This window comes from Erithacus rubecula (genome assembly GCF_903797595.1).
Source record: "Erithacus rubecula genome assembly, chromosome: 5".
In the NCBI taxonomy this organism is placed as follows: Eukaryota; Metazoa; Chordata; class Aves; order Passeriformes; family Muscicapidae; genus Erithacus; species Erithacus rubecula.
The window spans coordinates 12,562,926-12,707,104 of NC_136687.1; the positions used below are offsets into that span (position 1 = coordinate 12,562,926).

At 39.2% G+C, this 144,179-nt stretch overlaps 2 protein-coding genes across 3 annotated transcripts; both read right to left on the reverse strand.

The window, feature by feature from the left end:
• Positions 1–51,525: 51,525 nt before the first annotated feature.
• On the reverse strand, positions 51,526–115,535 carry RAB28 (RAB28, member RAS oncogene family). 2 transcript variants are annotated; one of them, XM_079305824.1, is made up of 8 exons: positions 115,079–115,535; positions 108,023–108,119; positions 102,732–102,820; positions 94,072–94,201; positions 62,538–62,641; positions 59,725–59,802; positions 54,448–54,545; positions 51,526–53,552 (listed from the first exon to the last, which is right to left on the reverse strand). In XM_079305824.1, the coding sequence occupies exons 1-7, from the start codon at positions 115,154–115,156 to the stop codon at positions 54,453–54,455; spliced, it is 669 nt and encodes a 222-aa protein (XP_079161950.1). In that variant the 5' UTR covers positions 115,157–115,535; the 3' UTR covers positions 51,526–53,552; positions 54,448–54,452. The 2 variants fall into 2 exon arrangements, with proteins under 2 accessions (XP_079161950.1, XP_079161949.1); XM_079305823.1 differs by lacking the exon at positions 54,448–54,545 and having other exon boundaries at positions 51,528–53,552; positions 115,079–115,530.
• A 22,974-nt stretch (positions 115,536–138,509) lies between these two features.
• On the reverse strand, positions 138,510–141,221 carry NKX3-2 (NK3 homeobox 2). Its single transcript, XM_079307252.1, has 2 exons — positions 140,585–141,221; positions 138,510–140,146 (listed from the first exon to the last, which is right to left on the reverse strand). Exons 1-2 carry the CDS (start codon positions 140,979–140,981, stop codon positions 139,668–139,670), a joined length of 876 nt encoding a protein of 291 aa, XP_079163378.1. The 5' UTR covers positions 140,982–141,221; the 3' UTR covers positions 138,510–139,667.
• Positions 141,222–144,179: the final 2,958 nt, after the last annotated feature.

Sequence of the window (144,179 nt, forward strand, 5' to 3'; positions counted from 1 at the left end):
TTTGTCAGAGCTACACACTATAGACTGAGAGCAACACCTTGTACATTTAACTAAGTTTAAAATATTACAAAAAAATGCTTTTAGAAAACAGCAAGGAAAATGAGGGGGGAAACTGATGCATTAGTTATATAATGTAACAATAATTCCTGCAGTTGGGACCCTGTTCATAATCCCATCCCTTCAGCAGCTCTGCCTTAGCAGAGCATGCTGGCACCTCCAAAGAGCACACGTGTTTATTGACATCATGTTGTTCACTCTACCTCTTATTCATGCTAGAATATGTTATGTCTCTGGAAAGCAGAGCCTAAAAGGCCATGAAGGGGGCAGCTCTTCAGGCTTTGTCTAGCAGAAGGCTGCATGAAGGTAGTCTAGACAGTTTATCAGTACCTAGCTATTTCAAAGAGCCCTTTTAGAACTTTCATATTGAAATATGTCAGAGGTATAGGTACATCTTTTACAAAGTCTAAAAACACATCACAAGATAAACTAAGATTTAAAATGCCATTTCTTTGACTTTTAAAATGTTATTTTCCTTTTCTTCAGATCCTGGAAAGGCAAGGCAAAGGAAAAAAATAGAAAAACATAAAATCACAGAAAGGTTTTTGTGTGAAGGGACCTAAAAATCATCCAGTTTCAACATTCTGCTATAGCAGGGACACCATCCACTAGATCAGGTTGATCAAAGCTCCATCCAGCCTGGCCTTGAGCACTTGAGCACTTCCAGGGATGCATCATCCACAGCTTCTCTGCATAACTTTTTCAAATGCCTCACCATCAAAGCAGATAATTTCTTCCTAATTAATATCCAATCTAGGCCTGCCCTCTGTCATTTCAAAGCCATTGCTTCTGGACCTATCACTACATGCCCTTGTAAACAGCCCCTCTCCACTCTTCTCACAAGTTCATTTTAGTATTAGAAGGGGCTCGAAGTCCTTGGAACCTTCTCTTCTCCAGGCTGATCAGTCCCAAATCTGTCAACCTGTAATGCTCCAGCCCTCTCACCATCTCCATGGCCTCCTCTATATTTATTTCAACAGGTCCATGTCCCTCCTGTGTGAGGACTCCAGACCTCAATGCAGCACTGCAGGTGGGTCTCACCCAAGCAGAATCCCTGCCCTTGCCTTGCTAGATGCACATCTTCTAATGCAGCCTGGGCTGGGGTTGGCTTTCTGGGCTGTCAGTGCACATTGCTGGGTCAGGTTGAGCTTCTCATCAGCCAACACCCCTAAATCAGTCTCCTCAGGGCTGCAGTCTACCCATTCTCCACCCAGCCTGTGTTTGTGCAGCCCTGACTCAGGTGCAGGACCCCACACTTGGCCTTATTGAGCTCCATGAGATTCCCATGGGCCCAACTCTCAAGCCTGTCAAGATCTCTCTGGATGTCATCCCCACAGTCCAGTGTGTCAATTCCACCACACACCCTGGTGTCATTGCATACCTGCTAAGGTGCACTCAATCCCACTGACCATGTTTACAACAATAACACAAAAAAATTAATTAAAAAGCTAATGATGGCTTAATACAAAATTATTACAACTGGGTGTAATTTTCTGGAACTATACAAGTAAATAATTCCATCACCCATTGTGGCCTTTTTATGCTGTGCTAATAAAGCAAAGGCAGCATAAATTTGTCTTGAGAAATTCTAGGTTTCAGGAGTGGCAGAGATCCAGCACAGGCAGAGTCATGTTGCCCTGTTGCATTGGCAAGCAGGGAGGATGATGGTGCAAGTTGCCATTTCCTCAAACTGCTCTAATTTGTGCCCTGGACTGGTCCCACCTCCAGTTCTGGCCTAAGGTTGGGTTTTTTTCATGTTTGTCTCCCTGAAGTGGAGATCTTGAACCTTTAACCAGCATTACCAGCATTTTAGTTGGAACTAGGAACAACTCCTTGATCTCACCCATGTTTTCCCAATTTGGATTCACAAAAGGAAATTTTAAAAACCTTTATGAAAACCAGAGACAGACTGGAAAACTTTTAAAAATGTGCATTAGTCCCAGTGGTGTTCTCCTGTTTTGTCTACAACCATGATATATAATTACATAAACAGGAAACTGAAGATTGACAAACCTCTCAGTCTTAGGCTGCCTTGCTGAGGTAGTCAGATAAAATATGGATCCAGGCTCATGCTCATCCTTCAGGTTTTGTTTAGTGGTATTATAAAATAGGTTTAACATTGTTCCCCCACCCTTTGCCCTGAATTTTGGGTACTCTTGGCAGATGATTGGGTTGCTGTGGGAATATTTGCAGTGGAAGACAGAATTTTTTCCTATATATTCCTGTTGAGACCTTCAATAAATTAAATTGGTGGTTTTGAAGTTTTTCTGCCTACTTGCTACCATAAGTCTCTAAATAGAGCCTCTATATTTTTTTCTGTATAACCCATCTTAGTGTTTATAAGGTGGTAGAAGTTGTGGAACTTACCTGCAGGCTTGCCAAGGTCAGTGTATGAGCATAGCTCTGCTTTATTAGACTTTGGAACCATTCCCATTTAGAGGTTCATTTTCAAATGTATAAATCTCAGTTGCTAAAATACCATGACCTTCTAGCAGCTTCTAAGCAAAAACCTACACTCACCTCATACATCAGCATAAATCTAACTCATATCACCTTTTATTCCTCCTCCTTCTACAGCTGGTCCAAGAGTCAGTGGGAAAATGCTGAGTTTCACATCTCAAGGGAGCACTTTGCTTTGCAGTGGTTGCCACTGTACCAGTGTGGCAAGAACCACTTTTATCTTTGTGAGTTCTTGCCAGAAAATAAAAAGATCCTAAAATTACTTTGAACTCCCAAAAATAATTGCTATAGCAAACAATCCTGAGCTATAGAAAATGTGGAAAAGAATTGTTCTGCTTCTTCCCCTTACAGCTGAAGGCAATGAGATTAACTTTTCTTATGTGATTTCTGCAGAGCTGCTACGTATACATTCAAAGAAACTTTGGGGAAAAAAGAAATCTAAGACCAGTTTTATTCCAGCAGGTGCAGGGAGAAACAGTTTGCATGATCCAGGATTACTGCCCTCTATGATGGCTCTTCTCTCTACCCCAAGAAAATCACACCACATTTCATTTCTCCCCACACTTTAAAACTCCTTTTAACTCAGAATCATCCCCAAAGAAGCTCCAGAGCTACTCATAAATCTTCCTGGAGGATGTACAATACAAGCCTTGTCTACTGGTACCAGCCAGCTTGGCTTAGGTGATCCTTATCTGAGCCAATTCCACTAATTCCTTGGATGGTAGCAGTCTCCAGAGGAGGAAAGACTGCAGCATCTGCATACTTACTCAGAAATTCACATTATGTAGAGGTCCATGTTGGTGGGTGTTCTTGTCAGGATCACGCTCAGCCAATTCGTATCAAATGTCACTGAAAATGTGAAAATTCTACCGTGTTGCCTCTTGGGCTTGAAATTTTTCCTCCTAAGTCTTCAAGATGGGGTTAGATCTTACCTCCAATGACAGATTTTTTTATTCAATCAGCTCAAAACTGAATGTTTGCACTTTTTTCACTTCCAGAAACAAACAAAAATAAAAAGAAAGAGCAAGAGAAAGGCTCAGAAAAATGGTAGCTAAGCAATACAACTAAAATGTTGAATTTACAACCTCTTTATTTCCACCTATAACACAACATATTCTCCTGTCCTTGTGACTGAACCTCTTTATGCTATACTGTGGGCTGCATCCACTCATAATATTGTTCAGTGCAAAATACAGGCTTTCATGATCAATACAACTGTGAAAAGGGACAAAGGACAAATACATCTATTAACTCTCCAGTCTAGAAACCATTTTTATTCTATTTTTTCACAGCAGTCTTGTGGAATTCCTGCTTATAGAACAAAATAAAAAATCTTGGGAAATAAAAGAGGAAGACAGGAGTAGAAGAAATATTTTTTTAAAAGAGGTAAAGTAAGATAAAATAAAAGAAATTTGAAGTGCAGAAACCTACAAAGCACAGGAAACCAAGGAAAGGAAAGCAAGAGGGAAAGGGGGCGAGCATTGCACAGGAACAGTCAGTGTAAAGTAAAGTAAAGTAAAGCCAGTGTAAAGACTGGTCAGTAAGCGTGTATGGAAAGATACTTCTAAACCTTTTCATGTGCAGGAAGAGTAAAACTAAAAGTGGTAATGAGCTGAGGGGTGGCTCTATCAGCTGGAGCTCTTGCTCCTCAGACTGTGGAGTTCTCCAGCTCCTCACTGCAGCCTGGAGCCCATCACCAGCTCCCCCAGCCCACCAGCCCCACACAGCACAGTCCCTGCTGGGGACCAGAGGAGCCCTGTGCACAGTCACACACACACAAGAAGAGGGGAAATTTGTAGTCAAGGCTGTTCAAAGCATTTTTTTCTGAAAAGCTTTTATTTTAAAGTCACAGAAATCTGAGTCCCCTGCACTATTCTATTTCTTCTCCAGTGAACACCAGTATACGCTCAGTCAGTGTTGTGCTAAGAAGTGCACTCCTACCATCTTGAATGAAAAGATTATTTTAAAGCCCCCCAGAATTCCCTAAAAGCAAAATACTCTCTGACTATTATGCTGTCGGAAACATTAGAGTCAATTGCTCAACAGCAGTATTACGGATATAAAATAAATAGCATGCTCTTTTAATTAGTTTACAAAGTGCCATGCACATTCTAGATGCTGAAAAAAGATAGTTTCCTACCCAAAGAATCTACTTCATGGCATAATGACACCACACTGAGTAGAAATGAAATAAATTAAGAAAGCAAAACACCAAGAGAAGCACCATTAAAACACAAGCAAGACATTCTACATTGGCTAGGGATGAAGTGGGAGACAGAATAATAGGCCTCCTAGCAGTGAATCTACACAGCTATTATAAGAAAGTTTTTAATTTAAAGCCAGTTCAATTCACCACAGTTAAATCTCACTGAATTACAGATTGGTACAAGCCAGATATTTGTGAGCGTGCTGCTGCTTGTGTAATTTACACTCCAGCCCTAAGTGATTACTGGATCAGCCAGCTGACATATGGGAAATATTTGCACAGAGCTGTGACATGGGGAAGTTTGTGGTTTAAAAAAAAAGGGACACACACACACACACACACACAAAAAAAAAAAAAAAAAAAGGTGCTGTTAGTACAGAGCCTGTGCCACTCCAGCTGAGTGAAGCCAAAGTTTCACTTGGAAGTTTTCCCACCAGAACTTCCATCCTCTCAACAGTGTTAGTTAGAAAAGTCTTTTGCATTCATAATGCTTTGCTTTCACAGGAAGAGAGACCTATTGCAGCAGAGTAGCAACTGCATCTCTCTCTAAAACTACCTATTCAAAGTATTACCAACTGAAATATTACTAAATGAAAATTAGAGTTGTCACGGGAACTCAGATGTCGAGCTCTACTTATGTTTGCAAGGTCTATTTAAGAGAAATCTCAGCTGCTCCTGCTAGCAGTGCTGGCTACATACTCAGGTTTTCTTCCTTTTCTGCCAACAGTGCTACTCTGCCACGCTGCAGTGCCAGGGAGTGCCAAAGAACAGCAGTGCTGCCTTCTTAGCCAGGCTCAGGTTCCAGCTCATTCCAGCCACTGATCCCCAGGTAATTCTTGCCACAAGTCACTTGGAGGTGCAAGTCCTCTCTGAGTGAACATTGTGCAATTTCATTTCTCCCTCCTGCAGCTCTCTGAACATCTTCAGATGGAGGTGTTTGCTGTGCTCAGAGCCTGCCATGCTGCAATTTGCTGCTACACACTTGAACTGATGCCATGTCTCAGGCCAGAGGTGGCTGGCTTTCAGCTGTGGGAGAATTTACCCATATAAACGAGCTAGGCTGAAAAGCCCTTTTAATGATAATTAAAATGATATGATAATTGCATACCTAGCAAAGGAGAGAGAGCTCACATTCAGTTTGTCATTTCTGGTGTTATTACCCCAGATGCTGGGTTATGTTGCAGAAAAGGCACAGTTTTGTACCATGGAATACCAGCTCATTGACATGCTTTGGCCTCATCCTGTCTCATTTATTCAGCTTACCTCAGGAGGGCAGGCACAGAGAGGGGCTACCAGCCCTTCAGGCTGCATCTTTGCCAAATAGGGTTTTGCCATTACTGAATTACTTCTAAGATACAGCTTCTCTTCATATAACTAGCTTTTAGTAGAGAGAAAACTGCTTAAAATTCTTCCAATGTTCTTCATGCTTTCAAAAAAAAAAAAAAAAAAAAAAAAAAGATTTGACACTTCATGCACGAGATGAACCAAACCAATTCATGGAAATGTACATCCCATAACTAGGGAAAGTATTTTGTTACCATTGGTGTTAGTAGCTTATGAGAACTGACAAGATCACAGCCCACAGTGGTGTGGCTAAATGCCTGCAGAAAGAAAAAGGCTTTTGTAAGTTTGTTGGAAAGAGCCTACTTGCAGCCTTGACTTCTGACTGAAATGGAAGAAATATTCTACTTTCAAATGTGAATCAAAAAAATATTGCTAGCATATTTCTCTTCATCAGCCAAATTATTTGTCTTATAAATACACTTTTTTGCTAATTCCTCAGAGGATGACAGCTGGGTGGTAGATTTATACAGCTAAGAAAAAATCTTGAGAGGAATCCAAGCATTTTGAGGCATCTGAACTTTTCCAAACTTCCAGACCTTTAGAGCTTCATTCCTCACTGCTAAACACACAGTAGATCCTCTAACCATGTCATTACAGCTTGCCATGAATAAAACCACCCAAACCCTACACATTTAGGAATGTAAATCAGTAATATCTTGCAATTTTATCTGAGGTAAGAGTCCACAATGAATTACTTCTGAACATTCAATGGTTATTACCAAGGTTATTCTTTGATGATTCAGGGAAAATATGGGAGAGGGGGAAAAAAAGATGGCGTAATCCTTGACACTCTTATCCCTTCTATTTTTAAAAAATAAAAACACAGTAATTTTGGTTTTTTACATTTTCCATTGGTTTCCTATCAGTAAGGGAGGAGTCAATGGATAACATGCTGGTGTGAGGCAAAATTCAGTATTCATTAAATACTCAAATTCAAAATTTTCATGCTGGATTCAGAACTTAGGAAAAACTATAAGTTAGTATTGGCAAGGGAGTGTTCAAAAACAAACCAGGGCATCTTCCTATAAACTGAACAATTGGGATTGAGATGCACATATTTACACACAAGAAAGAGAAATAAAAACTAAGGAAAACATCACTGCATCTCTGGGCACACTGAAAGAAATATTATAGATGTGGAAAAACCAAAAGACATCAGGATTTTCAAGTAAGAGTCACCTGCATTTAATCTGAACAAATGCAAACAAATACATTTAGATCACAGGCAGAGGGAATAAAGCCTTTTCAGTTGTAGCTCCAAGTTTCTTGAGAAGGGCTTACAGCTTGCAGAAACATCTGTAAAGGACTTGCAAACCACCTGAGGAGCTGAGCAGTGTGCTCACCATGTCAGAGAGGGGTGCTCAGGTGATTCCTACCTTAGGTACCAAGACCAGCTGTGCTCTGGAAGCACAGACTTCAGAGCAGGCTGCTCAAGCACAGCTGAGGATCAGGCTCTTCTCTGTGGTGTTTGGCCTCCACATTTGTTGGCTACTGGTATCCAAACAGATTGATAAAATGAACAAGTCTTGTCAACAGTGCTACAATTGCTTCTTCAGGTTTGCTCAAGTTCAGCTACTGGTGTGGATTACACTGCAGGTATGCCCAATGAAAGCGGTCAGCACCAAAAATTTAAAAAATAATAATAATAAGGAAACCAGGGAAGAGCAAGAGAAATCTCTTGGCTAAATGTCTAAGGATTGATAACAGAACCATTTTCTGCAATTTTTTTTTTCTGGCTCTGAAGTCAAACAGCAAGGACAGACATACATCAGAAAAGATGTAAATCACATTCCATAATGCTTATATTTTGCATCCTTTAAAATATCCTGCAGTTTTTACCGCAAATATTAATTCCTGTCCGAAACACTCTGTAATCTTGCTCTGTGCTTTTAACAGCAGCCATGTTTTGACACAGGATCACTGTACTCCAAGGGTGAGAAAAATCAATGCACTACTGTTTGAGTGGTCTGTAGCCTGCTTTGAGAACCAACCAGCAAAGTGCTCTGCATTTATTTCATTATTTATTGTTATTGTGCAGAGGTGCCTATAAAGTCTGCTGGAATTCAGTCCCCATGTGTATTTGATTGCTGGGCTCTGTACATGGACAGAGGGCACCTCTGTCCAATTAGGAGTTTTCCAAGGAAACATGGCAGAGGTATCCACTCCAGGGATTGCGTTTTATTTACTTTGCTTCTTAAACAGAAATATCAACCGGTTTTCCATTGCAGGACCTGACCTGACGATCCTCATGAACACTGGAAGGCAAAAGAAATCTTTTCTTTAAATGTCTGCTACACAAAGAAGTCAAATACACAAAAGTTCCTCTTTGTCAATATCAGAAATATGCATATTAAGAATGACAGAAACCATGTGCATTTCATAAGAATAACTAATACTTGGGTTCCTTAACAAATACATATCTTTCATATATTCTGGCTAGGGATACATGATGTTGAGAATATCTCAGATCCCATGGATTTGTTCATAAATGTTATATTCCAACTACTACATACTACATCATGGGTTTTGAGTAACTTGTTGAAAATCCCATTTATATCTGTACTAGAGCTAGCAAATTAGCTCATTTGCCAAAATTAAAGACCCAAAATTTAGCTAACCTGATCAGCTTTCTTTTACAGTGATAAACATTTGGAAAAGCAGATTGGATTCCATGTCATTCCGTTCCATTTCATTTCAGAAATCAAACCTGTAAATCTTTATTTTTCTATTGGCAAAGTGAGCTGACAAAGAACATTTCACACAACTGTGTTTTTCATGGTCTAGTACTCCAGAGAGTAGTGACAACTCTAGTGACAAACTGCTGTCATCTGACTGTCATCACCGTCCTCTAGTATCTAAATATTAGCAAACTGCCTAGGAACTTGCCAAGAGACAGGCCAGCAGAAAAACAACTTGAATGAAGGATTCTGAGATTGCCTGCTTGCTATGTAGGGACCCTTTTAAAATGCAGGAGTTCTGGAAAGAACTCCTGGACTCTTACCTTTAGGCTGGATAAACTTGCAAACCATCTGACAGAAAGTTAAAGGTATCAAGAGATAAAAAGAGGTATGAAATTTCAAGGTATTTTAGATTATTTCCTGTTAGATTTTTCCTCTAAAAATACTCTTATATTCATGGATAGAAATTTTAAAAATAGCTGTGTGGCTTCCTGGCTGAGGGAAACAGAAAGATACAATTCAGGGTTATTGGCTGCATAGCAGATACTACATTATGGTTTTCTCTGTGCATTTGCACAAGTAGTTGCCTGTATGTACACAGTCATAGAATCAGAGGATATGCTGAGTTGGAAGGGACCCATCAGGGTTATCAAGTCCAATTCCTGGCCCTGCACAGGACACCACCAAGAATCACACCCTGTGCCTGAGAGCATTGCCCAAACACTTCTTGTATTCTGTCAGGCTTGGTGTTGTGACACTTCCCTTGAGGAGCTGTTCCAGTGCTAAACCACCCTCTGAGTGAAAAGCTTCTCTGACATCCAACCTAAACCTCCCCCAACTCACCTTCCTGCTGTTCCCTCTAATCCTGTCACTGCTCATGAGCATGAAGACATCAGTGTCTTCCCCTCTGCTTCAGCCCAAGATGTGAAGTTATCTTCAAGTTAATGGCAGGCTTGCTCAGTTATTTTGGTGCCCAGTGGTTTCAGGAAGACACTGCATATTCCATCAGATCCTACCCAGCTCTTCAGACAATCACTACTTTAAATATTGAGATACTTCGCCACTCACAAGAGCAGAGCCTGAATTTCTGTTTCATTAATACCCATGTATTGCTGTGTCATATACAACATTTGTAACAAAAGCAGTGGCTTTTCTTGTGTTTGTTTGGGTTTTTTGTGGTTTTTTTTAATGTCAGAATACCATTATCAGAGGACTTGGGAAACTGCTGGAGTTCAATCCCGGGCAATACTATGCAAAAGAAATTGATATATCTTCCACGGGCATTGGAAGAACACAACTGTAGCAAAACCAGAAGAGCAGACTATTTAAAACAAGCTGGAAAAGACAAACCTACATGACTTCATGTTGGTTTAATGACACATTTGCATGTCAAGATTACTCTACTAGATGTAGCCCCTGCTGGTATTTGAAACATGGTGCAGAATCCATGCAAAATCCCACTGGGAAAGGGGTCCAAATAGCTGTTTTCTCTTTTCTGTGCTGCTTAGGCATATTCACTTGGCTTGAAATAATCAAGTAAATTAAACAGATTCTTCATCTCTGCCTTAACTCTTCACTCCCAAAGGTATGCCCAAAGCCAATTATATAGAATCCTATAAGCTAAATATCCCTGGTTGTACAAAAACAAACTCACTACATTTTGTTTATTTTTACAAACTGCTAAGAATCACAAGAAAAGTCATCTTCTCCAAACACACTCAAGAACAAAAAATTGTCATATGAATGTATTGGCAAGAAGCTGATACGAAAGACTATAATTTAAATTAATCACAACATTCATGAAGAAACAGATTTGACTAAAACATGACTTAGTCAATGCTTCCCAACTTACATTCTCAAAGTAGCACTGTAATTAATAGAATGTGATACTAACATGAAACATTCATCAAAAAATCCCACTGGAAACTCACCGGTCACTCACAGTTCAATACCTTACTTGAACTCCTAATTCCTCAATTTTCACTCAGACAAAAGCAACGATATGCCTCACTCTCTGAACCAGTTTTGTCAAGGTTTATTCAAGAAACGTTTATGCAAAGGACATTAAGGGTTTTGAAGGAACATTCACAGCCCTTGTTTCTTTCTTTTACCTCTGGAGGGAGACACCTCAAGTCAGATCCCATAGGCAGGGAATACCAGTGCCTGGGTTGCAAAGATTTCACTTTGCTGTAGTAAAGTGTGATATTACATGAATTTCCTCAGAGCAGGGCTCACAAGGAAAGCATGTGTGGGGTCCCTCCCTGGAAAGGGGAAAAAAAAATAGTAAATCTTCAGTTGGAAGGCTGTTGTAGGCTCTAGGATCTCACATCCCAGTGAACGTGTCCAAGTGACCAAACTCACAGCTAGAAACAGTAACTTAATCCCCTCTTCCAAACACATTTCAGCAACATGTGGAAGCCACTAAGTGGGTTGCAACAGATAAGTGGCCACACATAACAAAATGACACTCTTCAAAATAGCTGTAACAGACAGAGAAAAACAACAACAGAAACAGGAGCAAATAAAAGAAATTAACAGAATGAAAAGAAGGAATATTACACCAGGCCTAGAAGGTCAGAGTGGAATCCAGTTCACCTTATTTATATAAAATTTTGTTTGAAAAAGGATGTCTGATTTCAGCAGACCCATCAGCTTTTACATGAGCATGAAAAGGGTTTATAGGAAACTAATATCAGTGTCTAGAGCTGATATCACAGTATCAGAGCAGAAAGCTTTCAGCTGGCAGGGAGACTGAAGGGAGTTCTTGAACGAGTAAATCCTTAAATGAGCAATCTATCTATTTATTACTAATAGGAGTTAGTACAGAAAGCAGAGATCAAATCCATACCTTTCTGAATCCAAATGATTTTCAATAGAATCACAGTGCCCACACATTTGTGGAAGTGACAGGGTGACTCACTGCTTGCATATAAGTTTGTTTCAGAAATTATTATCTTACTTGTAGAGTTACATTTTAAGTAGGTGGTCTCCCATTTCTGAATTAATATTTGCTTCCTTTTTTTAAAGGCAGCTACAGAGGCTGTAAAATGCTAAGGCTTGTTTCACAGTCTTGCCATTCTGTGCTGTTTAAATAGCACAGCTCTATTCACCAACACATTTTGAACACATTACCCACCCACATTACCAGTCATTCAAGGAGCAGCTGTGTCCCAAAATCTCCTGCAGGCTGGAGGAGTTTGGAGATCCAAAAGGCAGCATGGGACCTACTAACCCACATTGCTCCTCATCTGGTGCACTTGCACAGGAGATGAGGCCACTGTTTCAAGCACACCTCATCACCTCCCTTTGCTTCATTCTTTGTGCTTTCCACAGGGTGACCTTTTCAGGCACCTGCACATTTGAGTTTAGAGGTCTTTGATTGTTTTCTGAATAGCTCATATAAGTGGCTCTCAAGCATGTGCCCTTTGACTCCATCTTCCCAAAGGACAGTCATTTTGGTCATACCTACTTGCTTTTCCTAAACCACAAACAACACTTAGACCCTTATGATAAGGTGGTTACTTCTCCAGACACACAGCTCTCTACATCTGTTGCTATTGTGTCAGATCTCTTTGGAGGTGTTTTATTTATCAATGCTCATCTTCTTTGAGCATAACCAGGAAATATTTCTTCCAGATTTGATCAAATCATAAGGACTTTTTGCTTTTTCCTCTCCTTAAGAATGTTTTTCTGATAGTCTTAACTGTTGGAAACTGCATAATTAATAAATGTCTGCTTGTATGATTTTGAGGTAAGGGTGGCACACCACCCTTGGTGCCATCAGAGATACCTTTGGGTATCCCCTGGCCTACAGTAGGAGAGCTATGTCTTTCCAGGGACACATGAGACCTCCAAAACTTCTTTATGTTGCCTGCCAGTCCCACAGAGCTGTCACACACACACCCAAGGGAATTCTTATAACATGGGTGCATGTGGTTGGGCAGCAGAACTGACCTCTGTCACTTATATCAGGCTTTCCATATGCCATGCAATCAAAATAGGCTCAGGAGCCTTCATCCCAAAGAGTGTACAGCACAAGAATTTATAGATGCTAGACTGAGGTGTAACATAATGTCTATTTGTACCCTGAAGATTACTGAAGGTGCAAAATGACTGGGAAACAGCAGTCAATACAAACATTGAGAGAACAGAGACAGCAGGCTCTGAACCCTTAGAAAAATAAGACAGTTCTTGGCAGTGAGTGTGAATCTAAAGGAAAGACAAAGGAAACTCTTAGAGAGGCTAGATGGAGAGATTTTAATAATTTAGAGGAAAGATAGCAATCTTCTGTGATTAAAAAAGAGGTTGCCACAACACCTTCCAGATTTAGAAATCTCCCTGCAACTTGTGAATACTTCAGATTGAAAGATTGATTAACAAAGATGAGGGGTCTCCATGGTTTTATGTTCTATGTGTTATGTGTAAACACACATATACAGAATAATTTCTTCTTTTCCCTTCAGTTTCTTAAAAATCTCAATGGACAGAGATATATATAACAAAAAGATATCTGTTACAAGTTAGTTTTACATTGAATAAACCTATAGTAGAACATGAAACTGAACTCAAAGGCCTGAGTACATGGTCAGTAGAATTCTTAAGCCCTAAACTAGAATAATCCATCAACCTATACTCCCTATTACTGTTTTATGCATAAACACACACATACATATGTCTAAGACATAGGACTGAAATATCAGGACTCTGTTCTTAGCTATGCCAAAGTTTTTTCCACCTGACACTAAATATTAGTACCAGATAGCTTAATTCATCACAATTATATTGAAAACATTAATCCTTGATAGCAATTATGTGTGTAGTCTTCAGACATCAAATTTATAGTAAGCATACTAAGCTGAACTGAAAAAAAAATCATGTTCTGTGTCCATGTTTGACATAATAAGATGCAATAGATTTTTTCCATTAAATAACACTCATAGGAGTTTTTTAAATTATTAGATTAAAGATTGCTGCCTATCACCCTTGGTCTTTCAAACAAACTGAGCATCTTTGGCTTGCACTGAGTTCAACCAGAGCTGCACACCCTTTGTATGAAAACTTCACACCCATGTAAACATAGGAGTAACAGAGAAAATAAGGAGGAAGAAAGACACCTAAAGGACAGAACTGATATATATATATTAAAGTAATGTAAATTTGATCTTCTTTGTATTTAAATTGACATTGAGAGGGAAATCTTGTCATATTTTTGAAAATAGCTCTGTTGGTAGCTGTAGAAAAGCTGTCAGAGGTACCTGGCCTTCTGCTGCTGGGTCACTCTTGCAGAAGATTTTTGAGCCAGTTCAGCCTCTCACTAATAACAAACAGATGTACTTAATGCTACTGAATGTAAATATTATTCTAACGCACTTTTGGCTAGTTTTCCATGAGGCCTTATTTTGAACTGCACATGCTTGTGAATCCCCCTGCCCAAGGGTTCTGCAGGTGGCCTATCTCACAGTGCCATTAGAAAGTTAATTACCTACAAGGGAAGTTTAAACAAGTTGTTCCAAAAGCAGTGGAACTAATAAAGCCTGGTTTCCTAGAGATTTGTGGCTTGCATCATTCCCTGCTCTGTAATGCTTCAGTCCAAGCCCCTTTTCCATTCTCCTTTGATAAATTCCCCTCTCTGTGATCCACACTGCTCTCCTCCACCCCTCCTGCATCCATCAGCCTCAGGTCAAGCAAGAGGCACTGTGCTTGTTTCTGAACACTGAGCATGCCAGTGGCTTGATCAACATTCTGCTGAAAATTTTTCATCCATCCATGTACAAATGTCTTTCCTAGCTCTAGTTTTCTCATAATAACGAGGAACTTCACAATTTTGAGAGAACATTGGCACTTGAATTCAGTAAAAATGGCTGACAAGTTCAAAAATTTCATTAGAATAAAAATATCTAATCATACTTGGTGAATTATTTTATTAGATATATCCCTCCAGAAATTCAGTCAAAACTGTTCTTCTTTTCATATCATCTGTATATATTCTCACATTGGTTAAAAGGACATTTTATCCCTTAATCTTCTAAATAGTATCAAATCTTTAAGACCATTCCAATCACTATCTTCTTTATCCCAAAGACAATTAGGCTTACCGAAAGATAACTGCACACCTTCCAAAATTTATCAAGTAACACGTAGTACTAAAATTAAAATGAGAATTTTAATTTTTTACTGCTGCAGGGAACGAGATTACAGTCTGAACCACTCTCGGATACCTGAACTCTTCAAGGACCAAAGTGTTTTATTTCCTTTTGATAAGCCTGTCCCACAGCTCTCATAGCATCTTTTCTTCACTAAGCAATGGTCTAAAAGTGTAATTTTCTTGGACTTTCTACTCAGTCCTCCTTATGACTGTTGTGAATACCATGGGTCTGTAATCTATACAGTGCAGGTCTCCTAGCCCCTCACTCACAGAGAGATTAGACTTTTACAAGAGAGACCTTTCTTAATAGCAAAAATAATAAATGTACCTCCTAAAATAACATCTGTGAATCTGGCCCAACTCACCCAAAGATATTTTTCTATCACCCAGTAACTATAACATGCATGCATATTACTATCCCTGAGCTCTCTGGGCCCGTTTTGATTAATCTTTCCCCAGGACACAGAGCCTTCCAAGCCATGAATCACTTTGCTTGATTTTGTCTGCACTTTTCCATGTCAGCAGTTTTCCTGCCCCACCACATGATGACAAGAGCAGCATGCAGCGTTTGTTGACTGCCAAGTGTTGCACTCACTGTCACACAAGTAGAGAAGGCAGTGGAAACAGATCTGCTTTATTTAAGGATGTGCAGTGACTTTGTAGGCATCTCTAGATTAATCTATCAAAATACCAAACCTCTCTTCCCAAAACAATCCCCAAGATTCTCCACAGACTGTGTGAACATTTGAGGTAAATATTTTTATCACAGGTTGGTATGACACAGCCTACATGAGCTCAAGTGGTCACTACACACTTGCAACACCCTAGGAGTAACACCCATTTCTGTTTCTGTTCAGATGGCTGATTCCATCTGAAGAGCCTGACCAGTAACACCAGAAATTCCCTGTGACACTCCTGCCCTCCCCAGCACACTCACATCCCCCTCCTTAATGAGCACAGAGCTGCCCAGTTCTTCCCAGTGCCCACCAGTTTCATATCAGCCTTGCCCTTTGAGTCTCTCCTTGCCCCTGTTTTGAAGTGTTGCTGACTCTGCAGCAAACCTACACCCTTCTTTCGGTGGAGAATATGTTAAATACTTTTTCATGACAATAGTCATTAAAGATCTATCATGAGTCAAGCCTTTGGTCAGGACTTTGTTTATTCTGCATGAGAGCTTCAATGGAACTTGTTCCAACTGTGTGCATTCATCTCACAGCTGATGAGAGACATAGGGAGAATTTTGTTTTGACCTTCCCAAAATAAACACTTTCAAGAAAAGAGATACAAAATAAATAGCAAAAAGACTGTAAAATATTGATGAATGTCTTAGAAGATTACATAGTGTCTTCCCATGTAAAGAGATTAATTTCTTTTCAAAATCCTCTTTAAACTGTAAATTATCAAATAAACATCTATTTCAGTCATTTAGAAATTTAAAAACAGAAGGATGAAATTACTAGAGAGAACTATTAAAGGAAGAGGAGGTTCTAATTCATTTGGTAGGATATTGTACAGAAACACACGGGCAGCTGCAGAAGAATCCAACCCTCTGCTCAGGGTTTGGGAGAAGGTGAGTCCTGGGGCGGGCTGCAAGCCCCAGGCAGGGACACATTTACCCTGCATTCACAGGGCCCTGCTCCTGCTCAGGCAGTTCATCTGGCTTGTGATCCTGCAGGGAAAGGGTGTGAAGGTGTTTTCCCTTGCAGTTTTTCCCACTTCTTCAAGGGAAAAAGAGAGGCTGAGGCGAGGAGGAGGTGGGAAGAGAAATGAACGCCTAGTTGTTCTCTGCAAGGGCGGCTATGAAGAAATAAACAACTCACATTACTCACAGGAGGGGGTGAAAGGAGTGGAGCCAGTCTGCAGGAGCTGGATTTTCCTGGCTCCAGGAAACCCCTGCTGGAGTAATATATTTGAGCCACCTCACACCCTTCACTCCCTTATCTGAAATGAGCTGACCACTGGCAAGAAGCGTTTTGCAATGCAAAGCAGCATTTTGCCTTCCCTCGCTGCCTGTCCCCAGCTGCCTCACACAGGTAAAGGAACAGAGGAGCCAAGAATCCAAGGCACAGGCAGAGACTCCTCAGAAGAGGAAAATAGCCACAGGAGTCACAAGGAGCAGGAAATCCCAGTACCATCCAGGAAAAAAAAGGGAATAGGCAGCACTCTTTGCAGAGAGGTGTCCTGGCTGTAAAGTTGCCAGCTTTTCTTTTGACCTGCAACAGAGTTGTTGGTGTGGCTAACACACAGCAGGGAAGCTGCACAGAGACTAAGGAAAGTAAAAACACCACTTCTATTTACTCTCCAGGTTTGAGATTTGAATGGCAGCATGGCAAACTGGAACACAGTGCATCTGCTGTAGTTTCTGCAGACACAAATTGTTTGAACATGCTTAATCCAAAACATTTTACCAATTTTGAGGGGAAACTAAGCGAAGTAAAATACACATCTTCTTAGAGGCTTATATTTTAAATATACAGTTTCATGCACACTGAATACTCAGAACTCTACATACCTGCTTTGAAACCCATAGGTTAGATCATGCCCATGCTAGAGCTCTTGTCTTTCAAAAAAAAAAGAAAAAATTAAAACCTCTAACTTATTTTATATTGTCCTGCACTCAATACAACTTAAAATTACCTTTTCAACTCTCCCATTTTTTCAGAAGGATTTCATACTACCATCTATTTCTTTATGCTTGCAGTAACTAACAAAATGGGATTGCAACCAAACTCACAATTTGACATAACTCCTCAGAATTATGGAATATAGTGTGAGTAGTGGAAACTTCTGAGAAACATTGCTCTAATATGCAACCACCAGATGACTGCACAACACATTTGTAACTGTATTAGAAGAGTAACTTAAAATCTGAATATAGCCATTGTGATGAATTATGGTATTTGAATTGTCTTAGAAGACAGATTTCTCTTCCACTGAAGATATATCATAGAGGAAGGATTTACCGAATTCACTTTTCATTCCTCAGTTTTTCTTAAAGCAATAGAGAAAAACACACAAACTCCAGGTGAGCCCTGAAAAGGCTGCAGCCCAATGGAAAGCAGAGGCAATGCAAACTGAGCAGAGGACCTGCTGGGAGCAATGTTGGGAACATTTTGCAAGGGCAGGACACTGTGTGTCCCACCTGCCCTCAGGCCACCTTGGCCTTGTAAGTACCTGTACCACCAGCCCCCCACCCATAACCTCATTAGAGACTGCCAAACTAGGAATCCCACATCCAGCTCTCAGGCAGGAACCAAATGACAGGCTGGTAGCAAATGGACAAACCCATCTCTCAGTCACTCTCTTCAAACCCATTTTTGGCACCTTTATTCAATGTCTGCCGTGGCTTCTGGCCCCTGCCTTGGATTTGAAAATTTCTCCTCCAAAGAGTAGAGCCCAGAAGTCAGGCACAGACAATGCACAGGAACACTGAATCACCTCTTTACATCTGCTTATCATAGATAGATCACTGTGGTGTCCAATTGCATTTTTCCAGATGACATAAATTAGGCATCAAGAACCTCAAGATACATTGGTCTGCAATAAAGATAGGTCTAATCATCACCAAGACTTTGGAAAATGTGTTAAGTCCCTTATCGCAGAGTTTACTCTTGTAAATTGTCTCCTTCAGGCCATTTGAGACAGGCACATGTTAGAGGACCAAGCTGAATGAATTGAATTAGCTCTGTGTGTGTCTCTGCAGAGCAGCATGAAGCAAACCCTCATTCTGTTAGAGATCCAGAGATTTCAGATCTCCTTTCCTGCATGATCCATTATGTCTGCTAGTTACATTACAGCATTATCAGATATCCCAGTTCTGACCAGGGCTCTTTCTCTAACATTAGGATCCCATGCAGGAGGTTCCCACTTGCTGGCCAAAATTTCCAACAGCAGGCTCTAACCCAACTCAGTCTAGCAAAATCCACTTCCTAAAGTACAGACTTTATTAGTGGGCCCCAATCTTTCATCACAATATTTCTGTGCTTCAGCTAACCAGAGTTCCTGCTATGATCCCCAACACTGTACTTTCCAGAAAGAAAATTTCCTGGGAGTCATCTTGAAGTCTAGGGCCAGGGATGAGGCAACTTGCAGTAGTAAAAAAGAAAGGCTGAAATGTAGCTCCAGTGGAGCTGGCCAGTGACTGAAAACCTGAAACATTCACAGACAAAATCCTGGCACTGTTAAAGGCAATGAGCAAATTCTCACTGATTTCAGTAAGATCTGGATTTCCCCCAGATGCACTCAGAAAAATGTTTAAAAAATTAACCTTGAGACTGAGTCAAGTATTCATATTCCTGCTTCTGTAAAGAACCAAAATTCTCTCAACCCCAGAGCATGAGAACCACCCCCATATCTAGTGTAATTGCTTTTATCTTCAAACACATGGCAACTAGTCCAGAAAATGGATCAAGAGGCTTGTTAAATGTTAAACAAGTTACACTCTCCTGTCTCTCCCCTATGTTTCCTCCTGTTTATTTTAAAAGGGAGCTTTATAATCCAAGAATCTAATTCCCATCCTGAAGTGTTTCCAGCAAATGAGTTATGGGCATTACTATGCCGATAAAATACTTACAGGATTTCAGAATTAGTTTTACCTTTTCTAAAATCATCAATTCTTAAAATAAAGTAAGAGGAATATCCGGTGGAAATGTGTTTTATCAAAAGGAAAAAGACTGCACCTATATTTAGTCCCATTCAATACAGACATTTTCAAAGGAGTACTGTAAGTAAAACTCTTAGACAACACTATATAAACACATTATTTAAGCTACATTCTGGATCTGATTAATTATAACAGGAGATCAAATGTTAACAACTTAAGAATCTTCACTCCCATCTACACATAAAGAGTACTTTAAAAAGTACTATAATTTCAGAGTAATAAATAAGACCTCTCACCTAAATTATATGGAGATTATCTTTTGGTTGCTTTGAGGAGAATGCACAATGCAGCATTTTTATTGCAGGCTCATTTGGTAGAAGTTGCCCATATATGGCTGCTGGGAGAACCAAAGAGGAAAATTATGTCCTTTGTAAGAACATTTAATTCACATTCCTGTTCTGTTTTCTGTTCAACTCTTATGCTTATGACAGGTATGCATTCCTGCAGTACTTACAATGTGTTTTTATATGAAAAAGACATTCATATTCATCCTTAGCTGAGAACATGTCTTGCGTTGCTCTGAGTGTTACAGTAATCCTGTTTCTTAAGAGAATAAGCCAGGCCAACTTTCTCAGTATTTGAAGTCCAAATTCAATTTGTATCCTTACCATTTTGCTTCCAGCTATTTTTGCAAATACTGGAAAACTTCCACTAGGCTCTACTTCTTACAAAAATATATTGAATGTTTATTGCCTGATAACAATTACAGCAATTTTCAGTATGATTAGAACTGCCACATCCTGTAGTCACCAATTTAAGTGAAAAGGAAAAACCAACTCCAGTCCAAACCATAACACAGATAGTCCACGCTCACTCCAGATGAAAGAGAGCAGAAACTCAAGCATGTGATCCCAAGCTACCAATACAGGCTTTTATATGCCACCTATCACCTTATAAAATTCAGTAATGGAAGTGAATCCTTTATTTGAGGTTTCAGCTATTTTCCTTTTTCTTTCCCTTTTCCAGAAGCAGACATACTGGCCCAGAGTTTCATTTTGAATTAATAGTCAAAGTAGTCAGCCTTAAGATGGAAGACTTACAAGGAAAGCAAGCCCAGTATTTTGGAAAAATTACAGCTTTAAACTACGGCTGAATCTACTTCCATGAGTTTTCATGGTGCACAATCAGACTTTTGGGAGAAACACCTTTCACTTAACATAAATAAGTCTGGCATCAGCCAGCAACCTACCCCCATTGCAAGAGTTCAGCAGTACCCAGACCCTGAATTTGGATAACTTCAGGCCATGAAACATGGCAGGAGCAGGGGAACAGCATTGCTTTTGCTCTTGCTTCAGTGTCACATTTGAATCAGGAGCAGCCAGGATTTGTACCAAGTCACCACAACACTCTGGTATCTCCAAAGCTATGTCATCTCTATGTGCCATTGTATCCACCCTCCTTTAAAAATGGACACCAGAAACCAAACTGGGTTTTATGTATTCTGATGGCTGTAATAAAAAACAAAGGATGTTCCAGAATTCAAAATGTCCACTTCTCTATAATAACCTACCACATCTTTATCCCATTCATGCAGGTAACTCAAAGAAAAAGTTTAACATTTAAATTTGCTTTTCTTCAGAAAGCAGTAATTGAATGATTTGACTTGTTAAATATAAGAATTTTTCACCTCAGAATTCAGCTAAAGTTTGAAAAACAAACTTATTTTCTATTGGAAACATGGAGGAAAACAACTGAAAAAGACCCAATGTTTTATCTTGAAAATGGTTAAACAAGAAAAACAAAAGTATATTTCTTTAAAATTGCACTACTCAAAGTAACCTTATTCCTTAGATAAGCTCATTTGTTTGCCATTATATGCTGTTGTTTTCCAGCAATAAATGGTTAAGAATCTACCTAAGGGGATGTAATTCTTATTTCCACAACTGACAAGGGAAGAACTTAAGATATTTGATTGCTGTCTGAGCTCAATCAAGCAGTGACTCAAACAACTTCTATCTCCTGAAATGAGCTTCAGGCCATCAGCCCTCACTGCTGTCCCACCCTCTCCTGTACCCTCCCCAAACCATCCCACTGCACAGTGGTATCACCAGGACATCACCTCATCTGAAACACAACCTCTCATTTCAGCATCTGCATTATCTCCTTTGTTTCATAAAGTTTCTATTTCTCACCAATTCCCTTTTGGTCCATGGGCATGCACCTTGTTTTCTTTGGATAGTAACCACATGTTTCCTCATAAACATGCAATGAAGAGAAACTTTCAGAAAGAAAGGAAGATTATGTGATAAAACTCAGGAATCTGGGATCTTTTCATTCTTTGCCTTATTGCTGGGGAAGGCAATGTGCTGTAGGTCTGAAGAGGTACTGTATTATTCATTGGCCTTGACCAGCTAGGCACTTAGAAATATTTCTGTATTCTACCATTTCTGTCTATTTTATGCTTAATATGTAAATTGTATATTACATGGTTAGGCTGCTTTGTGTAGAAAACAGATAAGAAGTGCTACAATGATGATGGTAGCATTAGCTGTATAGAAAACTATCCACTGATTTTTCTATATTAATTTTAATATTTCTCAATACTGTGTCAGAATGACTTGCCACTTCAAAACAGTAAGTGGATACTCCTGTGGATAGGCACTTTTTAGATTTCAACTGCATGAACTTCACAAGAAAAAGGCAGTAAACCTTCCAAAATGTTAGGTAATGTTTCTAAAAACATCTTTGTTGTTAAGAAGCTTAAGCATATACCTTTTGAACTTGCACTTAAGCAATTATGGAAAACATCATAAAGCAAGTATGAAGAAATTATAAAGTATTGGAGTCTAACACCTGAACTAAGTTCAAGCCCTGTGGAATATGTTCATTGTTTTAAACTTAGCTCAGAATTAACAAGTAACACTAGTCAGAGCCAGGATGAAATATGGAAACTGTCTTGTTGAGAGATGAATGCATAGTACAAGCTTACAGTAACAGGTCTGGACTTTTTGCTTATATAACAGGTCAACCAGACAAAAGCTGTATCTCCAGCTGAAAGGTACCTATTTATGAAACAGGTGCCCCTTCCTCCTTTTCCCCTGGTCCCAACACATTTCTAACACAGTGGAGTTTTGTCTACTGCTAGTTTTCACTGCTGTTGCACTTTAGTGACTTGAAGGATGCAGCTCTAATTCTTTAACCTGATGCAGAAACCTTTGGGAGAGAACCAGCCCTCCAGTTTTTTTACTTATTTACTCCATATGTGAATCATGGCTAAAAACAGCCCCGTTTTATTCTTCCTTCTCAATACTACTCAGAAAAAAAGGAAGCATGTTTCCTGTCCAGCTGAGCCCCAAAAGAATCATAATCTCTTTGGCCTCCTTGAAACTAGGACAAGGCAAGGAGTCCCTTGACCTTGAGGGTTTGTGAGTCCTGCCACAAAGACAACAAGTCAGCTAGGAAGGCATAAGCAGTGGTGCTCCATGTGCTGAGCAGTTTATCCAGGACTGGCGTGCCTGCCCTGAGACATGTGGCTGGCCCCTGGTCCAGAACAGCCTCAGAGTGCTGGGCTCACAGGCTGGAAGCTCTTGTTCTGTCAGCTGCTGCACAGCATCACCCCAGGATGTAGGAAAAGCAGGATCCCAGCCACAGTCAGCAGAAACAGGCTCACCTTGTTCACTCAGCTGCAGCACATTGTCACAAGTCCCACTCACTGTGTGCAGGTGCCCAAGTGCCTCTGAATGCACAACCTGCTGCAGCAAAAGCAGAGCCCTGTCTGCAACTGGAAATGGCCCCAGGTGTCAGAACTTGGCAGCTCTAAGTACAAGAATGCTTGGGTTAGGTGAGATGATGGGTCTCCACCTTGGAGCACTCACTGCTGTCAGTGTCCATTAGGAGGCTGGGTAATGTTCTTAGACAAATAGCTTAAGTTCAAGACTGCTCTGTGTGAAGACTGGATTTAGACTCTGATCTTAAGGGGTCCTTTTAAACTAAGGATATTATTAATCCAAGGAGCTGCGACTGGGGTGTCTTGTGGTTGTGGAAGAGATCTTATTCAGTGCTCTAGTCCAGTAAATAAGCTTCATATGATCCTTTCATGACAGAGATGATTGACACAAACCCTGCAAGGTCTGTAATTTTTAAAGGCTGCTTTTAAAGGGAACAAACTGCTGAGAAGTAGAATCAGCTGGCATGATTGTGTCCCAATATAAATATTTTGCTATTTTATGTGGACTGTCATTAACTTCTATTTGAATGAAAGTTGCACAAACAGAGGTTCCACCTCCTACAAAAAAATAAAAATAAACAACTATGGGTGAGACAGGGTAAAATTCGCATTGTTAGCAACAGAGTTCAATGTGCTAAAAACCATTAATCATGCTGAGGTCAACCAGTGCTTTACATATTTCCTCCCCAAACTCTAACCTAACAGGTTTTGTATTGCTGAGTTGTAAAGCGTTCCTGATGAATTGGTTTTGGCACTCAGTCCAAAGTCTTGAAAGCCCTAGTCCTTGAAAATAAAAAGCAGAACCTTTCTTTAACATCTCTGTTGGACACAGCACTGGAACACACTTTATGCTGTATGCATAACAGGAGAGGAGTCCATGGTCCCTGGATTGGTTTGTCTGTGATGTGAGGGAGCCACGAGGCTACCAGAGTGTTATAAAGCAAAGCCAGTGGAGAAATGAGAGCACATTTGAAATAAAGGCTATTGATATTAGGTTTTTTCTCCTTTCCTCCTACCCCACTAACTCTGGGACTTGTTACTGCCTCTCTAACTCCCACCATCAGACAGTGATCCAGTACATTCTTCCTGCTGCCCTGTTACTCTCCCTGCCTTTCCTTAACCTCTCACTCTCATTAGTTTCCTCACACTTCTGACAGAAATGTGCCTTACTCTCCTTCACTGTTTGAAGAAGAAATGCACAAAACCCATTCTGGCTTCCATGCTTTTATCCTGCCTCTTCAACAGTTGCCATGAACAGTCATTCTGAATTCTTCCCCACTGACCTCATTCTTTACTCAGTCCAGTCTGACTTCTCCCTTGAAATTTCAGTCTTCCAGATACAGTGAAGTACATTTCATACCTGAATCCAGATATTCTTATTCCACCTTTAAATTCCCTCAACTTTCATCTTTTGTCATGCTTCTAGTCACATCCAGCCTTCCTTTTCTATTTGTGTTTTGATGTGGCATTCAGCACGTCTCCTTCCTTTTCTTTCTAACTTTCAACAAAGAATCCAAACACTCCATCTTCTGCTTTTGCCCTTTCTCTTTCAGTTTCCATACCATCCATATAATCTTAAAATTGCAATCCACACAATATTTTGAGCAGAATAATTTTATCAGCTGTGTATTAAAGAGTCAAATTCATTACATTCAAAATAATTAGTACTGAATTCTGTCATTCTGTAAACAGCAATATTCCTAGACTCCAGAGAAAGTGGAGGCCCTCTTTTTCTTTTTTTTTTTTTCTCTTTCTATTATATAAAATTATTGTCTGAGAGCTGCTATGGTATTTTTAAGCAATAAGTATCAAAGCAATATATAATTCATTGTCATATGGCACTGTTATGGTATGCCATACAGTTATACCTCATCTACACATACTCTGCCATAATTTATTTTGTTCTTCAGAAGACCACTCAGAACTTCCTAAGTTGCCAATAATTAATAACATAAAAGGACAACTCTTCTATTCTTAGAAAAATAAAACTTCAATTTATGTCCCCTTTCAGGTGTAAAAATTATAGTACTAATGTGTCTCATGGCTGGGGGTTTCTGTGGGTTTAACTTTGCAGGCTAATTTTTCATAAAGCTTGCAACTTGAATTGAAAGATCATTTCTCTTTTTGTTTTTACAAAGGTCAATAGGAATCTATTCCTGGATTTCAGCAGAAGCTTGATCAGGCACCTGTTTTCTGTGATACTCAGCTTCATTCATCATTGTTATCTGCTATTTATTCTTCACCACTTGACTAAGGTTGTGATTAAAACACAACTTAACTAAACAAGTCAAAGAAAGTTAAGAGACATTAAAAATCAGGTCAGCTTTAATTAAATAATAAATGCAAGTAACTGTTTGTAACATAAGAAAAATATCGTCTCCATAAGAATTAACAAACTGTAATGAAGAAAAATTTAATGAAATTCTGCAGTCTTCATTCCAGCAGGAATTTGTCTAAATACAGCACTACAAGCATTAAAAAAAAAAAAGGTATGGATTGTTCAATGGGATTACAATTTCAGCTGTGAGTGAAAAAGCATTTGATATAGGGCAGTGGGCATCTCTTTCATTCCTGTGATTACGTTCACTTAGTCATTCTACTTTTTGCTGGATTATTTCTCCATGTCATGTCTTGTCCTTTTTTACCATTAAATGCTCAGGAATGGAATTTTCTACTCCATGTATATATATAACCTAGCATAACAGAATCCCAATCCTGGTTATGAGATTCAGAAACAATTCAAATTCTAATTATAGTGACTTCATCACTACTCGTGGCCGGCCACAAGAACGGTCCCATTTAACTCAGGTTAAATAGGTCTGTAAACAATATTGCTGTCAGCCTTTTGTTTTTGTGATAGAAACTGTAAAATAAATAAATGAATGCTTCAAGAATTATCATTTTCCCCCCCATATACAAGACAGCATGTTTTCATATAGCCTCTTCTGTCAGCAAACTGAATGTACTGATTAATTCTTCATGGAAATCAGTGATTGATGTTCCACCTCGAAATTGCTAAGAAGCACTGCACTGGCCTCTAACCTCAGCTGCCCCAGTATCTGCTGGGGGTAAGTGGATGCAGCAAAAAATTTCTTGGTGCTTGGAGCTTGCCCGTGGTCTGATTTAAAGCAAGCCACAGCACATGTGACTAGCTGTGACCCCGGGGGCTGCCTGCCAGCTGGGATCTGCCAGAACATCCTGTGCTTTGGACATTCCCCTGTTCCCACAGAAACGCTTCTGCCGGGGCTGCAGGGAATGTGCTAAGCAATGAGAATACCCAGCTGAGGACACACAGCAACTTTCCAGACATCTACAGTGCAGAATAAAGGAGCTCAGACTGACACACTCCAAAGCTGTTTGCAAAAGCAAACTCTCTTACTCCAGGATTGAAAGATCACACCACGCTACACCAGCTGTGGCTCTGAAGGAGAGAAGGGCAATGTTGCCTATGAAGGCATTTCTATTTTAATTTATAGGATAGCTAAGGTAAACAATGCAAAATTGCCATTGTATTCAGACTGAGAGAACTAAAATAAATCCAGACAACAAGGATTTGTGGTTTCAGGGTACCATTCTGTCTTGAAGCAGTATTATCTATCTAGTCCATTATTTTATGTGTGCATTTAAAACCGTTCATCCATGGAAAAATTATTTTTATAAAATCAATGTATATAAATAGATGAGATATATTAATGAAATACTTTTGCACTCCTACTATCTTTGCAAGATAAAATACATACTTGGGATGGGCCTAAACCAATACCCATCAGCATGTTAAATTACATTTCTTAAAAATAACTTTTTTTTTAAATGAGGATTAAAAGTGAGTCTGTAACTGCCAAGAGCACTTAAAAGTCCCAACCCATTTCCAGAGAGGACTTAATCAACCACCTTGGCTCATGGTCTCCTGCTCGTTCACTTTGTGTCCCAATCAACTACCCAGGATTGCTCAAGAGCATTGGGTGGTTATTGAATTCCTCTCCCATCGATCATGGTGCTCCAGCACTGGGTTCCTGAAGCTGTGAATAGTTTTGCAAATCCCTGATGAAATGCAAAAAGCACTTTGGGGGAAAGTTGATAAATGAAAGCTCCATAGAACTTTTTTGTTTAACACAAGAGCTTAATGGAGCATGATCGTGGTGGGTGGTGATGGGGGGCGAGGGGCAAGGCAGAAAACAATCCTGCTGAGAAAAAGGAGGAGGCAGAGACAGTAAACATGCAGCCACGGGTTTGTAAGAGATGATTTCTGAAACAAGCATATTCCAGTATGCAACACAAATTTTCTATTGCTTTGAAATTGCATCTGTTTTTTATAAGACTCTTATGTAAGAAAAGTCTATTTGCCTGAATATGTGGTTACACATTTTCTACTGACTTTACAAATTGTTCAAATTTCAGTATTTGTTGGCTTCATTATAGACCAGTGTTATTACTGGCAGCTACTATAAGGTATTTTAAAAAACTTTTTTATTGTTACTATAGTGTGGCATTGAGGATCAGAACCTCATCTGAAATAAGTGAAAGCTGAAAGGGCAGGAGTCAATTTACATTGTATTACATTTTAATATCTTACTAAAATAAATTATATTTTCCCAAAAGGTCAAGGTACAAACAGATGTCCCAGATGTGTGATGGTTTCTGAGGTGCCCTCAATAAGAGCCTTCTGTTTCAAACCAAATCCTGCCTGATTATTCTGCTCAGTTGAAGAGTCTCCCTTTGACTGGCCTTTGTGCTTCAGCTCACCTCCTTCCAAAGGCACTTTCTGGACTCATGTAGAGTTGATCTTCCCCCCATACTTTCATATTTTCTATTTGGTTTGATCTCATACTAACTGAACACAGATCTTCCAACACAATCACCATGAACATAAGCAGTAAGGAGGAAGCCACAGTGTGATGATCCAAGCTGAAGGATTGGCCTAGGTCAGATCAACAATAACCTGCCCTATTCTTGACAAATTGCCCACTGCTGGGTGAGATGTTTCAGTGTCACATTTCTGCCAGTGTGACACACTCTGACAGCCAGAGGAACCAGCACATTTCAACCAATTGCACATCTAAGTGGCTGCTAATCTAATTTAATTGCTCAACTAATTGCCCATCTGAGTGGCACCAGGCAATCCTGTGTCAGAAATGCAGGCTCCTTTGTAGCATTGGAAAGGGAACACCCAAAGCATTTTGAGGAAACTAGAAAATCAGAAAAAACTCCATTCCCAAGTGAGATGGGTTAAATCTATTCATTGCTCATGTTTTTACTTTGTTTCCTCTGCAACCTGAAAACAAAAAAAAAAAGTTGGTTTATAAAATCTCCAATTATACACTCAGATATGTGTTTTCCTTCAAAATGCTAAACTAGAATTGTAAAGCATGTGGAGCTTTAAGGCAGCAAACATATGCCTACCTTCATCCTGATAAACTGAGACCACAGAATGCTCTTATATTAATTAACAAGCAGGAAAATTTCAGGCTGAAAAGAATAAACACATATGTGAATATTACACAAGCTGATTTTGAAAACAATTATTTTTCTGTCTTTGAAAGTGAAGTGCTCAAAGAACATGAGAATTGTTTATAATCCATATGCCCTGAGTATTTACAGGGGTTCCCTAACTTTTCAGTGACACACCAAGTGCAGGGGCTGAACTATTTCACTTCACAAAGTTGCATTGAGTGCTAATGCCAGCAGAAGCCACTGTACACCCCCAAGGACAAAACTCATCAGGTCTGCTCTCAGGTCAATACATTCAGAAAAATCAGGTTTAAGGTCAAATGTGGTGGGACAGAAAAGGACAGAAAACAAAGCCAAGAAACCAGCAAAATGAAGCTTTCATCTCAATTTGTGGCAGCACTACATGCAGACTACTAGAAAGCCTACATCCAGTTCACCCCAATTTTACTGGGGGAGAGGGAAGGATAGCAGAGAAGTGCATTACAGCCTGAGTAAATATCCAGGATCTACTGGTTTCACTAGATTTGACAGAGCATCTTTAATACAATCACTTACAGCTTTGCCACACTCCTGATAAACTGCCACAACATCAGCTCCATTTGTGGGTAAGACACAAGACCCTGGCTGAGCCCACTCTTCATAAACACTGCACAAGAGAAAAGATGATCACTCACCCACCAGTGTCACACTGCAGTTGTACAAATGACAGGTTATTTTGACACCTACTGGCCAGCTCCACATACAGCATTGTTAAATCCCCAAATTCCCAGGCTATGAGAGTAGCAAGAGAAGGCAGATGTTTAAGCCAGACACAGTACAGTAAAAACTATTTTTCTTTCCTTTTAGCTTTTTTCCACTGGAAATCAATGTGTGATTGGAAACTGTAAAGGGAGGACTGATGGCTGAATATCCTAGGCTAGTCTGAATCAATCAGGTTTACTTTAAAATAATTTGAGAAGATAAGGACAGAGAGGGTAGAAAGGAAGAAAAACACAGGGACTGGGAAGCAGGATGCTTCTTGGAGAATGTAACATTTGCTTTGTAAGCATCGGTGTGGTTAATGGCTCTAAAATAGCTCTTAGGCATTGAGGCATGAAATCCATTGCCAGGTCCAGGTGTTGAAAAAGGACTTGACTGATAAGAAAAGGCTGGCCAGAACTGAGAGCACTACCAATGATATAAACAGCTGTCATTTGGGGGGAAAAAGGATTAATCACCACTGGAAGCTAATCAGAACACCATTGCCCCTAAATACCGTTAGAGGATTATAGTATCAGGATCCACACAGAGAGAGGGTGCTGTTATATTACAAGTCAGTTAAAATACATCATGAAAGTAAAACCTGTGGTTTCAGGATGAAAAGATTAATGAACCTTACAAAATTTTGACAGTGAGAGCCAAAAAGCATCGTTATTGTCAATCTGTCCTGACAGGCTGGCAGAGGTAGAAAAGCAGTAGATGCAGACACAAAGCAATGATTCTGCTTAGGTAGTTGGATCTACAAAATTGAGAAATTATTGAGGTCCAGAAATTATAATAGTTTTTGAGAGAGGAACCGAGTGCATTAATTGAAGCACTAATTCCTGGATTCTTCAATCTTCTTTGCAAGAGCTTCCACACTCCACATTTCTCTGACTGTGCACCTGAACAGAAAAGGGATCCCACAGTGCAAAGCAAAGCAAAGTTCCAAGAAGAGATCAGTTGAAAGCAGAACAAATTTTCCATCTTTCTGCTCTTCCCAGCCAGTCCTTTGGATTTAGCTAGACTGTAAAAAGCTCAAGCAACAAATCATACCATATTTTTTACAAGTAAGAAATGCAAGTGACATGCAAGCAAGAAGACATGACATGCATACTTTCCAATTATATTTTTTAACCAATGAAATTTAATAATTATCACTAGAGTTACCATATATCACATTATGCAGCAAGGAGAGGTAAGAAATGGGAAAAAAAATAGATTCTAAAGTGTTGAGAGCTAATATTACCCCACCTTAGTCAGCCAGACTTGGACATGCAGCAGCTGTTCAGTCGGAACACCGAAGAAGTAAATTTATGATAAGAGATGGCAAATTTTTTCTAAGCTGAAAAGTTTGTGAAAAATCTTCCTGGTGAACATTGCCAGTAAGAGGGATCAAAGTCTTAAAAATATTTCTTTCTTCTCTCTCTTATTATGCTAAGGGCAATTTAGTTTAGCTGTGCCTTAGTTGGAAGCTTTTCCTCCATGGACAAGGAAACTGTCCAATCACCAGGATGGTGATTGCCCATATAATCAGAGTGCAGACATTTTCATACAAATTTCTGCCCTTCCTAGTCCTATTTCTTTACCACTCTCAACCTCCATATTTATGTATTTTTAGAGAGAAGCACTCCATTACCTTTTTTTACTCTGTGTTTTCACTGATTTTTTCCCTGTTCTTTTACCATATTCTTGAAACGAAACACGAACCTAGTAATGTTCAAGATTGAGCTGAACCTTGAAAGTGATGATGTCTGAGCAGATTTCAAATCAGACAAAATGAATTCTTCATTCAATTGCTTAGGAAAAGATATCAACCTGTTTAGAGAGATGTGGAGACTGACTTGTGTTTTCAAACAGCACAGAATGTTTTTATAAGAGTTCAGTATTTGGGATACTGAGTCATTGCAGAAGGATTTTGTACCCTACCACACAGAGGGATCCAGTGTTGAGAGCACTCATACAGAGTTCATATTTTTCATGGGACTCAGAGAATATAGCCATATTTTAGGGAATCAGTTTATCAGTTACTATCACCTCTACATGGTTGCTATTTAAAAAAAACATAGCAAAGCTGAAAATTAAATACTATGAGAAACTGTTTTGAAGTTTGTCCTTTTCTGGCAAAATGTATCTTTTGGGCTGTTTATCCCACTGAGATGGGGAACATTTTTTTGCTCTCCTCTGAAAAATTCAGTCCCAGTAACATAAAGCATTGTGGTGAGAGTGATACAAGAGGAATTACAGCTGAGGATTTGGCCTGTGCCTATAAGCAAGGGCAATCATCAGCATCTGCAGAGTAAGAGGTGCTGGCTGCAGTTCCTCAAGTGTTGTTAAACACATTTTTCTTTGTATTTGGCTTTGCTGCAGTGGAAAAAAAGTGATGGATATGGACATCAGTGTGTTAGGTGTAGCCTGACCTGAGCAGAAAAACAACCTCTGTGACAGAAACATTGCAATTCCAGTATCAGACAAGAAGGTGCAGAAACTGCAGATGTGCAGGGAAAGCATAAAGAAAACTAAACAAGTCTTCTTGAAGGGCAGCAGTCTCAGGTGCTAAGACTCTTTTTGTAGGCTTCTTGGGAAAACAGAATTTTAAGAACTGATACTTAAAATTCATCTGCATGTAAAGCCAGTGTCAGTCTCTCCTACCCAATAAAAGAAGAAGAAAAATTCTTGAGTGTATGCCCTCCAGCTAATTCAGCTAAGGAGCTAGAGGGAGCATCCATTGCATCTCATTTTAGCAGTGCAGAATCAAGGTTCTTGAAACTTTATACCATCAAATGATGAAGCTAAAAGACCCTGGTAGCCATTGAGCCTGAGGTCAGATATTCCACAGCTGCACTCCAAACACAAAAAGAACTTTTGTCTTAAGTCTCCCATGATACTTAGATGCCTTAAGCAAAACTCTCCCCTTTCACATGCACACTAGGTTTCAACTCTACTGTGTGGGATTCCCATTTGAGCAGAGCAGGCAGAATAGCACAGACAAGATCTCTTGATTCCTCAGGGAACAACGTTTTATTTTAACAAAGCTGCCAAGGAAGATCAGAAGGGATATTTATTATTATTATTGTTGTTGTTGTTGTTATTGACACATTCAGCTCCCTCCAGCATCAAGAATGCATTTACCTATTCCTGTTACATACGTGGAAGAATAGGAAGATTGTGAAAAAATTTTGTGGCTTCATTCCCCTACCTCACCAAGACTTTATCTCCTCATTGTATCATTAACAAGCAAACACACCACACTTTTGCTGGATAAGGAAAGGTACTGCCCTGTATGTTAACACATACCTGAGTGTAATAGCTCAGAGATGGGCTAAGAATGACACCAAAAAGCACTTAATAAAGCCTTTCCTTCTGGTGAGGAAGGCTACATGCAGGTACTAAGAGAATAAATACAGGCATGACAAGGCTAGTGTAAAATATGCATTACTGTTGTATGCTACTTGCTGAGCAGCTGTAGTTTGTGTAAGCAGAAAGAAGCCATATGTCAAGAGAGGGGAGAGAAGAAGGAGTCAGTTGGCCAAAGGCAATTTTGCATCTGTATGGGCTGCAGAAACCCCAGAGCCCACTTTTCCTTCCACTAACTATCTGGCCTCTGAACTCTGATCATCTGCTCCCCCTACAGCTATAGTTCTCCTGGCTTGTTTGAGGATTTAATTTCAAATTATACATGTGCAAAACCAGACTGAAATCCCATTTTACCACTGGTTTGATCACTACTGTCTGAACTATAATTCTAAAATATAGTGACTGTAATGTAGCTATGCTTCTTGTTTGCTCTTTGTAGTATAATAAGATACAGAAGCCAGGAACCCACTGTGTCAAGCACTGTGCAAACATACCCCTGTACAATTCTTCCTCCATGAGTTTACAATTTAAATACACAAGGGTTGAACTATGTTAACACTACTGCTACTTCCCTTTATTTAACTAGGCTTTGAAAGACCTAAACACCAAGTTGACTGTATATGTTATAAATATTTTCTAAACATTATTTACCCAAAAGGCAGGATAGCAGCTCTGAAAGTATAAGTACAATGTAGAGTCACTTAAGACACACACAGCTTTCCCATGCCTCTCCTTTGCAAACCATTTAGCACAAACACCCACTGCTGTTTTCTCCTAATACCTTTATGTAAAGTGTTTCCACCAAAAGTAGAGCTTCCCTTTACCTTCAAGGCATCACTTGACAATCACTTCATTCCTTTGTTCAGACAGCAATAGCTTCTAACTGCCCCATTTCTGTCTGTGGCTTTTTTTTCACACAATCATAAATTTATCATAACAACTAGACATGGCAGAATGCACTTAAAAATATTTATGTTGCAAACTAATTTCCCCTTGCTACATTTAAAAGAAAGAAGTTTCTGTACTGTGTTGGACTACCTTTTTTTTTTCTTAGTTGATGCCCAAAGATGGCAGGTCCTGTAGGGCCTACGACTGAAATGTCTCTAATGGACAGCTTGACACGTGCTGTAAGAAGGAAACAAAGCTGAAGTTTATGATAAATATAATGCCACCTTCACTTCTGAATTAATTCCATCTTCTTTTTCCCAAATATGTAGCTTGAAAATTAATCCTTCCAGTGTGTTTCCCAGTGCATATTCTCTTTCCACCTTTAAGCACTAAACTGAATGAGCAAGGGACTGGTTCTGGTTTGTATCTCACACAGAACTGAGAAGTTCTGTAATTTGTGATGAATGTGTGAAAATGAACAAGGGAACATACTACCTGAAATTTCCATTGCAGACCACTGACTAAATTCGTACCCAGACATTAAATACTGATTTCCAGAACAGACTGGAATAGTTTCGCATTCATGACCCACTAACAGACCTCTTGTAATTCAGCTTTTTTCTTTCAGGAATCATATTTAGACTCAAGGTTTTAGTTGATTGAAGTTGTGAAAATTTATGATCTTGATGAAGATTCCCACTTATTGTAAAAGTATATCTTTTCTTGCCCTATTAGAGAAGCTATTGCAGTCACAAATTATTTAGAAGTCATTATTATTAAAGAATTCCTCAGAGTCTTCTTTCTGTCACAGGTGCATTGCTCAGGAAAACTTTCCACATTTTAAGCAATTTACTCTTATTGCCATCAGTGGCTTCATCTTCATACATTGAATTTTAAATAACCAATTCTGGTGATTAAAAATATCCAGAAATTTATTTAATGGGCATTTATTTGCTGAAGAGCCTATCATTTTAGAGCTATTCATCATGTGTTAAGTAGTTTATTGCCTGTAACTAGCCCATTCAAAATTCAAGGAGCTTTGATTTCACTAATATTAATATTTGTCCTATGTTACTACTAATGATGGATACCAGTTTGAAACAATCTCTTTTCCTTTATATATATGACCTGCAACCACCCAAGCTGTGAGCCTGCTGCAGATGCACCAAAGTATCCATCTTCTAGTTACAGTCTTGTCTAGGTATTCCTCTTTTTTCTATAACTTATCAAAACAGCTGTAGGAGTTTGGCGAGAAACGAACAATCTGATTTTATTGTGTATTCTAAATAGTTGACTACTCAGCCAAAATAAACTTTGGCTTTCTAGTAGCTTAAAGGCAGTATTGGCACATGTAAAACAAAACATACAACAATACATACCACGATGAGTGCCAGATGTTCATGGCCAAAAACACACAGCGGTTGGGCTTAGATCATCTGGGCTCATTTTAAAGCCAAAGACACCGGTCACCTTTGTTGAGCTGTCAGATTAACAGAGAGACTGCAAAGACTGGAAGCAAGGGTGGGTCGTCTCAGTTACACCAAGGAATGTCAATTTATGCCTCAACAGCCAGCTGTCATGTAAAATTCCTTGTGATAGACAGAACTAAAAATAACCCAGTTGTCTTAAACACACTGTTATGTACTTTGCAAATATCTAATTATAGTTACTCTTCTATCAGAAGTTGAATGTTTCTCAAGTTAACTGCAAAATCCAACTGACCACAATTCTTCTGTTCTTCTATCCAGAAATATCATTGAGCAGTTCAGAGAGAACTTATTCAGGAAGAGTAAATATCACCATGCCATAAATTGCAAGCAAATGGACTGCCAACCCCTGAATTCTATATAATAATAAAATAATAGCTAGGAATTACTACTATCCTACATATTCAAGCACAAGATAAGTATTGGGTGATACATATCCCTGATTTGGAGCTTCAGTAAAGATTAATAGATTACAACAAACAATTAAACTGTTAAAGATGGAGTTACACTACTGATGAAAGAAACTCTGGCAAAACAAGTCCCCAGAAGAGCACTTCCCCTAAAAAAATATAGCTACAGGATTTTAAGTCATTTTGATGAAAACCAGTTGTAAGACTAAACACAATATTCCATTCCCAGTGCTGAATTACAATAAAAGTAATAAATATTTTCCTCAGTTTTCTGAGCATTCAAACAGCAGGATTGTGTATTCTATAAGGATTCAGGAGTTATAGTGTTTAGATTAGTGATCTAAAATTCTGCCAGTTTTCACAGACACAAACATAAACAAAATACTTGTAAATTGCAATAACTAAGTCAATTATCTATTTTTAAACTTATTTTTGTTGATATCCATCCTATGAATTTCTCCTGTGGAAGACACCTAACAATCTATTGTGTTTACACTTGTTGTTTCAGTTCTTTCTCTGAAATTCAATTCCACAAGTGTGTTTATTGGTGTGTTTTACCTTCTCATCATCTTACTATTTGACAAAATCATCTTTTGCCCTTATTAATTGCATTAATACATAGAATAAAACTCCTTCTTGCCCATAGTAAGTAAACATAAAGATATATTTCTGATTACATAAAGAAACAAAGCTTGAACAAAAGCAATCCTGACTGGCAGTCATCATTCTACTTAAGACATGAGAGCACATCTGAGATGTTTTCTCTTACTGAAGACAAATATAAAATTCACATGGTGTTAGCCCACTAAAGATTTGAATCCTGGAGTCCACACAATAAGTTCCTTCTTTTCAATGTTCACATTCACATCCATGATGAATTTCCCCAGGACAGCTCTGTAAATGGCAAAATTATACACCCAAGGTTTTCAATTTTGTGTCTCTTACTTAAGAGGACTTACTCTGGCCTCACTCAGAATCAATACACTCTAATATTTGTCTGATGCGCAAATTAGGTCATGGCAGAAAGTTCAGGATGTATCCAACATTTTCTGAGAAATTTAAATCAGCCTTTTTGGAAAGAATTTATGCAAAGAATCTATGAGGCCCATCTGCTTTCCATAGGGTATGAGAGCCCATGAGATTCTTATAGTTTCATATTCTGCTATTAGTTAAGGGCTTTATTGCTTCCTAAATAAATACAGCAATTCAATCCATACATTTACCACTGTATAACATATTTGGTACGACAGGCCTGATATTACCCATCTGATCATGTGATTACCAAAAACAGGTGAACAATTCTTCCTTCAAAGATCTGTATTTCTACATGCGCTGAAAGAAACATCAAGGGAAAAAAAATTGAAACTATCGTAAGGAAACATAACAAATATCTTAAATATTTTCATTGCTGTAAAATCTCAGGGGTGGTTTCATGAAAATACTCCCTTTTTATTAAGTCTAATAAATTCAATGCTTCCTGAAGTTGTAGCCTCAACTGAAGAATTTAATTGCTATAATAGCACAAAACATTTATTCACACATCTGGTTAGAATTCCTTTTCTCTGACAAATTTAATCAGTGTAATTATCTATTTGACAGACACATAGACAAGGAGAAACCTCAACAAGATACATGCTTCAATTAACCTTTCCAAAAATTCGTATAATCTAACAGATGGATCAAACTTTATGCAAGTATTTGACCAAAGGCTATAAATCAACAGTGACATGTTTTCTTTCAGCAAAGAAATTCATATTGTTTCACAAAGTTAGGCAAAGGAATTGTTAATCATACATTGTTCCCTTCCTCATAAAACTATCTACTACATAGAGAATATTAATGATACTGCGTTCTTAACCGTGACAAAGAAAGGATAGGTTTAATATATGTTATTCTTGTTATATCATTTTTTTTTATTAATGCAAAGAACTTCATAGCTTTGCACTACAGTAAATTAATTCACAGTAACTGTGATGAACAAATAGTAAAAGTCTCCAAAGGGCAGATCCTACAGTTACCATCTAATGTCACCGCTCTGTCAAAGCAGAAACACTGCTCTGGTTTCATATTTTTCATCGCATTTTAAAAAATGCAAAAAATTGTGATATGAAAATGAAATTTGACGAGAGGAGGTGGCAATATTCTAGGAAAAGCTCCAAAAGATGATTTGTGCTGTACAGGAGAGAGATTGTCACTGCAGACCCTCCCTGTCACAGATGTCACCACAGTTCTGCCGGTCCCAGGGAGGTTCTGCTGCCACATCTGGAACGTTGGCACTGCTGGGGCTCAGCACACCTGCAGTCAGCTCTCTGAGAGCTGCTCTGGGTGTATCAGCTGAAAGCCTCTCAGTTTAGACCAGCCTGGACCTCCCAAGCTGCCCTCAGAAGGAAAAGTAAACTCACAGCCTCCCCCCACTAACCACAGCACACAGCAGCTGAAGAGCCGTGGCGTGCAGCAGGTCACCGTGTCACCTCCTGGCGCTCTCCTGCCCCTGTCACCCACCTGGCCACACTGACAGTTTGAGGCCTCAGCATCCACAGGAGCTCCTGCCATTCCCCCTGAGGGCTGACACACCAGACTCACAGCAGATCCCAACAGGGAAGGGGCTCTGTGATCAGAACTGCTGCTGCCTTGTACACGCTTGCTGCTGATCAGCTGGGCGCTGGCATCTTCCTACAGAACAGCTCAAGCAGCTTCAAACAAAGGGAAGAATTAAACCTGTGACTCTCTCCTGCTATGAGAGAGAGCACCACAGCTAGGAGGAATGCCAAATCCATTCATTATTTAGCCAGCCTTCAGAATGAAGCCTTGTTCAGCAGCAGAGCATGCTACCATGCTGCTGTCACAGAATGCCTTAAGATTGTACCTTGGAGTGGCAATACTTCTTTCTTACTCTTCTAAGCACAAGTGAGAAGCCATAGAAGAAAGTTTTGTCTGGCATAAAAATAGAGTCTCTTGGTTATGACCTTCAGCATTCTGCTCTGTGAGAAGTAATGGGAGCTTTGACAGGAATTCAGGAGCTGGCAACATGCAGAGCAAACCAGACAGTATAGTGTAGAATTGGGTGGGAGCAAGAATTTCATTTAAATCTTCCACTTGTTAAATACATCTTTCCATCTGTCTTTGAGTCAGCAGCATCTCCCTCAAGGCTGAAACAAAGCTCAAGAGGAAACAAAACTGCTCCAAAATATTTTTGAACTTAACCTATCAGCCAAAATTTAAAACCATCTGAGGTTCACTCACTCTAAAAGAGAGGGTGGGGGTATTCCTTTCTGAACCATGAGTGGACTTCAAAGGTATACTCTTTTCACTTCAATGTGAAAAGCAGACCTAGTTCTCTAAAGCTACAAAGCCCTAATGCCCTTGATGTCTTAAAGATTATTTCAAATCAAATCAAAATTAATACCAGATGGGGAGGGGCAAGAAGGCCAGAAGAAGTGAAAAAAAAATTAACTTTCTGTTTTATCTGCAGTTATTTTTGGCATTTCAATAAGGTACTTTAATTTCTTTACCCTTTAGACTGCTATGACTAACTAATTCCAAACTTAACTGGTAGTGACTATTGGCAATTCTTCTCACTTGTCAGATAATCACAGCAGTTAATTTTTCCAGATTTCTTTTATTTAATAGTGCTAGGCAAATACATAAAAATTTATTTGCAAATACTATTCCCTCATTGATTATGTCCTCTGCTTTTTCATTGCACTGGTATTTGCAACCTGTTTCTTTACTTAGGTCCTGGATCCTGCTGGAGCTTGTGGGCAGAACTTGCTGCTCACACAGAGCAGACAGTGGGATTGTGCATGAATCAAAAGCTATCTCACACAAACCATGAATACATGTGGTCAAACTTTGCATTTAGAGGAAAAAAAAAACAAGACAAAAAAAATGCACAAAAAAAAACAGAAAAAAGAAAAAAAAAAAAAACCTCTTACTTCACAGTGTAGAAAATAGCTATTACAAATTCAACTTGGAAACAGAGAACAAGATAGCACATTTTTAAGTCTTATGCTTTCCATAAGGAAACAAAAAGAATAATGTGTAAAACCAACAAATGATCCTATGGCATGAAAAACTTGCAGTAACCAGCATAAGAAAAAAACCCACAGACTAAAATTAATTTGCATGGATTACTGATGGAACTTTAAGAACATGAACTCATTCCCAACACAACCTGTTTGTGGTAACTTGGAAAAATCTTGAGGGATATATTTTAAGAAGATGAAAAGGTCCCTTTTTACAATGTTACTAGTTCAATCTAACTGAAAACCCAACAAAAACTTAAGATAATTTGCTTTAAAGTCTACTAAACTTCTCTTGGCAGGCTTGGCTTCACCATAGCTTATTTATTTATGCATGTATATTATATCCAACATATATATTATACTATATTACATTTATTATATTATATTATATTATATAATAATCAAGAAAGCCAAAAGGAAAAACTTTAAGGCTCCAAAACCAGAAACAGGGAATTTAGCAAAAAAGGCAAAGTTGCCTGTTCCACCATAATGCTGTCTGCTCATGCCTACACATTTTGACACCATCTCCCATTACACAACGGCTTACTCTTTCCCCTAAAGAAACTCTCACCCAGATATTGAATATTTTCTCCCTCCCTCACCCCCAAAGGTGTGGCACATTCTGTTATTTACTGCCTGAAAGCCTTGCTGTGAGGGCAGGATTCATTTCCTCGGTGGTGGGTGTGGTGTTGCACATCCCCACAGTAACTGACTGCTTCAACCACGTGTGTATTTTCACAACACTCCTGTCTCCATCCTCCATCACTCTGCTTGGTCCCAATCCCCCTGGCAGCCAGTCACCTTCCACAGTTTCATGCCCCACTCACCCAATTCCTCACACAGTCCTGGTCACAGCCACACCTAGAGAATCAGGTTTCCATCCGAGTCATAACTCCAGCAAAAAAAAAATTTAGAAAAGGTGGAGTTTAACCCTGACTGCTTTGAATTCCTTCTGATGAGCTCATCTCCAACTCCTGTAGACCCACTCAAGAGGGGAAACAACCCCAACAGCCAAAATTTAGCTAAATTTTTAAAAACCCTGTGCAGGGAATTGGAAGGGAAATTTAATATGGTGAATCATAACAGAAGAAGTTTCAGCAGCTCTGCCAATAATTTTTTATGCAAGACACCAGTTTCTAGGAAAAATGAATTTGAACTGAGAAAAAAGAAAAAAAGCACATAGGGTTAAAAATAGCCCCTGGACTAGAGGGAAGCAGTCACAAAGATCACTTATTAGGTTAAGTATACTTCATTCTGCACCACTTTAAGGGCTAGTTGTCAGCAAAACATGCCAGTGAGAGAAAGGTAATTTTATAGAAAGCAGACATTAACAGTTGCAATGAGAAGTGGTTTTTATGTGCATTTTCTAGTTCAAAAAGCAAAATATATTACATATTCTGAATTGACTCTTACTATCTTTTCAGATTTGTGGTGGTTTTTTTTTTTTAAATAGCAGTAATATGAAATGACACCTCATTACTGGATTTGTTAGGGGCAGGAGTTATGTTTAAACACAGTGTTAAAACTTCTTGTCTCTACTGTAATTGGAAAAATATTCTTGGAAACTTTCTCCCATTAAGATACATTTTGATGGTTAAATCAACACACTCGTGCATGTTGAGGAACAACCTCTGTTGATGAGTTGGTCACTCACAAACACAAATCCACATTCCCATTACTCAGGTTGTGTTCCTCTGCATCCCTGCCTGCAGGTTCTCCTGGAGCTGACAAGCAAAGCTGCATTACAGGATGTGATCTGGTAATTCAGGCAAACCAGATGTGGCTGCACACCTGGGACCAAATATCTCTCTTCTGCACTATTCCAAGGTTGAACTTTATGATCTTGGAGGTTTTTTCCAACCTTAATGATACTATGATCTCTGAACACCAGCTCCTAAGAGGTGACCATAGATCCACACGGGGAATACTACACTAATTCAAAACTTTACTGTCCAAAAAACTAATGGTCTGTCCTCTGTTGGCCTCTGAACAGCTGCCTCTCCAACCCTCAGAGCATGACCCTGGCACTGCCTCTGCATCTCAGAGTTCACAGTCTGAGTGCAGATGCTCAGGGCCGAGGCTGGTGGCCTTGGATCCAAGTGCTTGGGGCTGGAGGCTTCCTGCCCTGATGGGTCCCTGCTGTCCCTGGAGCTCCCCTGCTGAGGACAGCATGCAGCTGAGCTCCTCATCCACGCTCCACGGCCAACACCAAAACAGCTTCATTCCTGCAGACTGAAAAATGCACAGCAGCATAGACATACTGGCCTTTCACTGTGCAGTTTCAGCTCTGGTAGCAGATCTGTTACAGGTATGAACAAACCTTACCTTTTCTTTTATCAATTTATACCAGAATTGCACCTGCAATGTCAGCTTCTAGAGAAATCACAGCAATCAGGAGCATTCAGACTCTACAGGAAGCCTCCCCACCTCCAAACATCATAGAACAAGGCAGATAAATCTTTTCTTCTTGCAGCTTTAAGAGCAAGTACAATATGTCAAGTAAAAAAAAAATAAATTAGCAGCATGCTGAAAAAAGAAATGGACTGGGGTTTATTTCAGTTTTATCAAATCCCAGTAAATTTCTAGAACATTTATTCAGCTGTTCTGGATAAAAAGTAATATCTTAAATATTTTGAAGTATCATCATATGTAAAACTCTCTCATAAATTACAAATTGGAAGGTCAATGACTCTATGAGTGTAAATGGTAACCAATTAGAAATCAAAGGCAACAGTCCAACTACTATGAAATCCATCTCCTGACTCTATTAAGTAGGAGATTAAGTACTGTGTAGCTCCATGGATAAACTCTTAGTCCTTTATGCGTCTATTATTTATTAAAATTTAACAAATGTTTTCAAGGCCACATGACCCTAGTATAGAAAAAACCTTGAATCAAGGAGTCTCTGCTTTTTGTCTATAGTTATAATTAATACTTAATAATTGCTCATAGTTTTAACACTTTCTAAAAGAGGCACTCTGCAGGTGAGGGACATAAACCCTCCTAGGTTGGTGTCAGCCATCTCCTTGGGTTGTGATGCACTGATCTGAAAGAATGGAAAACTTGTAATCTCACTACACAACAGGTCTGGATTTCCTGAGCCACTGCTGCAGGTCTGTAACAGAACCAGAGAGAAGCCCAGACCTGCTGGCCCTGATCCGAGAGCTCTGTCCACAGCTCTCTTTCCAAGTGCATGATGAAGAGCATTGAAACAGAATTCCTTTCTGATGGGGATCTGCCTAGGTGTCACCATTTAGCACTGATAGGGATTTTTTAGTCGGTAACACAGAGTTCCTGTACAGCCCAGGCATCCTCTGATCCTAACAGTGATGGCTCAGGCAGTGTCACCAAACATGACAGTCTCAGACAGTGTTGCAAGGCCACCATGTAACTTCTTCACATTGAACATATATTGTGTGGGCATTACTATTCACACTGCACATGAATATACCATTTTGAAGAGCAGGAATTTTTGAACAGACTCCCTTTGCTTTTCCTGGGTATCCAGGAGGCCTTGTTTGGCCTCAACCTTGAGAGCTGGAAACAGAAGGGATACTCAGCTTTTACCATCTGAATAAGTAATTTTAATGAGAAAATTCAATGTCAACAAGCATCACAGATCACAGAAGGGTGGGCTGCCTTTGTCAAAATCCAGCCTACAGAGATTTTCATTTCCACCTCTAAGTGTGCATCTGAACCTCTTTACCCTTATCTTTCTGCATCCATGTTTGGCTCCTGAGTCCTTACAATGTGAACTCTGTGACAAGGCTATCACTTGTTTCTGCATTTGAACAGCACCAAGTTTTGCTAATTCCAGAACAACATTGGTGTTTTAGCACTTTTTGATAAAAATAACAAATAGATATTTTTCTGTTTCCCCTAGCAAAGAAACAAAACCCTCCAAACCACAAAGAAGAATGTCTAGATTTGATTGACTTGACCAAATGTACATCATTTACATGGCATCCTCACTTATGTTCCATAAACATGTATATACATGACATACTCATATGGCAAATAAAAATTAACAGGCTATTCCTGAGGATGATTCTCCTACATGGCTGTTCTCAATCCAGCAACAAAACTATACAAGAAAGCTTCTAACCAGTTTGGAGTCATATATGCCATAAAGTTACACTCCATTTCTCAAGTCACTTATTCACCTTCAGATGGAAGAAGAGAATAGAAAAGTACACTGAAAACTGCAAATGTTCCTTTTGTGAAAAAAGTGCCAGGAAATCCAGGGAAGAATGTAAAGTGTTTCTTTGCAATGGATTTCAGATAGGGTGAAAGGGGATTCTGTGCATTTCCTCTCTTTCTTCTCTGCTGTTTCAAAAAAACACTAAAGAGGCACATAAAAGGGATAGATAATTTTGTGCATAAGGTAATCAGATTTCTTCATTGAAATTTATATTTTAAAAGAAAACACAAATGATTTTATATAGAAAGAAGTTAGATATAAAATTTTTCAAAACCTGAGGTAAGCCTAGCCCTGCTCAAGTATTCATCTCATTTTAGGTATCTGAAATATCTTCTATAAGGGACACAGTCAGACCTATCTTTTGTTGTTAGATATTCTGTGATGAGATGGCTGATTAAAAAAAAATATTGAAAATCAATATCTGTTCTGTTTATGCCATTAACAGCAACATGAAAGGGGAAAAAAATGAGGGTTTGAATATCTAGGAGCCCAGGAAAGGATGAGTTTGCAGACTGGCTTTCTGCAGGTGGGACTGATCTCAAGAGGAGGTCATTGAGCAGGATGAAAAAAAGGTCCCTTGTCTTTACAACTTTTGGATGGCTTGAGGACTGCAGGTCATAAAAAGTATACACTTTCCCAGTCTGTGATTCCATGAGTTGTCTTCACCTGAACACTGACCAGTGGTGCTTCTGGGCTCCAGCTCACTGTCACTTCAGCCCATGCTTAAAGAATGTACACCAGGCAACATTGATGCTGTCTTCTAATGCTCCTCTTCCACATTTTTTAAGATGGATCCTTTTCCTAGTCTAGATTATAACATAAATAATTGTGCTGTCTTAATGACAGTAAAGGGAGGATTTGAAATACTGCAGTCTGATATTGCTGTGAACATCCAAGTTAGGTTTGCAAGCCTGTTCTTCAACCACTTTTCCATTGCCCTACTTCCCACTGCAGCTCTTATTGCACCATGTAAATAAAAGAAGGTGAGTCCAGGCATGCCATTTATGCTCCACAAGCAACAATATTCCAGTGCTCCGCAAGGCTCCTTGGACCTGCTTTATTTACTCTATCAATGTAGTCAATATAGCTTAGAGACAGACATATCTAATATCTATCACTAAATATTGCAGGTATTTCCAAGTTTTAACCACAGTCTAATATGTGCTCATAGCAGTACTGAAACACTTGGCTTAAAAGAGTAAATAGAGGTGAGGAGAGAACCCAACAACTAAAGCTTTGTTAGCAACAACTACCAGGACACTCATTATATGCCAAATGTATGAGGACTCACATATATTTACATGCACAGATGTACATATGGGTGTGAGTAGCACAACGTCCTGCTACAGCACAAAGGGATAGAAGAAACAGCTCAGAATGATTGCTGCTGGGGGTGGCTGCAGATGTGAAGGACACAACAGAAACCACTGCTCCAATGAGTGGAACTGTAAAAGAAAAAGAAATATTTTTGAAAAGTGGTTTCAGTAACTTTTTGGTTTTTTACCAAAATAATTAGAGAAGGGAACAGATAAGAAAACGACTAATTTTTAAATTAATTTAAAAGAATCCCAAGACTGACTAAAGTGATTAAGGCACACTTAGGCAAAGCGTTCATCTATCCCCAGGCTTTGCCACAATGACTCAGTGATCACTTACATTAGCCTTCAGCTGCCAGTTGAGTGTCTTCTGAGCAGAAATAGACAGCATGTTTTAATGTTTATGGCTTGCATTATGTAGTCAACTAACCTTGCTGGGATAACTTTTTAAAACTTGGGACTATTTGTTACCTGAAATACACCTTGTCCAGGTCTGTCCTAAATATTTGGCTATATGAGGGAATACCATCAGACTGTACACTTGCACAATGGAAGCATTGACAAGAATCCTAGAAAATATTGCTTGATGCCTCTCATGTCTAAACAAGGAACCAGTCAAAGCTACCACTACATCACAGTACACAAGCACAGGACATTCCCACAAATATCCACAGCAGCCCTGCTGGATGGAGTACTGTGGTCAGCCTGCAAAGAGTTCCAAGACATAGACAGCTTAAGTGGTTTGTACAAATGCACACAGAGAGAATTTGCAGCTCCTTCAACTCAGAGCCCAAGATTCTGCCAATTTCTATTGAAAATACTGGTCTGCAAAGTCCACTTCCAAATAAATGCAAAGACACTGTCATCTGAATTTCTTGGTGAATTAGGTGCCAATTAGACTAATAAGATCCTAAGAACAGGCAAAAAACATGATTCACCAGTTCACCAATTTTCATTGCCCAGCACTTCTACCATGCTAGGGGGTTAAGAGTAGAGCAACAATCACAAATACCAGAATTATTATGAGCTGCTTATAACCACTCCTTTTGAATGGATACTACAGCACCATACTGAGTGCTCCTCAGAGTCAGCTAATGAAGTACCTGCAGAAGGATCTGGATTCAGACTTTCACAAAGCTGCATCAAAAACTGTCCAACCCAAGTCAGTATGGTTACTGAGTCTGCACTGCAACAAGCTTCTCAACCAAAGAGGAAAGGATTGCCCACAGCAAGAGGATTAAGAAACATCCAACCTGTTGCCACAACTAGAAAAACTACAGTAGGCTTACACCCACCTAAAAAAAAAATAGTAATTTTTAAAAAGTCAGTTGGTGTCTTATCCAAAAGGCAAGGGAAGACATTCAACTGCTGCTGGCATGTAAAAATCAAACTAATTGTATCTCAGTCAACTAATTTACACTTCCCCAATTGAAGCTTGTCCAAGCCTGCTCAGCTGCACTTCAGTGTCACCACTACCTGTCACTACCTATCACCTCAGTCTCTGCTGCTGGGGACCTGGCTGGCACCAGGTGCCTCTGACAGAGGAGAGTGGGAAGCCACCTCATCAGTTCAGCAGCTGACCATTTGGAAAGAGAGTTATACTCTGAACTTTCAAAGGCTGGTTATTTAGTCAGGGAGATTAGCAGAACCACAGTAAAAATTAAAAAGATAGACAGCACCCTCTTTATGACTCCCGATTACATTCAAGCTTAATTGGCACAAACACAAGTTGCACTTTTGAGAATGTATAACCTGTTCAGTACAGGTTTATTTGCATCCCTGAATTTCTGGGTGATAAAACCAGTAAAGAGGTTCAACTGAAAAACTTCCATTTCCTTTCTTACATTAGTGTGTGATTCCTGGGGGATATGATTCGTTTTCTTGTAGTTTATGCTAGGTTGTGAGCTCACTCCCTGTTATAAATGGGTTGTCTGTATAATTGTTACCAATTACATGCAAATTGCTCCTAAATGGCACAGACAGCCCATTTGTGCCAAACGTTGGTTTACACTTTGCTCTCTTTCCAAGACAGTGGAGAGATAAAAAAGCAGTTGGATTGATGAGTGGGATGTCAACATTTTTCTCCAGTTTCCATTATGCAGTTAAACATTGCCTCACCATTCTTTGACAAATACTGGAATATTTCCAGAAATCACACTTCATTTTTTCCAAGATGGTGATCAAATACCTCCCCAAATCCGGGTAAGAAGTACCAGCTCATGTTTATCCTCCATGTCAGATCTGCAATTCAGACACTACAAATGGGAACTTGATATGTTTTCCTGCACTATCAGTTGGAATTCAGTTTGCAATGAGACTTGTCAAGCGCCTCCAGATTCTTTTGTTTCTGCTTCATTATGGATCTGAGAAGCATTTGTTCCAAAAACAGCAACTTGCCCAATGTCAAGTAAATGCTCTATTCACAAAACTGAACCACATTTCATCTTCTACTTTTTCAATTTCCACATCATTATGCTAGAGAAAATATCAGAAAAACAACTGATCATATGAGAAATATATTTTTTCTTTTTTTTTTTCTTTTCAACTTGGGAGTGGCTTTAGTTTATACCCTTCACAATGGGTAGAAAATTTAAGGAACAACACTGAAATTCCTGAAAGAACTTTAGCCTCAAAGGCATGTATTTCAATGGAGCCAGAATTTCTGTGTCAGCAAAGTATGACAGAATGTATTTAGCTTCAAGTGTGTACTTAAACAGCATAGACTTCAAGGGAACTTAAATACATGCTTAATTTTGAGCATATGCTTAAGTGTTTTTGGTGAATAGATTGAACCACTGCATTCACCTCTTTTTTAAAGGAGAGAATGCTTTCCAAAGCAACATTTACTTTTCAGGGCACAGTGTGTGTCTTTTAAATCCTCCTTTGATGTTTCTTGGTCTACTTTGTTTTTAAAAGCTCACCAGAAATCAAAAAGGATTAGTAGGTCATGATCCTCCAAGCTACCTGGTATGGATCAGCCCAGGAAAGGACAGAAATGGAGTTTAGCTAGCAAAGAAAAAATGTTTGCCTGAAGCAGTTTGAAGGACTTTTTCTGAGGCACGAATTAATTAAAACTGCTTAGGTATTTATATTTATATCTTCTATTTATAATAATTCTCATTTTAAAGAATACTTTAAATTAAAAAGCAGAAAGCAGAATACAGGATATTTAACATCATAACAAACAAATACGATAATTAAAGTGTACTAAATATCTTCAACTATGCCAGTGATATTTCATACAACAAGCAGTTTTTCCACTCATCCTTAAAATAAAAACTTTCCTGAACCAAAGTATAGTTACCACATTTTGTTTTTAAAATGGGGACTTGAATTAATATTTTTTTAAAAGCATCTACAGAGTAGAAGTAGAGGAAGTCTTGAAAGCGATATTAAAAAAAGGTCTGGATTCCTACTTCCTGCAGAATTCAGTGCTCTAAATGTGGTATCTGAGCAAACACAAGCTCTTGACCTCAAATCTATATTCTTCTCTGAGGTTCATCCACTAGGATAAGGACTGCTGTGTAGCAGTTAAATACAAAACAAACCTGAAATTTGTACCTTCTGAGGTTTGGTTCTGACCAGCCTTTGAAACAAGATCGCTTTCAGTCAATCGGTTATTTCAGCACTTGACATCACCCCCACATAAAACAAGGCAAATGGCCAATTAGCTAACTGGAAGTTTTCCAGTTCAAAATGGTGCCAAAATGAATGAACATGAAGTGGAGTAGAAAAAAAAAAAAAAAAAAGTTTAAATTGGCTGAACAGTCAGCTCTCTATGGGAAGCTGAAAATAGAAATCGGTTCATGGAACTCAGGGAGCTTCACTATCTTCTATTTGGGGAAGATCAAACTTCGGCATTTGCAAGTTAAACAGGGATCCCCAAGGCTTCTAGAGAGTACTTTATAAAAAGAGGTTTTATATAGGACCTGTGTATTTTGCAAATAAAACTGCAGCACATTAAATTCTAATCACATTCTATTCATAGCACCTGAAATCAGAGTATAAATTTGCTTCCTACAGATAATTATCTGGACTGGAGTTCAAATCTTATATGTATGCCATTACCCCTATGCAAACATGGATAACTTTTGGCTTTTTCTTTTCAGCAACATTCAGCTATTTTGACATTTTAAGTGGTTATGAGTTGGTTTTAAATAAAGACCACCTAAAGAAAGCAGATTATATGTTAAGCAGTAGTATTTGAACTGAGAAAAAAACGAATACAGCATTGTAGAATAACATCTTTGCTTGGGAAATAATGTACAAATTCCAGAAAGAAAAGTAGTTAATCATGCCAGCTTTGTAAATATAACTTCTATAAAAGTAAATGCTGCTTTAAGTACATCTATCAGGCCCCTCATACAAAATGTTAAGCTACATCAGAAATGCATGTAAGTATTCTAAATAGGAAAAATTCCCCTGTAGAAAATGTCCCATTATTATAAACTTGTTATGTTACAGAACAGCACTTTAGTCTTGTCAAAATATTAGTACAGTCCAAGTTAGATATACCAATGTTTACCTACTAAACATTACTCTCTACTACAACTTTGTAAAAATGTCAACGACATCATGAAGCAAAGATAATAAATTTTTGCAAAAAAGCAGCAACCATATTCCTGATATAAATGTAAAAAGGAAAAATACAACTGCAATTTATCTAAATTGCCATTCTCAAAAAAAAAAAAATAGCAGAATAAGTAACTTGAAATATTACTTTACCAAATTATTATAAATTTTTGTGTATCAGGCTGTCAGGCGCACCTGCTGACAGGCAAATTAGCTCTGCATTTAAAAGAAGCTGCCTGATGCCAGTGAAAATCCTTTTCTTCCAGTGAAAATCAAGCAGTGATTTAAAGAAAAGGGGGTTTTCAGATGCCTAATGATGCAGATAGATAGCACTGACAATTATCAAATTCCTCAAATGAGCACATAATTTCATAGTGACCTTGTACGTGTCTAAAACTTTTTTTTAAAAAGTCTGTTTAAAAAGCAGCTTCACGTGTTTTTATGACTTTTATGAACTGTCAAAAGAACAATGTATTCAGAGAGACTATGAACTCATCACAGGTTCTGGCACTTACAGCATCTGGTTGCAAGGAAAAATAACTTCACACTGTTGTTTGTGAAACAGATTCAATTTGACTCCAGAACGACAAAAGACAAGAAGTTGCATGAGTCTCATAATGCTTCAGATCCATGTTTTAAAAGCACTGATACTCTATAATGCAGCCAGACACAATGAACATACTGGTATCCACATCATGGAGATTGACCTTAGCAAGGAGCTGAACTTAGCAACAACCTTTAACTGCAGAGCTGTTACTGAAATGATTAGTTACAACAGCTCTGAGCAGGCAGATCACTTCATCTGTGCATCTGCATAAGATCAGGGCCTGAACACATTTCTTCCCTTCATCTGGCCTCAGCTTCAGGAAAAAACATGTTTCACTTGTCCCAGCCCACTCCCCATGTCAGTGGACATTAAGCATATGTCGCCTCACTTTTGGAGAGCATTGCATTTTTTTACTTCGTAACTGTTTGCTGAATGCCTTCCACCACTTCTCACCTTGGAAAAAACTTTTGAAGTGCATTAATATGGCTCAATTCAACTCCATTATACATGAATCATGTGAATCAGTAGTAGTGGGACTCTACTTACAGAAGGCAACCTGACCCAGAGTCCTTACACAGTCCTTCTCTAACTAGATTTGTGTCTATTCCTCCAGTCACCAGAGTCCTTGCTTTCCCTGCAGAACACTGTCTATTCCCTCTCTCCATACTGCTTAATCCTCCAGAATCATCTCTGACCTTTCTGCTCCGCCTGGAGGAACTTGTGCTGTAGCATGAGCAACAGCAGTGCTGAATCTTCAGCCACAGCTGCAGCAGCACTTCAAAGGCAGCTACCAGAGCCAAGGATTTAGACTGCAGCTGGAATTCCAAGGCTCAAGGTGGGGTCCCCATTCGAAGGCTGAGCAAAACGAGCAAAGCTCATTTGTAAGGATTAAAAGGTGGACAGGTAATGGATCTCAATGGGGCAGGAAGGGGAGGAAAAAGCAGAGAGAGTGGAAGTCAGTATACAATACAAAAAGCTGAGGAGGTTAAGAGGGGCAGCTAAAGGAGGGGCTGAGGGCATGGAAGAGAGGAGATTCCTGGTTAGCATAAATAATATACATGTATGTTAGGGAGGAAGAATGAGGGCAGTCTGGAAACATAAACAAAAATATCTTCAGAGGAGGTAGGCCTTTAACATAGCAGTTGGTGTAAAGATCAAGAGGGATAAAATACAAAAGGATGTACAAGTCAAAGATAGCCAGAGAAACAGGCACTGAGAATAAAAAAATGTGATGAGACCAAGACATAAAATCCATCTGCATAACAGCTTGGACAGGGACACGTATAACATCCTTCATACTGCAGGACACCCAAAATGTAAGAGCAAAATTTTTATTATTTGAGGTAATAATGGACTCTGCATATGAAGTTATGAAAAACCACATTCCTCTGAAAAGTAAAAATACAGAAGTTTTCAAAAGAAAAAAACTTAAATAACTCAAGAAGTTAGGTGTTTAAGACCATGCTACAAATCACTTAGGAAGAGGGACCACAAAGATGATACACACGGACTACAGAAAAACCATAGCCACCTGCCTGAGCCACATTGTGCTCAGCTTCTCAGAGGGGGAAATTCTTGTCAATATTTGAAGATAGGAGCAGACTTGAGGCCACAAACACACCGAGAAATGTAAAGATTAAAAAAAAACTTTCCACCTGCCTTTCCATAACCTTGTGAACTGAATAACTACTTAAGAAAAAACTCTTTGAAAAAAAGAGTTCTCATCTGGTGGGAGTGGAAGAGAGTTCTCCTTACAGCTGCAGCTAACCATACACTAAAGCAATGCAGTGGGACACAAATCCCATGGGAAGGAGCAAGAACACAGACTAGAATAAATGATTTACTGCAAATCATACCTACCTTAGTGTAGCACAGTTTCTCAATATCTCAGCTTCTTAGAATTTCCCAAATCCAAATGCTAAACAATACACACTAGGTCATACCAGAGAATAATATAACTAGGTGTTAAGCTAAGAAATAGGATTTTTTGCCATCTGCAATCTTTTTATAACATAGCTAAAATAATATAGCTATTTTTTTAAACTACTAATTGTTTAATTGTTCCAACTAATAAGCACTTGCTTGAACAGCTTAATAGCAACAGTCACCTGAAGAACCTAATAATTTTCACTTGTGATATGCTTCCTTTACAGCCTCATTACTTTCTGAATCTCCAAACGTTTCCTTGCAGTTATTAGAAAGCACATTCTAGAGTTTAAATAGGAAAAAAATTCTAGTTTGGGAATTTAAACAGCTTTTTTTTTTTCTTTCCTAAGCTTTCTGTTCATATGTGCCAGCAGAGAACTGTGTGCACTGCTAGAAAAGCAACAGGGAAGAAGTATGAAGATCACAGAGCACACAGCTTTTTATTTGTTATTTACTCTAAATTCAAAAGAAGAGTACAAGGCCAAAAGTCATTCTGTTAGATATTTAAAGTGACTGATGCTAATTGATCTATCAACAGTTTCTAATGTGTGTTGAATATATCACTCATCATTTGCAGAACAAACTGTTGACTGAGATTCATCCATATTTATAAAGACATATAAGCCTGTCTATTACTGCAAGAAGTAATGCTGATGTGGTAATAAAAATACACAAAAACACTAGCATTTTTTAGAGCATCCATAGAGGCAATTTGAGACTTCAGGGAAGTAACTATTTTTATAATAACAGCTTTATTTCAAGGACTGCTTCTCACTGGATACAATTTACACATTTTGTGCTAAGTATATATATATTAATGGAATACTTTCAAAATTATCCCTAAATAAAATATATATTATGTGTTTAAAATTATTCCAACAATAGCTTTTCCAAGTAACATTTTGCTGAATATTAGTTCAAATGACTGGAGAAAAAAAACTTTAAAATGCTTTGGCAAAATACCCTTCCACGGTGATGTCTTCAAAAGCATTTTGAATGCAGGGCTTCCTCATCCATTTTTATTCTGGTGTCAGTCAGAGAGGAGGAAACATAAACACAGTTATACAGTTTCATTTAAATATAATTTAAAAGAATATAGACCTTTATTTTTCTCATGTTTGGTCATTTTTCTCATGTGGTCTCATGTTTGAATTTCAGCCAGTCAAAAAACTGCCTGCTGCTTCTGAATGGATAATGGTGCAATGTTTGTGAAACCTCTAATTGTATTGTTGCCTGGTCCCTGTTAAAGCAAAGCTCCTGGTGATCCCAGGGCCTGCATCAAGGCAGGAGGATTGCAAAGGTGTCAAACCAGAGGACAGCGTGGTCACTGAACTGCACACATCGAGCTTCTGGGAGGATTAGCGCTTCTGGTCACAGGCTCCTGACTGTAGTTGACAATATCTGCCTTCACCACCCTCTGTCATAAAAGAAAGCATAATAGCAGTCAGAAAATGCAAACTTCGTGCTGGCAAAGCATTCAACAGATTTTTATGATAGACAAATGGAAAAATAACAAACAAACCAGTTTTTTTTTTCACTACCTTACAGGAAGCTTTATCAAGTACTAATTCTTGTTATAATTCTAGGTTTATTCATGCTAAGGAGATGCAAGAACTGTGGTAGGTTATCACAACACTACAAAAGGAACACTTTTTTTTCGTAAAGCAGTGAATACAATTTTACTTCCATGAAAATTGTTCAGTATGAGTAATAACACATAATTTATTTGCAAAAGTTGTGCCATTCATTCTTTAACAATAACTGCCTAAATTGTAACTGGAAATTGTACCTAAATTTGTCTTTTGTCTTTATTCCAAGCATTTCATCAGAAAATATGGACAGAATTCAAAGCAAATTTTAAACACAGACATATTTTTAAAAAGTTTTGATAGGCATACTGGCTAAAGATCACATTAACATAAAAAGAAGCTCTCCGTGCTGTATTTATTCTCTAATACAGATCTAACAGATATTACGCATTCCCAAAGCATTTGATAAGACTGATGCTCCCTCCCACATGAGGAGACTGAATTGTTCAATTTTGCACCCATTTCCATCTGCAACAGCTATGTTTTGAATGTAAAGTACTGAAAACAGTAACAATGGAGCATTTCAAAGTTTCTGCAAACTATCTGACTATTACCAACACTACTTAGTTAATTGTACAGAGTTCTAAAATAATATGATGAGTATTGCAAGTACTTACACATACAAAACACAATCTCCCAAAATAACTTACTTTAACAGTTGTTACTTCATGTAAAAGCAATGCAGTTTATAAAAAAGAAACAAACCAAGTTTTCCATCAATACCTGAACTACTGCATTGAGCAGACTTTGCTCTGGCAGTTGGAAGTGTGATGTTGGTTATCTTCTTCAGGATATTTCACTAGTTCTGCCCTGACAACATTCTGTTAACCATGAATCAACATGATGGATAGAGGGCAAGGAGAAGAATGTAAAAAGAAAAGAGAAGGAAAACAATGGAGAGATTAATCAGTAGTTGAAAAGAATGAATGGATAACATAAGATTATGCAGAAGCAAAATGAAGGTGAATTTTCAGGCCTTAGGCAGATATAAGAGGAGCATGCCTGGCTGAAAGCAGCACTCTCAGCACCAGGGCTGCTTCTCAAAGGGACATCCCCTTTCAAAGCACCAAAATGAAAGGCTCATACATGCAATAGCAAAAGCATTAGAATAGAATAAAAAGGCAGGGAATTTAGTGGAAGAAAAGATGACAGTGGCCTATTCCTTCTTTAAGATACTTAAATATTAAATACTGTATTATCAGCTTGCAACAAGTGAATTAGCTGTACACACTCATCTTTTCCATGGCATAACTATTAAATTACACCTAAATATATAATCCAAAAGCAGTGACCAAATTAACAACCTCATATGAAAATGCTGTAGGTTTTGATTTTTCTTTGCTTCATTTTAAAATGAAAGGTTCCCATTTTTCCCCTTAAAGACAAACAAAACTGTTTTCATATTATTTACACAGGTAATGGATACAGGGTTCTCATTATTGATACAGGGTCAATACAAGGCTCTTGCAAAGGGAAGTAAAATTCATGGAACAATTTCTGCAAAGAAGCAGCAGAGGAGATAAGTCTGCCATGAAAGATACCCTAAACTAGTTTAATATTTTTTCTTAAATACTTCAACTTTCCTACAATATATTTTCAAAATTCAAATGAATTAATAAATAACTAAATTCTATTATTTTAAAGGACACAATATATAAACTGGATTAGGAATATATAAACAGTATACGTTAAAGATTACCTATGTAAATAAAACCTACTTGTCAAACAAGCAACAATAACTGAATAGACTGCAAAGGACCTGGATTTATTAGCTGCTGAAGTACTCTTCTTGAGCTTAATTGATCACATTCATATTATCTTATCTAGTGGACAACACTCATGATTTACTGGACTCCTGGCCTGATGTTATCAAGAGAAAGGTTTCCAAATCCCATGTAGGGCAGTAGTAGGAGTTTTAGCATTAAACAGTGTTATCTGACCTCACAAGACCTAGTTTTTTCATACCAATCTTTTGACTAGAGCTGAGGGGAAAAAAAAAAAAAAAAAAAAAAAAAAAAAGAAAGAAAAAAAGTCCTGCAATCAGTAGGCAATTAATTGTTCCTCAAACACTGGTCTAAATCCCATTCTGTAAACACAGGCAGGTTAGTAACACATACTTAGGTACACTTTAGCAAAAAACTGATGATCATAAATTACTTGGATTTTCTAATGGAATTTCATCCAAATAAGAGTTTAAAAATACTATTGATACATTTATTTTATTAACTTCATGGTAATTAAAAACTTGGGCTTCTTTGCATCAGATTCTACATCAAGTGGATCATTGCCATGGTTCAAATCACAGTCAATAATGAGAAATAACCTTTCTTGGTCCAGGTGCTCTGTACTCCAGATCTGACTTATCTGCCAAACATTTTATTGTACAAATCTGGCACATACACACACTGGTCTGCTGAACTGGCATCTGGTTAGAGAGAAACTACACATCACTTACAAAAATGCTAGCGCTTGCCAATGCCAAGGAACAAAGCTGCACCCCATGCAGTTTTTACACTATAGTTGAAAGTAAAAAATACAGAAAGAAAAACATTTGATTAATAAAGGAGCTATTTCCTCAAATTTCATCAAAGCCTTGCAATTTAAAAGAGTACTGAAAATAAGTCAGAATCTGCAATTTTCTTATTTTGGAAGTGTTCCATTTCAAAAAACATGCTCTACTTTCCAGTCACGCATGAAGAGTATCTAGTTCTTTGTTTCACTACAGTTTTGTCCAAATAAAGGTTTGATTAACAGTCATCTCAGCATGTTAACAGACAAGGTTTAGTAGCTCTAGCTGAGATAGTTTAAAAACTTACCACCCCCAAATGTCTGTCCTATTCCTCTGCTGGAGATCCCTGCTGCCAAAGGAGAGCTGGTGGAATGTAATGTGTACTTGCACCTCATCCACTTCAGCACAAAGTCTGGCAGCTTCTCTTTAAAACAACTTTCAGCAGCAGTTTAAGCTAAGCTGCTCAACTTCACCCTGATGTGGCCAAAGCACATGATCACCTTCCATTTTCTGATTCTGATGTGGGAGCAATACATTCCAACAAAAGGGCAGTAGCAAATAGCTTGGGCTGCATTCATATCTTAAACTGCTGCAGCTGTTTTCTGAAACAGTGCAGAGTAAATATAATTCAATCTCTAAGGGCTGTTCTTGGAGTTAATTAACAGAAGTTGTGCTGCTAATTTGAAGGCAATCAAGAACCTCAGATACTTTTCACAAGAGCTACTGCAGTCATCAAAGCTCAAAAGTCGTGAGCTGAACCCCACAAATTTCTACAAGTTAAAATAATGTATTTGGGATTCCTATTATTTATTCCTACCCACCTATGAGTCATATCTAAGATCCTCCTAGACTGTGACAATCATAACAGATTCTAAATAAACACAAGAAATAAGATTTTCAGGCATAAAATCGAGTGCTAGAAATAATTTTAACACATATTCTCAACACTAGACAATAAAAAATACACACACATACAGCATTTGACTGTTGGCATTTTACACAAATTCAGTATTTAATCTTATATTTTGTTACTGCCTAGATTGAGTGAACATATCTGATGTTCTCTGACAAGCAGATTCAAGCAAGAACCATCTCAGTTTTCAAAATGAGGAAATTTCACATTACACAAAATATGGAAAACTCGAATATATAATCCAGTGGGTAAATACATATATGTGTATAATACAGTGTATACATTGTGTGTATAATACAGTGCACATCTGTAAAAACTACAATGGTGTTTACTCCTTATTTACAGATTAAATCCAAGTCAACACTTGTACACTTTAGAGAGGAGTCACATCTACTATTGTATTGTATTTATTGGATTCTTTGTAGCACTTATCTAACATCCTTCTATCCACTCATCTAATTTTATAGCCCAGTAGCTAGAGTATTCAATGCCTAAAAAATTTAAGGAACACACATCATACAATTGTCCCACAAATTAAGGAAGACATGTGCCCATTTTAGATAGAAGAGGGAAAAACTCCCACTATTATCACACTGAAGGGACCTGCACCTGTCATACAAGAGTCTATGGTAAAACAGAAGCCTAAAAATGGCATCATCCTCTAACATCATCTCCTTCCAGCCAAGAGACCAGCTTCTTTTGGGAAGCAGCACCTACACATCACTTCCATTAAGCTTTTCTACTGCAGATGAATTAATTTCTCTCAAAAGAATTTATCTTCCTGAGGATATGAAGGTTCAAGTTTTCGCTCTCCAGATTATGAAAAGACTTTCCCTTTTCTATTCTTATGAAGTGATGGGGGTATTTGGTTCCATACAACAATGAGCCTTAAGATACAGCTAACAGACTGTTAAATCCAAGTTTCATTGGTTTCTGACTTACATTGGGGAAACTCTTACAGCCCCTTCAAAATAATGCTCTCAAAAGAAGCAAAGGTTTTACTGATAACAAAGAGCTATTGCTTGTTTGGAGATTGACATTATGCTCCATTAACAGAACTTTGCAAAATTAAACAGCTCACACTCTAGCTACATGCACAGTGTTGCACCACATAGTGACTTCTGATATATCTGAAAGACAACAGTAAAGTTTCTTTTCTGTCCAAATCCATTTACTGGCTTTGTTTCTTTTGTTGCCTTTTGTGTCAGTGGTGGTGGTTTTTCAGAGATATTTTTACCTTTCTTTGATAATTACAGCCTGGATTTACACCAATAGTAATGTATGCCACAGTATTTAATTTATGTAAATTAATTATTTATAGGCTATTGCTAAAGCAACTTCTATCAATTTTGTCTGATCTACATATCACCTATTCCATTGATCTACTCAACAAAATAAAAAGCCTATTACAATACTAACATAGAAGGAAGCCTATTTAAATCTGACACCAATTTGATATAGAAAGCTATGTACTTTTGCACTGGGGATATATGGAGCTTCTCACTTTACAAACAACCCAAATTCAGACCCTTTCTTCAGAACAGTAGAATTTTCCATATAACCTTACTGTCAGTCTTCTTTAAATTATAAGATATTTGCACACTTTTCTACAATCTTACACCTGAGTTACAGAACACCACTCACAGCACGGAGAGGTCTAGGACTGATATTCCAGTTCCAGCTAAACAACCAAAACAAAACTGAAGAACTTGGTGTGCTCAAATATTTATAGGCAAATAATCATAGAGCTCAAAATAATGGATGGTAGCTTGGTAGGAAAAGAATATTTAAAATACATACTTAGTATTTTTCTGCTTGTAAGCTACAGCTTTTTAAAACTAATCTGCTTGTTAAGTACGCTGTGTATTTTACAATTTTACTGTTTGCAATACAGTTTTCTAGTTAATCACTTCCAAACAGATTGCAAACACTGCTGTGGCAAAGCACTTTCAGAAATTACATATTTATTGTATATTTCAAAAAGAAGGAGACCAAGCTGTATATAAGAAATGCTTTGCCATTTATTTTAAATAAACTTACTGACCTATTTTGTGGTACTTGTGTAACACAGGTATTGCAAAGCACTTCCAGGATATTACACCACTAGAATAGTAACATTTGGGTTCACTAAGTAAATTTAAATAATTGTAATCTCAAATGTCACCACACAAGGTTGCCTCAGTAGAATAATCTTTCTTTTTGAGGTTTTTGAAACTGGGTTGTACAAAAAAATTTCAGTTTAAATCCATGAATATAGTATCATTAATATCTTCCATGTTACCTGTGTATACACACATATTTAATTTCTAAATTCATCTTAAGCACTGTTTTTAAACAAACACCCTTAGAATTAAAGTTTTTTCTTCATTTTTGAACACTTTTTTTCTTGTTTCAGAGAGTTGACCATGATGGATAAATAAGGAATTCTATTTTGAAAATGCTGTTGTGAAACTGAATAATTATTCTTCAGAACAACTCATGAAGATTGATTTAGAGAACAGTTATAAATCCACTACAAGACCACTTTTAATACTAAATAAAATACTAAAAAAATGCCCATGTATTTGTGGAAAATCACCTGTGATTGTTCCAATTCTGCTTTGTTTAATTTGATGCCGAGTATGTCAGCAGCAATTCTCTGAAAACAAAGGAAGACCTATGGAAAAAAAAAAAACAAACCTGCATTTAAATGATTAAAAACAGACATCCTTAAGGTTCTTTCAAATATATCAAACCATTCTTTAACAGTAAACAATGATATACAAAATTATGACCTGTGCAAAACAGATCTGAAAATAACCTCATCTGGTACTTTCAATTTTGTTTATAAATTTGAGAAAATAACTCAACAATGGTACAAGGAATGAACAGTATGCTGGATTGTTGAGCAACACTTCTACTCTGCCTCCAGAGACCTAAGTTTAAACAAGATTTTACACAACCCACCTCTCAAATACTACTCTCTGCGCTAGAAAATATGAATAAGGGTATTCACTAATGTTTAGCACAAAAATGTATTACCAGTATATTGTGAAATAAGAGATGTAGGTTTCTGAAAAGAACTGTGCATCAACATCACGAAAATCTTTACTACATATGTCAAACAAAATAGCAGTATGAAAGAGTTCTGAAGAATCTTACAAAACACACTGAATAGAAGCATCTCGGAACAAGCAGGATGTTGCACAGCCTGGCAAAGTTAGACTTTGGACATGACTTAACACATATAATACTGGGTGGCAATGCTGTCTTCAATTCCTTTAATTCATCTCAAGACAGTCCACCTATCTTACTGTTTAGGTAAAATTGCATTTTAAATGTGATAAAGAATATGATATGTTCAAGAGGAGTAGCCTAAATATGCGCTGCTGCTGAACACTGTATTGCCAAGCTACACAGTATATTTTATCTACAGAGCTGTTTGTCTGAGCTCACCATCTAAATTCCTAAGCATTGGTTTGCATCATGCAGTTGCCACCCTCAAAAAAAAAAAAAATCTCTGTACATGCTCCCAGTCAATTTCAGTGAAAATACAGAAAAATAGTATCTACAGAATCTCTTCTAACACCCAAGATGGAAACCAGCAACAAACTAGTGGCACAACCAATGAATGTGGCAGCTTCCAAATCAATTGCTCTTTCTCTCAATTCCTTGGTGTAATACTGATCTGTTCTACCAACACTTCCACAACAAGAAAGGGCACACTGAACAGAGACTCTGAGGCTCAGAGATCTAGTTTAACCCTCACCAAGCTCTCAGGTGCTCTGAGCTGCACCACCCGCCCTTGAGGACACTGCAAAAAACATCACGCACAAGTGCAACGCTTCAGCTATGTTATTTGATGGACAGTAAAACATAACTGTTTTAATAAATAAACTGTTATAATAAATAATGGATTTCTTTTGCTCCTGAGACATCTTTCTGAATTTTTTTGGTACACAAAATCATCTTTTGCAGTCAAGTCTGTTGAAAAGATCTGAAGTAAATAAAACAAATCATTTAACCGAGCAAGGCTCCTCTAGTAGATGTCCACAGTAGCAATGGATGGCCTCTTCTTAAATCACTGTCTAGGATGCACACTCCATCTTCTGAATGATCAGTGTGCAGCAACAGTGAAAGGGCTAATTCAAATTTATATTGCAACTAAAAATGAACTATGAAACTACTTATTTGGTTATTAATAGATATTATAGTTTTCCAGGTGCGTTCAAATTTACTTTTGTCTTGAAACAGTAAGCTATGAAAGTACTATCAGTGGAATACAAATGTAATTAATTAATTAATTAAAGATTCTGTCACAATTAGCAATGATAAATGTATCAATTATTAAATGAACTGCTTTTGGTGGGCTCCTTGAGAAAACAATACATTTTATCAGATGCACATTTTACAAAGCGTAGTATTAAGATTTTTTCTTCTTTTTTTTCTTCTTTTTATTTTCACACTCTAAACAAAAACAAACAAAAAAAACCCTAAAGATTTAACACAAGCTATAAAGAGAATCAGGACTCACTGAATTTGTAACAGCAGTATTGTTAGACTTTACAGAAAAACTATCTTACAAAATCAGGCAGTTCACTGCACAAGATTAATCAAAAATCTTAACAAGTGATTCCATTGATGGACTATGCTTCCATATACTTGAACATGGCCTTACTACTCAATAACAAAAATAAAGTAAACTTTCTTCTCAGTAGTAATGTTAAAGAGACAGTTCCAAGACTGTTTTATGGGAATGACAAACTCATTAGGCATGAGACAGAAATCAAGCAAAACAACATAATATGATTTAATTTGACTGATAGTGTCAACTGAAAAAGAACCTTTTCTTTCATATGCTTCCAACTAAAACAAATAACCCAGTTAGCTCAGAGTCAAAAGATTGTTCAAAAATGTACTCTGCAAAGCATCTGGTACAAATGCCAGAATGTTCAAATTTCAATAGACCTGCAAAGGGAATGTCTCTCATGGCTCAGGACTCATATTAAAACCTTTTATTGCAGCAGGGTCTTGTCACATTATTTACTAATTGCTGGAAATTTCTACATTGATGGTTTATAGATGGGACTCCACCTGGAATGAAGAAATATATTTAACTACAGGCTGACAGCAAACAGAGATTTAGCTGGTCTCAGTTCTCACGCTGATGTAAAAGTCAGACCATTTCCATTAAAATCTGTACCTCAAACTGAAAATCAGATGAGAAACCACTGTAATTTAATAAGAATAATATGCACTCATACAAAGATCTAATTTTCATGCAACTACGGAAGGCAAAAAAGGGCCTGCAGCACCCCAAATTCTCAACAGTTTGCACGTGAAGTATAATAAAACTGCTGCATCCTGAAAAAAAACAAGACACCTACAAGTTTGCAGTTTTTTCTTACTTACAGAATCTCCTGTCTTGGCTGACACAAAATGACTACTGAGATTGTTTTCCACACAAAATCGCTGGTGCTTGTCAGCTTTCACTGTGCGAATATGCTCCAAGTCAACTAAAAAAAAGTTGAAGAAATGAAAAATTATTACACTGGAGCCCATTTAGTTACCCGCCTTAGAAATTATTCATTGGAAACACATCAGATATAACACCTTCCTTTACAGCTGTTTGCAAAGTTTGTAAGTTTCTTTCTCTCTATAATCATTTACTAAAAGAAAATCAATTAATTACATCAGACTAATTTTATTTGCAAAACTAAAATGAAATCATGATTAAAATTTTATGGCCAAATGCTACAAATTCATATTTCAAAATACACATTTATTTCTGGATACACTCAAATACTCTATAATAACTCTATTGCTAGATACATACTAAAACAAGACAGAATTAATATTCAACATTCTGTTTGCAAGCAAGATCCATATTGGGGATTCCAGTGTAAGCTGAAGACTTTCACAAAATAAATTCACCAAGCACATCTGAATCGACATATTTTTCCAATATAAAAATGTAAATAATTTATACAGAATTTTATTGCAGAACATGGCAAAGCAAAAACATTCAATATAATAAAAAAAATTGACTGAGTAAAAGCAGTGATGCTTAGTTACTTACATATGTGAATTTCAATTCCACAAAGGTGTGGTTCAGAAAATTTTAGAAAGTAAAATGCACATTTCAAGACACACATATATTCATTTTTATCACTTTACAACCATTGGAAGCAGTGTAAAGCTTTGAAATGGTATTTTATGCTGAAAAGCAGTGGTTGCTTCCAAAATCTTATAGAACTCAAGACTTGTGCAGATTTTATTGTGTACATTCCAGTTTCTCCAATCTGATCCTAAGGTAATTGGAAACTATATTGAACAGTTTCTCTTTTTTTTTATTGCACTACGGTTCCTATAAGGGTGTTGACTCAATGTAGTCAAATTATAAGGCAAATATATTCAGAAGGATTTAAAGACAAGCAGGCTCTTTGAGTTAATACAGGAAAAAAAAACTTCAACTGATTTCCTGAGGAAGGGACCCAACTGACTTGTAAAAACTTGTAAATTTGCAAATCTAGTAAGCCTGTATAATAGTGTTATTTGATTATCAGCTGAAAAAATGCTCTCCTACTACATAAAAGGCTTTATTTTTAAATGATATTGGAGGTCTTTAATTTGTAGGCTCTGGAGATTTTCTCTTGGAGAGTTTTAGCCTAACAGGGGATTCCTACACCCCATTTATACTGCTTACCTTGGTTAATGTGGAGTTTTTGACACGTATTACTGTTCCTTGCACATCAGTAAGGCCTTGTTTGTAAGAACAGGCCTAAAATCATCCAGTTACCACAGACATTAATTTGTGAAGGACTAAAATACTAAGCTATTAACACTAATGTTTCTAGTACAGCCCTTCCATAATTCTAAATCATATACATCCACTACATAATAAAGTTTCATAAAATAGGGAAGAACAAATACATTTACTAAAATAAAGCCTGAAGTCAATAACAATTTTTTTTAAAATTCATGCATTTAATTTTTTTCTCTGAAAAATAACTACTAAGATCAAAGACAGACTCTCTTGAAATGCCTTTAAGAATAAAATACAGCATACTGCCTAAAACATTTCATTATTAACTATTATTTTTATGCTTCACATATTAGCTTGAAGTGCAACTTGGAAAAACAACCATGAGATTACTCTTTGGGGAAAAATAAAAATGTATTTTCTTTATTTTCATTTCATGAACTTTAAAAGAAACTTCAACCCTACCTCCAGATTTCACTTATTGTATTTCTCTGATTATACCTGAACTCCAAAAACCTACACAAAATTACAATACAACTAAATAGAGAGATAGAGAGAGAGATAGACAGACAGATAGCATTTACACTATATTCCTTTAAAATATCACAATATGCTTACATAAATACATAAAAACAAGTTCACTAGTAACAATCTCTCTTTCCCAGGAAGGAAAGAATAGAGTGTACAAAGAAAATAACAGGCTAAAAGACTGATGAATTTCTAGGAAGAAAATGCCACAGGCATATTGAAAATCATATCCTGAAATACCTATTTTCTATGAAGAAACATCAATAATACTACATGGTCAGTGGAGTGTGTACTTTACCACAGAAGAGAAATTAAAGCACAGGAGAACACACTGAAAGTGAAAAATCGAAGTGCAACTACATTTTCAAACTTTGAGTACTTTTCAGTCCTTGTACCCAGTCACAATATTTCACTTTCTGCCTCCTGAATTTCGGGCTGTCTGCTCTGAGCTGTACAGGCACTGCCATGCCAGGGAACTGCCAGGTGACAGTCCATGTGTGCATTCAGAGTCCACAGCAAATGCCAGGTGATTTATCTTACACTACCTCTTGGTGGAAAAGGGCACATTTTTAGCACAAGAAGAGTTTAAAGTGTTAATAAATATTTAGCTACCCAAAATTGCACTCTGAAGTCAGTGAAGGGCAATGATCATAAGTCCAACTCCTTTGCATTGCCCACAGGCCAAGGGCATAATCACAGAGTTACAGAATATCAGCTAAAGACAGTGAACAGTTACCCTCCAGTCCTTTAACATCTGACATTGGTCAGCTCAACAGGCAGAATTCTTAGCACACCGGGAGATAAGCCTTGTCCAGCTTTTATTTAGACATCACAGCAAAATGACTTTAAGGAGAGCATTGGAGGTGAAAAATGATTTTTTAAAAAAGATGTTTATAAGGAATGCAGGGACTTTATAGAAAGAAAACTAACAGCTGGCCAATGTGGGCTCATATGATGAGCCAGATAACAGCAGGAATAGGTGTCTTGGGATGAAGAATGATATGAGAATGCACTTAAGCCATGAAAAGTTTAATGGCAAAGACAAATAAGTTTTGGATAGAAAGAAACCTAAAAAGATACATAAATACAGTTTGATTTTATAAACCAGTAAAATGATCTTGCAGAATATTCTAAATGACTAGATAACATAGCAATGGCCAAGAAAAAGGAATTATTGAAAGTTAGATACAAAATGAGAACCTTTTAACTCTGGTAATGGCTGTGCTAGGCATATCTAACAAAGGTCTCAAAGAAGGAATCTGCAAGACTTGGCCACACATCAAACACAAACATTTAGAAAAAGGCCCAAATTGAATTTTACGTGCCAAATGGTACAGTCATCCTCCTCATCTTCAGGCAATGAGAAAGAGGGTAACAGCAGGGCAAAATGAATAGCTTCATTTTTACCAAGTAGAATATAAACTGATGGCTAGAGATTCACAATGGGATGTGTAAAGGAAGACAAAAGGACACAAGACACAAGTCTGAATAGTAAAAAGAGATATAACTATTTGCAAACAGTGACTCCCCCCAGCACACAAACCAGTACTTTTGGTCAAGGGCTTGAATACAAACTCTCTAATCTGCATTAAAGTATGTTTTCTGATCATAGAAAGATAAAGCAAGCCAAAGATGGGTAAACTTTGGAGAATGCAGTGAGGGTATTTCTGTGATCTATCATTTCAAAAATTTTTAGTGTCTTAAAAATGGAATCAACAGGCAGAAAGGGCAGTTAAAAGTATAAATTACCAAAGCAATAGTTAAAATGTCAAAGGAGTACATTGCTAACTCCCTGGCTAGAATGAAACCACTTAATATATTAGCATTAAATTGAATACTAAAATAAACCACATGAAAACTTTTATCAGGAGAAGCAGAGTGACATCATGAGCAAAGGGGGAAAGAGAGGGAGATGTAGGTCATAGTACTGTTTCCCTGACTAGCCTGATGAGGACAGAAAAAGGGGGTCTCATCAGCCTCCAAAGCATATTCAAAGTCCCTTTCAAAGACAAAGCCTCTACAATATAGTCTGTTGCAATTTTGCTCATTTTTATGCCTGAAATACACACTAAAGGCCTCAAGTGACAACTACAAAAATATATGCTTGCCAAATATTCTCCAAAATTTATCTCCATTGCCTTGCATATCCTCTGAAGAAGCCATCTCTGAAATAACACCAAACATTCATATTTAAGTTTCTCCAGTATGAAAAGTCATTTCAATTACACTAGCATGATAAACTACAGTTCCATAACAGGTCAATCCACATCTGCATGTACAGGTATCCCATAAAGATACCAGAACAACAAAAATAGATTAGAAACTGGGAATTCAGACACAGCTCTCAGCAAGGCAAACAGATCCAAGTGAAAATCTCCCCTCAAAGACTGAGCAAGCATAGATCCAACATCTGCTGTAGCAAAAGTAGGTAAGACTTACTAAAATGCTTGCTTCTCATGAATTCCAGGGAGATCCATTTTGATTTATAGGTGAGATTAAACAGAGATCTAGTGAGGTGAAAAGAGAAAACTGAATCTAGAAGAAAAGTATTGAACTCCCACAGAAATCCCAAGGATACTCCCTCTAAGGCATTCCTGAAGACTTCTTGGAAGAAAACCAACTCTATTCCAGCCAAAACCAGCACAGGAAAGAAAAAATTAAAGAAAAAATAAATTAAAGAAGTAAGAACAAAAGAACAACATTGCAGAATTTAGGTGAGGAAAAAGATGTAAACACTACCATGGCCATTTCTGTGGAGAGCAAGTGACATTTCAAAGAAGATAAGGACAAAATAGTAATTTTAAGAGATTTTATTGGGTTACATCTTCAGGTGATCTATAAAAGGATTTTCAGTAACTATCTTTCAAATTTCTATTATATATCAATTATTTGTAGTGAACATCTCATGGGCAATTCTAAATCAAAATGGAAAAGAAAATCATACTTTAAAATAACTGCAAGGCAAGATATCTATCCTATGATTAAAAATTTCTGAGGAAACACTCGAGAAAGCATAAATTGTTCTTCAAAGTCAAAAGTCTATATGACCTTACTTGAAAAATTAAGAGTAAGTCTCTGAAATTTTAGTTTATTGTGCTGTGGCAAGGAAATGGAAAAACCTTAAAAAGTACTAGATAAAACTCAAATTAGTGCTTTACAAACTACCCACACCCAGCCATACAACAGCAATTCCATCTTGGTTGAACAGTTCTGCTGCTTTTGACTCTGAAACCACTAATGCTAAATAAATTAACGTCAAAATTGCTTCTTTCCACTATTTAGATGTTTGTGTTATTCCATAAGTTAAAAAATGGCCTGCAATGAGCCACACAGCACCACCATACACAGACTATCATTTCCATTCCACTACACTATATCTGGTGTAACAGCTTAAACACTACTTTAACTCAACTGCTTCTCTAAAATCCAAGAGCTAGGACCAATATAATTAGCTCACCAGTTTGCTGGTGAGGAATGAAGTATGGTATCAGATCCCAGAACTGTCTTAAAATTAAGGCAATAATCAAATATATTTACCAATTTACCCAATACAACTGGTACAGAGACAAAGCCAGGAAGTACTTTAAAATATGTATCATCAATCAGAAGAATGATAAATGTTCTGGTTTTATAATTTTTCAAAACCATGAAAGCAAATAACTGCACATACTCTAAAAAGACAACAGAGCATCATTTGTGCAGAATATAAAGGCTGCTACTCATTTTATCTCTCTTTCCCTCAGGACTGCCAGTCTCTTCTTTCATAACATCACTGAAGAAAAGCTCCATGTAAAATTACAGGGGTTTTCTAAGTAGGAAAATATCCATTTTGCATGAATCTTCCTTCCAGGTAATTCTGGAGGAAACACAAAAAGGTAACTTGTACAGGTCCTTCCAAGCAGCTGAGAAACTAAAGACTAGTGACATCCAGGCTGCTGAGGACAGTACAGACAAGGCTGAGTGTTTAACAGTTTGGTGGCACTTCCCCAGATTGTGAGATTACACTAGCAAACTGTAAACTGTTTTCAATGATTACACCAGTGATAACTAACCTAGCCACTTTATAAACCATATAGATGGAAAGAAACATGAGAGACAGTTGAGAGTTTCAGTAAAGCAACCAAATCTGACAATCTTTTGCTTTCAGACCTTGAATTGTAAAAAGAATAAGGGATTCCATTGCAAAGGGGCATTTCTTTTTAAGATGAACTTTTTAAAATTGATAACCGTATTTTCCATTAAAACTGGCAATAACACATAAATGAAGTTACAACTCTCTGGTTTTAGTTGTCTTACATATTACAGCTATTTCTTATTTCAATATAACTAAGAGTAGTTTTAAAGTTATGAGTAAACATCTTTATTAATCTATAGTACCACACAAAAATATATTCTTTTATAGTATGCTGTGAAAAATGAAATATAAATCTTTCTGCAAAGTATTTGCAGCTGTGCACACAAGGTATACAATTACATAATGTTTAAATAATGAGCTATCACGATTAGCCCACACAGACATGACAAGTAAAATGCTTTAATAATTTATTAATTTGATTTACATGTGCTTAAAATTATGTACACATTTTCTCTTCTGAAAATACTCCAGGGTCATAAAAAAGGGGTCTGTATATGACAATGTCTTTTTCATCCTATTTTTTGATATAATTAGTGATTGATTTCTTAAGAACAAAGCTGGCTTGGGCACCTGAAAACCCAGCAGACTGAGGATATACAGCACTGAGTTATACAGCACTGTCCCCATGCAGTGCATGCTGCTCAACATGTACACTCAGTTTAATTCCAGAACGTGACAGTTCCATAAGTAAGCCAACAGGTATGAAAAAGAGAATTAAAGAGGGATTTTCCAAGAGGTGCCAAATATCCACAACACAAAAAATAAACCAGGAATCAAGCTGAACACTGACAACAACATTCTAGACAATATGATCTACTTTCCAGTTTATCAGACCTCTGATATGTGAACAGAGAATAGCTGAGCATGGCGCATTGCTCTGGCCAGAAGGAACCCCCTTTGAAGCTTCTTCTGCTATAAGCAATATTACCTGTATTTAATCCTAATTCTACCATCAATTCAAAGAAAAAAGTGAAATTTAAAAAAAAAAGACAACAAAAAAAACCCTCTCTAGTTATTTATTGCTTACCAGCAACCTACTGTTTTCCCACTAAAACATGGACCTATTTCATGATGTCTTAGATTTTAAAGAGCATTTCAGTAAATTACTTAAAACTTCAAGCAACTGCACTTTCATTTTCTATTTAGACAAAACAGTTCTTTCTGTGTAAATAAAAAAAATCATCTAATATCTAATTATAATTATTCAATATAGCCAGATTTATACAGAAATAACAATAAATTAATTTGCCAATGAATGGTACCAGGTCTGCAGCACTACCAGACTAAGTGTATCAGATAGCTTTTTGAAAATCTATTTTGATTTGGTACTTCTAAGTTACTACAACACACATTCTCAAATATTCAATCCCAAACGCCAGAGTGCAAACTGCAGCTTTTTGTAGTTAATTTTCTGTTAATACTTTCAATCTTTTTCTCACACTAAAATTATATAACTGCCAAGAAAAGAAAACTCTTTCATGGAAGTCCTGAAAACTATGCCCCTACTCTGATTTAAGGAAGCTCAAAACAAAATATAAATACAGTTCCAGTACAGATTTTCTCAGTAATTTTTTTAGGTTATCAAGAAAACATCTAGAGTGTTGATCTGGTTATACTCATGTCAGACAAACTACATGTCACATTAACTACCTCCAGGAAGTTATTCCAAACACAAAATAAACTGTTTATGCCACTTCTCAGATAGATAGCATGACAGATTGTTATTAATTGAAGACAGATGAAATACATTAATTTGATTGCAAGCATGTGTTTACTTTCTCACTGTCATGTACACTCTACTGCTGATGCTTTCCTATGAGGACATAGTAACAAATCAAATGTATTAGAAGACTTGCTAAGGCAGAATAATAGCTGGTGCTGCACTTTAATACTTTAAAAACTACACTTAACATTTTCAGCTACAACAGGAAATCACTGGTTTCAGAAAGTAAAAAAAAAAAAAAAAGATAGCTTAAAAACTCTCTTGTAAAAAAATTGTAACACATCCTCCTCTAAAAAAATCAGAACTATCAGCAAATACACTCTTCAATTACATTAAAGAAAAAAACAGCTTTCTAAAAGATAAATCTATGATCTGACTGCCTTCCAAGAGACAAATTCCTACAGATACAAGACATGAAAATGTATGCCTAATATGGGAAAGGAAAGGTGAACAATTCCTAGGTCTCTGGTTAAAAACAGAAAGACATCATGCCTGTGAATGAGGTTTGCCTGGTTTTATGCACAACTCTCATATAGGCCTCCACTTATTGTGCAAAGCTTATGAGGAATTATCTTTCTTATCCAAAAATGTCATACAAAGACACAAAATCTGAGCATCTTGGAACAAGAATATTTCACACACTAAAATAAAATTGATGAGGCTGACAGTTTGTTCTAACACAGGAAATAATAAAAAAGAATGTGTTGACCATGACAAGTTCTCTGATTGGCATTTATGAAAGTAGTTGCAGTTATTACATTATTAATTACAGTTATTAATTACATATTACATTTTATCAAAAATATCCCATATTAAATGAGGCTTTCAAATACTGTTAAACAATAAACAATTACAGCACTTCTGCTAAAGCTCTAAAACACAGTTGTTCTTGAGCATCTTGGGTTAATGAGGTTAACACTTGCAAGATTTAAAATAGGTTTCAACAGAAAACAAGAAGAGCAGCCAGAAGTAAACGCCTCCATCTCAGCACACCAAGCACAGCTAACCAAAGAGGACACAGTGTGAAAGGATTCTTACCTAAAAACAAGCATGTTTAATGTCTGGTAGATGGCAGGTCATTTTTAAGATGATGTTAACCTTTGCAAATACAAATAGCAGGCATCTTTTCATACAAAAGTAAAATTTCTTACAAAGGAAAAAACAATACACCCAAGTTTCTTTTCAAAACTAGGATGACAGATGACTGGCTTAGACAGCTTGTAGAGACAGTTAAAGAGAAAATAAGAAGAACGGTTTTTTTCCCAGCTAGACATTTCCCATTTTCATTTTTAATAAATTCTTGGCAGAAATTCTTACAACCATTTCTCATTTGACTGAACAGACTAAGACTACACTGACAGCTGGAATCTGATCCCTCCTGTTAGGTACCTGTACCACTTATCCCTACCCCTAATGCTGACATTTTTGGAAACAAGTATTCAGAAAAGATTATATTATTAAACTAATACAAATTTGAGTCACCTTAAGTATTATTTTAGGATTAAAACATAACTGGAACTACTCTACTTTTTTTTTTTTTTAAGGGTATCATAAGGCCATAGAAAGCAAGAGAGGTGGATGAAAGGCATTGTCGACTGCCTTCTCCCCACCCTGAAATTCAAGTGGCTAAGTACACTGAAGATCTATGGAGGCAGCAGACAGTGAACTCAGAATGCATTAATTGAGGCACAAGGAGTTTAGATGAGGTGCACACATCTCTGTACAGATGATTTTATAACATATCTCTGTTTACTGTGTACAGACCTAAACAAACACATCCTTAGGATAAGCTTAACAAATCAACTGGGGCTATGAATGAAAGAACGTGAAACACTTGTGTGCATTCTGATATGGAGAATGAGCAGCCTAACTTCAGCAAACTAATGCAAAAGTATAATCTCACAAGACTTTAATGTTACACTTTTGCTTAATTTGTTTTTACTTTCCATACAGAAACATACCCTAATATTGCAAGCCCTACTGGAGAGAAGATAATTTGTTCACTGTTGCTTTTTATCCAGTCTGTCAGATTCTCATATGGCCCTAGTGCCAATTTACAAACCCTTTACAATTAATAATAGATCATTTCCTGACTAATTGCTTCCCAGCAAATTAGGCAAATACCATTCTTGTTTTTACAAAGGGAAAAAGAAATACATATGAAAAAGTAAATTTAATGCCTTGCTAAGATCATAGGAAATGTCACTGAACTATCAATTTACTGCTTTGTGCACTAAATCATCTTTCATCTTCTTTTACACTTGTGTTCAGGCTTCCTAATCTTTATGCTAATGAGAAATTTAAGTTATTAAGTTAAATTAAAGGTTTTAATCTAGACTCAAATATCTTTATTAATAGCTATTTCCTAGAGACAAGGGTAAATGAGAATAAGCCTACAGGAGAATACACCTCAGCTGAATTTTTCTTGCTGTATTAGTTCAATTATAAAAATCACAGGGCAGGCACAGTGGCCAGCACAGGACTGGAACACAGCTGAAAATGTTTACTGAATGATGCTGAGAAAGCAAAGCAAAAACAAATAAGATGTGTTCACACAAACCATAATCCCCAATGCCCAATACCATGAAGATTAATTCCTGTTCCTACAGGCACACTAAAACACCAGCATTAGACAAGGGTAAGTGTAATGAAATTATAAATTATACAGAAATAGCATTAGTGCAACCATCTCTGAGAAACAGAAATTCTGTTAATGAAGAACCAAAACTCAAATACAGTACAGTATGAAAATATGTAATAATTCTTTTGTATCTCTGAAACTCTAGTTGCAGCATTTCTTATCACATTCTTAAAATTTTCTGTAATATGTATGGTATTTCACTTTTTGGATTCATAAGCATAGTAATTAAACATAGAAAAACATCAAGTTTCAAGGGACACATCATTTTCTAATTGCTAACATTTTAGCAATACCACCAACAAAAAAAGTTATACCACTTAGAAGGAAGATTTTTGCTCACCAGCAGCATGTAAGAAACACAGAAATACTTGGTTCATAATCTTTTCAGAGTATTTTTAACACTGCAATGGCAGCAATATATTTTTAAGTGTTCATATGCACTCCCATGGACAAATTCATTTCTATGTACCTAACTTCAAAAACCACACTTTTCTTTAGATTAGACATTACCAGGGTTGATAATAGTTTCCAAAGTTCCCTGTAATGAACTTCAATGACTGCCTAGAACTTTAATACAAGACTTGCTAACAGAAAAAACAAAAAAAAACCTCTTCTCTGTTTCAACATGGTTCTATTTTTATCAGAATTATTGAAAGTTTAAAAAAATGCTTAGATTGATTTAGCTGAGTGACTAGAGAAAAACTGCTGGACTCAATAGCTTTGTTCAAAAATAAATTTCCTCCTTATATTATTAAAGGTATGTTTTAGGACAGAGGTTAAAAAAAGGTAAAAAACAAAAAGCCTATTTTCCTATTAACCCAAATAGAGCTATCCGTTGTTTTGGCTGAATTTAACAACTGAATTTAACAATTAAAATAAGGTCAACAGAGTGTAAAAAAAAGATACTATAGTAATGCAATTTCTGACATTCCAAGTTGAATGAATGTTATTTTAAGTGTTCTTTAGTGCATTATTGAAGACATGAAGTTGCAATGTACTAAACATTCAGAAGATGGTGCTAGTCCAATATATCCACAAGCCATGGGTGGTTCAGCTTTTCTTCATCTCTTTCAAGTATTTTCTCTCATTTTCATGTATCTACTCCATCATCACTGAATTTGCCAATACCAGGAGAAAGTATAGTCATCATCAGTTAAGTACTAAGAGGACTACTAAATGATACCATTCTAAAATTCACAAAGATTTACAGGATTGACAGGCATAAAATATAACACTCACTATAATTTCACAAACTCAAGGTCTTGGGATCTTTATGAAAACTTAAACATTTCTTACATCCTGCCTTCAGTCACTCACATCTGTCTCCTTCTACAGACACTGTTTCAAGACCCACTGATGCCATCAGCAAAGCCTGGAAAGTCTCACCTGTGCCACTCCTGGCTCTTCATCCCCACCTTCATGCCACAGTGTAACTATCCTCTCCTCGCCTACTTAGGAGGTCGTGCAACTCCTGTGAGCTTACAAAGCTCAGTGAGCTGATCCATGTTAAAAATAGCCATTTCTTTTTGACTGCTCTGTTTAACCCAGATCAAGTCTCAGATCTGATTTCCCTTGGAGCAGTGGTGGTAACTGCAGGCTGCAAACAGGCTTCACTACAAGGCCAACCAACTGAACTGCAGCCTCCTTGAGCTTGCAAGGGCTGAATTCCTTCTCAGCACTGAAAAGGGCTGGCAAGTTAACAAAGTTGTCTCAGTACTGCATATGAAAAACTAATTTTTTTTTTACATTAAAGGCAGATATCTATTTATTAAGATATGAGATGCAGTCTGTAACTATAGACAGAAATCAAAACTAATTCCATCTGACCTTCCTCCACCAAAGCCCTTCAAAATCTTGGAACCAATTTCCAGTTTTGCCTATAATTCAAAAATTATATTGCCTCTTCCAGACTAAGTACAGTTGGACAAGTACTTTCTTCCAAAAAACAGTAAATCTGGACATATTAAAACATCAAGCAAAAAGTCTTATTCTTACCTAGCAGTTCCTAAAACAGTGTTTTCCAAATAATGCATAGGAACATATCTCAGAGTAATATATTTCATGAAGCCATGGAAATGAACTATTAATACCAAAACTTACATCTATAAAAAGCATTTACCTAATAAATAACAATTCCTCAGAGGACACACGCCAGCATTCTTGATGGCCACTGCTGCATCCATCTACACAGACTGTTTCCACAGGTATGCTTCTGTTGAATTCAGGCCAACAGCTATGTTTGGCTGTCCTCTCCAGTGTGATAATTTTATCCAATACTCTGAATTACTTGCTCCTACCAGAGCCAACCCAGGTCAACTCCAGGCCCTTCTATGCCTGATCCCTTTGTGGTTCCAGCAGATGTAATAAGGAGTTGGAGACACTTAGTGCTTCTCCTACATATCCCTCTGGGAACTCTCCCACAACAAAAATTATAAATGAACGTGAAATCATTCACTGGGATATAAAAGCAAGTCTTAAATGTTCAAAGATCAGGCCAAGTCAGTATTACTGTTATTACAATAAACCTCCAGCATTAAGCAATTTCAAACATCAGTTCTTCTTCCAAAATTTTTCAATGCACGGACAAGATTGGCACATATCTGAGAGAATTACTCAGTTACTAGGCAATTTATTACTGCTTAACTGTTCCATGTGTATCAAATCCTGTTCAACAGCAGCCCAGTTTTTCTTCCATTTGGAAGCTTTTGTAACTAATTATTACTAAGCCAAACTGATTTCAACCAGTAGCTAAAAAATTAATAGCGCAACTAAACTTTTTATTAAATGACTTTTTGAAAGAAAAAAAGTGAGGCCACTTAGTAAATAAAAATAACATACTTCAATTAACTACAAAAGGAGAAATTAAACCCAAGTACATTCAGATCAATGACAGTAAATTTATCAGCTAATTCTTAAACAAAGCCACAGCATTTCAAAAACTACAAAGAACTGAATTCAAACTACTTATAATTAACAATTCAATGATTTCAGAGGAGCCACTAGAAATGGACCAGTACAAACCTGTTACGTATTTGCCAAGTCACATATTTCATTATCATAATCTTCACCCAGGCAAAAACACCCACCTGAATTTTAATCAGTACATCAATTGATTCATCACTGTCTTGAGGAACTGTTCTTGCCTCCAAGCAGAGTGAGCATATAGCTCATTTCTCCCTGACATAAATTTCTATCGTGATATGAACATGTGGTCCAGAATTTCATTAGTTTAACAGAAAGTTATTATTGACTCAGATATTGAGGAAAAGCTACAAAAACCTTTTCTCAAACAACTTTAAAACATCAAATAGTGGACAAACTAAGACAGATTATAGTAATATTGCAACTTTACTGTATTAACCAGTCTCAGATGAGCAGAAGGAACCAAGTCATCAGGCTAGCTATAAGGGACTGAACAAAAATCATTAACAACCTTGTCCAAGACTTTAAAAGCTACATAATGCATAAAGGAACCAAGGGAATAAGAAAAGTACTTTATACACAATTTGTTACAAATGAGGGCCCATACTCTTCTCAGAGCTAACCCAGCCACCTGCCCATGCAAAGCAATCCAATTCACTTTCTGTTTCTCTCACACACACATTAAAAAAAAAAAAATTAACCAAACCTCACACCAAAAAGACTTTCATCAAGAAAGTAGATGGTTCAGCAGAAGAGGCAGGTCTGAAATCAGTTAGAAAAATGACTGTTTCTTTAGCAGTTTAAGCTACCATAATTGCAAACCAAAGGGATGGTCCTGGCTTTTCCTGGGATACTGGCTGAGCACTTCCAAAGGTTCTCATGTGATAGCACCACTGCAGAAGAAAAGGAATCCACATGTTCATCCAAAGAACAACTCCCCTGAAAATACTAAGCAATCAAGTTAGGATTCTGCTGGAGCTCCTTTTTATATTTTTAACACTTCTTTTCTAAAACTTCTTAAAACCAAAGGTGTTTAAGAGTTTCTGCTTCATTCCATTTTTGTTAAACTTAGAGAAATCTGCTACATCTGACTTAAAGCAGAACTTAGGTGCTGAAAGTTTATTTTCCCAGACTATTTGGTCAGTCATGACCTCAAACAGTGAAACAAACCCAATCTAGTTTTTATAGTTTGGAATCCTCAAGGATCAGTAGTACTTCCTTTGCTAGGTTTGAGAAAGAAAAGGAGAATTTGTGTCAAGAAGTTAACAAGTCCCAACAACCCCAAGATGTATTCTACCAAACTTTTAGCACAGCCCTGCTGATGACCTAATTTCTTTGTGACTTAGAATACCCTTCCTCTTCCAATATACATTAAGAGTTTCCACAGGCAAAATTTCCATGGGTAAAGTGCTCTAAATTAGGATAGTAAAGAAACTTTTTTTACTATTAAAAATATAGTAAATGGTTAATGGTTTAATGTTTAATGGTTAAACATTTGTTTAGGCCATCACTGATCACTCTTTGATAAATTTATGTCATCATCAAAATTCAATTTAAAACATATTAACAAAAATATATTAAACAACACATCAGATTCCTAGAACTTTTCAGTGTAACAATTTTTTTTAACATAGTCTAGGCAAGAAATAAGGTTTTCAGAAGAGTCTGTGAGATTCACATGGTTGAACTGGTTATGAGCAGATACTTTAAAGAAAGACCTTGAAGGCCTAAAATTAAATCACCAGGGACTACTGAGTACTCAGTACTTCTCTTTGTCCCGCAGAATTCTTAATGACTTTATCCAAAGACAATTGAATAGAAAAATAAATAAGATTGTGGAGCAGGCATTAGAATCCAGATCACAATCTCTCACCTGCACTGTTCCAATCAACCAGCTACAAAGTAATGCACATAAATATAGCTACACAGCCTAAGAACTGAGGTCAAAATTGCAAAGATGTGTGGAGGTGTTTTGTTCATTGTCCTAGAGGGTTTTCTGGAGCTTGGAGTTGGGGAGAAGGAGTTGTAGCAGCTCAAGAGAGTGAATTAGTTTTTTTTAAAAAATCTGGTAGCTGAAAGTCTGTTACAGTCCACGCCAGTAATTTCCTTTAAAGAGCATTCAGCAGCAGGTACTGAGGCAGGAAAATAAGAAGCAGGGATCACTCCTTGATGCACACCCCATTTTGAGGCAGCCCAAGTTCCTCAGCCAGTTGCATCACCAGGCTGCCAGGAATACAGCTGAAATGTTTTATAGCCACTGGTGAGCCAGCCCTCCACAAGTCTCTGCAGTTCCTTTCTGAAGCCACGTGCACTTCTGGTTTCTACAATGAATAGGACTTCCACAATTTAGTTGTTCACAATGTGGAAAAGTAATTTAATCTGTTTATTTTAAGCTTGTTGCTTAATAAAAAGGCATGAGATTTCCTTGGATTTGTATTGAAAATATGCCATGTAATTTTCTCTACCCTCTTTTCATGGTTTTCTAGACCGTTCGTCTTTTTCTGACTTCTAAGAAACTCAATCTTATTTTGTCCCTCCTCATTTAAAAGCTTTTTCATTCCTCTGGTGATCATTGCTGTCCTGTGTAAACTGGGATCACCTAAATTTTCCTCAATTCTCAAGGATAATTCTGAGATTCATACCCACAATTCTAATCCTAGTCTTATCAGAGCTTTGTAGTTTGGCACCAGGGATACACTGTGTTAGAAGGAAATTGCTCACCTGGAATTTTGCTTGTCCTACTTGTTTCTTCTTTTCATTTCAGAAATGACAATAGGAAATTTGTAGGAAATTCAAACTAAACATAAAAATGAGATATCCAACAAATTGATAGTGATAAACACGCTTTTTGGATTCCTGCTTTCTAATAATATGAAGTCACAATATACTCAGACATATAAGGAGAAAACAATGACCAAGTAACTTTAAAAGAATTTACATTTCAATCCAACTCATCTTCACCAGCTGCCCATGCAAAGCAAACAAGGGCACACTGCAAATACAGGTGTGTCTTTGTATCAAGTACCAAGACCAGCGACAGCACCAGTTATGACAGGCTGCAATCTATTATGATTACAAGGCAACAGACACCCCAATAATCACAATTTTAAAAAGAAAAAAAAGGAAAAGAAAATTATATCTTTGAAGAAACTTCAGTAGCATCTCTGCTGCCACACAAAACATTCAATGACTACAGCCATCTACCTGACTTGCTCCTCAACTGTTTGAAGATAATTCCACATCCAGATGTATGCTCTGAATGAGCACTGACTCAGTAAGCTCCAGCTAAGTGAGCTCAGTATGGCCCCACCACAGGGTAACCTTGTGGGACAAGTCTGGGAAGGCCTTGCAGCGACCATGTATCACTTGTGGAATAGACTAGGCAGGACAGGATCAAAAAAAATTGCTCAAACAAATTCCAGAGATAGGTATACATGGATATTAGGTCACAGAGTATTTTACACTCTAGACCCACAACCCCCAGTATCAGTAAAGACAAAATGTTCTTGAAGGAACTACTTTTTGATTTTTCTCCTTCAGAAGGTGGATTGAACAAGGAATAGTCTAAATCTTGACACTTAAATGTTCAACATCTGATAAACTCTGTTTCTGTCCAACTGAGTTTAATCAGATTTAGTAACCTGGACTTAAAAAAAGAAATCCCATGATTACCTCAAAATACTTAAATCATGAGCAGGGCTATAATGCCTGCAAAATACGGCACAAGGGAAGTATTATGTTTAGTCTTGGAACTTGGGAATTTCAATGAACAAGATCCCTCATTAGAATCAAATGGGGACAGATGTACTTACAGAGGTGGGTGGGCATGGGTGGACATCAGCCACTCCAACTTCTCTAATGAGCAATTTCCTCAGATTCAAAGAAAAATTTCATAAAAAGTTAAAGAGAAATGGCAACTTGCCTCCTATTACCACTGGCCTAACTGCTTGGGCTGTAGGTTCTATAAAAAAGGCTTTTTCAAAGAAAATTATCGTTAAAACCATTTGGCTGAAAGTGAAGAGCTATTGAAAAGTACAGTCAAACTGGCAGCTTGCTCTTAAAATTCCCCCACCACTTTTATAAGTATCGTTTTGCTTGTGGCTTTTAACAGCTGTTCACACACGTCTAAGCTAGACGTGAACTTTTATTTTCCCAAAACTAAATGGGAAGCTTTAAACAGCATCTGATTTAATTTTTTTTTAATTAAAAGCGGAGGTTAAAAGGACTGTGGAAATGGATGATGCAGCTGTGCTGATGCTAGGGAAAAGAATTCCAGAACAAGAAGTGAGGTAGAGTAAACATACAAAATAAGTTTCCCTATGCTAAGTGCACACCACACTCAAGTGATTTTATTAGCTAAAGAGAAGTTAACTCTATGTTTCTTCAGAAATATTTTCCAAAATTAAACTAAATTGTATTTTGCAAATACTATAGAATTGTGATGCCTGCTACACTTTTCCCTCAGACCAATCCTAAAATTAATTCCACAATGAAGTGGATTCACAGGTTCCAATGTTATTCACACATTTACTTAGAAATGCAGAAAACTCAGGTGTTTAAGTCAGAACTAGGTCATTAATATTGCCACATATTTACTGGTTTGGTTATCAAAAGAATTGAACTTCACCTGCATTTAGATGTCCTCTTGGAAAAATAAAACATTTAGAGTCACATTTGCAATGGTACTGAGAGACTGAAAGATGAAAGCATGCATTCCTAGGGGCACTTTTCAAAGTTCCAAAGCAACTACTAGGCAACTAGGCAATGGTTTAAGTGCATTTGAAAACCCCACCAGACAGCAGGCTGTATTTTAAGCACCAGCAAATTCACAAAAATTCTGCCTTCTTGGCCTAATTACTTAATACACAGGACTAAATACTAAATTCTAACCAAAAAAATCCCACAGAAAAAATAAAAATGCCACAGCTTATTTTTACCTGTACATGTTAAGTACAAAAGCACACTATGACAATATAACAATTCTGGATATCAACACATATTTAAAGGTCTATTCTACTAAAAGTTCTTACTAAAACCAGCTCTAAGGCAGAAAACTCCTAGGATAATCAAGGAAATGCCACATTAATTCATGTGGATTATGTACCCTGTAGACTGTAACAGCTCCAAAAGAAATCTTCTCCAGTATACCAGTAGAGCTACTCCTTAAATCAGAATAATTTAGTAGTTGATCCATCAAGTTTATTCAAAGAAGCTGATACAACTTCTCTAAGATCTCTAATGGGAGAAAAACAGTACGCAACAAGAAAAGCAAGCCATGCTTTTCAAATCATAACTATTAAAAGAGAAAAATAAAAAGAAAATAAAAAAACCCAAAAACCTGGCACCTTAGGCTGATGAAGCAACACTTCCTGGTCATCTATTGGTGAAAAGAAAACCAACAACATTAAGAGCATTCCCTTTGCACCAAGCACAAGGGACAAGGTGTAAAGAGTATAAAGATGAAAAAGTGGAAGAAGAGAGACATGTAATCCAGCCTGGTCAGCAGAGCCAGGCAGACAACAGAGAAAGGCAGATGAAAAATCACAGTGATGAAGTCATTTGTTTGCCTCCCATGTCCACCTACATACAACAGGCTCACTAGAAATTTGAAAATCTGAGCTAATCAAAATCAGAAATCCAGAACATACTAGTCAGGTCCAATAAAAAATATCGCAAATGGGATCCTTCCTGGGTTTCCTCTGGGACAATATCCTCTGGGACATTGTCTTTGCCTTGATTTCTGTTGGGTTAGTTCCTGGCCAAATCCAGGGCACAAAACAAGTCAAACAAATGAAACTCCAGCCACAGGTGAAACATTTTATGCAGGTACATATTACAATTGTGCACTTTAACAAACCAAAAGTAGAAAATAAAAATTCACCATCGGTAAACATAATGATATGGCAAATATAGCACTAATGTTTCTGACCTTCTGTTAAAAAAACCCCATGCTTTAAGAACTGACATTAATATACTGTACATCACTTGCAGATAAAATGACTCAGAGTGCACCAGTTCATGTGTTTTGCATTAGGCAGAGCAGAAAGGAAACTTAATTTCCAGAACTGTGAAATTATTATGTCACTTTTTGTTTTAGGTCCTAATAGTACTGTCCTCAGAACTACAAAAAAACTAATTATAAGAGTATCACTCAATGGAAAAACAGAAGGGACTATCAGAGACCAATATACATTTTGCTGAAATATACAGTTTCTTAATATTCCACAAGTGAGCTGGAGAAAAAATTAGCCCAGCGACTTCAGAAATGGATACACACAACAGACATTCACGCATGCTATAATGGATGGCATACAACAGAAAATGCCTTGCTGCCACAAGACATGTCTTTGTCCAAAGGACATCAGATATCCTTTCTTTTCCCTACTGTCAGTTTGTATGAGTCTAAATGTATGAGAATGTAGCTCCCAAAAGATAAACAGAAATTTTCCTGTCCTGAGACTTCTTTGCTGAAAATGTTCCCCTTTGATTAAACAACTACAAAAGCATGTGGTTTTGCAACCTAATAAATAAGGCATAACACAGTGAAAGTAATCAAATTCAAATAAAAAGAAAGCATTCAAATGAAAAGTAACCATTTCCATCAGTAAAGCAATATAACCTGTCTAGGACAAGGAAATGGTTTTATTGCACGTTTGCTCAGTATTCCTTCTACACATTGGCTTCCTAATCACAGACTTTATCAAAAACCTGACTTTGTTCACTAAAGGCAGCAGGGCTTAGGATGTTAGCAGTCTGTACTGCTTTAGAGAAAAACTGATGGCCTTTCAAAATTATCTGCTCTAGTTCAGTCTGAATTATTGGACACGAAGCAAGAGTTAAAGAACAAGATATTATGACCTGAGCTATGCAGACCAAGCCTGATTATGAAAGAAGGCTTGTGGCTAAAATGTCTGAAACCAATCTTGGTCACACTGATGTCAAAAGGCAAACAGTACCACTGACAATGGAACTCTACACTCAGTTTTAAACTTATGAATTTTCAATTCCCTTTCAAAGCAGATCCTATCTCAAAGATTATCCTCACATATCTGCCAACATGACAAAGGGTTGGGTACTATTCCATGTAAACATCACAATTAAAATAATCCTTCTATGATCACGTATTTCAAAATTAAGAGATAAGGAGAGTTAACAGTTGTTTTCATGACTGTGAAAGAAAAAAACAGTGGATCTGTAAGTATGCTTCAATTTTTGAGAAACAATGTACAAGATATTTTTCTGTCCAGTTTGCTCTCTAGTGTCCTGCTTCCATTACTAGTTTGTTGCCATGTTCTAAGCTTAAAAATATGAAGGAAACTGAAGTCTTGTTTCAGTGCTTTTGAAGGCAATGAGACTGCTTGGAACAAGTGAGGGTAAGTGTATATGGTGGGACTGTGACGTTTCTATAGTACTCTTTCATGAATAGTAATTACTCTGCAAGTGTGTAAAGCAGACAGGCCCAGTTGCATAAGGCTCAATGCAAGTTTTATGAACTGCAGAAAAGCATGATTAGTATGGGGGAAAAAACATGTTTCACACTTTTATTGTAAAGAACATGAGAATCTCACACAAACTGCCAGAACAGATGTTCATAAATTGGGCCCTTAATCTGCAGCACTTTCCAGGTTTTAAGCTATATCCACTGGTCTGTAGAACATATTCCTCTCTTTTTAATATAATTCTTCTGTTTAGTTTTTTTAATAAATAAGTTTATGACTTTAGTAGTGTTGCCAGCTGTTCAATTTTGATTTACTGTCAGAGTCTGCTTTAATATATAGTGGCTTTGTGGCTTACCCATATAGATTACATTTTAAGCTTCAAGATATCACTATAAAGCAGCTGGAAAATGTGCTGGCTGTGCTCAGAAACCAGCATTATTGCCCTAGTGATCAACCACTGAAACATGCAACTAGAGCAGTAACCATTCTCTAATAAACTTTTGCAAACACCATTCCCAAAATAAAACTGCAAAACTTACACTGTAAAAGCAGGTCATCTTAACACATGTACGTTAAGAAGTCAGCCCAATAAAATTGCTAAAATATTGATTAGGCAGTATATTAGCTGGCAATAGAGATCTCTACAATAACTGCCCTTTTTCTTCCTTTATATTGTTTCCTTTGCTTCTACTGTGCAGCTTGAGACAATTTAAGAAATAAAAGATTTTAGAACTGCTTTATATAGTGCTTTCTAAAAATTTTCTATAAGCAGTACTGAATATTACTGGGAAAGAACTGTCAGTACTCTTCACACTGAACCATTTTTAAGCTCACAGAATTACAATATAACCAGACTAGGCTTCTTTTCTCCAGCATCTGCAAGTACACAGGGTAACGTTATTAAAATAAGCAACCACAACAGTATACTTAGAATTAAGTTTAAAAACTCTGGAAATTCTCAACAGCTGAATTAGTTCAGAACCATCAGTCAGAACTACTACAGCTCTTTTATTATATTGAAAATTACTTTTTCTGCTCAAAAAGATTCCTTTTTCCATGCAAAATGAACTCTGTAAAAAAATTCTGACTAAAAGAACTAAACAGTTTGATTCAGAAAGATCAGAATGGTGCCTTGTGAGAGGGATTTTTTTGCTTGTCTTACACTGTTATTTTCTCCCAAGTTTCGATTTGCCAGTTGGACAGTATCCATACTGCATTACCCTCACAAAATCCTATCATACCTAAGGGGAAGGCAGATCTACATCATGGAAGATATAATGGGAAAAATAAAACAAAAAACTAAACTAGCCTTTCTACCCATAGCATCAGGAGCAAAGCCTGCAAGAGAATGAAGAATGAAGAGAAGCATAAAAATGCACATCCCATGAGACACTGCAGTGGCATCTCCAAAATAAAATATGCCTATCTTTTCCATAATGCTTTTAAAGGGAGATAAAAGAAGTAGATTCCAAAATGCCATCATTTTCTACGTTATAAGCAGAACATAAAAATATTTTTAAACAGTTCAACTTAACAGCAGACCATCAACACCTACACACTGCTTTATTCTGCATGTCTACACAAAATTACTTTCCAAAGTCTCCTGTAAATGTATGAAATAAGGTTTTAGGAACTGAGGGTCTCTCTTTCTGTACATAGTATCAAAAGTGTGTTATCTGTACAAATGTTAGTTTTTCCAGCCTTCATGTTAAATTATCTACCACAAAAAAAGATATACTTGATTGCAAAATCCAAGAATTTCAAGTTGTCATCAATACATATCATTATTATATCCCTGGATTTTTCCAAAGCAAGACTTTCCCATTTTACTGTTTTGTGTTCCATTCAACTATTTAGGCTGTAGCTTTTCTTGAATTACTTCTTGTTTAGCATATGAAACAAAAAGCAATAGTTCTGATGGCAATGTTAAATGGTATGACCTAGGTATGACTGAGCTCTCCAGCTAAAGTCAGAAAGAGTTAATGTTATTCCTCTTTCTGTACACACATTTCAAAACATTAATGAATTCTACCATCATATACTAGTATTATACCAGTATGATCTATTCTTATTATCACACATAATTAGGTAAACATATTGGACAATATTTACAATCAAAGAAAATCCTCATAGTATACAGATTAAAAAAGGTAATCCAGAAGATTAGACTAGAGGCTAGCATGAAAACACCAGAGTAAACTTGGAGCAGTTCACTAAATGGGCTCTAAATTTACACCCATGTCAAAACCAAAAATTTTTATATTAAGCACTCTTTCTGAAAAAAACCCACTAGAGTTAAAAACCCAAAAATATGTCATGAAAATTTCATGGGGAACTCAGTCATTTTGAAATAGAAACTATGTGCAATGTACATAAAGGCCTCCTCTCTTTTACAACCTTATTTTAAATAAATAAAATAGATTACTAATTTACCATTCATCATCACTGTACTCTACCCTCCTTAACCAACACATTTCAGTAAGTCTTAATTGATTTTTAACTGAATTTAATGCTAAGTCTTAGATGTCTCCTTGGAAAACAAGCACATTTTGAGGTTGTTCTCTGAACCACAATGGCTGCAAGCACAGAGTGGAAATAACTACAGTAACAATAATACTCTCTGCATTGAACCAACAGGTTTACCTCAGTGATCTGTTTGATACTGGCTTAGTAGTTACTCCCGTGGCAATATCTTCATAGTCTCATATTACACACGCATAAGTAATGACATTTCTATACCTTTTTTTCAAATACCATTTTTCCCCTCAAAAAATATGATCTATAAAATACACCAAAATAGAATGCAGAAGGAAAATGCAGCACAATTGGTATCTAATCAAGATGTACCTTCTCAAATACTGGAAAAATGAAGAACCAATAACCGTAAGTGCTTAATATGCTTAAAGCACTGTGAAAAAAGCCACACATTTAGCAAAGTACACACATCCCTGTACTGAAAAGGGTATCATAAACTCACAATGCCTCAGGAATGGAGCTGTAACTGTGGGCTAAACTCAAAATGATACCATTTATTTCCCCTTCTCTTGCAAAGCCCCAATAAACATGATGACATCCTGGTAATTACGCTATTTAAAAATATACATACAATGCATTCCTTGTAATTTTTCTTCTTGGTTCTTAAATCTTCGTGCACATCATTCATACTATAGCACAAAGAGAGTGAAGGTAACTGTTATGATTAATCCCCATATTCACAAAGACTATCCCTCATTCTCTAAATTGAACTGGAATAATAATGTATTCTTGCAATAAAAGTCTTTTTTTTTTTTTTTTTTTTTTTTTTTGCTATATTGAAATCAGCAAAAAAAGCTGAAGTTTCGCCTGCTGATTAGGAATAATTTTCTCTTTCACACTTTCTGCTCATAGAGAGTATTAAACATATTCAACTCCTATACCCATTTCAGTTGAGTGTGAGTGCAGAGTACACATAAACACTGTATAACCGTTACTATATTTATGTCTGACTCTGAAACTCTGAAGCTTTAAAAAAATATTAGTTTACTGACTTATCTAGCTTCTAAATAGAAAATAATACTACAATAGTATTTGTCTTTTTGTCTATTTTGTCCAAAATCCCAATAATAATGCTCTATTCACACCCAAAATTTGGTTATCCTCTCTCATCAACTTCCTTCAATAATAATATATGAAAATATATTTCCACAGTAGCTAATGGAGACATTCCTACAAATCAATGTGCTGCAGTGATACAGAAATAAAAGCTTACTTCACTGTAATGATGCTTCCAGACTTCCCTCAAGTCAGGTGGTTAGTTGCAGTTAATGATCTGTGACATACCACACAAGTAGTCCTAAAAAGACTTATTATCCACTGCATGTGCAACAATATTTGCTTTATGGATGGCTAAATGAATGAAGACATTCAATGTAACTGTAAAAGTAAAATCAAAAGAAAACTTACAAGTAACATGTTTTCTTTGAGTAAAAGAGCTGTGAACATTTTCCATTAATACTTAACCTTTTGCTGGAGCAGTGCAACCACATATAATGCTTGAATCCATAAAGCCCAAGAGCTGCTCAGGGTTAACACTGATTAACTACCCCCAATCAAATGTTATAACTTTTAAAAATTTCAGAGTTTCCCTCTATTAATGAAATCAAAATTGCATTTATGTCATGTGGCAAAGGTGGGAGCAGGACAACCGGCAAAGAAAAGAAATTCTACCCTGTTTTAAAAATAGGGTGTTTTTTTTCAATCCAATAAAACAGACATGAATTTGACTGGGTTTTAAAACTACATATATTATGCTCCACTGACTTCTATTAATATACTAATAGAAAAGAATAGCAAATTAACCTAAAATAAGCTCCAACCAACAGCACAATATCTCCCATGACTCTCAGACTGTGCAGACATTCACACATTTTCTGTTTATAATTTTTTTCATTTACTAGACTCAGCTTTTGTCCACCATATGTCCACCGTAGATTAACTATTCCCTTAGGTACAATTAAGGGCTTTCCATTTGTTGTAAGAAGACCTAAGTACGAAGGACGCAGCCAGAAAAAACATTTCTACCTAAACCAAAAACAGAAGCACATTCAGCCTGAACTATAGTTTATGCAGCATCTTTTTTATTGGGCATATGTCTACATTGCTAAATAAACCACAGACAAAATCCATGGAAACAGTAAGAGATCTCTCAGCATTTCATTTGTGTATTATTATAAAAATATGATACATATACTGTTCTAACTTTTGTATTTAAACAGTTTACTTTTATTTGCATTTTTCAATGACATCTCTACAGGTTTTTCTCAATTTAAGCATAACTGTTAGGGAATGAGAATATATTATTTACTGGCACTTCTGTAGCACTGGTGTTTTGAGTTCCAACTACACTAACAACTGTCTACCCGGTCCCTGAACTTGGTTGTAGTTCTTGGTTAGTCACAGCAGGCAAAATCAAGTGCACAGAATAAAAATCTCAAGTGTAGCCTCAAGATTTTACATGTAGGAAGAAGAAACCAGTTCATTCATTGTCACTAAAATTTTTAAAAAAACAGTAACATAAGAACTGTTTATTAGTTGGAATAGTTCATGACTATTCTCACTTTCTTCTTAAAGCACTGTATGACCCAAATGAGAGAACATTATTTTCTGAAAATAGTTTCCACAGATCTAAACTGCCCTGGTTCAAATGAATGCAAATTCATTGATTTTCATAGAACTTCACCTATTTTTGTCAGGGCTCTGTCTAACTGTACAAATTTCAAACTCAGACAAGCAGTACAACAGTAACATATCTTCTGTGTGCAAGTTGTGTATATTGTTCAGCTTCAACCCTGTAAGGAATCCCAGACTGCAGCAGAACACAAATGAAAAAACAAACTCACTACTAACTGATGCTATCTGGGCTTAATGCAGGCATAGAATAAGGATTGTTAATTGTCTTTTTGAGCAGCATGACAGAAAGGATTCAACATCAAAAAATATACTATATACATGTTTCAATAATGGCTGCAGCACTCTAAGAAAGTCTAGAAGTCTAAAACTTTGCCTTCAACCAGGTTACTTATCAACTTCTGTGTCCACTGCCTTCTCATCCAAGAGATCATTTTGTGAACGATTCTGAAAGAAGGCTCAAAGTAAAGCATGGGCTGATTTGCAACCCTTTGCAACAGATACATTTATCACAGCAAGGCACATGAAGACTGGAGCCTGAATGGAATACATACATACAGATCCTTGTAATCTTTCCTGCCTGGAGTTTTCCCTTCACAGACAATACAATATGGCAAGGTAAATACTACAAGAGCAATAAACTTTCCTTCTTTTGTTCTGTATAAAGTTCTGTAAGCTCAGATCCTTCCCAAAGAGCAGCACTTGAGGCTCAAGCTCTGTCTGCTAATCACAGTTTAGCAGATTTGTCCACAAGGCAATTTAACAGACATAATTAAATAGATCTCCTCAGCATGGATGGTACCCAGCAGTATTAATGTTAAGCTAAGCGTGATTTAGGATCAAAATATTGAAGAGAATGCTTTCTCAGACAAGCAAAGTAATTTTCTTACTCAAAAATGTGTGTGCTCCTAGGTTGCTCCCACTGCTAAAGTAATACAGAGCATGCTGAGACACGGGGTTGGATATACAATATTATGGTGAATAAAATATCATTTTCACCTGTGGTGTTGCCTTCCATTAATTTAAGTTTCTTGTTAAAAGTAATTTTTAATAAAGTTACCTGACCACTGAAACAAATAAATCCATAAGAATGCAATTTTCTATTAATCTTACAAGCTGGTTGAGATAAATATTCTATATGTATTTTTAAACAGAGTATCATTCTACATTTATTCAAATGAGTTGGTAAATTGACTGTAGCACAGGACAAGGTTTTCTTTTTAAGGGAGTCTCTGCATATAAGTAGTTTACCCTCCAATCCCAAGAGCATGTGTAAGGCTCAGGTGACCAGACCTTCCATCGGGCATACAGGAACTTTAGTTTAATCAGGCATAAGACTAAAGAACAGGCGTCTTTGCACTAGCTGCTCTGCACAAGTGAAGGACCTTAAAAGAGCAAGCCCATGGGAAGTAAGAACAGAAAACTGAGGGAGTTTGGGATGGACAAGAGAATGAATGCATAGATCTGAATTTAAATAAAACAGATTTTCAAAGTGAGTATTAACAAAGAACTTTTCTGAGCACAACAGGGGAGACTAACTATATGATGCAGCAACAGTCTAAAAGCAGACTGGGCAAGTCTTGTAACCAGCCAGATTCACATTGGTACACAGTACACCAAATGTTAATTTGTATCTGGGCTGGAAAATGTTTCTTTCTGTGCTCAGATAAGATAGGTAAAAACATTTTATGTTGTATGTAAGGGCAAGTTAAAGGGTACACTAAAATGTAACCTTTAAACTTCACAATGTAACAGCATACAACTTCCTGTTCAGAGATAGCACTCCAAGATCAATTAATCACGGCTAAGACGAACAAATGGTCAACATTCTTAATTAGTGTTGATGCATTCTCCTCTGTGCCCTCATCTGTCATGAAGATTGTTTAAAAATCTGAGTTATTAGTCTTTATTGAGGAGTGGATCTGGTTAATATCTCTAAGAAGAGAAATCATTCATCTAGCCACTATACACCAGTACCTGATAATTCCTACCCCTTATATAAGCTACAGATAACCACTGCCCTAAGACCATCTTGGTAGCTATAAATCAAAATGAGTATAGCTCCCATGCAACCTGGGTTAATTTTTGTTTACAATATATCCACTGAAAATGCTGGTATGACACTTGAGGAGACTGCTTATAGATTAGTGCAGAAGAAAATATATAAAGCAGTCAAGGTAGAAAGGAAGAAAACACATCAGTCATACAAAACAAGGTAAACCCCCTCTAATTCACACTTAATGACTAGAAGATCCATTGTGATCACTGAACTTTATCAATACCTAATTTAAGCAAAGATCCTAAGTGCATAAAACACAATTCATTCACTTGATAACTACAGTTTCATTTATACCATACAAATCAAGGTATTTGACAGCAACATATATACAAAAGTTTTGAGTTGTTGCATAGAAACTCTGAAACATAAGTTAAAATTAACAGTAAGGTTAACTCCCCAATTAGCAGTGCAAAGCAAGTGTTACTAGCAACACAGATATAAGCACACTTCAAATATACCTTATATTTTCATTAGAATAAAATAATACAACGTAAGTTACTAAGAAAGTCAAATCTGAGATTCAGTATCAGGTGTAAAGTTCAGGATCATTAAGATTTTATTACTTATAATTAATAGGAAAAAAACAGTTCTACATTAAATTTTGTAATTCTTTCTGTTGTTCATAAACACACGGACAAAAATCTGTGGAAAGACAACTTATAGATGAACATAGCTGCAGAAAGCAGGTCTGGGAAAGATCTTCTGACCAAATGTGTAGGACAGGCTATGGAAAAAAAGAAAAAAGGTACAGGAAGAAAAAAAGAATGAAAATTGAAACTAAGCACCCAGGAGGAGCCCAGACATCTTAAATAACGTACTGGTTATAGAATGGAGATCTGCATCTGTGAAGCTCTTGCTCTCCCAATCATTTTTAATAAATTAGTGGGCAATGACAGTCCTTCATTTTAGCTAATACTGAAAAAACAAAAAACAAACCAAAAAAACAAACCCCCCCCCAAAAAAAAAAAATAAAAACCAAAAAAACCAAAAAAACCCACAAAACCCAAACAAACAAACAAACAAAAAAGAAAATATTAAAAAATGAAAATAAAAAACAGAGGTGGCAAGGTCCAGAATTCCAGAGTTTAGGTGTCAATTCATACCGCTTTATTATTTTCAAATAAATCTCTGATGGATGAGGTACCAGCAACTGACTGGAGCTTTTTAAGCAGAAATTATCTTTCTTTCCAATGTTCCATGAGTAAATCTTAACCTCTTACAATCACAACAGGACATTTTAATAGCTTGACACCATTCTGAAGTTAATTATCATGCTTGAAACAGACACAGCATCTTACTGTGTTCATGCTGCTAATCTATTGCAATGCACAATAAACCAGAACAGTGAAAACAAGCACTGATTCATTTAAATCAGCTCTGAACAATTTCTTAAAGATTTATGGAATACTAGCGAAATCCCCATAAACTTAACATTTAACAGAATGACTACAAATTTATACTAGAAACCACTAATAAATTATCTATAAAACTGCACAACTTAACAGTTGTGAACAATTATGCATCATATACTGCTATGCATCAAATAATTTGCTTTCAATGACAAAATTGCCCAGGGAAATTATTTTCATTTAATAGAATTTAAGTGTACTGTTTCAAGCTTTCTATATCATATTGTATAGAAAAATAATTTTGTTTTCTTCCAAGCTGTAGCTTTATCCCTAGGTCCCACAAAATGGAAAAAATACACATGCAGTTCAGATAGTATTAGTAAGAGAAAACAGACAAAGGACAGTCCAAGTTAAGTAACTAACTTTAAGCTAAAGTTTCAAAACAGAGCCTGAGCTTCCAAATTCTTATTAAGGTATGTAAAGACCAGTCCAAAGCTTTATACTTGCTATAAATGAAAATAACTGCATTCTTGACAAATTTTAAAAGCTTTTATCGGAAAGAAAGTCAAGTGTGAGAATAACTTGCCTGTGCATACTGACATTTCTAGTCTTTCAGTGAGCTTACCTGGATATTTTCCTAAAAGACATGTAGAGCTCAAAAAATCCAAGTACAATCCTGAGATAGAACCCACTCACTGGAGTATTGCATGAGGTCAAGTAAGTTCATCAATTCATCAAATGGCTTTTCCTGGCTCTTAACCTATTATTGCTCTTGCATTGCATATGAGTGTTTTATCACTTACTAAGTAAAGAAATTGAACAGAGTGATTCCTTCCTAATAATTTGTTGGTACCAGCAGGTTTATCTCTTCATAGTATGTGAGAGTCAACACCATGTTTCTATATAACCAACTTGTTTTAAATTTATTTGAACAGAAGCCTTGCTACACTTTCCTCTTACAAACTATTGATTTTTTAGTATTGTGGTGGAAACCCTCCTAGATATTCTTATCCTACTATAAATATACTTTCAAATTCTAATTTTTATCATCCTGAAATCCTGAAAATCCTGAAAGTAAAAAAAACCTCTGTAAACAGCATCTCCTGCATGCTCAACATGAGCAACAGCAAGAAATACCCTTAGCATCACATGAAATCAATATTTTGCTGTTTTTCCTTAGACACAGCCTCTGAAGGAAAACAAGGCAGTAAGCACAGTTCCTATAGCTGCTATTTTCATAAAAGTAAAGCCCTGACACTAGTCAGTCAGCCTTTATCTGAAAACTCACCTAGGAAACCAGATTCTATTTCCAGATGCTCCCAAGAAAACACTTGAATATTAAAGATTTGTAGGCATGTGCATGTGGGGAAAAAAGAGAAACAAAATGCCTCCAAATCAAAACAATGTATCATTTTCCACATCTATTGTCCCAGTTCACACAAGAATTTTTTTTATGTGATATTACAGTGTATCTTACTGCAAATACTTCATGAGATTTGCACAACTCCAGATAGGAAGTCCAATTTTGGGGCAAAATAGAAACCAGTGAAAAATATTTTTCATTTGAATTTCAACAGAATCTGTATTATTGACTCTGGTCTGCTGGAGTACAACACTGTCAGTGTTATATTTTCAGAAGTGCTATTTCTATATAGTAACTCTAAGACTTTCTCTGTTTTCTTCACAGGAAATTAGTCTTTCATAATTAATGTCATAAAATGTTCCTGCATCACTGTAGCAAATACTACAAATAATGGTTCTGAATGAAAGTTTTCAAATCATTTTAAACAATTCTAATTTGTTGGATAAGGTCCTTTTCTCAGGTTTGTTCATGACATGGTCACTGTAACATAGAAACAAATTATTTGGAAAGTGCAAAAACCCCAAATATTTTTCTATTGTTCAAATAAATGCATTTATACTATTTTACAATTATGTATCTGCTTCTACCACTTGTTTCTAAAATTTGTATCTGTTTCTTTTACCCCCTTCAACAGAAAAAAGGGTAAGAAAGCCAGGATCAATACATCAGATATGTTAATAAGAATGTTTGTGTAAGATTTTTTAGTTGGAAATGGGGAAATTTGGAATCCATCTAATTAGGAAACTATCTAAGTTATGATTATATGATGTGTCATATTTTGGTGGTGAAAAGAAAACTTACGTGATCACAAAGCACATCCAGAGTATTTCAATTAATATGTAAATATGAGTAACTTACTTTTATTTCCAACCAAGGCCACAACTGGCTGTCTTTCTGATTCTTCATTCACTTTTTTTACCACATTATACCAGTCTTCCAAATTTTCAAAACTCTGGCCATTGGTAATATCATAAACCAAGAGAATACCCTAAATAAAAAGATACATTTAAAATGTTACAGATTTAAAATAATTTAATATGGTAAGATTTGCATCAGTCTAAATTATTATTGTCATAAAATAGAGCATTAATGAATAATGGCATCATATCTTCTAAGGGTCAGTTAAAGGAATTACAAATTTCCATAGTATATATGTTATTACAGTACCTCTCCTGAATTTCATGTGTTCCAAATTCACTTTTCAGAAAAATATATGGCAGGAAAGTCAAGAGCATAATTAGTTATATCATAAATATTACAAATTGTATATGATAAACTTAAAATAGCATTTCACACTAATACGAAGATCAAAATTACACCAGAGAAGGACTTTTATTTTAACTGATATTAGTTGCAGTTTCAATGTTCCCTGTTTTGGAAAAAAACTTGAAAAAAAAAAAAAAGGCAGTTCAGTTTTACATTTCTGCACATTGTCTGTCATGTTTCTGCTGTCTTTTGGGGATAAAAGCCAGATTCCATTCCTTCAGCGTCGTAAAAGATAAGTAAAAAGTATTGCCGAGCTTTAAACTTTCAAAAGAGAACCTAAAAGACATGGTGAGAACTCAAAAAGGATTCCCATATATTTCAGAAGTTTTGGACCAAGATACAGGTGACAAACACTCAAAGCAGACACTACTGACAACTCCTCAGCACAAATATCCAATATTATAAAGTACAGCCTATTAACAGTCCAAATGTCATTTCCAACACCTCCAAAACTGTAAGATCATCTCTCAGATCTTCTTGAGTCTTCTGCCCCTGCTTTCCACTACACTCTGTTAAGGTCAGTATCTTGAAAATGAGGAATGAAGTCAGAATTGGCTTCAGTCTCTCGTTCTCATGGAGTTTGCACCTGCCAAAAAAACCCTACATCTTCACACTGTTTCTCACATGAAATAATCACAAATATTCTGAAAAAACAGTATGACCCATACAAAAATAGCTGGGTCAATGACCTACTGTCAATATAAAAGATTTTTCAAGTTTTCTTAGGCATTTTTCAAGGTTCAGTTTCAACCAATAGTTAAAAGGAGTGCTTTAGATCACAAAACACAGTGTACACTTACTTCATAATTTCACATTTGACAATAAATTAGTACAGACTGCAAGACTATTTGAGGAGAGTTTAGATTTATGATGACACAGTGTAAAAATAATAAGATGCAATTCAATAAATACCATGACAAGTTCAAAGGAACCAATAATCAAGTGCACAATAGGAAGCATCTGGCTTTGTAGCAGGTTCCACAGCTGAATACGTGGAGTTTATTTTGCAAATATCACACTGGCATAAAACATTCTAGGTGAAATAATGCATTCATCTTCAAACACTTGAATGTCAAAAAAGGGTACACTAGAAGAAACCAGTAACAGTGTCATAGTTTGGAAACCATGACTGACATGAAAAAAGTGGGAAAACAACCTGACTGCTTCAACAAACGCATGACTTATGGCAGGCATGATGATGCTGGTACAAGTTTTAAGAGAAGATAACAGGAGTTCTCTTTGTCTATGCTTTTATACATAATCTGCAGAAGTCACTAAATTGGGAGAACCAGCCAATGTGCCTGAGCGCAGGTTTACCACAGAGGTGTAAGCAGACATGCTCAAGGAATGGGTGAACAGGAACATTTCAACATTCAACAAGGATAAGTGCAAAGTCCTGCAGCTGGGAAGGAATGAACAATGCATGACTGGCTGGGAAGCAGCTGTTAATGACCTGCAGGTATTGTCAGACAGCAGGCTAAATCCAAACCAGCAACATTCCCTGGCAGCAAGGATGGCCACTGTGATCCTGGGCTGCATTAACAGAAGTACAGCCACCAGCCCGGGGGACTTTTCTACTCAGCACGTTTTGGATCATATCTAAAAGAATACATCCAGTCAGAACACATCTTTGGGCCAAGACATCAGAAAAGTAGAGTAACTTCAGCAGAGGGGCAGCAACATGATCAGAGACTGGAGCACTTGTTTTATGAAGCAGAGATGAACAAACTCAAAGTCTTCAGCATGAAGAGCAAGAGGCTCTGGGAGGACCTAAAAGCAGCCCTCCCATACCCATGAGGAAGCAATGAAGGAGATGGAGCCAGGCTCTTCACAGTAGAGCATGGCAGGATAAAACTCAGTGGGCATAAATTGAAATAAGAGAAATTCAAACCATATCTAATGAAAAGCATTGTCACCATGAGGAAAATAAAGCAGGTTGACCAGAGGTTGCTCAGCTCCCATCCTTAGAAGTTTACAAGCAGGAACTTGACAAATCCTTGAGCAGCCTTGCTCCATCTCTCAGTTAACCATACTCAGAGGGTGTTTTATGACTGACCTTCTGACACCCACCCTGAGCCTTCTTACAAATCTGGGATCAATACAGCATGTAGCAATAGGTTTAACACACACAATGAAGATTATAGCAAGGGTATATACTAAAAACAAGCAAACAAACAAAAAACCCTATGGAGAACTCTAAGAATAGCAAAGCTCTGAAATACACCATCTATAACAGTCATCAACACTGAAAATTTTTTGAAGGTTGCTAGAAGTCATTACACATGGATAGCTTTGAAGGAAGGCAAAAAAGGATCCTATTGAGATCCCTCTAACTCCTACTTTCTTATGACAGCAATACCAATCTATCTAGTTTCCTCCAATGTTATCAACTCCTTGGCAAACTTGAGTTTTTGTTTGTCACATTTATATAATTACCATTAATTTCTGAGGAATAGCTTTCATCAGTTCCTTCAAGGAAATTAAGAATTATGACATCAAAGTTTCCTCTTGCTATCTTTCCTTCTTCAACAATCAAATCTAATATTAAACATCTTTTTTCCCTCTTCAAATTTTGGTACAATTTATTCCTTAATATCTTGCATCTCTAAGTTAATCCTAGTTAATTTCTCCTGACTATTTTTATAACTATCCAATACCTGGGCACGTATGTAATTGCCTCACAATCTAAGTTTTGGTCTAGGAAGGACATACTTGTGTTATTAAATGTTCAGTGGAAAAGAAACTCAATCTAAAGGATAGGTATGGTACAGGTTAAAAAAAAAATGCCAGTCATAATGCTGAAAGTTGTAAATGAGAAAAGAGCACACAGCAATGCTTCTTTCACCAGCTCAGTTCTCTCACCAGCTTGCAAAACAGCAGATTATCTAAATCATCTTCAGAACTAATCAGAGTTCGATGGAGAAAAAATAAGAAAGTGTGAGCATTTAAGGTTAGCCAACTCTTCCTAAGCAATTCTCCATCAAAATTCTACTTTGCTTCATGTCCTCTAGACAACTGTAGCCTACCTACCCCTTTGGATGAAAGGGTATTCACAGTGGATTTACCATCAAAGAAATCACAACAAAGTTGGCAACTCAAGCTGACTTAACTTCCTTTTGGTCCCTTTCTCTGTGATCTGAAATACTGCTTCTAAAGACATTCTTTTCTTAAACTTTTTTTTTTTTTTTTTTTTTTTTTTGGTCTTGACAATATTTGCTGCACTTAAGAAACAAAGATGGCAGTTATAACACCACAGAGATGCAACAAAAAATGTAGCATGGCATCCAGGTCACAAAGAATACTTTGTGCTTAGATTTTCACCATAACAGTACTCCACAAGCAATTTAATTACATACAATAGTATTATACAGATAATTGATGAAGGACTAGTCATAACGCCATGGCTAAAATTTATTTCACCTTTTTCTTTTAGTTAACAGAGAAATCCCATAATTGCTTAAAAAAAAAAAAAACATAGTATTTTCCACAAACTTACAGTATATGGAGTACAGACCAAGTAGACAGCATAAAAGTTGTTGTTTCCCTGTTATGTGTGAGGAATTAAGGAGGAAAATTAACACTGGCATTTTTACACAAAAGCACTGTATTTCCCTGCCATGAAAAAGGTTTGAAACACATGGTAGATGACATGCCAAGAACAGCACATTGATTCTCTAGTCTCCAGCAACATGGCAAATAGTCCCTGCTTGCATAATTACACTCTAGTAAGAGACATTTTGCCCACATTAGTACATATGTGAGTGCTTTTTGTTTTGGAATCATAGAGCATTTTCAAAAATAGGTCACTGGAAACTGAGAATATTGCAGAAATTATTTGCTGCTCCCTGGAGAAAGTGGAGTCTGCAGTACTCCCATTAACAAGCCAATTTATGATGTAACATATGCCAGATCTTAAAGATAATTTAAACTAGATATGTGGGTAGGGACAGCAATTACAGGTAAGATATGGGAGTGCTTTTGAAAGATTTACCACGCAAACAGCAGCAGCATTATTTCAAAACTGAAGTGCTAGTATGGAAGTGTTGTAACCAGGCAATATATTCATACTGATAATCAAAATTTAAGACGTGCCAAGTTTATGTCAAGATCTGTCACAATAAAAGGAAGCTAGAGAAAACTATAATTAAAAACATATGTTTTCTTCTTCATTTATTCTCAGCTACCCTCATCCTATGACTGACATTTGCATCAAGGCACTAAACTTTTGTATTTTCCTTAATATTATAAGATAAGTCAGGCCAAAATTCTAGAGTATTTTTTCTGAATATTTCACAGAATATTAATTTAGTAAAGAGCAACTTTATTGTTGTAGAAATGTGTAGATGAAAACAGAGTTTTTTGCAAATGAAAGCACCTTACAGTCCACACATACTTAACCACTGCTGTCTATGCTGATACTGAGGATGCAGTAACTCAGATACGTGTGATTAACTTGCCATAACTGACTTATTTACTCTCTACCAATACAGATGTGGCAATTGACTGCACAATTACTCTCAGCATCTCTCAATTCTGAGATAAATGTGGTAGTTTAAAACAGCTTTTAGTTGGTGTTGATTTGTATCACTTCTTATTTATAAAGAATGGAATGCTCTTCTTTTCCCCACACGTTGCAGAGTCCTTCTATCCCACCACTGAAATCCAGCTACCAAGACAGGATGCAGCAACTACATTGTTCTAAATGAGCAGTGTCAGAGTAAAAAATGAAAAATGTGCAGGGAGGAAGCAACTGCTTCAAGACAGAAATGAACTGCAATTTCTCCAACTGCAACCAACACAACTTCTCATGCTCAAATCTCCAATTTTTGTTTTAAAACATGACACAAGAAATAGAGGATCTCAATCAAAACATAGCATCTTAACAGCAACCTAATCAAAAGATCTATCCTACAGGATTGATTCATCTCTCATTAGAGAGAAAGAAACTTCCAATGGCAAGTTTTTGCAGTGAAGTATAGATGGATGCTCCACTTATTCTTGCTGATATCCCGACCAAATTTCAACCAAGATCAGGTGAACTGTAAACCATAATCTTTTCAGTTGCTGGAGATTCTCTAAACTTTCATCTCCAGCTGGCCACAGCATTTTAGAAGTAGGCCTACCATTCACATTCTGAGCACAGAAATAAGAATCCAGCAGCATATGATTTCTGAATCTCATAATGATCAAATAGATGGAAATCTACACATGGCTATGGGCATCTGCAAATACTTGATAAAGGCACAACACATACCATAGGTATGCCACAAACAATTCCACACAGGTACTTTAAATCTGAATTATTTAGATTTGAAGAATATACAGACAAACACAATTTCTGTGACAGGTCCAAATAATCTGCTGTATCTATATCTGTACAGCTTGTGTACTCTATAAACAAGATGTTTGAAATCCCAGCTGCACCACACATGCTGACCAAGTGCAATACACCACAGGAACATACGCTGTTTATTGTAGCAAACTTCACTTGAGTTACTTTAATATTTTAAAGGCTCTCTTGCACTAGGGAACCCCAAACAGAACACAGAACTCAAAATGTAGCCTTGAAAATGTCAGAGAGCATGATTTGATTTAAATACTTCATTCTTACTAATGCAGCTCAGTAGTCAATTAGCTTTTACTGCTCCAAGGATGCATTGCAAATCCCATTCAACTGTTTTTCACCTCAATAAGACACCCATCCAAGAGCTTTATCCTCCAAAGCCATTTCACAGAATGACTGAGGTTGAGAGGAACCTCGACAACTCATTTGGTTCAATGCTTCTGTTCAAGCAGTGTCACTCAAAACCAGCTGCACAGGACCATGACCAGATGGCTTTTGAGTTTCTCTGAGGATGGAGATTCTATGACCTCTCTGGTCAACTTGTGCCAGTTCTTAGTCAGCCCCACAGTAGAAAACATGTCCCCTGGCATTCAGAAGGAATCCCCTCAGTTTCAGTTTGTTCCCATTGCTCTGGTCCTATCAATAGACACTACACAAAAAAGCCTGGTTATTGCATCCTTCTTGCATGGTGTATATGTATTGACTAGCCTTCTGTTCTCCAGGCTAAACAGTCACAACTCTCTCAGCCTTTCCTCATTAGAGAGATGCTCCAGACAATTAACCACCTTTGTGGCCCTCCACTGCACACTCTCCAGTTGATTCCCAGCTGCATAAGATTATTCTGTACCAGGTGCAGGACTTGGCATCCATCATCAGCCAAACCTCTCAAGGTTTCTGTTGGTCCACTCCTTCAGTTGGTCATGGTCTCTCTCAATATCAGCCTTACCCTCCCCAGTTTGGTGCTATTCATTAAACTTACAATGTTTTGTTCTGTTGTTAAAAGAACTAGTAAAAGACACAACCCCAGTACCAACCCTTAAGAAATAAAACTTACAATCAGTCAGACATTGACTACAGACATTTAAATCCAGCCGTTCATTCAGATTTTCAGTAAATTTACAGTTCAACTATTCCACCTGTATCTCTACATATGGTAAAAATATTATGGGAGATTATGTCCAAGGCCCTGCTGAAATGAAGATAAATTACATCCACTGATCTCATCTCCACAGAGCTAACCATCTAACCACAGACAGCAATCAAGCTGGTTGTACACATTTTACCCTTGCCAACTCCATGCTACCTCTTCCCAATTACTTCTCACTGTTTTGTTGTCCATTCACAGGAATTTTTATCCATATTTAAAAGGATTTTCCTTTATAAGACTCCTACTTGTTCTACTTTGCCTTTCCTCTTTTTCTTTTAAAAAGCTACAGATGTTCAACCTGCAATAAGCTTATGCCTAGAAATAAGCTGAAAGCAGTGCCTTTCCAAACTATTTATGGCATTTCATGAATAGATGAGAACAGAGAGTTTTATGCATCTTTAACAGGCACTGTTACAAAGCCAATAGAAAAGTGTGTCAGAACACAACTTGGATGATAAGAAGCCTCTTATAGACACTGTCAATACATGCCAACACTGGGAGAGAAAAATCACTAGTCCATTTACAAAATTAGGGTTAAAATGAGGACTGGAAGAAGATTAAAGACAAAGAGATTGGACATAAGGGTTTTTTTGTTAACGTGTTCTGAATGTCTAAAAGAAATCAAATTTTAGTCTTATTGATATCAACTTTTTATGCACTTTTGGGCATTGGTATTAACTTTTTGACCTACTATTTTTAGTAAGAAACTCCTAAGTTTATCACCAAATTCAATACAGACAAAGCTAATAGCCTTGTATTTCCTTCATTAAATTTATTTGAGACATATGGCAACAATTTGTGATTAATCAAATTCCCTCTGTCGTGGAAGCCACTTTCTCCTATTGCTTGGTAGATCTGTAACAGGTCAGCTAATCGGTTTTTATTAAAAAAAAAAAAAAAGAATATGCTATAAAACAGATGCAACAACTAAAAACACTGACTTTTTTTGAAAGTGATAAAATGTTACATTGACAAGTTTCTCTTTATCTAATTAACTAATAAATCCTGATCTCTTTCATTAGCCATCCCTGTGTTCTATAACATCTAATAGCACATTATGCATATTGTACTCATTACAAACTCCAAAGTAAGGAACAGAGTACATTTTAGGACCACTCATGCTAAGAAGTTTGGCATTTATAATGCATCCTCCTAAATCATGTCATGACTCAAGACAGTGTTATAATGCTTTGTTCTGAATCCTACCATCCACTTTAAGTTGCTTAGTTAACCTGAACACAAACTTCATTGGACAGGAGTTCTGCAAAAATATTTAGCTACCTGGTTGTCTCCTTTTGTTTGCCCTCTCATAATCCCAGTTGCATGTATGAGTTTAATGGTGTAGGATTGCTCTTAATTTCCTCCTTCTACCTTTTCCCCCCAGGAGGCAGCTGTTCTGAAAGCAGCCACTCTATCTACCATGTGGATATCCAAATAGCTTTTACTATTTACTGTGATTGCTTTTCTTAACTAAAGACACAAAGCCTGGAAACAACCATCTGTTCTTGGGAGTTATTCAGTTCTATAAATGCACACACTTGCTTTGCTTTTTATGTCAGCTCTAAAAAATTAGCTACACACCAAAATTAAAGTAGAGTATTAATATCAATTAAGTTTAGATTGAACAGACATTCAACATTTTTGAGATTTATGAAACAATCAACTGAAAGCTATATATAATGTATGTATGAACAACTTAAAGAACAAAGTTTCAATTAATTTATATCATTGTTATAGATAAAATCAGCATTTATACTGTACCTGAGCTCCATAAATATATTTATCCAGCATTTTGCCTCCTATCGTTTGTCCCCCTACATCCCACACTTGAAGAGTAACATTCAAATTTCCTGAAAAAAAAATTATACAGATATTGTGTAACCTGAAATATTTAGATACAAATACATTTAACAACAATAGCTTTTAAGAAGTAGACAAGAGACAGGAACTGAATTTCAAAACAAAAATGATTGTATCATCTGGGAAAAAAGTTATTTGTGTCCAGATAAGTCATTAAGATACAGTAAAGCTACAGTTAGTTATTAACATATCTAATATTAGCAGAAAATAATTGGAATTCCATAAAGTATAACACTTCTGACTAGAAAATATATAACACATATCCACTGACAAAACATGTAAAACTGCACAAAGAATTTTCTACTGTGTGTTACTTGGAACTGCAAGGTAACAAAATTAACGCCAACTTATCCACATTATTTTGTACAGTGTGTTCCTTCCTCACTCCCTCTCCAAATCTTCCTTACAGATGATGAAGCAAGAACAATCTTAATGAGAACTTCATTTTGGTAGTGGTGCTGATAGTAGAGTACAGTTACAGAATTATATAGCTGACAGAGTAAAAAATGGAAATACTGACACACATCTAAGTTGAGGATGCAACTATAATTACTCCCTCCACTCACCACCTTAAGGCATGAAGCTAAATTGGATATGATTTACATAACTTCATCTTCAAAGAATCTTCACCAAGAATAGATCTTTCTTTCTACTCTAAACCATGTTTAAGCTACGTTGAAACTGTTAACAGGCTTTAAAAAAAACCTAATGAAAAGAATCAGTGTAAATACAAAATATTTAATATCCTACAAATCATACATATTCTGCAAGACAATTCAGCAACTCATAGATCAAAAATATACACAGAAAGGTATGGCACCATATACATACAAACATATTAAAGTATAATTTCTCACATTTTGCATGGTAAGAACTGTTTTCAGAACTGTGCTGATTACCTGGGAGCACCAAACTCTAACAGAGTAAGGACTGACAAATTTTTTTCTAATCCACATACAACTCACATGACATTCATATGTTAATACAAATTCTACACACAAATAATCACAACTGCCTATTAATTTTACTCCTAGATTTTAAAAAATTAAACAAATTTCACATTGCAACAATTGCAAATCAAGTGAAAACAAACACACTATTTTGGCTTGCTAAGAAAGACATATTCTTACTTCAACTATTTTATGTAATCTGATTTTACACCACATGATCCATTCAGCTGTAAATTCATAACTGATATGTTTGCATTGGTTCCACCAGAGAATGTGCTCTAAGGAAATGTATCACAGCCATGTCAAAATAACCAGCAGATTATAACTATATGGCTGAATATATGCTATTCATGGTATTACATATACCACATTATATTTTTATAATGCACCTTGCTTTCATCTGGTTAAAAGAGCAGATTTCCAAAACTGCTGCCTTGGTCTCAAAAATAAAGAGACCAATGTGAAACAGTACTATTAAGCTACACTGAGTTTTATGTAATACCAAGACAACTTCCACACAGAGCTCAGAAAACACATCATAAGCACCCCTGTTCAAAAAAGGCAACCTTTTCTAATAAACAAAAAGCTTACTTGTTTTGATAATTCATATACTATGTATTATTTAATTAATTATTTTAAAAGCTTAGAATACAAATGATTGCAAACAATGCAGAAAAGTCTTCCACAAAGCATCTGGCATGGATAAACTAGTGCATCCACAGTCTAAAAAGATTATACATCCTCAGTGGGTAAACTATGTAGGCTCAAAGGCTCACCATGCTACAGTATTCTACCCATATATATTCTAGTGGAAAGTCACTGTGCCATTCATGTCAGCTATTTGGGAAAAAAAACAAAAACCCTTTATAAATATTATCACTTTCAAACTCAGTAATTTTCAGATGCCTAATTTTGTGTTCAAGTGCTCTAAAAAATTTCAACTTGATTTTTCCTCCTAATGAAATAATTATGCAGAACATACTGGCCTTAGTATCTGGATAATCTGCATGGAACAATGTGAGAAATTTTAGTGCAGCAAGTTAAACAGTCTAACTGTAATTGTCCAACTAAAAAAATCTCCTATTACAAATTATTTACTTTGTTTCTTTAATAACAGAAAAAAAAAAAGGGGGGGGGGAAAGATTGGTATGTTCGTATGTTCATTTAAGGTGAACTCCTTCTTAATTAGAACCTCACTATGAAATTCATGCTGATCATCTCCTGAGCAAAATGCTTCCTTTTCCCTTTTTTTTTCAATTAGTTTCTGTAATATTTGCTTTGTGCTCAGATTTATTCTGGGGAAGAAAGAAGGATATTAGGATTATTCTGACAAAAGGAAAAGCTGCAGGCAATTTACCTAGCAAGTATTTCAATAACAACTGGGATAGCAGCACATGAAGCTTTCTGCAAAAAGTTTGAAATATTTTATTTTTTCAATTTAACAGGAACATAAAAACTAGAGACTTATGACAAAACAAAAAGAAACCACACATAATAAGACAGTTCTTAGAAATGATCTTAGAAATAGTCTTAACACTCCAACAAAAATAACAGAAGAATCCCATCAAAATAACACGTAATACACTATTAAGGAATAAAAAGAACCCAGCACTCCTTTACTCTGCAGAAAATGCACACAAAGTGAAATACATGAGGCAGCACAGTGCAGGTGTGCAGATTGCTTCTGGTATGAACTGAGGCCACTGGGCTGCAGCAGCAGTGACCCTGCAGGACACTTGGGGTACTGGTTAACCTTACTTAAAGTGCTGCACAATCAAGATGGAACTAAAAACACAAGTCTGACCACTTTTTACACCAAGGACTTTAAAAAAAAAGTCCTTTTAACAGAAGAATCCTGTTTACTGAAGTGCACCCACAACCTCCCAAAAAGTACACAACTATGGCTCTTAAGAGGCTCTATCAGCAGACCCTCTGACTAAGTTACACTATTTAAGCACTAAAACCTACACCATGGTTGCATCCAGACTATACAAAATTCTGCTCAATAAATGCAATGAAACTGATTTGCACTTAAAAAAAAAGTATTTCGAAAAACTGCATTAAGTGAATTTGTCACGTTGAACACTAGAGACATTTGAACAACACTGAACACGTGCAAAATTTATAAAAGTACTTCTGATTTGTATTAAACTGCATTGTTTTACCATGCAAAATATTTACAATTTTCACTGTAAAACTGCATTAGCTACTAAAACAATTGGAGACAAATGCCACATTTATCTTAGAAATTTTTAAAAAAAAAAATACAAAATAAAAAATAATAAAATAAAACAAAACTAGGAAAACATACTTTGTTTTGTAAGTTATATTATATTTCAGTGAAGACTTATGGCAACTAAATATGCAATTATAGAAATCTGTAATTTTGACTTCTGGAATCTTTGCTTACGTTGAAGAAGAAAAAAATTAATTACTGAACCATAGTTGTTCATCAATTCTCCTGCTGAGTATGAGAAATCAAGTCTTTTTTCCTACTGATGCACACATAATTTCTGTGCAGTGGTATCAATTGACCTTTCAAGTAAACACAGCAGCTCTGTAAACCCAGCACTAATCAAGAAATTAGAAAAATCCACTTACTAAAGTAATGCTTCCCATTCCAGTATTTAGAAATGTTACCTCCCTCCCTCTCACTCCCCACGACTAGTCCAGTTTACCTATAAAATAGAGAGCCATATATACCTAAACACATATATAGGCATAGGCAAAACCAGAATGACAACCTACAGAAAAATGTTTCTTGCTGAATATGAATACAAATGCTACTGTTTTGAGGAAAACAGATGGACTGACTTTTTTGGTGCTATTTTTGCCTGCATTCTAATTTTATACAAAATGAACTATGAATGAATTAAATTCACACACAAAATAAACTATGAACAAAAATGAATGAAGCAATAGTTGATCATTTTCCAAATTTTCTACTCAACAAGGATATTTAGAATCCCACTAATGTTTTTGTATGCTTAACAGCTAGAAAAAAAATCTTGCAAAATACAAGTTCTCAGCATGCACACTGCATGATTTGTGTACACATTGAAAGTATTGCTGTTAAGTATTGGTATTTTTAGAGGCATGAGCAGAACAATAAAAAAATTATTCTGTTCATTTTATGGAGAAATAAGCACAGGAATTTGGTACTTTATCACTCACCAGATACTAAAAATGTACAGCAAAATAGCCAAACCAAAACAGTAAACACGGGAATAGTCTGAAAATATTATTCTATTTCACTTAAGAAAATATATAAACGTAACCAAGAAATTATCTGCAATATAATTTTTTTAAAAATAAGTTCAAGAACTGCATACATTTTCTTATAACTTCAGGTTACACATAAAATGCTTAATCTCTGGGTTTGCTTCCCTCCTCACCCTTCACAAGGAGAAGACAGAACTACAGAACTTGCATCAACTTTATCAAATCTCCTTACAGCTTTTAATAATTACACAAACTTTTTTCTAACTTCTGATTTCTGAATCCAGAAATAAATGTTTTAATTACAGACTTTCATACTTTGAATATGAGCACACACAAATGAGTTAAAAGACATATTTTAAACCCCAATTGTTCAGAGACAACCTTAAACAGCAATTAGTCTTTTTTAATTATTTCTTTGCATTTTCCATGCAGCATGCTGCAACTGGCATCTAAATAGTTTCTTTGCCGTCGTGAAGTGAAACATCTTGAATGCTCAAACTGTATTTTTATGAGTGCCGAGGGACCCTAAATTTTAGTGGTCTATTAAATGCCAGCAATTTCATGCTGCCTTGCATAAAACAGCATTCACATATTAGAGCACTGCAAGTCCATAGCTGCATTATGCTTCTCTCACACAACTCAAATATGAGTTGTGTATTTCATTAAAAAATATATCTATTTCTTTCAAAACACATATACTTTTTCAATTAATAAGTTTAAAGTTCCATTTCATTGTTTTGTATTACACTATCCATATGGAAAGTGAGTGCACTCAAGCAGGGATGATAAAATCCATCAATACAGATAGTATTCCTTTTATTTGAATTCAGTGTTTTACTTAGAGATGTAACTTCCATAAGTTTTTGACACCTGGCAAGAATGTAAGAACAAAATATTCTACAAACAACCTAATTTACTTTGCCATAAAAATCACTGCACTAAGCTTATCTAGTACACATTACTCTGAAGAATCTGTCTTGCTTCCACCCAACCTTTCAGTGTTAGTTTTTGTTTTCTTACCTGGCAATAATATCCTTCTCAAGAAGAAGTCCAGTCCTATGGTTTGTTTGTACTGTTTTCCAAACTTTTCTTGAGCAAAACGTGTAGCTAAGGATGTCTAAAACAGAACAGTATCAAATTAAGTTGTCATTTTTAGCAGCAACAAACTTTATGTTAACCCAGAAGTATGAAATACAGTTAAGCACTTTTTAATTCAATGAATGCTAACAGTGTTCATGGATTTGGATTGACAAGCAGTCCAGTCAGTTTCAACATAATAACAGGAGGTGGTAAAGGCTACTAATTTATGCAAAAAGAAGCAAGGTGCATATTTGCTTTGATTTCAAAACAAACTCTCAGTCCTATTACAAAATACTACACAGATTTGAAGGAGGTGTCATTAGTATGCTCAAACTGACACAAATCTAGATGGCATTATCTGCACTTGAAGATCTTAGTATGTTTAAAAACCATCCATTTCCAAAACAAGGGTCGTCCCCTGGTAAACATCATGATTCCAGAGCAACTTTCTGGGAGGGAACAGAGATCTGTACAGTGCAGAACCCACAGGGGGCTCCTAAGTGGGCAAGATTTCTGCCACTGTACATTAGCTTCAGGATCACTAAGATGGGAAGAATACTTCCTTGCACACAATAAAAAAAAAAAAAGAAGTTAAACTCATATTAAGAATACACATTTACAGAATCACTCCTTCCAGTAGAACATTAAAAATTTATTTCTTCAATTGGATTTATGAAAGCAAACCAATACACTGTTGACCTAATAATAAATTTTTACTATATACAGGTAAAAGGATACACAACAAACTAGGCAAACTACTGAAGCAAGGAATTTATATTCTGTTAGTAGCAATTTAGTAGCAATTGAAGATCTCCTTTCAAGACAAAAAAATAGGGGTGGGGGTAGAAAGGGAAAGAAATAAAGAAAGAAGGCCCACAAAAAATGTAAAGGAGAAAATAGTGGTACAATCATAAATAATACAGAAGTGTGCATTGTGAAAAAAATAATACAAAATATTACAAAGTATAAAATACAACCAACATCAAATTAGTGTACACTTAAAAATCTCTTGTTGACATGACATTTGCAAATAAAAATACAAATTAACAACAAGAAAAATAATACAAATATTTATTTATCTATTTATAGAAGGAAAAATAATAAGAGGCTCACAAAACCCCTATATCTAAGAAAAGACAAAACAGGCCAGAAGGGTTTTTTCCTGCTAGTTTTCCATTCATCAAGACCTGAAGAGATGAGTCACATCAACCATTATCAGAAATTGCCGTTAAGAGGAAATTTAGTAAAAAAAAATTAGTAAAAAATACCAATAGCTCTGAAATATGAGAATAGGCAAGATCCATTAATAGAGGGTTATAACAAAAATCTAAATTAAGCTAATGTCAAATGTATCCTTTTGTTTTTGCATTAAAACATGATCACGGAGCTTCAGCATTAATGCTCTAGTATGAATAGGCAAACATTTATTCCACTATTAGACTTGTTACTAAGAAATAAAACAGGATTTACTGTTTTCATGTTTCTATATCATATTTATATTCCTATCACTGCCATATATATAATGAATGATATTTTGATATCAGAAGATATGTTTAGGAAACAGTCCGGTAAGACAGTGTTCGCCTGTGGCAACACTTTCATTTGCTTCACTGAACTCAAGCCCCAAGAGGATTAAAAATAAAAAAACAGATGGGGAAAAAAGCAAGTAAACTAGAAATAGCATGAGTATGCTTATATTTTTATATCCCTGTGGAAAGGGGGAAGACCACAGAGGATGAATCATGAGAAGATTCTTCTGCCTTCAGCTATGTGACAGTAATACTAACAACACACACAAAATTCAATACAGATTCAGACTACAGTATTGATAGTGCCAGAAAAACTGATTCATTTAATCCCAATAGTTAGCATGTCAAGGTTACAATGACATCTTTAATCTATCATGACCTTAAAGATATAGATGACAATAACACGACTGCAGGAATACACCACGGTCATCTTGAAATTTCCCTTTTTGGAAAAGTAACTAGTGCCTAGAGTACAGATTCAAGTATCATCTGACTATATCATGGTATTCTATATTCTCCAACACACTAATTTAGATCCTAAGTAACCATGCTCTTCTTGTTTTAAAGGCTCAGTAAATATTAGTTCATCATTCTGTGACACTGAATATTCCCTGAGGACTTCTAGGGCTGTTAGTAAAAAGAAATTACACACATTCAATTAACAGACAACCTATAAAAGCAGCAAGTAATCAACAGCATGGCAAAGTCCTCTTAAACAGTTTTCTCCACTGTACTCTTGAAGGCAATGGAATTTATAGCACAAAATCATTGACTAACTCCTTTTTAAATTTTTTCCTAATAAATGTTAGAGCTCAAGGAAGGTGTTGGATTACCAGTCTAGGGTCCTCTATTTATTCACAAAACAAGCATTTATCCACAAAATGCTAAGAGCAACAGTTCAAAATTCTTTAGAACAATAAACAAAGAAGTTATGTCAATGCATATTCAAGTGCCTCTACAATGCAAATACTCCTTTCAAATCCCAGAAGTGTTTACTGATGTGCTTTCCAGAAAAGATTTTGCTCAACAGTTTTACCTGAGGATATGTTAAATACAATCTATATAAGAATTAATGAAGTTAAATAATGGTTCAGTAGAACTGTTTTTGTAAAAATAAATTAGTGATCAGTGATCATTTTTAGAAAGGTTGCATTCCATACAACTCTACCCCTTAATTTTGAGGTCAGAGAACAGTATGATAGCATGAAGGCCTTTGCTCCTTTGCAGCTCTACTAAAACAACTACACCACCAGCTTCACAGCAGAATTCCCAGCAAAAATTCCATCAGTCTGGAAGGATTACACACCTGTCTTAAATACTCTGAAGTGAATGTGAACATCCCATTCTAAATATCAACAGTCTACTGAAGGTGTTAAAAAGCCCTGCTAAAAACAAGAAAATATCTTTGGGCTCTAATTTACTGCAAACAAGATAGAAGTGTAAACAAATATATATATATATATATATATATATATATATATATATATATATATATATATAAAGTTCAAAATACAATAGGATATTTTGGAAGGGTTTTTTTTAAAGAAGCAAAGATGGAATTTAACCTTACATGTAAAGCATGACACTTCCTTACTTCTATTTTTCAATGTCAATAAACTGCTGACATGCTCTTCCTGAAGACCTTCATAATAAGTAAAGAAGAAAAAAAGCAAACAATATCTATGAAATAAACTAAAAAGTCAGTAAATTGAACAAGCAAAGATAGCCAGCTCTGGCAATGACTACTCACCAGGGCAACCAGAAACTTCTAGGGAAAACCCCACCAATGACAACTCTTTAAGTAAAGTCCTATAGAATTATGTTTTTGAGAAAGCAGAGTCAAAATATAGTATCACAGTTGTAAGAATGAAAACAAAATTCAATTAGATGCAAGCACATAGTTCTGAAGCCATGAATTTCCATTCACACACAAACTTTAGCCACTAATTGAAAATCTACTTTCCAAAAACCACATGTATCTATTCCTTCCCTCGCTCCCTTCTAGAACATCAGTGCCATTATCCAAACACAGCTACACTCATCCCTCAGTCACGTCCTATCCTATTGGCACGAATTTTAGAACAAACAAAACTAAAACAAACACTAGGCTAAATAATGAAATGCTTTAACTACCATAAAAACACACAACTGTCCAAGCTAATGTCCTTCCATCCCACTGCAAATGCAACTAACTACTACTGCAACTTTGTTCACTGAAAAAGAGAAAATTACCACAACTTCTTGACATTTGATCTATTTGATGCAGCTGGGCCAATCTGCACAGCACACTGCGCTCAATTTTCCATTTGCAAGACTCAACAGTGACGACAATATTTTTTGTCACCATCAATGAAGCCCAACTGTAACAAGAAAATTGAGAATTGAAGCAATGCTTGAAAAATTGGTATCCTAAAAAATCCTAAAGCAAGCAGGACACTACTCTTAACGTCAGCCTATGTTTTATCTCCTGCAAACTCCCATACCAGCTTGAGCACTCATTCTTTCATTTTCATTATCCACAGTTACCAGAAGGAAAAGATAGAATGTTTCTGCTACCACACTCTAGTTCCAACTACAACAGATGGCAAATAAACAGAACCTCGGCACACCTATTTTTTAGGATCTCCCTTCCCAATAACAGCTCTGAGACTTGCTTCCAGAGGCCCAAAACCTTCTCCAACACTAGCAAATAATAATATTCTATTTCAAATCTGCACCCTTGTATATTTCAGTATAAGCCAATCTATGCACAAAAAGAGTAGAAACATCGTAACATCTTTTTTTTTTTCAATCCATACTAGTAATGTTGGTTTATTTTAATGGAAAATAATTTTGGCTCAGAAAGAGTGGGTTGATTTAAAACCTAGACATGTAAGGCTACTGTGTGTATATATGTCCTTCCTATACTCAAAAAGCCAGCTGTTATTAATAATTGCTGCTTTTTTTCATCCCACACTGTCCCCACTTCTGATTGCTTTTCAGATTATTTTCCTATTTTATCTAGTTCATTAAAATTATTTTCTATTATCTTCTGACTAACCAGTCTTGCTTCCCTCAGTTTTGCTTTTCCACAGTTCACCATCACCTTACCACTTCTATTTTACCCTAAGAATTTTACAGATACTACTCTGTCTCACTTCTCTTATGCCCTCTTCCACTTTTAGTCTTCTCTACTTGAGTTTGCTCCAGCAGTGCTTATTGCTATCCTTAAAATTCTAAGTATCCAATTATCCATTCAACCACTTCAAAACAAATTAATAGAAGCACAACATCCCTCCCTTGCCTCATGGATAGAGCAATTCCTAGCTCATGTACAAACATTACCCTTAGCTTGAACAGACACTGATTTGTTTTTAAGCTGCTACCAATCCTTGCACAGAACCCGAGTCACTTTGCTTCTAAGCAATGAGTGAGGAAAACAGAAAGTTTCCACCTGACCCACAAAAACAATTTTGGTTGTTTTTTTTTTTAAGAGGGGCCAAAAGAAGCTGAACATGAACATCTTACACTAAACACAGGATAGAGTATTTCAATATATCCCATCATTTTCTACACACCTCCTGCCTCATGATACCAGAGTGACAGGAAGAGAAAAACCAACACTTTGTACAGTAAGAGAGAGATAAGTATGCATGTGTGCAAAAACCAGCTGTGAACCAGATGTGAGAGCCAAGCAGTTTAGAGCTGAAAACACATAGACAGACACAGGTTTCAACACGTAAGCGGAACGAGTAGACAACAAAAGAGAAGAACCTCAACAATTTAGTCTTCTAAGGTGCTTGAAATAGCACTAGGTACATTTTATCCTTCCATTCCATGACCCAACTGCTTCTTTATTTTTACAAGACCTTACAATAAATCTGTGTGTGCTGCCAGGGCACTGGGATGGTGGGAAGGAGCCTCTATTACAGCATCATCTAGGGGGGACGGGAGGAAAAGCAGCCCACCAGAGCATTGCTGCTGCTCATGCCAAATAACCTGCTGGGGAAGCATGGGATTCCTGGAGTCAGCAGGAGATGCAGAGTGGCAGCTCCTGTGAGACGTAGGAACCAAAATGAATATACATCAAAACTCAAGAATGCTTGAAAATCCATGTTTGGCGACAGGTCTTGCCACAAACTGCTCAACAGCAGCAGTGAAAGGATTCCTCAGTTTGAATGGAAAACTCCAGGGAAATGCTACCCGTGAAGCAGCACTTCAGCTGTCAATGCTGTGCATTTATTATGCTCTCATCACAACTGCTTGGAATTGCCCATCCACTGACTCAGATGAATACAATACCACTTCAGACTGGGTTTAGAATCACTGGAGACAAAAAAATGTTTTGTTTCTTTATAAAGTTCTGAATAAGTAAGTGAACAAAGCCACGCGTACGTTCACTCAGAGTTTATATCTATTAATGTAAGGCAGTTCATTTAAACCCGCTCTACGAACATTTCCACTTTTCATATGAACTGTGAAGCAAGAAGAATTTATTTTCAAAAGTAGTTTCAAAAGATAATGACAGATGAGAAAACTGCATACTTCAGGCAAACAACAAATTTACTATTTTCAGGTGTATCTCACAAAATTATTCAAGCTATATGTGACAATAGATATGTTCAAGTGTATAGTTAAGATCAGCGAGTATTTTAAACAGTTAAGAAAGCAGCCTCTCTTATGCCTTCTTTGTTTTCTCCTTGTCAAAATTTCCCTTTTACAAATAGAAATGTGTTGGATTATTGTTTGATTGTTTTGATTATTTTTTGATTACTACTGATAAATAAACTTTTATAAACAGAATCTCATTGTGGTGATTACAGATAGGGGGAAAAAAATAAAAGTTACAAACGAAAACTAAATAGACCCAGCAGTGCCTTTCCAAATTTTGTTATTACAGTAACTCCACTAGTTGCAAACTTCTGCGCAGCTCTGTATCCGAAACGAAGGGCGCCTGCAGACCCAGCTCAGCCCCGTTCCCTGCTCGTCCCTTTCCATGGGCACACACGTGCCCGGCCCCGAGCCGAGCCCTGCACGCCCGGGGCACTGCAGCCACCGAGAGCGACTGCGGGCGATTCCAGCGACTCCGGCCGGGCAGCTCCTGCCTCCATCGGCAGCGCAGGGGATCAGTGGGAAACTCCGTCAGCACCACAGCAATTACGTTACTCGCCGCTCCTTCTCTTACGGCTCAAGAGAATTGGATTACAGGCGTGCACGTCTGCCTGCTGCCGATACCTCCCCGGGTGCGGAAGCCCTGTCAGAGGGTTTGGCTGCGGGCTCGGCGCGGACACCGGCGGGAAGAGCCCGCGTCTCCCGTGCAGGGCCTGGGGCCGGGGGGGAGCAGCCAGCCAGGTATCGCGACAGCGGCTGCGCGACAGACTGCCCCCTCCTCGGCAGCAGAGCCTGGGGCAGCGGGAGGGCGAAGGCCGGGAAGGGGCTCGGGGCACCGCGGCGAAGGAGAGGAGCTGCCAGCGGGGCCGGCACTGACCTTGCCAGTGGTGCCGTCCCCCAGCACCACCAGCTTGAGCTGGTGGTCCGGACTCTCCTCCTCCTCCGAGTCCGACATGATCTCTACGGCCCCGGCGAGAAGGAAGAGGCTGAGAGCAGCCGGGAGGAGCCGGGTGCAGGAGCGAGGACGGAACAGGGGGAAGAGCGAGCGCCGCGCTCAAGAAGCCGGCAGCAACGAACGGGCCAGCGCCGCCATCTTCCTTCGGCGCGCCCTCCGTCGCTATGGTCCGCGCGGGGCGAAACCAACGACAGCGCAGAGGGAAGGGGGGGAAGCGGTAAATAGCGGGCGGGAGCTAAAGCAACAAGTCCAGCCGCTGCTTCGGGACACACTCAGTTCTGCCCCCACAGGGTCGGGAGATGGTTCGGCCCGGCTGTCGGCCGCACGCCGCGGTGGCTCGGGCCGCGCAGTGACGCCCCGCGCGGTAACCAAGCAACGGGGGACGGGGCCGGCCCGTGTGGGGCTGAGCGGGGGGGCAGCGGAGGTTTGCTATGGCAACTGCACATGGCGACTAAATAAATACTTATGGCAGCCAAATCATCGAGTCGCTGAATGGTTTGGGTTGGAAGTGACCTTACACATCATCTCATTCCAGCACCCTGCCATGGGCAGGGTCACCTTCCACTAGACCGTGTTGCTCAAAGCCCCGTCCAGGCTGGCCTTGATGGGATGGGGCAGCCACAGCTTCTCTGGGCATCCTGTGCCAGTGCCTCACTACCTTCACAGGGAAGAATTTCTTCGTGATCTATTCTAACCCTGCACTCTTTCCGTTTAAAGCCATCTCCCCTTGTTCTATCCCTACATGAGGTCCCTTTTAGGAGGGTACATAAGGGCCTGTACAATTAAGATCACTCTGCGCCCTTCTTTTCTACTGACTGAGCAATCCCAGTTCTAGGGACTCCTCCACTTTCTTACACAGTCTCAGAACATTTCTGTTCATATAAGCAATCAGTAAGAAAACTTGTCAAGGTAGGCCTAGCTGAATTTTAGACCATTACTTTATCACATACCATGGTTGGGGTGAACAGGCTATAACCTACTCTCTTGCATCAGCCTTCCCTGAATTTGAAAACTACCAGTGTCCCTTCAGCCTGTCATCTTTCCCATAGACTAAACAACTCCTCTTCAGTCAGTCTTTCCCTCGGTTGTCTTTTCTAGACTTGTGATTATTCTTGTTGCTTTCCTTTGGCCCCTCTCCACTTTCTTGCAGTACTGTGCCAAAAACTGGATACAGTACTTCTGTTGAAGCCCTGGGAATACTGAGTAGAGTGGAAGTATTGCTTCATGTGTCTTACATACGAGGCTTCTGTTTATATATCCCAGTGTGATGTTTGTTTTCTTGACGGTGTGACATTGCTGACTCATACCAATCCTGATTTACTAAAAAAGCCTCTGGATGCTCTCCTGTTATTGGCATTTCATACACGTTGAAGTTTTATTTTTGTTTAACTGTAGTACTTTCCCCCCCACTGAATTTAATCCTATGTTTCAGCTACTTGCAACATTTGTCAATATAATTCTATTTATAATGTATCCAAAATGCATACCAACCATCCCAGCTTGCTTATATCTGGAAGCCTAAGAACCATACTCTCTATTCAAAATTCATTAATAATGATATCAAATAGTACCAAATCTCTTAAAGTATCTATTTAACATATTTTTCCTGTATGAGTGACAACAATTCTTTGGGCATTGTTTATATGACAATTTGAACAGAGACAACTGGAACTCTTTAAAGTACAGTTGTATTTTAATGAATTCAATAACAAGCTAAGAATTTTTAGGACAACTTTGTATAATGCCTGTATAGCAATCATACTTGTTTCAGTCTCTTTCAGGTTTTCCTTATGAAATGTATGTCTGACGTTTCCAGTATTACAAGTACACTGTTTTACTCAATCATCAGGAGGATCAAGAAGGTTCTTTATTCCTTATATGTCATGTATTCACGTGTTTGCACAATTGAGGCTAAATCCTTTTCCAATGACATTCTGGAAAAAAAACAAACAAGGAATGCAGATACACTATTAAATTGCATTAAAATACATTAAATTCTAGTGGAAAACAAGACACATACCTTTGTCACTCCATACTTTTAATCAAATTAAACATGTTGCTCATTGTTTCCCACTTTATTTTTGGGTTGTACTGCAAGTTCTCTTAACTTGCACTTCAACAGGATCAGCATTAGGGCACAGATGAACAGCATTTCTGGGAAGGAAGAGCAATAGGGACAAACATGGAATTTTCCTTTGTGATTTCTGACATACTGAATAGTTGTACAATTGGCATTAGACATTTAAAAGCTCCACATTTCACTCCAGGGCAGACACATGATTGATAAATCACTGTTGGCAGAACTGCTCATATTTCTGAAATTCTGCCTTGGTCACATTAAGAAAAAAACATTAATTTAAAGCTTTCTGATGCTTTTGAGGAGAAGCAAGTCCTATTTAACCCACAAAAGGAGAAACTGCATGTGCAAAAGCAGGATGATGAGACAGCAAGGTGCTCCAGGTGTCTAGACTATGTGTATTTTCATTTGAAATATCACAAGGAAATGCATGTGTTATAATAAACATCCCAAAATTTAATTTACTTCTCTTTCATCTTCAATGTGGCATTCATGGGCTTCAATTTGTCTTGAGCTTGTGTATCTTATCTGTTTAAATAAGCAGTTAAAAATTAAAGCATAATTTTGGAAATACAATGAATATTTGGTGTGGATAAACGTGTGCTTGCCTTTGACTGCCAAGAAAAATGAATGGAAACTACCCCAGAAGACAGCATAGTAACACAATTGGACAACTCAGCTCCCAAAAACCTCCTTGGTCAAGTCTAGAATATTACAATAATACTATCAAACAATAATATTACCAAAGAGTGTTGTTTACCATTATTTAACTTTAGTAGCATAACAGGGCAATCAATCTGACTGCAAATCTTTGCATATCTTGCTTGTGATGTTCAGCAAGCACATTAACAGCTTGATGTGGTAATTTTACAGAGTGGTACAAGTTTTTCCCACTAACACATCCCCTCTGGGAAGCTTTCAAATTGAACTATTTTTTGTCATTGCCATCTTTACTAAATATGGATGACATTTTATAGATTAAAGGAAGCTAGTCTCAAAGTGTTTGATACTTCACAGTTAAAGGAAATATATGAAGTGTGTTGAAAAGCACTGGAATTAACAAACAGAACACTGCAGTTAAAAAAAATCATTGATGGCAGTATAGAAATAATTTGAAACTCTTACACATTTTTAAAATAGTAAGAAAAATCCTTGAGCAGTTGCTTTGAATGGAGTTTTCATTGAAAAGTGCCTGGGTCACTCAGTGACACAGAAAATAAATATATATTGTTAAACAAATATATATTATTTTACATTCTGTTTATATTTTCATTTTTTCTCTTTTGGGTTTTTATTATACTTTCCATATGCTTTATGTTATTTTTTTCTGATGGAAATTCACTGCTAATACACAGGTAATTGAGAATATTGTGAATAATAACTGAGATGACAACAGTTTTAAAATTCTTGTATTTCATTAAGGCTACAAACAAGAAGATAATTGCATCTTCATTCTCTGTCAAGTTTTGTCCTATTACTTACTTGACCATTTTCTACTGAGTTAAATTGACTTCTTAATATGTGGAACAGATTGTATTAATAGTTTTCTATATCTGTACTACAAAAAAAGTGAGGGAAAAGCTACATGACTCCATTTCAATTCCCTTCATTTCAATAATTCTTGATCAGTAGAGCTGTGAGTGTTTGAAAACGCCTCTCAGGAGTCCATGGAAGGTTGCTGAGAAAAGTAAATCCAGAAGACTTAGATTTAACCTACATAGATGTTCACTTTCACTTGAGTACTTCAAAGAGTCTGTAAGATCGATCGTTTCTGCTGCTCAATGCCATTACATTTATCAGCTGGGCAGTGAGTTTAATAAATGTTTTCACTTGGTTTGGTTCTTCAGAATATCACTGAAGTTGTTTCAGTTCATTTTTAGTTGCAAAGCTCAACTATTTAAAGGCTTGGTAACTTTCCCTAAGTAGAATCTCTGCAACTGCTGGATTAGTTTTTGGGAGACAGACGTAGTAGAGTTTGACAGGATGGGCCAGAGATGTTTAGGAGGGGAGACAGGCAGCAGTGGAGGAGTCAGAGCTTATAGGTAGGTAGGAAAAGAGGCTGGAAAGGGAAATCTGTGGAAATTTCTGAGGGTCAGAGACAAGTGTGGGAGTTTTTAGTATTCACTCTTCACAGCCACATTTTTATGCAACATCTTCATCCATCTCAAGAGACAGAGTCAGGTACCCAGCTCACTTCATCTGGGTTTAAAGGAACTTTCCTTCCTGGCCCCTGTGAATTTTTTTGCTGCTCTTGGATGCCATTTGCTCCTTTCTTCACATTTTCCCCTACACGCACGGTTAAATTTGTTAGTGCAAGCCATTGATTTTCATTTCTACTCATCTTTTGAGCTGACAGTCAGAAATAATCTCTTTTTTTCTCCTATCATTTTATTCCAGTTTAATTAGAAAACCATTTTTGGTAATCAGTTTTGGTTTGAAGAAGGTAGTCTTGGTTCCTTTTCTCCCTTGTTCTTAAGTTATCCTCATTAAGCAATTGTGTCATACACAGCCAACCATGTTTGCAAATGCAAACTGTACAAATGCAAACTAGACCTCTAAATTTGAGAGGAGTTTTTTTAGAATATGGTATAAGGTTGCATTTCCTAATGCAAGTATCTACAAAAGCATCAAAAATCATTGCCTGCATAGGAAATAGATGTGTGCTTTTCCCAGGCTCTGAGAGGTGTGAATCAAGCTGAACAAGGTGGAATCTGCACTGAGAGAAAAAGGAATAGCGTGTGTGAGAGTCTTCAACCTTTTTGCCATCCTCTTCAGGAATGCAGGGTCATTAGCTACCAAGTCATCTGTGCTGTCCTTACAGCACTTGATGGAAACAACACATTTCTCAGAGAGAATGACATGAGCTGTGTCTTCTGTTACCAATACAAGACATTCTTTTAACTTTTGTTCTGCTTTTTCTGCCCATGCTTACACAACAATACTCATTCTTTTCTGAGTTTCTTTCATACCAATTTTTCTATTTCAAGTCTCTATAGCTGGGATCTGTGATGCTCCTCTTTTTCAAGGTGGAAATTGACATTATGTTTGTTTGAATGCGGAAAGTGTCCTTGAACAGAAAAGCAAAATTGTTGAAACAAAAGTGGAGTGTGCATTTAAAAAGAAAATATATTTACTTCCATTATAATGTTGGGTTTGCCACTCATCTCTAGAGCAGAGTAGAGAGCAGCTGTTGGTTTTAACTGCACTACAGATTTGCAAATAAAACCCAAATTGTTTCTACATCATCAGTATCATCTCTAATGTCTTTACCAGACAGTGTTTTCTTCTGCACTGCTTGATGACTGTGCCTTGAGTGAACCTCAGTGATTAATGTGCCTGACTAGACGAACAACTGAGTGGAAATGGTAAATAATGACTTGTTTTTATACACGTAAAAAACAGTTCCTACTCAAGTTGGAAATCCTTGCTTTTGGAAGGGCATTATTCCATCTTGCTTCCTGCTAACCTAAGGTCACTTAAGGAGTAACTGTTTTTAATGCTTTTGATTACAGTGATGTAAACGTCTCTGGCCCAGACGCTGCAGTGAACAAGACTTTCCACACTGGAATATGGTTAAGCTGAAGGCCACAACTTTTATGAACTACATTGCCTAATAAAACAGGGAAGAACCACTAGCCAGCTGTTCTCCACAAACTACCCAGTAAAACAGGGCAAGTGAGGTTCACCAAGCACAAGACTGTTGAGGCCAAGCTAAATGTTTAAGAGAAAGCTGACCGCATCCTCCCTCTGGCAAAAGTGACCATGGTATGTGGTTCCACTGAAACTATCTTCTCCTACATTGTCTGTGCTGGGGAGGAGAGAGAAATGTCAGCAGTAACTTTTTAATTTGAGTTAGGCACTACCTTTTTCCTTTTTCCCTGTATTGTGGAAAAGGAAATAACTCACTGACACCTGTGTGTTTAAGACACAAATAACTCACTGACACCTGTGACACCTAGTGTTTAAGACATGAGCAGTAATTCTAGCCACAGCTAACATGAAAAACCCACACTGGAAACCTTCTCTCCAGTTGTGTGAATGAACAAACAAGTTCTCTTGTCTTTCCACTAGCTGAATTGACTAATAAATCCACAGCACATTTTCAGTGGGGTAAACACATTTTCTCACTAAGGCACACTATTTAATTCAGAGTGTGAAGTCCAGTAACAGCCAGGCTAACAACAACAGTAATAGAAAATAAGGGGTCAAAAAGACCTACAGAATAAGAACTAATTTACAAAGGAAGTACATGTAACTTCTACTGAAATGGTCATGCAAATTTGGAGTTTCCCACATGAACACAGAGGGTCACTGGGAACCCCTCTTTCTTGTCCCCAAACCATAATGCATGTTGGAATAATGGAGAAAGCTGTCTTTCTCACAGTCTGGATCCGTTATCATTTAAAAATAGAGCCTTTTTTCTCTCTCTTTTATAACAACTCAGGAAATCTAGAATTATTTTCTAGCCTGTATGCTGCTTTGGAAGGACCCACCTGAATCACTGGTGTCCTGTTGTTGGATTCCTGAAGGAAACCATTGAGCTCCATCACAAAAGCAGGAAAGCCATTTGCCCTCACCACTCTTCTTGGAAGTTTGTTCTAGGACCTGGTGGTTTCATTCCATATTATGGACTTACCCTTCCAATTCTTTCCCAGTCCTACTCATGGTGGAGTGTGCAAGCAGCTGCATGGGGCTTGGTTGCCAACTGGGGTAAATCACAACATGCCACCTGACAGAGAAGCTTCCACCCACTTTTTCCCTCTCCCTCAGCAGTAGTAGGGAGAGAATCAAAAGGACAAAAGCAAGAGATGAAGGCTGAGATAATCACAGTTTAATAATTGAAACTAGGCTACACATACAAGCAAATTTTTTAAATGCTTCCTGGAAGGCAGAGCCTCAGCATGCATATTTGGGAAGACAAGTGCAATAATCTCAAATGTCCACTTTCCTCCCCCTTTCCCCAGCTTTTGCACGGAGCACAATAATTGCATTTGATTTTTTCACCCAGAAAACACATTTCCAGTAGCCATCTTATTCTTCTCTTAAACTATTAGCTCTTAAATCTCATCTTCTCCTGAAGATTTAGTTACTAGTTTCCAAGTGTATGACTTTGCACTCTGTATGGCTGAATCTTACCCTATATCAAGGGTTTCAGGCCACAGTTATCCAGTTCTCTTGGCCCAGTATCTTGAGTCTGTGCTGTAGCTTCCCAAAATCCTCTTACCAGTTAATCAGCCTGATCCTGCTTTTTGTGGACAGCTCTTTAAGAAATGCATTACACAATGTTGCACCTGAAACTTACTGCTCCAGTAGCCCATCCCCTGCAATCTGATACTTCTCTCAGTAACATCCATCATAATTTTCTCTTAATCTAATTCTCCCTTCTTCACCTAATCTACTGATTTCCGTTTTTATGCCTTAATGTGTAGCTATTCTCTGTGAAAATGCACACAGATGATATCTTCCTGAGGTGGACTGACCTTGGCTGACTGCTGGGTGCCCACCAAAGCCACTCTATCACTCCCTTCCTCAGCTGCACAGGGGAGAGAAATTCTATGTAAGTTTAATGAGTTAAGGGCAGGGAGAGGTCTCTCACCAGCTACCATCATGGGCAAAATCAGCTTGACTTGGGAAAATTAGTTTTGTTTATTACCAATCAAATCAGAGTAGCAAAAACCAAAACTTAAACACAACTTTCTTTCACCCCTACCTTTTTCCCAGGCTTATCTTCACTCCCAAATTCTCTAGTTCCTTCCCCTGAGGGGTGCAGGAGAAGAAGGAATAAGGGCTGTGGTCAGCTTATCATACATAGTCTCTACCTCTCCTTCCTCTTCAGGGAGGACTCCTCACACTCTTTCCCTGCTTCACTGTGGGTTTCCCAAGGGTCACAGCCTCCTTCAGGGATCTTCCTGTCCCAGCATGGGATCCTCTAGGGGCTGCTGGTGGATCTCTGCTCCACCAAGGTGCTCAAAAGATCACCTGCCTCTCTGCACTACAGACTGCAGGGGGATAATCTCTGCTCTGCTGCCTGAAAACACCTCCTTCATATCCTTCTTCATTGATCTTGCTGTCTGCACCATTTGTTCTTCTCACATATTCTTAATTCTCTCGTTGGGTGCACTTGTGCAGGTTTTTCCCCCTCTCCTTAACTCCTGGAAGCTCTGCCACTGTTGCTGTTGGCTTGACATTGGCCAGTGGAAGGTCCATCTTGGAGCCAGCTTGTATTGGCTCTGCTGGACATGAGGGAAGCTTCTGGCAGCTTCTCCCAGAAACCCTCCCTGTATGACCACCCCTGCTACCAAAACCTGACAAGCAAGCCCAATACACTGTCTTGTCTAAATTGCCCAAGTCTAAAAAAATCTTTCAGCAAATCAACTGTCATGCTAATATGACCCGTGAAGTAAACCTGTGTTGCAATGTATCCTGTTTTTCACTTGCCTGCAGGTCCTTATTAATGTTCTTTTTCACTCTGAGCTATATGTCAAAAGAAATCCCTTGGAAATATTTCAGTTAAAGCCTTTGCATAATCTATCAGTCTGTGAAGACTGTGTGAAGAATTCAGAAGAAGACAAACTCAATTTTCTGAATAAATTATTAATTGCAAATTATTTTAAGTATCATTTCATATTAATGTGATAGTGAATAAATATATCCCTTCCAGCACTTTTATGATCAGCTTTCACAGCAATGATTATTCACTATTGATCTTCATCCAAGTAAACACATACACAAGTTGAATGAATCATGACATTAGAAACCTCTGCAATCCCCTTTCTGCAAGTCTAGATATCCTGCTCAGTCATATATGTTGTTATCCTCAAAGGCAAGAAAAGAGCTTAGGGTTTCCTACATTCACCTCTCCAAACATACATTTATCTCCAACATTAGACTACAGATGTCACAGTCATGACAGTGCAGCTCTGTGCTCACTGTAGCACATGCCAACCATGCTTTCAGAGTGCTCAAAGCTAATTAGTTCCCCAGACTCCTAGACTTTGTTATACTGGTTGCTGTAGAGCCTATACTCCTCTGCTCCTTCACTGTGCAACTTCATCTATAAGCACTTGGCAGGTGAAAGGTACTGATGATCCAGTACAGTTGGCTGTCATAGTTTATAAAATTGTCTCATTGTTCTTTGATAGTCCCCTATGACTGTGGCAATCCCTTTTCTTTTTCCCCAGATTGCAATTTGCAGTTTTTAAGGATCAAATATGATTTATTGGCTATACCTTTGTACATCACTGAGTGAACTGAGATCCTCATGTTTGACTACAGATTTTAGCTGCTGTGAATATTCAAGCAATGCAGTCAGGTGTATAGCTCAGTCTGGAGTTATTGGGTGCACACTTTCCTGAAAAACTTTCATAGGAGACATAAGTTTGCACTGACAGACTCCCAAGACTGATTTTCTTGAGCAGACAACTATTTGAGTCCAAAATTAATTTGAACTATCTGTGAACTGTCATTTAGTATCCTCCAACTCAGCTATGTTCTGTTAGAGTTTATATAAGATAGAGTACTCCAGAGGATGAAGCCTGGTGTTTCCTCCACAAGCCATCCAGTCATCCATCAGCTGTGCCATTTCATTGCCACGTCAGCAAATGAAGGCAAAGCTCTAACTATCCTAATGTGCTTTGCCAGAAAATGATCCCCATCTGAATAGCTTAATGTAGTTTCTTAATCAGCTTTGAAACGTCTGTTTCAAAGGCATGTGTGCCACTACCTGATGTGGCAGAGGGCTCCAGCTGTGCTCAGGAGCCAACAGCTGCAGCAGTTCAGGGTGTCACCACCCACACCCTCTCCATGGCTTGCTGCCACCGTAGGCAGCAATGGATGTGCACCCACACTTCACCCACACCACAGCCTCACCTGAGCCCCTCTTCCTCTGCCACCTAAGCCATGATGGGAGAGTCAGGCTGGGCACAAGTCCCTCCAGCTGCTCCAGCTGTTGTGACATCCATCAAACGGGAGAGCTGATATCCTGGCTGAGAGCTGGCTGCCAGCTCATGAGCTGGCCTGTCACAGCTCGAGTAAACATGCTTTCTTAGACATTATTTATATCACTTAGCACAGTGAAGTTCACAGCTCAGTGTGAATGTGTCTCAGCTGGAATGACAAAGAACTACTATATCTGATAGTTTTTCTGTTCATCTTTCTTATTGCACATGACAAACTAAAATCAGAACTATCTCCCAGTTTTCCATAAGGGACTATGGCCAACAGAATTACATCTCTGGGATAACTGGTTTTCAAACCCCTATTTTGTATCCATTTTCTTCTGATGTGGTATCAAAAGTTGTGACTCACTCAAAGTGTTTTTCCTCCATACTAGCTTATGTGCTTCCAAACTAATTTCTTCCCAGGAAACTTTACATCTTGGGGGCAATTCTGTTACTGCTGCCAAAGCTGTAGGTGTTTCTGATGGAGATGAAGTGCTTTATGGCATGATTATCTCAGATCCATATTGAGCCAAACCATAGAGATGTATTAGCAACGTGATAAATATAGAAAATGCTAAGGAAGAGAGAGTTAGGAGAAGTAAACCAGGAAAAGCTGAAAGAAAGCTGTGACAGAATTTGCATATCTAATACTGTACTCAAGCAGACCAAGAAGAAACATTGCAATTAAGGTTTTGAGAACATGCAATTATTACTAGTGAAAGATTAAGTATTATTTTCTGTTTCCTGAGAATTCCACTACATATACTTTTAGCATCTTATAATAGATCAATTTCTGGTTTTTTTACCTTACTTTACTTAGGTAAAATCCTTGCCACTTAATAACACACTCAAACTCATATTTGATATGTGCAATGAATTTAAAGCTTACTCAGCTTATTGCAAAGACTTAATGAAGTACTATAAAAATATCTAGACTGCTGTGAGAATTGAGATTCAGACTTATAATTAGATGTGGTGTCTCTTTAATCCTTCTCATCGCTCAACACAATTTGAAATGTCTGGAGTGATTTTTTTATTCTTACTTGTAACTAGAATACATATTTTTCAAAGGAAATATGATATTTGAGTTGCTAGTGTTCCTTTTAAATGGACAAATGTGCACGCACAGACACAGAGAGACAGACAGCATGTATCTGTGACTGCTGGAGCACATCAAGTGAAGTGGCTGGATTTTAGATCTCTGCTGGCAAACACAAACTTGTTGGATGCTGTGCAATTCTGTCACTTCACTTTGGTTCTTCGATTGCAGTTGTAGTCTTCTGAAAAAAATTGGTCTCATAAATTTCTGAGCTGTTTGGCTGAGTTCCTGCAATACTGTGCCTATGCAAAACTGCCTTCTACTCAAGCTTTGTTATCCAGTAAAATATTACGAAAGTTCTCCACTGATCTCACTCTGTCATGCAAGAACTTTTCCAAGATATTGCCTGCTAGATTTCAGCTTTAACTGGTAGGCGTTAGTATGTTTTCATTTTCCTGAATCAGGCAATGTCTGTCTCAAGAGCAAAACAAGGATCCTTGAGCCAGGCTCTTGCACTGCACATGCAAAGAAATTTTTTTGAGATCAAAAGAGAAAATCTGGCTCATCTGAAGGGTGATATCACTGCTAATCCTGTTTTATTTTCTGCCTAGTGAGAATAAAGAAGAGAAAACTTTATACAGTATACACTGTAAACATAACAGAGGGCATGAGCCTGTCAGCCTATCATTGACACAAGACATGCAGACCTGGATCCTGACAAGGATATTTTGTGAGCAAAGGCAATAATGAGGTTTTGAAAAGCACACATTTAGGAGTAATGGATGCTTCAGAGCTGTGCTCCTACAAGTTGTGATTTAAAAGGCTGGAGGCTTCAGTCTGAACCACTAAAATTCAAAATGACAGAAACTTACAAAATTTTATTGCCCTGCATTAAATAAAATTTACATTTACAAGCTGTCGGTTTGAAATGCTGAATAAGTCATAGTTTAGAACACTGAAAACTAGTTTGAATTACTCTTCCAGTCTATTGCTTCCTACTCACAATCTTTCTCAGATACCCAGAATAATCCATCCATCACACACTTTTCCTATTTCTCCTAATTCATCCTTGGCCCCAAAAGTATCTTGGCTTTGGAAGAAGGTCAGGGAATGAAATGCATCTTGCTGCCATTAAAAAAAGACAAAAACAAACCAACAAACCTAGGCATAAGGAAAAGTTCCCTTTCTGCTTGCTTAATGTGCTAATATAAGAACTTTAAGGCCAATGTACCATCTACAGCTTGGTTGCTCTGGCTGTCTGGATTTTTTTTTTTTTTTTTTTTTTTTTTGTTAATTTACAGACTCAATTATGTAGACTCTTAAATTCACAGCATTAGTGTGTGGGAAGGTTAATGAAAAAACACAGAGTAGGAAACTTCTGGTTTATATGTATCTTGGGTAACATTTTTAGAAGAATGAGGATCAAAGATTGTAATTTAAAGAAACTCTCAAGACAGGAATAAATGTACATGACTTTAAGGCACCCCTTAAAATTATGGGATGGCTAATATCCCCATGATTCTGTGGTCTGTTCTAAAACAAAAATATTAAGCCAAATGTTTGGCTCTATATAATAAAAACAGATTATCTAATGGTTTCCAGTGGGAAATATGAGAAAGAGCATTCATAAAGACTCTGTAATAGCTATGAATTATAAAGACTTCCTCATTTTCAGTATGAACTGAAACCCCAATAGAAAATGTTAGATATTTATTCACATGCCCTCAAAAGGGACTGAGCATGGACATTTTTAATTAACATTATTCACAACACCTTACTCAAGTTGTTCATTATTAATTTGACATGTTTTGAAGTCCTGACCATAAAGTTTTCATCACTTACTCTAATAAAACCATTCTTACTTGATTTTAATACTTTTAAAGGGTTGCAGTGATTTGCAATCTATACTTATTTTAATGAAGAAAGAAAACAGTGTTTAAGTAATCAAGGTCATAACATTAAAAAAAGAAGTCAGGAAACATAGAATAAACTTTGGCATGACGTTAGGCCTTCTCTGTAAGAAAAAACAAGTAAGAAAGAAGGTACAATTTGACAGCACTTGTGTATTTCCAGAGATACCCATTTTGTTGCCATTTTGCTCTTCCCTTTTCAGCTGCCCAAAATGTTTTGACATTTATTACTGAGTATAAATCCTAAAATCTATCAACTTCACCTCCATCTGTCCTCACTGGCCTGATGTATGTGCCTATCAGTTCGAATGATTAAGATACAGTAAAATGTCTTTGTCTTGCCTCATTTGAATGAGTTTCTTTAGGTTTTCTCTTTCATGCAGTTTTAGCTATTGAAGCCAAAACTGCATGGTGAGTCTGCAGAGATTTGTCTTAGGTTACAGCATTGGTAGCAAAGGCAGAAAATATGCAGTGAAGTATTGACATAATCTTCATGTTTGTGTCTGCACAGGATAAATAAATTCTACTACTTTCTTCCCAGAAAATGGTAAACATAACTAGAAGAAAAGTGACACTGGAGAGACCTGAGAGTACTGGAGAGCTGTACCATGACAGAGACAGAAAAACCTGCTCCTCTTCATGAAGATCTCACAGGCTGAAAAATGTTTCAACTTTGCTCTTTAGCTAGAAGCTAAAATATTGAAATTTAGCCTTTTAAATAAAACGGGCACTGGGCACCTCCCTTTGAGAGCGTGTTTAACTGTATCAGCTACACCTTGTATGATCACAACTACACGTTTTCGTTGAAATTGGTTTCGTAACTAACAGCTGGAACTAGAACACAAGATGGCAGTGTCAGACGCCACGTACCAGCAGGGGCTGTGGGACGGTCCAGCGGGATCTCCTGAGAGAGAGAGGACACAAGCAAGAAGCGCTGGGATCTTCGTCCTTTCTTTAATACCACTGTGGAACAATTGATAGGAAGCGAGGAGACCTTTCTGTTCCAACAATACCTAGAAAATACTCTGCAGGAGGAATAAAGGTACAGTACACACTGCAGAATAGGTTTTGCTCCACACTATTAACTGAGATCTCCAGGTCTAAGGTGGTGTGTTAAGACCTAAATCAGTATGTTTCTTACAGGAAAAGGGACCTTCTGTCTCTGGAACACTGCTTTTCTTTTCCTTATCCTACGAGAGAATTAACATATAGGTTATATTTTTCTCACTTTTCCTCCCCCCCCCCCCCCCCCGAATTTATATATCACCACTCAATAAATACATATAGTAAGAGGATAATTTTTGTCCACAACATATAGAAAATTTATTTACTAGTTCTTGAATGTCATGGTGTGTTTGGCCCCCTAAGGAAGGGCCGTTTCAGCCCAGCCTGCCTTGCCCAGGCGAGGAGCCCTGCTCCGGAGGTCAGGCTGGACCTGCTAACATGCAGTTGCTGTTTTTTTAGTATGTACTGGGCTGGTGATTTTTTTTTTTTTTTTTCCATCATCTTTGCCTCAAATTCGTGGGCTGAGAAAGTATTTTGTTTAAGTCTTGGGAAAAGTGCAATAACACCTCAGACTTGCCTTGGAAGTTTAACTAGAAAGAAACCTCCTCATCAAAATACCTCCTCGGGAGCTGAGAAACCTCAGACAGGCAATCCCTCTAGTCTTTATTTTAAAGTATATGGACGGCTAAATCCTTGCACTTGCTGGGTTAAAAAAGCAGTGAGAGCCCATTTCCTGCAGCTCAGCTGTCCCAGGCGGGGGTCGGTGTGTTTGCCCTTTGCGGGGTCGTTTTGCTGCCGTGGAAGGTGCAGCAGGGCGGGGGCGGTGCCGGGGGAGGCCAGGCCGGATTCAGCACTCTCCCCACGATGACAGTTCCCTCTCGCCACCCCGAGCCGGAGCCTGGCTGTGGCCCGGCGGTGCCCCCGTCCGCATCCCCGTCTCGCCCGTCGGTCCTCTCGCCCCACCGGGGCAGGCAGCCGCTGTGTCAGTGCCCCGCGGAGAAACGAGCTCATGGTGGGTTTTGTACAAGCACTCGGGGGAAACAGCCTGGGCATTAATCTCGCCAGGGGTACTGACGTGCTCCGATGTGTGATCTTCACCCCACTAATCACCAGCCCCCCGTCTGTCCCGCTGGAAACACGCGTGCCTGCGTGGCCCTGTCTGGGCTTCTCTGTCGCTCTGGCTACTCATGGTTGCGCCACGGAGCATTTCAATGCGGGGTAGAGTGGCACAACCTCAGGATCTCACCCGGCTCCCTCTCTGCCCGCCCTTGCAACTGCGACTGGGGTATCCACAGTCAGTAATTCCTGACGAAGGAAATGTTTCATGTGACTCTTCAAACTTTAATGCAGCAAAAATACCCAGGATTTAAAAAGCAGATGATGCCTGCCGCTCTGTAGAAACGTGGAGTTTCTGCCTTGCAGCACTTGGGCAGGAACGTTGTGCCATCGACATTGCGTTGGCGCTTCCGTCGTGCGGGAATTAAAGTCAAACAACGGCAACTTCATTCGTTTATTTGCAGTAATAAAAGCAGAACCAAAACCAAACACAATTAACCAACCGAACAAAAAACAAATAAAACCGAACAACCCCGAAGAAATCACCCAGGGTGAATCCTCACACTTCTTTTTTCCAAGCGAGACTCATTACAGGGGCGCATCTGTCCGCAGAGCGTGCGGGTGCCCCGACGGCCGCGCCGTGCCGGGCGACTGGCGCTGGGCTGGGACAGAGGCACGGAGCTGCCCGTTCTGCTTCACTGGCTGCACCGGGTCCCACAGAGACACCTCACATCGTGTGCATCTAATTCTAGGGGAACTGCGGAGGTAAATACCCCAGAAAAACCTGGCGGAAGCAGCGGGAAGGCACTGCGTGCCCTGTCTGCTGCTGAACCTCCCCGTCACGCTTTGCTGTCTCTCCCACAGAGGACTTTCGAAGCCGTGGGTCGTGGAGGATAGAAGCACAAATGCACGCAGATTTCCCTGGCCGCGATGGTGATACGAGCGGCGGGAAGGGAAGCGCCCGCAGGGACGACCCTGGCTCCCGGACAGAGCTGCTTTCCATCTGGGATTTCTCGGGGGCGAGCACAGCCCGGCTGCCTCGAAGGGAGCCGGAGCGGGGAAAGGAGAGCCCGGCTGGGTCCCCGCCGGCCGGCTCACTCCCACCCTCGGCCGCGGAGCTGCCGTCCGGGGGTTTGCGATGGCGAGAACCGGGCTCCAGTGGTCTGGGGAAGGGCCGGGGGTGCCGGGGGTGGGTGGCATCCCAGGTGCCCCGCTCAGACGAGAGGGGCTCGCTGCAAATGTCATCAGGACCTCGCCGCCGAGCCCGGCGCGTTTCAGCCACATATGGTGGGTGGATTTAGGTGTCAAAAGCCGGCGAATTAGAAATGGTAATTGTCCGTCATTATGGGTGAAACGCGATCTATCACAACAACTGGAACATGTCTGGGCGCTAGCAAAAATAATTTGAATGATTAGCGATCATTATGGATGTCAAGCCGCGTCCATTAAGTTGTATGAAGAAATTATCCTTGACGTGCGAAATCAAACTACAAATACACAGGCTTGGCATTGAGAAGACCCTCCCTGCCGGGCCGCGGGAGGCCCGGAGCAGCCCCGCGGGGCGCTGGCCGGGCCCGGAGAGGCGCTGGAACTGCCGGCAGCTCCCGCCCCGCTGTCCGCCACGGCCGCTGGCTAGAGCTCTGCCGCCAGCTTGCACGGCCCTGCTCATGGCCAGGGGACAGGGGACAGGCGCTCCATCAGGCAGAGAAGATTTTGCCGGGAGCGGGGGGCAAGAAGCAGCGAGCCGGCAAGGATGTGGCAGCGATGGGAAGTTGTCCCGGGCAGCCAGCAGACACCTCGCAGAGGTGCGGGAGAATAAAAATGGGGAGAGCTTCTGGAAAATGCCTTCTGCCAGGCACACTCTGCATCTCCCGCAGCTGCTCCCGTCCTTGGATGAGGGGATGTCCGGGGACCCGCTCCCCCGGTCCGGAGTGCAGCGGCCCCTGCCCCTCCGCGTTCTCCAGCCCTCGGCCGCCGCCCCCGGTTAACCCCCTCCACGCCTGCCTGGCCGAGAACTTTGCCACCCCACTGAAAACAACATTCTTCCCGAGGGGAGATCGGTTTATAAGTAGTTTCTATGTTGCAAATCTTGCATATATTATTTTCCAAAATAAAAATGCCGGGGTTTTCCTTTTAAAGTTCGCCCCGTACAGAGGGCTTGAGTTAGATTTTTTTCTTGCACCTTCGTTTCTGTTCCTTTTTAGTGAAATAATTTGTTCGCAAAAACGAAGTGGTTATTTCAGTATCTTTTGGAGGTATTTTGGGTAAAGCTCTGCTATTGTGTTCCCACGAGCCGTGACCTGACACGGACACCTAAACACAGCTTCCCAGCGGCCGCAAATACACACAGCAAAAAGCAAAGTCTCTCCTCGAAGACCGAGGAAACCCATCTGCTTCTTCCAGGCTTTCTTTTTTTTTTTTTTTTTTAATCCGGGAAGTTAGCAAAATTTCAGTCAAATTAAAGGAACCTTCACATTTGCTCGACAAAATCACAGTCTGCACCCCTGCAGAGTCGGGTTTATAACCAGCGAATGAGCACGTGTGTTCTTTTCTTATTCTGGTCTCCTGGAAAATGTAGTACGTCCATAGAAGTTCCCCCATTGCCACCATTTTTAATTCTTAACTCTCAAAATAAAGACAACAGCGATTTGTCTATTTTTATTATTTTTATTATTATTAATAATAATAAGCCAAATAGAGACTGTTTGTCTTATGCTGTCATTTTGAAGTACTGTGCCACCGTGCAGAAGAGAGTGGAAATGCCGCCACCTCGGTAAATCTGTGGACGACAGGAAGGAAAACGTCCCCGTGGCTTCTCGTAGGTGCCTTCAGGGCTGCGTACCCCGCAATCCCCCTGCTGCCCGGTATCGCCTAAAATCGAGTGTCTACAGGCAAGTGCCAAACACGACCTGTCTCTCGCTTTCGCCTCCTGAACAGAGCCCGGCACAAACCCCGCCACCGAGTCCTAGCTCTGCCGACAGCCGGCAGAACCGCCTTCCTCCCTCCCCTTCCAGCCTACCCAGTTTTATTCGTACAGTTTGCAAATCTGTATTATTCCCGAACAAGCCAAAAATAATATTAGTCCTCTCCACGCGCATTTCATCCCTAATTATCACTCGAGTCCTTTGCGACACAAAGCGTTCCTCTGGCTGCTTTAAGCGCGGCGCAGACCCTTGGGCAAAGTCATTTACCCCGACCGGGAGACAAGCTGCGCGTGTTTCGCCGTCGGACGACTTTAACGGAGAGCGGATCACCGGTGCGAGCGGGGACTTCAGACCGCAGGAGCCGACAGGCAGAGTCGGGCTCTGAAGCAGCGGGCAGAGGTGTTTTTCAGAGCCGTCACCGCCTGCAGGATTTGCTTTCCCCACAGAGCAATTTAGGAAACAACGCCGTAACCCGCGCCCCCTCCCCGAGAGCGGCTCCTGTCCCGCGAGTGCTCGCCCAGCGCCGGCCCCGGTCTGGCGGACAGCCCCCGGCCGCCGGCGCCCCTGCTCGCACGCTGCTACTCTCCAGGTCGGGGAGGCTGAAAATCAGACCCGTCTTTTCCTTTCCACCCGTTTTATGGTTTTCTACCATTCTTGTTCGGTGTGGGAGCACTGTTTTACTTGTCAATCGGCCGTGCATGAAAAGGCTGCGTGTGGCCTTCCGAGCTCCCACGCTTCTTTTCTTTTTTTCTTCTTTTCTTTTTTAATAAAGAAAAAACGTTTTAAATACCTACGAGCAGTATTATTATTATTATTATTATTATTATTATTATTATTATTATTATTATTATTATTATTATTATTATTATTAGTGTCCCTACTCTGGTGGGAAGGACATCGTACACCAGTTTTGGTGGCTAATTGCACCCCTCTGTAGACATCAGGTAGTCCCTGCGGGTCGCCTTCTGCTCCCCTTTCTGTCTCTCCCAGCGCCGAGCCTCTGCTGCAGGAGACTTCCTTGGCTAGTTTCTGTTTCAGCAGAGGATGTGTCGCTGGCTTCCACCCGTGTCCTTCGGGAACCCAAGCCGTGGCCTCTTTACCACCGGGTCACATTTTAGGCAAGAAGCCACAGACGCACCCGAGAACCACAAAACGGCTTAACCCGCAGCGCTGCAGCCATCACTCGCCACTCTTAATTTTTTTCGAGGATCACTCTGACTATCGCCAGAATCTCTTAGAATGTCAAACACTTCTAGTGGCTTTGGAATGTGGTAACAGGCCTGAGGAAACACCGGGGCAGAGCCGGGGATGGTTTGTCAACCACCCCAAGGACTTCGGTCCAAGGAGCCAAACCCCTCATCCTCTGCCAGGGTTTTCCACTGTGGGCCGCAGGACCTATCTAGGAGGGAGCCAGGGAGGTGTCTGCTGCTGTGGGTATAGGAGGGCAGCCCTCGTCCCTGGCCCTCCCCAAGCACCGAGACATCCCCTCCCGGGCCGGCCCGGGCGTGAACTCGCCCTTCTCTGCTCCGTCCCTCCCTTAAAAAAAAAAAAAAAACAACAAACAAACAAACAAAAAACAAACAAAAACAAAACAAAACAAAACAAAAAAAAAAACAAAACAAAACAAAAAAACCCAAAAAGAACGAACAAAACCCAAAACAAACCAACCAACCAAACAAACAAACACCCTATACCACAAATATTAACCGTGTTCTAGGAAAATGGCAAGCTCCACCTGCGGGTAAGAGTCCACCCTCTCCCGCGGTCCCTGGGCAAGGAACCGGCCAGGCGCGGTGCGGAGCCGCCCCGGTGCGGGGCAGGGCGGCTGCCCGGGCGCAGAGGGGCGGGGGTCCCGCAGCCGGCAGCCCCAGGGGCCCGAGAAGCTCCCTGCTGGCCCACCGGCGTCTCTGCTCGCCCCCGGAGGAGGGAGCGCTGCCCTGTCCCACAGCGGTGCGGTGTCCCGGCACTGACAGCCGTGACACGCGGTTGGAAATGAGTTATTTTCTCCCTGGTTCACCTTGCTCCCCGGTTAATCACGTTTCCCGCAGCAGCAGAGAACGCGAAGGAACAGTCAGTCCGCTTTCTTGCGGCTTTCGGAAAGGTTGGGAGCGGTGATATCCCCGATTATGTGGCCAGGACAAAAAGACCTATCCTTTATTTTTCTCATCACCTTGGGCAAAGCCAGGCTGCTAGATGGAGACAGTACTGGCAGCGCCCTGGATCTCCAGAGGCCGCGAGGTCTGGCTTTTCGGCCGTCCGGGGGAGCAGCCCTGTCCTTGTGCTCGGAGCCGTGGCAGAGGAGCGGCTCCCCGGCGGTTTGGTGCTGCAGACCCGGGAGAGCCGCTGGAAAGGCGGCCGGGATTCCCCGCGCTCGGGGCGCGTCGCCGTCCTACTGACAGGAGAAGCGGAGCAGAAAAAAAGCCTGCCAAGGCCTGCCGGGGAGAGGCCCTTAACCCCGGGCCACCTTTGGCCCCTGCTCCCGGGAGCCCCTGGGAGGCTGGGCAGGTGCTGCACTGCCGGGGGGGCTGCCTGTGCCCCGCTATCTTCTGCTGCTCTCCTCCTCCCGGGAAAGTGTCGCTGATTTCTACCTGAGTGTGTTTGTGTGCATGTACGTGCGGAGGGGGGGCAAAATCAACGTGGTTTCCTGTTTTATTACTCTGCGAGCGAGCGGGAGGTAGCTAAATATAGGCAGCCTCCCGGCTGCAGAGTTGGACTCTGCGCCTGTGCGACTGTTTAATACACAAACACAAGCGCCAATGGAGACATATGCAAAGATATACACAATTTACATTACATTTCAACAATCGAATTTCTTGGAGCTGCGGTATTTCCCCCCTCTCCCCCTTGTCTTTGCAAGAATTTTTTTCAAGACTAGAGCTTGCCCACGGTCAGATGGAAAATTATTCCCACGGCTCCTTTACGATTCGGGGTTTGTGAGAGAGGCCGAAATTGGGACACAATGTTGGGGAGATAATTTTTACGTCGCAGCGGCGTATGTGCTGATGAGCTGAATGTGTGTTTGAGGGTGTGTGAAGAGCATGTTAGACACCAGATTTTGCTGATGACTTCAACGCCGAAAATACAGAGTAACTCCTTTGGCCCCTGTACAGTTAGATGAGTTACTGGGGATTTTGCCATTAAGAAAATATAAAGCACACATAGAGTTTGCTTTATATTTCAAAAATCAAAATTATAAAGAAAAACAGGAATGGAAACGCCTCAAATTCCAGAAAAAAACCCATTAAATTGTCGATTAAATTTTCCCAATATCAAATACTGACGTTTCTCAAATATCGGATTTTGTAAGCTTCAAAAGAAGACAGTCGATGCATAAATGTTTGATATTAAAACATCAGTACTAAAATTCCAGGCAACTTCACTCGAATCAGCTTTTCTAGCAACTTCGACCTCGAGTATAATGCACCTTAGTTTTACCTAGTTCATAGGAAAATAGTTTGACCCTTTATTCTCAGTCTGTTACCCAGTGTTACAACCCAAGGAATCTCTAATAACCATCGCTTCGCTTTTGTATCAGGAGGTTCCTAGGGCACTAGATCCGTTAGCAAGCACGCATCAAAATAATACAACACGCTGACCTAAAGGAAAAAAATTAGGCTTAGAAATAGCCCACTCCCTCGAACAGGGGGCCCGATAGGAAACAGCCGGCTTTGCGAAAAGCCACCGCCGCCGGGGACAAAACCTCTGCTGGTGTGAACTGTACCATCGAACCCGACATGGGAGTCAGCGCTCGGTGTCTTGTACAGGGCTGCAGGCAGAGAAGCGTCCCCAAGGAAAAAGCAAAGTGGGGGGCTTTACCTCCTTAAGTGCATGAGAGTCCAGATTCTGCCGTCAAAATGTTTCGTTTTTGCAAGAAGGAAAATGTTGGGAATGTCGGAAGGAAACAGTTACAAAAAAAAAAAAAAAAAAAAAAAAAAAAAAAAAAAAAAAAAAAGAAGAAAGAGACAGGAGCTTCGGGATGAGGCCAAATAAATGTCAGTCCTCCCGTATCTGCCAAGGGACTGCTACATCTGGAGCATTCCTTTCGGCAGCAGGACCGCCGACACGGTCGGCAGAGCAAAATCAAACCCAAAGCATTTCCCCCGGTGTCACTACGTCTGTCAGCTTTGGGAACAGAGAACTCGTCCCCAGCCCGAGCTGGGGCTGGAGCAGCCCACGAACAGCCACTGCCGCCGAGTGCTGCTGGAGATGCCAGCCCGGGGACATCTAACCTGCGGAGTGTCCGAGCCTGAGGAAAGCGAAATGACAGCAAGGGAGGGCCGGAGCGAGGGGCTGACAGGGAAAACAGCCCGCTGCATCTTGGGGCGGCTTGCAAGCATAGCGGCCGGGAAGTGATGGGGCAGCAGGGGCTTCCTGCAAGCCACTCCGTGCCCGAGAGCCGCAGCGAAAGCCCGTGCGAACCAGCGGGAAAGGGAAGAAGCCGGCGGTGATGAAAAATTAGCGGCGCCCCAGGCAACGCGACCGCCTGTGAGCGTGGTCCGGACAGGGCTCCATCGGCAGAGAAATAACTACAGCCATCACCGGGTCCGGACCCTCCGAACGCCACTGCCTGGCGCCGGTTCCCCGGGTGAAGCTGCCCACGCCCCGGCAGCCTGCCCTCCCCTTCGGCAGCGCTGGCCTCGGCGGAGACGCCCGAGGACAGCAACCGGCAGCGGGGAAGAGCTGCCAGCACCGCGCCGAGGGCCCGAGCTCGCAGCAGAGGCTTAGAGGAGATTCAGTCCAAGGCGGCAGGCTGCCCCAAGCGGCTATCGCGGCTCAGTCGGGACACAGACGGCCTGGACAATTACGTCGAGGTCACCGAAGCCCCCTCTTGCATCCCAATCCTGAGCCCTGAACAGTTTTGTCGGGGCGCCGAAGACCCCGGTCTTTGCCAGGCTCCAGCAGAGAGGAAACAATCCACCGACCCTCGCACCTCCCCAGGATCCGCCAAGGTTTGAAACGGGCACGGCCCGCGGTAGAGGGGCTGCAGTCTGCACGGTGAGGCCACTATCGACCGGGAAAAGCAGTTCGAGGTCCCAGCAGCTCCTCTGACTGCACTGCATCCTCACCGCCACCAGCACCCGCAAACTGAGCCAGTGATCCCGGCCCTCCGGCAGACAGGGGATCGCTCCATCGGGACAGGCGATACCAAAGAAGTGTTTAAGGTGCCTGGCCAGAGCTCCTGGGTCCCCTCCACCTCCCAGAGAGGGAAAGGGCATCGGCGCTGACCAGTGCAGCCAGACAAGGCAGCCCAGATCTCTGCCAGGTCCCACGATCCTCACCGTGCAAGCGGGAAAAGGAGGGATGTGGTCTGAGCTACGGCCTGGGGTCTGCTGCGGGGAAAAAATATCAGTGGGGAAATCCGTGTCCACTCTCAGGAATGACACAAGCAGCAGAGGTAAGTGTTAAACTAAAGTTTATAAATTAAAATAAAAACAAAACAAAGAAACCAAAACCCAACGAAACAAGTACAGCGGGTAGCTTACAAACATTCACAATTCATTTGAAGTAAATAATCTAGTTGAGTGCACAGTGCCATTAAAAGAAAAATGGAGGGTGGGAAAAAAAGGAGGGGAAAAAAAAAGCAACGAGTTACCTTGGAAGAAAGAGACTGTAATTACATTGCTGAGCAGATCAGAAATCCCCACCCCTGGAGGAGAGCTCTGCAGAAGAATTGTAAAAGGCACTGATGGTATTAAAGTTTCTCGTTACATCGATTTCTTAAAAAGCCTGACTAGAAATATTCACATTGAATATAAAAATAACAACTTTAATACATCTGGAAAGTGCGAAAAATCCATAACTCCTCCCTCCCCGAACACGGAAAGATCTCAGGAAGAAAAGGAAAACAAGAAGTCAGAAGTTTCGATATAAGTCTCACCCTTTTGTGACATATTTATCCTTTGCCAGGGATCATGGAGTACAGGAATAACATGGGCAACAAGAGCAGGGGGACCTGAAAGAGGCTTCCATACATTCAGCAGCGTACAAGGCACACTCAGTTTGCAACAAGTTGGAAGACCAAGGACTCAGACGACAAAAATAATCTTCCTTACAATCCACTGAGGGAGTCCTTGATCTCCTCTTTTGAGCTGCATTTGGTTTTGGGGGTTGTACTTTTTCTTCCTCTCCTTTGTTTTCTCTCTCTTTTTCTCCACACAAGATCGAGTGTCTACCGATCCAAAGCAAAATAAAACAAACAAACAAAAGCTCTACACCAAATACACTGACAACATGGATACCATGAACAAGTTGTGCCGAATCGCGAGAGTCCTCGGCTGGAGGGAGGGGGACGGGGTGAGGGTCAGGGTGCGGGTGGCCAAGAAGTCCTACGTTGAAAGAGGAGAGGGTGAGGAACCATCCAAAAATATTAATAATAAAAATAACAATAAAATAATAATAAATACTGTCCAAGGCACTGAGAGCTGCAGCTGGGGCTCTGGGCTTGAGAAGCTGAACGGATGGATTGATGGATGGCGGGGTGGCAGAGGGAAGATGGGTTTCCTGGCTGCCACTGTGTATGGTGGGGGTGTCGGGGCCGGGGGGATGTGTATGTGTGCCTCTCACTGGGTGCCGGCAGCTGCGGCGCAGGTGGACAGAGCCCACCCGGGAAGGCAGTAGTAGGGGTAGTAGTAGGATGGCTGGAGGGAGAGCAGCGAGGGCGGCCGCAGCACCTCGCCAGGGTGGTACTGTCTCTGGTCGTCGCGCACCAGCACCTTGACGGCCACCTTCTTGGCGGCGGGGGCGGCGGCCAGGAGGTCTGCGGCCATCTGCCGCCGCTTGGTCTTGTAGCGCCGGTTCTGAAACCAGATCTTGACCTGCGTCTCGGTGAGCTTCAGCGAGGCGGCCAGGTCGGCCCGCTCGGGCCCCGACAAGTAGCGCTGGTGGTTGAAGCGCCGCTCCAGCTCGAAGACCTGCGCGTGGGAAAAGGCTGCGCGAGAGCGCTTCTTCCGCGGTTTCGGAGCCGCCGCCGCCTCCTCCTCCCCCGGCAGCAGATTCCCGCACTTGCCAGCTCCGTCCTCTTCCTCCGGAGGGCTGCGATCTGCGGGCAGGGCGAGAGCACGGCGGTCAGGGCAGGCAGGCACCGGGACAGCGGCATCCCCGCTCCTGGCGGGGCCCGCACCCGCGCACGGGCGGCCAGGCGCCGCTCCCTGCGGCCGGTCCGCAGCGACGGGGCGAGCGGAGAGCCCGCCAAGCCGCTGCCCGCCCCGTCGCCGGGACAGCCGCCGCCGCCAGCCGCGGCTTCTCGCTCTCCTTTAAGCGCCGGGAGCCCTGGCCGGCTGCGGGCTCAGCCTGGCCAAAGGCCCTCCCCGATCCGCCCTCCCTCGCCCCGCGGGACGCGTTTCGGGTTTTTTCTCCCACCCGGCACAACCGAGCCTGTCGCCGGGGAGCCGGCGGGAAGCCACGATCATCTCCCGTTCCCAGCCCTCCCGCTCTCCTCGCGCGAGTGCGGAGGAGCCGCCATCGGGGCCGCCCCTACCTGAGACGGCGGCCGACATCTCGCTGTCGCTGAGGCCGGCGGTGTCCCGCTCCGCCGCCTCCGGGGGCTGCGCCTCCTCCTCCGCCGGCCGCCCCCCGCCCGTGGCTTCTGCGGGGCGGGCGCTGCCACCGGCGCCCTCCTCCTCGGAGCGCCGCTCGCCCTCGGGGTCCTCGCTGAGCGCGGAGTCCGAGTCCCAGCCCGCCGGCGTCCGCAGGGCCGGGGCGCGGGAGGCGGGCGCGGGGAGCGGCGGGTCCTCGGCGGCGCCGCACAGCCGCCAGCCGCCGGCAGCCCCCGGGGGCGGCGGCCGCCCCGCCGCGTGGCGGGCGCGCTCCTCCTTCTTGTTGAGGATGGCTTGGATGGAAAAAGGCGTCAGGGCGTTGCCGCCGCGGACGGACATGGCCCGGCGACGGGCAAGCCCCGCGGCCGAGCAGCGGACCGCGCCGCGCCTTCAGCTGGGCGACCGCATCGCCGGCCGCCGCCGCGCCGGTGCCGGGCCCTGTTCTGCCGCCGGGAGGGCGGGCGCCAGCGGGAGCAGCCTCTCTGCGCCACTGCCGGCCCGCCCGCCCATAGGGCCGGAGCCGCCGGGGCCACCGCGCTGCCCGGGCGCCGCCGCGGGTCCCTGGCGGCACGGGCGCTGCCTCCGCCCCGCTCTGTCCCGCCCCCGCCCGCCCTCCGCTTTTTCTGCCGGCGGCGCTGCCATCCCTCACGGCCGCCTGACAGCGCCGGCCCCGCGCCTTCCCATTGGCCAGCGCCCGCGCGGCCCGCCCGCCCATTGGCTCCCGCCGCGCGCCGATGCGGCTCCGCGGGGCGCGAGCCGGGGCGCGCCGCCTCTTAACCCCTTGCGGCCCGCGGGGCGCCCGCGGCCGAGGAGACCCTCGAAGGGACGGGCCCCCTCCATGGCGGAAAGCGGAGGCTTCCAGCCGGAGAGTGTGTTCAGAGGTGTTTCGGGTGTTTCTACCCTCGCCGCGCCTCAGAGGAGCGCCGCAGCCTGGCGCTGGGGAAAGGTCCGGTCCCGACGGGAAAAGTCGCGGGTCCGGGACCAAAGCCGCAGTCTGGCGTGCAGCGCTGCGTGCCGCTGGGGAAGAGCATCGGAACTCGCCTTTCTTGAGAATGTCGGGGGCCGAGTCGGCCGTGGCTGTTCGGGCTGTGCGTGCGGCACGGTGAGCGCCCAAGCCCCGCGCTGTCAGGGTAAACGCAAATCAGCCTCGACCCGTTATGAAAAATGCGCTTTTCACCATTGCGTTTGTTTAAAAACATGGTAGGGTTTATATTATGTACTGACTTCTGTCCATGGGGCTTATAAAGCCCGTATTAGGAAAGCAATTTCTCACATATTGAACTCTTTTCCCTCAGCTGTGCTTTCCCTAAAAGAAAACGGCCCTACACAGACACAGGAAGATTTTGGAAACTATTACACGCACGTGAATTTTGTATATGCGACTCGTTGCCAAAACAACAGTAAGCATCATGCTTTTTTCTTTTTCAAATATTATTGGCATTCTTTGAGCTAATAAAAATACCGGCAAGGGTATCAAGCAGGTACACGAGAAATGAAACGCCTGTGTTTCGCTAACATGGGTATTTGGTGCTGGGAGAATGCGGCAACCTAAGGAGATAAAGCATATAAAAAAGATAGCCGCAAACCCGCTTTTCTCCATGAACTAAATTCCCAGGATGTCACTGTGCTTCTCTACAGGCGTGCGGCCACTGCCAACACCTCCCTACTCGATCTCAAAGCCGAACGTCTGTCTGCAGTAGACTACAAAGCGACGATAATTGATTATCAACGAGTTTGGCATGAATGAAATGTTTTTAATAATAATTTTTACCCCCCAAATAAATCAATAAAATAAATAATCCCACTTTCATATCTAGCACGAAGCTGGAGAGAACCTCTGCATGACTAAGCGGGAACTGTATTTATCTTTCTGAACAAACTCAGACCGTTTTAATAACCTTGCTTGGTTAACCTTCTACCTAAGTTTTTTCCCAGGAAAGCTATTGCTTTGCCACCAAAGACTTCGGTGTCCCGATACATTAAGAAAATATCCAAAGGGGAATTTTTAAGAGCTGAAGGTAATCAAGAAGCATCTAGGGAAGCTGCGAGAAATCCACTTACGAGAAGATACGTAGGGGGCTAGGAAGAGTGCCCTGCACGAGTATTTTAAAGGCTCCTTAACAGCCAAGAGATTAAATTTGGGATGTCAGAAGAGATGAGTGGCCTCAGACGCGGGAACAAAGGAAGGGCTCCGCTCTTCCAAGGGGAAAAAAGGCTGGAGGTGCGGGTCGTAGGACTCGTGGTTTGGGTTGACGGCCGGAAAGGGGCTCGGGGCACGGCGGAGACGGGGAGCTCCGGGCGGGGAGTATCTTTTGTCGGGCTCCGCTCAGGTGCGGCAGAGCGAGGCCAAGCGGGCGGCTGCGGGGGTCGGCGAGCGTCGGGAGGAGGACGAGCTTCTCCCGGTGCAGCCTCCCGGTACAGGGACTTCCAGCCCACGAAGATCCTGATTTACGAAGTTTCGTGCCCAAACTGTTGAAAAACCTGCATATGGTTTACAGCGACTGTAATTCTTTGCTAATTTACTCAGCTCTTGCCCCCCAATACATACCTACTTTTCTCCTTAATTTTTCTTTTTTTTCTCCTTCGCCTACTCGGGCGATCTCTGATCAGAAAACCTCTGTGTTGGGGGAGGAAATGCCTGGGGAAGGGGCCGGGAGGAGAGCGAGCGGCAGCGGGGGTAAGGCGCAGAGGAGCGGCCGAGGGCGGCCGGGCAGGGCCGGGCCGGGCCCGTGGCTGCCGGGGGCCAGCTGGGTGGTCCCGGCTCGCCCGGCCCCCATCCCCGCCGAGGAGACGGGCAGCGGGAGGGAGGGAGAGAGGGAAGGAGGGAGGGATGGACGGGGGAGAGCGGCGGCCCTGAGCGCCGCGCTGGCCTCCCTGCCCTGGGGCTGGCAGCCGCTCCCCGGCGCGCTCCGGCACGGAGGGCACGGACTGCCCGGCCGCAGGGCACAGGGACACAGGGCCCTCCCAGCGTGCCAGGGAGAAACCGGGCCCCGACTCTCCTCGCTGAAAAAGGCTCGGAGTGGACATGATGGACGCAATCGAGAGGCAGGGCAGCGCCTGAAACGGATGTCTGAGGGGGCACGATTCCCACCTTGCCTTCACTTTTGTCAAGGGCTCCGCATCTCCCATTCCTCGCCGTCTGGATGCGGCCCCAAGCCTTAATACACCTTGATATGTCATAAACACACGGATCCGCCGTTTCACAGACGTGTGCCACATTTCAGCGGGGAAAGCCCGAACCCGCCGTGCCCCACCGCTGCCTCCCCTCGCCCACCGGAGAGCCCCGGCTCGCAGTCCCGGGCCCGGCTCGCTGCGCTCTCCATCCTCTCGCAGCACCGTCGGTGGCCGGGCTGCCCCACCTAGAGGCGGCCTGGCCGCACTGCCCGGCCCGGAACCGCGCTGGGTCCCGCACTGCCCGGCCCGGGACCGCGCTGGGTCCCGCACTGCCCGGCCCGGGACCGCGCTCTGCCCCGCACTGCCCGGCCCGGGACCGCGCTCGTTCCAGCACTGCCCGGCCCGGGACCGCACTGCCCGGCC

What these genes read in the sequence shown, in the direction of transcription:
- RAB28 (XM_079305824.1), bottom strand. Translation starts at nt 115,156, where the DNA reads ATGTCGGACTCGGAGGAGGAGGAGAGTCCGGACCACCAGCTCAAGCTG. An exon ending in AATATATTTATGGAGCTCAG is followed by an intron (nt 94,202 to 102,731) that starts GTACAGTATAAA and finishes CTTTTTATTTAG; the next exon opens with GGTATTCTCTTGGTTTATGA. An exon ending in GGCCTTGGTTGGAAATAAAA is followed by an intron (nt 62,642 to 94,071) that starts GTAAGTTACTCA and finishes ACTTTTTTTTAG; the next exon opens with TTGACTTGGAGCATATTCGC.
- NKX3-2 (XM_079307252.1), bottom strand. Translation starts at nt 140,981, where the DNA reads ATGTCCGTCCGCGGCGGCAACGCCCTGACGCCTTTTTCCATCCAAGCC. An exon ending in GATGTCGGCCGCCGTCTCAG is followed by an intron (nt 140,147 to 140,584) that starts GTAGGGGCGGCC and finishes CCCTGCCCGCAG; the next exon opens with ATCGCAGCCCTCCGGAGGAA.